At 45.1% G+C, this 121,896-nt stretch overlaps 2 protein-coding genes across 7 annotated transcripts; one reads left to right on the top strand and one right to left on the bottom strand.

Annotated features, from left to right (window-relative positions):
• Positions 1-820: 820 nt before the first annotated feature.
• PALB2 (partner and localizer of BRCA2) lies at positions 821-77,061 on the bottom strand. Of its 6 annotated transcripts, XM_068244253.1 has the most exons (15): positions 69,387-70,244; positions 66,258-66,431; positions 38,811-38,864; positions 37,513-37,572; positions 30,368-30,479; positions 27,252-28,751; positions 22,246-23,381; positions 19,584-19,649; positions 15,412-15,576; positions 11,411-11,496; positions 10,009-10,170; positions 9,143-9,259; positions 6,429-6,516; positions 3,411-3,559; positions 821-1,174 (listed from the first exon to the last, which is right to left on the bottom strand). In XM_068244253.1, exons 3-15 carry the CDS (start codon positions 38,856-38,858, stop codon positions 853-855), a joined length of 4,011 nt encoding a protein of 1,336 aa, XP_068100354.1. In that variant the 5' UTR covers positions 38,859-38,864; positions 66,258-66,431; positions 69,387-70,244; the 3' UTR covers positions 821-852. The 6 variants fall into 6 exon arrangements, with proteins under 6 accessions (XP_068100354.1, XP_068100359.1, XP_068100353.1 ...); XM_068244258.1 differs by lacking the exons at positions 66,258-66,431; positions 69,387-70,244 and adding an exon at positions 77,039-77,061; XM_068244252.1 differs by lacking the exon at positions 66,258-66,431 and having other exon boundaries at positions 69,387-70,243.
• On the top strand, positions 41,780-73,114 carry DCTN5 (dynactin subunit 5). Its single transcript, XM_068244259.1, has 6 exons — positions 41,780-41,860; positions 51,586-51,654; positions 56,507-56,625; positions 65,252-65,363; positions 65,452-65,554; positions 72,717-73,114. The coding sequence occupies exons 1-6, from the start codon at positions 41,813-41,815 to the stop codon at positions 72,812-72,814; spliced, it is 549 nt and encodes a 182-aa protein (XP_068100360.1). The 5' UTR covers positions 41,780-41,812; the 3' UTR covers positions 72,815-73,114.
• Positions 77,062-121,896: the final 44,835 nt, after the last annotated feature.

The raw sequence follows: 121,896 nt of genomic DNA, 5'->3' as shown, positions 1-121,896 counted from the left end.
CCATTTATTTAGGAAAGGGTTCTTTACAGTAAGAGTGATTAAGATGTGGAATGCATTGCCACAGGAAGTCGTTATGGCAAACTCTATACCTGCATTTAAAGGGGGCTTAGATGCTTTCCTTGCGTTGAATGACATCCATGGCTACAATTACTAGGTAATGCCAATGATGTTGATCCAGGGATTTTATCTGATTGCCATCTGGAGTCGGGAAGGAATTTTTACCTTGTAAGGGTTTTTTCGCCTTCCTCTGGATCAACAGGGATATGTGAGGGAGCAGGCTGGAGTTGTACTTTGTACTGGTTGAACTCGATGGACGTATGTCTTTTTTCAACCAAAGTAACTATGTAACTATGTAACTATGATTGGTTAGGAGATTTTTGTCCATTAGTGGTCCCAAACAATTATTTCCGATCGTTCATACAAAGAATTGTTCGTAAACGATTATTCCAAAAATTGTATCGTTAGTGGCCAGCTTTAGGAAGAGATGGAAATCTATGCATTGATGCAGCAGGTTTTGTTTATTTTGAACAAAGTGCACTTTTTTTAAAAACCTGTTTTATGCTCGATTACAGTGATTTAAAATAACATTCTACCAAAGGCATACAAACACTGCATGAATTTGGACTTCAAAATCTGTGCTCACAAAATAGCAATTTTCATAAGATGACCTTATCTATCTCAATTCACCTGGTTACCTGCACAAAAATCATACAACCCAGGTTTGTTTCTTTGGTGTGGGCTATGCAGTGATTGGCGAGACTCTGGTTGCTATGGAAACAGACTGCTTTATCTGCCATGTTGGATAAATGATGACCAAGACTGACATTTGACTTAAAAACTGTATTAATGTGATCACTTGGCAGGATCCTGTTCACAGTTCACTATGGAAAATCCCTGAATATTTCTGCATGGTCCAGTGTAAGTCTTCTCCACAGTCACATCTTTGCCTGGGCCTGGGCAGCTCTGTGTATAATCATAGATGCAAATGGTTCCATCTTTCCTTCCAGTCAGCAGGCAGGTAGGACTGTGGCCCCATCGTACAAGGCACCAGGGTGCATCTGAGCTGGGAGGCAGAGTAACAGCGCAGTGACTTCTGGGTAAGTCCCACAGTGCTATGCTTCCACAGGTTAGCACTGCAGACGCCCTCTGTCTCCTCACCTCCCCTTGCAAATATCTAGATACATAGAGACACAAACACAAGTTGATATAATAGAGGACGCAATTTAATAAAGAACTAGTGTTATAACAAAATTAAATGAGTGAGGATGATCTAATGTGGTGGACCAGTAATAGTACTGTGCAAAGGCAAGTAACAATAGCCCCCAGCAGGATATGGCTGCCCGCTCTTCCCTCCCTCAAAGCGGAGCTATATTTACCTGCTCTTGTCGGGTCTCCTCTTACTCCCAGGAGCCACATTGCTCTATGCTGCACTTCTCTGGCTCCCGATTACATTACATGCATCGTGGGCAGCATGGGGTGAGTGGCTTCCGGGAGGAAGAGGAGATCTAACACAACAAAAGCAGATACATGTATTTACATAGCTCCGCTGAAAGAGGAAAGGGAGGAGGAGCCGGTCCCCATATCCCTCGGGCTCCCAGAGGAGGGTGGGGGGCTGCTGTAGGGGGCCCAATGATTGGTTGCTGGGGGGGAGCCCAAAGGAGTATAGTTACTCCCCTAATTGTGCAACACCAGTATTCATACTACAGCTTCATCTTTGATGATCACAGATAGCTTCAATTACCCGTGAACAGGGAGAAACCTATAAAATGAAGCCCACGGTGAGCCAGATTACCTTTGCAGATGTGTCCTGACACTGCTTGTTGTCCTCGGGGTCACCACCACCCTGTTCCCCTTCCTTTGTAACTCCCAGAAGTTCCTCCAAGCGGTGCACAGCTATTATGAACTACAGAGGCGCGAGTTTCGAACTGTGTATTTTGTGTTTGGCTGAAGGATCCCATTGAACATGAAGAGGACTGGGAATTGGGGGGGATCCTGAAAACAACGAGCAGCACCAGAGGACGCTTTTGAAAATCTGAAAAGGTAATCTAGCCCAACATGACGTTGTTTCATTTTTTGGTCCCCGGTTGAGGGGTACTTTAAAAACCAATGACAAGCAATCACAAACTGGGTTTACATAAATATCACAGTACTGGTCTACATTCTACCTGAACACCAGGGGCTCATTATAGTTGGCTCCATTATCTAGGGAATGAATCTGAGGGCAAATTCAGGATACCAAATGCTTAGGAGGAAGTCAGCACACATTATCTATAAAAATGCTGATCTTTGCATTGGGATAATGTTATGAGTTAAGCTAGGCATAAACTGTACAAGACTTGTAAGAGTTTACGTTAGCTTCAGTAAAAACATCAAATCTAAGAAAAATCTATTTAAAACTAGAGCATGCCCTATTAATACCCAATCAAAATCTGAATCTAGCACTGACCGGAAATGCCTGTTCTTTGTTATGGGTGATGTAAATACACAAAACGACAGAAATCGAGACCCCCAATCGTGTATTATTGATGGTGACAATGAATGAAATGTCAAAGAAACTATATTATACTCACAAGTGTGGGTTGCCACCACAGGCAACCACTCTAAGCGTAAGTGGGGAGAATAAACCTGTCCCCAAGAAGTCGCTCTCTGTAGACAAGAAATAATGGTGATCACACCCATCCACCGGGTGGATATATAGTTATTTTTAGAAATACAGAGGCACCAGAACAGGATAAAATATCATTCAAAACAGCTTAAAATTGGGGTTATTGGTGGACTTACCTCCCCAGAGAAGACACAACAGTAGTGTATCATAAAATATAACATTTATTCATACTCCAATAATTCTGCAACGTGTTTTGTGGGTCTATAGCACACTTCCTCAGGCAAGATACAACAAAGAGTAACTGTAGTGTGGGAAGACATGTAAAGCGCCTCTGTGTAAAGATGTGTTAAGCGCCTTTCTCTTGGCAGATTCAAAGTGCTTGAGCTGCAGCCACTAGGGTGTGCTCAGTAGGCAGTAACAGTGTTAGGGAATCTAGAACAGGACACCTTCCTGAATAGGTGCTGGTTTACTGAACAGGAAGAACCGAGATTCTAACCCTAGTTGCCTGTGTCAGAGGCGAAGCCCTTAACCAGTTAGGTTAGCTCTCAGTGTTTTCCCCATGCTCTTTTAGACGGGTGCTACACTCAGTTAGTTTTAGTGAGCACCAGGATGTCATTGGCTCACCTCCTCCTCTGCTGTAAGCAGAACTGTGCAGAGAAGTGCTGGCTCTGTAATCTCTCATCTCACCCCACTCGCCTACTTTTTCATGCCACCCGGCTGGAAAAAAAATTCTGGGGAGAACACAGCCTCTCATGTTATCCTTTTAATTTTATCTCAAGAAACCATCTGCATGTCACTGCTTTACCTGCTGCTGGGCTTGTCTGGGACTATGTAAGACATGATGAGCGAGCTGGCCCCTCCCCGAGGATTGGCAGCAATCAGCTTCAGTACACAGCCGGCCTCTTCCTCACCAGGCTTGCTGAAGAGATTTCCAACAACCAGGAATAACAATCCCTAACAGAAAAAAAGTAAATGTCAGATCTGGATATAAACTAAACTACACATTAGAAACCAGACACAAGTGGTAAAAAAATTACTCTGCTACAAATAAACAAAGCATAACCATTACGTGAAGAATGAGTGGATATCACTGTCACGTGGCACCACTAGAGTACTAGGTGCACATATCAGCCAGGATACTATGTGCACAATGTTTACATGTGCTCTCTGAGTTTGTGAGGGTTTCCTCCACCCACATACCTAAAACATACTGGTAAGGTTATCCTATTCTCCCCAAACAGGCCTTCATGGAAGGGATATAGGAAATGAACTATGGTGAGAATCAGATAGTGAGCTCCTCTGAGGGTTAGTAAGTAACATGGTTTGCTCAATGCGGTGCAAAAAATGCATGAAGTTCCTTTCACACTAGCATTAAACAGACCGGAACGGATCCTATTAAGCAACATAATCCATTCTCCTCAATCCATTCGGAACCGATCCATTTGGTGCGTTACAACAGGCGGAACACAAGGATTAGTCCTGCATGATTTTTCCAAATCGATTACACGCGACAGTGGGACACTGAAATCAATGCTAGCCTATTAATTGTACAGTGCTGCGTAATATGTTGGCGCTATATAAAGCTAATAAATAATAATAATCGCCAATAAGAATAGACTGTATGTTTTGAAACATACTCACCTCCAGCCGTGCATTCAGGTCCCTGCACAGAACAAATGCCAGTATACCGAGGCTCCAGCATAAGCATCTCAGGCTCCCATTGGTTGTAATAGACCAAGGGGAATCATCACTCCCTAGGGAGGATGTGCATTGCTTCATTGAGTAGTGGACCAAGGAAAATCTTCCCTGGGGAGGGACGATTCCCAATGGTCTATTGCAACCAATGGGAGCCCGTGATGCATCTGCTGGAGCCTTGGGATTGGTTTCCAGCATGCAGGGACCTGAATGGCTGGCGGAGGGGGAATGTGGTGAGTGAGTAGCGAACAGAACGGAAAACCAGATGAAAAACTGATACACAATGTAAAAAATCCTTTAGATTGTAAGCCTTTGGCAGGGTCTCTCCCCCCTAGTGTGTCCTTCTTGATCTTGCAACCCCACCAATGACACCCTTCCCATGCACTAACTCGGGCTTCAATTGCTGGGTCTCTGTAAAATCACATGATCATGCATCTTGTACCCCATGTGCATGGATAACCTTGTGCTATGTTGTATAACCGTGTGCTACCTCTCTGTCTGTCACCCCTTCTTTACATTGTAGGTTTCCCTATTTATTGTCCAGCCCGCTTAATATGTTGGTGCGTATAAATACAATAAATAATAATAAAAAAGTGATCTGTCTAAATGGAAAACATATCCATTTTTACAGGATACGTTTTTCATCTGGTATATTGCAGTATAGTGTCAATCCAAGCTAATAATGTTTAAAAAAAAAGCCTCCAGGATGTGTTACACTGTATATGTTATATAAAAAGAATCCAGCTACTTTTATATACGTTCCTGCAATTCCTCTTTCCTTGCTTATAATGTGTTTTGTAAAGTTGCTGACAGCAGTGTTTTCTCCACTGTTAACACCGTGTAATGTGAATTGTGAAGTGAATTTAAAGGACCTGGAGGTGTTTTTATATTCCCTGCTTACTAAAAGGGGCCATATATCTGTAGACTTGGTGGCCGATCGACCATCAGATTAGATAAATTATCGAATCTAATGAAAATCCATGCCACCAAGAGCATGCCCGATCGACAATTCAACCAATTTCGTTTTGGGCGCATGTATCGATCATGCTGGAAAATATTGGGACGACATGATCGATCAGGGTGTGTGATGGTAACGGCATGCAATAATCGCGGACGACCGCATTGGAAACCCTTGTTCCCCAAATGTAGCCTCCTCCCAAGTGCATTAATAATTGACCTGCCCTTCGCTGTCTCCCCACTCTTCTTTCTCTTTTGCGCCTCAGGTGACGTCACACATATGTTCCACGTGCAATACGCAGGCAACCACATGGGTTGCAATGAGAAAGAAGAGTGCGGAGACAGGATAGGCAGGTAAAGTATTAATGCACGGACACCAGGGGTATATTTGGGGGGATGTGGCTGGGGGCATCGAGGTGACATCACTAAACTGATTTCCAAAAGATTTCATGCTGAAATCGATTGGGAAACAGCCTGTTTATGGCAGGCAGCCACCAGATCTCTCTCAGATAAGATTCAATCAAAGAGAGATCTGTCTCTTGGCTTATCAGCTGCCAAAATCACTTGATGTGTGAGCACCTTAAAGTGGACCCAAATTAAAAATACAAGATTTCAGAAATAAAATCTATTTTCTAAATTATAATAATAAATAGTAGCCTTTTTTCAGCTGCATGATGACAAATATAAAATATTTCACATTTATTGGAGGAACCCCTCCCTTCCTTTCAAATTGCCGGGATTTTTCCGGCAAACGGGTGGAGTAGATGGTGTCCAGCAATGGAGGAATTGCTAATGGCTGCCCCCAGTATAACCCTAGCTATGAAAAGAGAAGGGTGAAAAGCATGCACTGAAATGCTCATAGGTTTGAAGGAGTGTTTATTTATCTTTGTATGTGTCAGAGTGGTGCAACTAAATATTTTTAATTAAAAAAATGTTTGGTTTGGGTCCGCTTTAATAATAAGCAGCTTCAATCAGTAAAGTCCAGTCTATTCTCTTTCAAGATAACACTAGACTGGCAGCTGTTCAGTCTGTTTCTCTAGCCAGCTGCTAGAGGGTGGTGAAAACTTCTGCACCTGAGAACTTGTGAAGGACAAATTGTAGATGTCATTTCTAGTCAGTGACCAATCCAATTACACTTACTGGAGTTCCCAGTTAAAAGGACATAACTTACTGAGTCAGATGTTGCACTGAGACAGGTGAGGTCAGAGCAATGGTCGCCCACATAAACCACAATCAGGAGGTGTCCAGTGACCACATTCCTACAACACAAGAGACCACATCAGCACTGAAGCCGCCACTGTACCGAACAAGTACTGAAAGTGCAGCCAGGTGAATTCATCAAGGCACTTCAAAGAACAACAATCGTGTGCAAAGTACAGCAAACCATAAAGAGTAGCTTTTCACCATCACTATCTACTCGCATTACTAAAAAGGTGCCTGATGTAAAAAAGGCAAAATAAATGCTAAGCCTTCATCTATAGCAGGAAAATGTCCTCACACATTTTTGGCGCAGTTCAAATCAATTGATGGGACTGAATCAAGTAGAAGGTGTACATTCAAAAGGGGCACCAAATTAAAAGGGCACAAAGAAATGCAGATAACAGAATATTGGAAATTATACTGCTATCCTCTTATCGCCGCCCGACCCTCAAAGACGTATTGTGACTGTGGAGAGCCGCTGCAGAGTCTGTGTTTGTACGCAGAGCACAGCAGACGCGTTTGTAAGCACCTGGCATTGCCATAGCTACTAATTACCTAGTAGGCTATGGCGGCAGGAATACTAACGGGTGCGCTGTGTGTCCTTTTAAACTTTTTCAAGTAAAAGTCATTTCTCTGTCCATTTTAAAGGAAACATCAGGCAATTAAACAAAAATGAGATCTACTTACCTGGGGCTTCCTCCAGCCCCTGGTAGGCTATGGGTCCCTCGCTGCAGCTCCGCTTCAGGCCGGTCTCCTGGGGTCTCCTCCGTAGCAGCTGCTGACAAGGGCCAGGTCGGCAGCCTCTGCGTGTGATCATGTAGCTGGGACATTTCTGCGCAAGCACAGAAGTACTGCAAGTAGGCGCAGGGGCCACCGGCCTCGTTGCGTCAGCAGCTGCTATGGAGGGGACCTCCAGGAGACCAGCCTGAAGCGAAGCTGCGGCGAGGGACTCATAGCCTCCAGGGGCTCGAGGAAGTCCCAAGTAAGTAGATCTCATTTTTGTTTAATTGCCTGATGGTTCCTTTTAACACCAGCATGGTTATGGTCCGCAAGGACTGGGGTTCGACACCTGTGATAGATCTATAACCTTGTCAGGTCTTGAAAATATACATTATATTTACACACACAAACACATACACTTTGTAAAGCACACCTGTCACGTCACACACAAGCTCCCCTTGGTGTACGAATACGAGTGTGGCCATTTCTGAACAGTAAACCGAAGCCGCTTGTCCATGGAGTGGAGCGCAGCCATGAGCAAGCGGTGGGCTTTTCAATGGATCAACTGAACCATCCAGAAGCTTTCATCTACCTAGGTAAGTATCAAGTTTTTTTTGTTGTTGGGTATGTTACAGGTTCGCTTTAAAGAGACACTGAAGCGAAAAACAAATTATGATATAATTAATTGGTTATGTACTTCGGATAATTACTAGAAGATTAGTAGTAAAGAAAATATACTCATTTTTATTTTCGTTAGAGAGTGTTTTTTTTTATAACATTGCATCATTCTCTAATGTTTGCATACTACTCAGCATTCTAAATGTTTTTACAGAGCAGTCTTGTGAACTATTGACCTGTCCTTTGGCAGAGAAAAATAAATTACAATGACTGACAGTTGAGATAACAAGCTTCAGAAGACAGAGCTCTCTGCGAAAGTCATGAAGCTCAATGGCTTTTTTGCACAGATAACAACTGGAGTTTCTTAACTCTACCTGTACTGGAAACAATATTAGACTAATGTCTCTTCTCCTAATGTTTTTTTTTCTTAGCTCTACTACACATATAAATCATTATATCATAATTTTTTTCGCTTCAGTGTCTCTTTAAAAAGGACTACTGTAGGGGGGTAGGGCAAAAAAGAGTTGAAGTTATCGGGGGCTTCTAATGGTCCCCCGCAGACGTCCTGTGCCCGCGCAGCCACTCACTGATGCTCTGGTCCCGCCTCCGGTTCACTTCCGGAATTTGCGACTTTAAAGTCGGAAAACCACTCCGCCTGCGCAGCCGCACCCTCTCTCCTGCTGATGTCACCAGGAGTGTATTGCGCAGGCCCAGTGCGGTCTGCGCCTGCGCAGTACGCTCTTGGTGACGTCAGCGGGAGAGAGGACACGGCCGCGCAGGCGCAGTGGTTTTCGCAAATTCCAGAAGTGAACCGGAGGCGGGCCGGAGCATCGGTGAGTGGCTGCGCGGGCACAGGATGTGTGCGGGGGCCATTAGAAGCCCCGGGTAAGTTCAACTCTTTTTTCCCACCTACATTAGTGCTTTAAGCCTTTGTTTTATGAATAACCCGTTTTGGAGTCTAAGCAGCTCTTGTATTTTAGGATTATGACAAGATCAGTCATCAGGCAGAACTGCCCCCCTTCTGTGTTAAATATTATTCTGCATCAATGCAGTTTTTCTGTCCCATCCACACTCCATTTCAATAGTAGAGCTGCAGAATAGAGTTTACATAGGTGATCTTTCTCACTTCCTTTTTGTTCTCCTGGACACTGACTGAACACACTTTATTTAGACAGTTGCATCATTTGGTTACAGTGGTACACCAGAATATTCAGGATGCAAATAGGTTTGTATACTATTCATACAGTTTAATACAGGTGAGGCTAGGATACTGCAGGTGTCATGCAGACAACACAGGACTGACCATATGATGATGTTTAAGGGTGTAAAAAGAAAGGGCATCCTTACCAGACAGCCACAAAGTTATCCACTGTGGATCCAACAAGAGCGTCTTTCTCTCCTTCCACTTCACAGAAGGCAAGAACACTATCTCTGGGGGACACCAGTGTATGGGACTCCGCCTTCCTGAGAACAGTGTAATAGTGTCACTATCATAAATCAGCACTGCTTAATATGGTGGAGCTTTATAAATACAATAAATAATAATAATATAGAAGAGAACTATGTGTATAGTATGTGCAAGCTCAACAATGATAGGAGAAATGCCCTCATATACGGTAAACCCTGGGAAACGCCCAGATAACATATGCATTAGATTTTTAAAGAGAACCTGAACTGAAAATAAAAAGTCAAAATAACTATATACAGGTCAGGTACTTGCCTCCTGCGTAGTCTACTACTCAATTTCTTTCTCCTCTCCTGCGTCCCATTTGTCTACTGTGACCAATTGAATTCTCCTTCCTCCATTTTAAAAATGGCCATTACCCCATAACAGCTTCCTGGTGAGCACACTGTTAAACTGTAATATCACCCACTTGAGCCATAGGGAAACATGGACATTACCTTTCACATTCAGTTGTAACTAACAGCTGCTAATATATAACTGACAGCAACTGGTATATTTCAGTTCTGACAAAATCTTGTCAGAACTGGAAGGGATCACTGTAAGAGGAAAATGGTGAGCTTCTGAGAGGAACTGATGGTGAGGTTAGTATGCAATAGTCATTTGCAGCTATGTAATGTGTTTATTTTAAATAATTTTACTCGCTTCAGGTTCTCTTTAAGGATGACGCTTTAAGCTTAAAATTACTATGTGTAGACTGCTTAGCCAACTTCTCTCATTGTAATGACTTTATCTTTTTTTTCATCCTTACCTTCCTGCCTCTGATAGTTGCCACACTTCCAGCACCTGTCCATCCCCCGCTCTGCTGCTGGTGACCACTCGCTGCCTGGATAGACCCTGGGCAGTTTTCATGTGCCCCCATGTGACCAGCTGCTTCTCCAATGAAAGCCTTTCTGGATGCAAGAGGAGTGCCCTGCATCCAATCAAACGTCAAGTCAGCAGCTGTACGCCAGACAAGAGAAACAGCAATTCCAGGCTAAAAGACCAACATATATCATCTACCAGCTCTGTAAGCAGAGAACCCATACAAGCCCCACCCCTCAAAGCAGAGGTGACCCACTGTGCAGGGTGATCTGGCTTCAGCTCATCACAGGGCAAGCCGACTTTGTGCTGCTCTCCTCCATGACTGCAGCATGGAACTTTTGACTAGGATTTAGCTAGCTGTTAAATAGATTTAGTGTGTTTAGCTAAAAGTTGCAGATTTAGCTAGTTAGTGATAGGTATTGGTTTAAAGGAATGGTCAGTTAGGATTAGGCACTAAAGGGAAGGGGGAGGGGTGACTACACAGTTAGGGAGGCGGCATTAGTAATCAGAAGGATGAGTAATGTTAACTGCATGCAAAATGTTGGATCATGTCATGATTGTTTCAGGTGACAGTTTTGAAGCAACTGAAGCAGAGACACTCTAGCCTATCAACCTGATCTCTTCTATGGAAAGAGAAGGGGGATAGAAGAGCAAAAAGTGTCTTTCAAGGAACTTCGAAGGAACCGGAGATGAGACATATGGAGGCTGCCATATTAATTTAATTTTAAACAAGGCAGATTGCCTGGCTGTCCTGCTGATCCTCTGCCTCTAATACTTTTAGCCATAGACCCAGAACAAGCATGCAGATCAGAGGTTTCTTACAAGATTAGCTACATGCTTGTTTCAGGTGTGAGGCACTACTGTAGCTAAAGAAATCAGCAGGACAGCCAGGCAACTGGGATTGGTTAAAAGGACATACATATGGCAGTTTCCATATGGCTCTAACCTTGGGTTCCCATTTAAGTTGCCCGGCAATGCTGCTCATCATTCTGGTCAGTAGTATCTGAAACAAGCATGTGGCTAATCTTGTCAGATTATTGTCAGAACCATCTGATCTGCATGCTTGTTCAGGGACTATGGGTACAATACGTATTAGAGGCAGGGGATCAGCAGGACAGCCAGGCAATGCACATTGCTTTAAAGGAAATAAATATGGCAGCTTCCATAAATTTCTCACCTAGTAGTAGTGCAAGAACAACTGAGGCTGGTTGTTAGAGATCCAGCACATCTTTTGCGATGCAGATTTTTGGCTATGTTGCAATGGCGTAGCATCACCATGCTGTTTATATAGTGAGAAAGGAGCCTAACTACTTCCGCATATTCACAAGGATGTAGGCAACTGTGCTTACCAGATCTCCTCAATCTCTAGATTTCCCAAAGCAACACACAGAATGTTCTTCTCTTGTGATAATGGAAGTATCTGGATAACAGGTAACTGCAATCAGAATAACAACAGCAATTATTAAAATATATATATATATCATCTCAGAATCAATTTATTTCGCCAAGTAAGTTTGCACTTACAAGGAATTTGTCTTGGCAGTTGCTTAACAAACAAAAACAATAAAAGGACAGACAGTATGTATTTTACAAGTCAAGTATGTGAGTAAAGTGGCTGTAAGCAAGGTGAGAATTGTTCATTTTCAGTTCGGTGCTGATTACTTTCAAGTCCTAGCAGCTCTAGCGTGGTTCAGCATTTAGTATGGCTACCGCCTGAGGAAAAAAGCTGTTCCTGTGTCTAGAGGTTTTAGTTGAGATTGACCGGAATCTTACTCCTGAAGGCAAGAGCTGGAAGATGGAGTGAGCAAGGTGAAAGGAGTCAGAGGCAATTTGGTTGCTCTCTTTCTGCACCTGCTAGCGTAAAGATCCTGCAGGGAAGGTAAGCTACAGCCAATTCTCCTTTCCACTGTTCAGATAATGCGCTGCAGCCTCCCCTTTTCTAATGCTGAGCAGGAGCCGAACCATACAGTCATAGATGATGTCATGGTGGATTCGATGATTGCAGTGTAGAACTGCACCATTAGATTTTTAGGTAGGCCAAACTTTCTCAGCTGCCGTAGAAGGTACATCCTCTGCTGCGCTTTCTTGACGATAGTGGCCGTATTGTTATCCCATTTAGGTTGTTTGAGATTGTGGACCCAAGAAACTTGAACGACTCTACCTGGGTTATTGTGGATCCATTTATGATTAAGGGGAGGTGCTGGAGGGGGGGGGGGGGGGGGAGATCTCCTAAAGTCTATTATCATCTCCATGGTTTTGAGAGCATTTAGTTCCAAGTTGCTGCTGCTGCACCAGGAGGAAAGCTGTCCCACTACATGCCTGTATGCAGACTTGTCCCCGTTTTGTATGAGACCAACTACTGTTGTGTCATCTGCAAACTTCAGAACTTTAACAGATGGATCTGTGGAGATGCAGTCATTGGTGTAAAGTGAGTAGAGCAGTGGGGAAAGCACACAGCCCTGGAGTGCACCAGTACTGTGGGTTGGGGGCTACCATACACATGCATGATTATCGGCTAAGACGGTCGCTATTGGCCACCAGGCTTGGGCTTTTGAGTAGTGTACTACTCGAATTTGAAATTCAAATGAAGTCTAGTAACTTCACGTGTGACCGCGGGATGAGGAGGGGAGGGTTAACTTACCCAGAACTCTTTGGGATGTCTGTGCGCAATTACGCCTCATAGGTGTAATGAAAGCCGCGTTCCACCACTCACTTCCGCTCTTCTGGCTTCAAAGAGGAAGCACGGTAGTGAGTCAGCAACGCAGCTTTCATTACGCCTATGACGCGTAATGAAACGCAGACATCCCGAAGAACCCCCATCCCACGGTCACACGTGAAATCATTAGACTTCATTTGAATTTCAAATTCGAGTAGTACACTACTCGAAAGCCAGTGCTGTCGGTCACCTCAGCTAACTTTAGTGAAGCCTTTAAAGAGACTCCATAACAAAAATTTAATCCGGTTTTCTTCCATCCTACAAGTTCCAAAATCTATTCTAATGTGCTCTGGCTTACTACAGCACATTCTACTATCACCATCTCTGTAATAAATCAACTTATCTCTCTCTTGTCAGACTTGTCAGCCTGTGTCTGGAAGGGCTGCCAAGTTCTTCAGTGTTGTGGTTCTGTGATGCATCTCCCCCCTCCAGGCCCCTCTCTGCACACTGCCTGTATGTTATTTAGATTAGGGCAGCTTCTCTCTGCTCTATTATCTTTTACAAGCTGGATAAATCCTCCTCTGAGCTGGCTGGGCTTTCACATACTGAGGAATTACATACGGGCACAGCTGTCTGCACTCTGCAGGAAGAAACAGCCTGACACTTCAGTGGAAGATAGCTGCAGGGGAAAGAAACACACAAATGATCTCTTGAGATTCAAAAGGAAGGCTGTATACAGCCTGCTTGTGTATGGATGTATTTTCTATGTGTGGACATACTGTACATCAACCTACTTCCTGTTTTGGTGGCCATTTTGTTTGTTTATAAACAAACTTTTAAAACTGTTTTTAACCACTTTAATGCGGCGGGGAGCAGCGAAATTGTGACAGAGGGTAATAGGAGATGTCCCCTAACGCACTGGTATGTTTACTTTTGTGCGATTTTAACAATACAGATTCTCTTTAAGCTGGTATTACACCATACAGATCTGACAGTCCAATCTTCTATGGAATGCCCAGAGAGCTCATGGTGTCCCAGAACTGCAAGGAAGGAATAAGGGGCTTAAAGTGTACCTGAGATGTGTTGTATTTGTGTATTTATACTTACCTAGGGCTGCCAGGAGAAAAGCGCGATATAAATGTTCTGTGTTTGTTTGTTTGTTTGTTCCTAGAGCCCCATGAGGTGTGTGGGCTCTCTTGCTGCCCTCTACAGCCACTCCATTTTCTTGTAATCCCCCCCAGTAATCTGACCAGTCGCAGCCAGACGTGCACTTCTGCACATGCACAGCCCAGCCACATGCACACCCCCCGCCATGCTACCGTGCCTGGGAGCGTTCTGCGCCTGCACAGTGCCTGGGAGCGTTCTGCGCCTGCACAGTACTACTGCGCAGGTGCAGAAGACTCCCGGCTGCACAGAGGAGTGCGGCAGACAGATTACCTGGGGGAAGATTACAAGTGAGCAAGGCAAGTAGCCGGAGAGGATGGAGAGGGAGCCCACGCACCTCATGCGGTTGGAGGAACCCCTAAGAGGTAAATTTAAATATACCACATCTCCTTTAAAAACACCAAAAAGCCTTCTTACTGACACAAAAAAAAAAAAAAACAACTGCAATGCTAAATAAAATTGTTCATTCTCAAAACAGAAGATACTTCCAGCAATAATTCAGTAAGCAAGTAAGATCTCCCATGGGACATCAATGCCCAATATTTAAATAATCTCTTCATGCCCCTAAAATCCAGACGCACATTCAGAACTGCTGTTCATTATAGTTTATAAATAATACAGAGCCACATCAATCTAACATGCAGAAAGCTGTTCCTGAGTTTTTTGCTCCTCAACAGTGCATGGCATGGATTGAAATGGCCCTACAATCTCTCCAAATGTATATAGCATGAGAGCAAACAAACAGAAAATACTTGGAACAGGTTGTTTGTGTAAGCTCACATACTACAAGAACGCACCTTAAAGGGGAACTTTACTGAATATAACTTACCGTAATGAATACAATTGCTTTTTTTTAGCCTGTTAAATCTTTCTTCTACCTGATTTACATTCCTGAATTCATCACAGGTGGCAACATCTTTACTGCTAACAAACTGTATCAATGCAAAATATTTGTTTGTTATGCGTTCTGAAGTGAGCAGAAACAACCCCTGGTGTCCCAGAGTGCACTGAGAGGAGACATCAGAGCCTAGGCTGTGACATCACTGGGAGGGCGGAATTACATACCAGTATACTACACAGTAATACATAGCTATAGAAGTGATTCTGATGCTGAAACCAGGATAATGAACATAAAACTGGGTATCCTAAATAACGTATTACATTCTACTACTCACTGCAGTGCTTCTTTAATGGTAGGTGCACACGATTAATTTTCCCGCCAGATCAATGGGTCGAATCGATCATTTCCAAACTGCTCCCGATCGATAACGGGATGGATTCTCAAATCAGTACTGCATAAAATCGATCCCATTATCTATCGGGAGCCGATCGGACATCTCAGAAATGATCGATTCTGCCCATCAATCTTACAGGAAATTGCATAGTGTGTACCAGGCATAAGAAATTGCCACAATCATATCTTCCAGCTGGCCAGAAAATGCCCTGGTGTATCTTGGTAAAGCTAGAGAGGATGGGGAAAGAGACACCCAGGTTATATTGCTGAGAAATGAATGAATATAACTAGCTTACCTCTAGGAAAGTCCAGATGTGAGCACACTGCCACTCCCCCTGCACTGGGGCCCTCCAGAGGCAGACTGAGGAATTGCTGGCTGATACAATGCACAGCTCTGCCATGCCGGAGAACTCCCACCAAACCGAGCAGAAATCCACCACACACTCACCAGCACAGCTGTCCTGCAAACACAACACACAGCTTTCCATTAATCTGTAGGATCTAGGGACAGATGGAGGCATTGTGAAATGAACGTGGAATTCCAGTCTTGCTATAAACATCTATCGCACAAATATCACAGCTTGCAATGTTTTGTCATTTAATGTTATAAATTACTTTTTTTCTTTTGAGTTGAAACCAGATTTCAATGTATACAACTGCCTGTAGGCACCACATTTAAGGTGACCATTAACTAGTCGATGGCCATGAGAACGACCCCTCTCTGATCGAATCTGATCAGAGGGGGATCTGTTGCCTGCCCACACACTGCAGACAGAATCTACTAGAAATCATGCTGGTGCCATCTTCCCCTACCGTGCCACCGCCTCCACCTGCCAGGCTCCTTCCTCCTCATGTCTGAAAGCAGATCAACCAATCTGCTGCGCACCTCATGTAGTGACTTCTCTGCATCGCTAGGGTGTGGGGCGGTGGGGGGGTCTCATGTATGTGATGTCAGTACACAGAGTGCTGGCACTCGCGGTGATTCAGGGAAGACACTAAAGGAGACAGGTGGCAGATGGATCAGCTGCTTCCACACTTACCACAGGCTGGGGGGGGGGGGGGTTTGGAGGAAGCAAACGCATTACAAGGGGGAGACTGGCCATAGGGTCCGTCAATTGTCAGAATATCAATCGCCGTCACAGCTGTGCCCCCGACCGAGCCCTTTCCAGCACACCGGATTTATCATTTCGGCCGGAAATTGATTGACTGGGCGGCCATGTTGTGGCACCAATCTCTGCCACTTAATGATCAAATCGTCTGGATTTTGATGCTGCAAATCGAGTAATGCATGGGCACTTTTACTTTGCAGCCTGGCATCTGTACTTTTGTTTCAGGCTGCCCAGTATTTCCTCTCCCTGCATAAGTAACCAGATGCACTGAGCAAGAGGTTGTTCATTCTTTTCCACACCTGCTCTAATTGAGTGACCGGCCATGTTGTTTGTAAACATTACACACAGGCAAGCTGATCTGCATCTCCAGGCCTCAGCCTATGAAAACCTAATTCCCCCTCCTCCATCCTCTCCTCTGAAATCTCTGGCTAGTAACACCACCCCCTCCACCTGCCCAGACTGAGCTCCCATAAGCCCTTGCTACTGTCTGAAAATGCCAAAGCACTCTGAAAAGCCGTGGGCGAGGCTTGTTTAGTTTATAGAGAATTAGAGTATTAAAACAAAAACAAAAAAGTATTTGGCTTGAGGAACGCCCTATAAACAATATGAAAGGAACACAGTTATGCAATGAGTAAAAGTTTATCTCAGATCCACTTTAATAAGATACTTATGGTTTTGAGCTGATACAACTGGCATGGACTGGCATTTTACTTGTCAGTTTAAGAAAAAAAATGCTATCTCCGTTACATCTTTCATCCATTTGAATTGAATTTGAAGCCATAATGCTAGGTTTTCTGAATGCCCACATCATGTCACCAGTGAGATACTGGAATGCTCTGTACATAGAGGAACAACTGAGAAACTACAAATGGAAAGAAATGGTGACGTTCGCCTTAAAATTAATCCCCAGCAAATATTTAAAAATAGTTTTTTCACTAAAGGTCATGGGAATTCTTCCATCAGCCAGTGTAATTACCCGAGTCCCTTGCCTTCTGCCGAGTTACCACACACTGAATGAAAGGGGACGTCATGCTTGCAGTGACAGAGCAGTCTACAGAGTGACAGAGAAGCAGGGTGGCTTAGCTGCACTCAAAGAAGAGAGTTAACATTAGCCGAGCAGCATTTTTAGCCCCAGGGTATCTCAAAAGCACATTAACATTGTGGATCATTACTAAAAGCCCTTCTACCTCTTCTTTTTACATGTAAATGTTTGTTAGAGGCTTCTATTGTGTTACTTTCAGGGCCTGCCTCCGACAGAAAGAACAGGCAGATAAGGACTGTTGTATTTAGCCATAGCAATGAGCAAACAAAAGCTTTCATCAGCAGGGGAGGTAGAGAGATAGGACACGGTACTTAAAATAGTTTCAAGAAGCCACACTTGATCACATTCACACCTTTCCCTGGATAAATAAGGGCAGAGGGAAGGGGAGGGGGAAATTGCAGCTCCTACAGCAATTAGAAACCAGGACAAACTGCAGAAAGAAAAAGCTGCTTGGTTCCCTTTAAAGGGGAACTTCAGCCTAAACAAACATACTGTCATCAAGTTACATTAGTTATGTTAATTAGAATAGATAGGTAATATAATCTCTTACCCACCCTGTTTTAAAAGAACAGGCAAATGTTTGTGATTCATGGGGGCTGCCATCTTTGTCATGGGGGCAGCCATCTTTTTGGTTGAAAGGAGGTGACAGGGAGCATGAGACACAGTTCCAACTGTCCTGTGTCCTGATTACCCCTCCTAGCTGCACACACTAGGCTTCAAATATCAAATTCAAAATGTAAAAAAAAAATATTGCACCAAAACAGGAGAACGAGAACAACATCATCAGAAATCCCATCATGCTTTGCACAGAATCAGAGGAAAAAAGACCGGGCAGTTTTCTTCTGTGCAGCTAAAAATGAGGCTTGTATAAGAGAAACAAAGTTCTGATGCTGTGAAACTGTTAAAGAAACACCAAGCCTTTTCAGTGCTGCTGAGTCGATTTTTAGTCCGGAGGTTCACTTTAAGACTTATTATTGTTTATAAGCTGCCTATATTGCAGGCAGGAGGTGGAGCTACAGAGGGTCAATGAAATGCCGAGAAAGTAGAGTTGATTTTTATGCAGCCTGAAATTGGACCAATGGAACTCAGCCCCTGATGAGCATGTACGAAACGCATAGGGCGGAGCTACATGCATGGGGAGTCGGCTTGGAGAACTTTGTACTAAGATATGCTTGTTTTTATTGTGGAACATGTGAGTGCACTCATTTTAATTATTTTAATAAATGAATGGTTTTACGCTATGAGGAGTTCCTTCAGTTATTAGGTCATACTAAGGAAGGATTGGTACTGCTCCATTTGGTGATCCATGTGCTGAAATTGCATTGCTGAAACCTGCTGGGATTAAGCTAAGCGTGGTTGGCTGTCTTATAATTTGGACGACAGAGTATAAGGTGAGAGGCCACTTGTGTCTTTGTGGAAGGTGTGGTGCACTAGAGGGAAGTTTGGGAACCTCGGAGGTGTATGGTGCATTTAATGCTGTCTGTGACCTGGCAGCCATGATATATGGTGAGGACCTGTGAAACGTATTCATCTGGTGAAAGTACACACGGAAATCTGTCATTCAGCACTGGGTGTGGTGGGAAAAGATTTTCATACAGTATTATGCTATTGGTCTTGTTTCTTCTTTTCTCTGAAATAATATTACTGCACAGAGGAAGAATTGTGAATGAAACACAGTAGCTCAGGGATCTCAAGGTGGGTTAGATAATAAAAGCTACACTATAAGTAGAGTGTTGTCATCCTACACAGAACATTTGGTTACACCAGTTTTAATGGACTTGCGGTTTTTATGGCTATTCCTAAAATGATGCATCTTCTTTTCGTCCTTTCCACACAAAGTAAATCATGTCATAATTAACCACTAGGCGACCGTATCACGCCGATGGGCGTGGACGCGGCACCAGCCCCAGGACCGCCTAACGCTGATCGAGGTAAAAATATTATAAAATAAAACAAATATTTATTAAAAAAAAAAAATTAACATCTGGGGAGCGATCAGACCCCACCAACAGAGAGCTCTGTTGGTGGGGAGAAAAGGGGGGGTAAAATCACTTGTGTGCTGAGTTGTGCGGCCTTGCATGCAGTGGCCCAATTTCTAAAAAATGGCCTGGTCTTTAGGGGGGAGGGGGGGGGGGGTTGGGGGGTTAAGTCCGTGGTCCTCAAGAGGTTAATTAAATGCAACTCTATTTTTTTTTTAAACATCAAAATAATGATCATGTGACCCATGCCCAGCCTCCCAATAGAAACAGCTCTTAGAATAATTATTTCTAGCATAGTGATTCTGGGATAGGAGTAAAAGCGAGGCAACTATACTGACCTGGATTTCGGAAACAAGAAGCAAGTGACCCGTTTCGTCTTCATTCCCTTTTCTCTCAGCCGTCACCTGAATTAGGAAAAACAATTTGATATTCACCACCATTGATGCAGCTGGTCAGTACAAAATATCTGTAGGTAATATCCACCTTTTCTGATTGAAAGTAGGGATGCGTTTCCAAGTTCTTGAAGCATGTTCAGTATAAAATAGACGTTTTAGGGCTTGAGCCACAGCAGGGAGTTAAATGGACTCCGAGCACCTCTCATGGGTATGTCTAAAGAATCCAACCAGTACGGCAAAGTACTTTAAGATGCATACTTCTCTGTAGCTTGTGCTCTCCTCTTTCATTTGATGCCTGAATCGCCATTCTACACCAACTAATTTTTGTTTGATTTCAATTTAAAAATCGCGGCTGCCATCTTGGCTATGTTATAACTTCCAGGTCACCCCTATCTTCTCTGTTAGAGAAGTGCATCACTGAATGAAGCAGAAAGAGGACGTGACACGCATGGCCATTGCAAGAGGCTCCTCCAGAGGGGTCATAGCACGACTTTGTTGGAAGTTGTCTGGCTTAAATGCATACCCATGAGAGGTGCTCGGAGTCCCTTTAACTCACCCCTGTTACTGTCTCTGGCCACTGCATTCTATGTCGCTCTAATGCTTCCTCCTCCCAGGTTTCATGGAGGAAGTATCAGAGTAAAGGCATGTGATGTGAAGCGCAGCTGCCGGAGGTGGCAACAAGGGTGAGTTAACCCCCTGCTGCAGCCCGCAGCTCTAAAACGTGTTTTTCATACGAAACTCCGAATGAGCACTGAGAAGCACATCCTCAATTAAAATATTAGTTGGTAGTCCTAAATATATAGAGAATTATTCTCTTTTAAATTGAACCCGAGGTGAGTGTGATGGACGCTCCCATATTTATTTCCTTTTAAGCAATACCAGTTGCCTGGCCATCCTGCTGATCCTCTGCCTCTAATACCTTTAGCCATAGACCCTGAACAAGCATGCAGCAGATTATTTTTTTTTATTATTATTATCATTATTATTATCTAGTATTATAGCGCCAACATATTACGCAGCGCTATACAGTATATATATATATATATATATATATATATATATATATATATATAGTCTTGTCACTAACTGTCCCTCAAAGGAGCTCACAATCTAATCCCTACCATTGCCATATGTCTACATTATGTAGTGTAAGTACTGTAGTCTAGGGCCAATTTTTTTAGGGGGAGCCAATTAACTTATCTGTATGTTTTTGGAATGTGGGAGGAAACCGGAGTGCCCGGAGGAAACCCACGCAGACACGGAGAGAACATACAAACTCTTTGCAGATAGTGCTCTGGCTGGGATTCGAACCAGGGACCCAGCGCAGTTGTTTCTGACATTATTGTCAGATCTGACAAGATTAGCTGCATGCTGGTTTCTGGTGTTATTCAGAAACTAGTGCAGCCAAATAGTTCAGCAGTTCTGCCAGGCAACTGCTATTGTTTGAAAGGAAATAAATATGGCAGCCTCCATATCTCTCTCACCTCAGGTTCACTTTAAAGCTGTGCATCAGCCGCCTTCCAGAAAGGCTGAGTGAAGAGCGTTGTGATTACATCATCATGCTCTGCTCACCTTTACTTGACTTGAGGCATGTAGATACCCAACAAATACAAAAAAGCTTCCTAGAACCCTTTACTGGTTTAAAAGCATCTGAAGACAAAGATCTAAAATACTATCTAATAGTATCACTGTGCTCAAAATCTACCTTTTGTGTGAAATTAAGCTTCTGTATTAAAATCTTGACCGGACTTGAAATTGTGATGAAATGATCAAAGAGGATGGATTACATCAGTTAGTTTCTAGGCTCTGTGGGTGGGGCTGCTGCTGCCGGAATTGTGTCATCCTCACTGTTGAGACCGTTCAGTTTTTCAAAACAGATCCCCTGGAACACGCACGGATCCGTTTTGAAACTGAGTGAAGACTGATGCTATTTTTAACATTGGTATCCATGGCTCCAGTTTTGGTCCAGGCCTAAAAACGGAGCCACGGATACGTTTTAACTACAAGTGTGAACCTACTCTAAAACCGTATTATCTGCCTTCTCCCTGACAGATATCGACAAGCTCTTTTGCACAAAGAACAGCTCAAGTTTATTTTAACTCTTGCTGTGTTAGTTACACAGTACCTATACATAAATATTTATCTCATCATGTCACTTCAGGTACGTTTTAAGTGTGGTTGGAATGTTCTAAAATAAAAACATGTAATTCCCACTGTTTACACTAAAAAAGGTCTCATCTGTAACCTGTGCTTTTTCATACTCTGTGTATGCTAAAGTGCAAAATAAAATCTGAACAGAGATAAGGAGTGCAGAGACAGAATTTATAATGAGAGGTAAGGAAACACTTTAAAGGCAAATCAGTTCAGAAGTGGACTTTTAAGTTTTCAGCAAATGCTGTACCTAGTTCATGATCTGTCACTTTCTGTTTATAATGATAATAGAGTATATACTGGCAGTGATATGTCAATTTCTTAAACTGGTAATAAAAATCACTAAAAAACATTACACTGCATTATTGATTAGGGCCCCATTTTAGGACTCTTTAAAAATACTTTGGTATAAGTAGACTAACACTTTAACATACACAAACACACTGCAGCTTACCTGGATAGTTCCATCTTTGCAATCACTCCTTTCCTGCAGGGTTGTCTCTTCACATTGTACACAATTACCCTGATCCTCTGTTATTGCACTGTCCACTTTTTCCATGACATCAGTACACTGTCTGGTGTCCACTGCCACTCCACCACCATCTAAACTACTTAGTATCATAAATTCAAGTCCGCCTCCTCCACGGGCCTCTTGATTCAGGACCTCCTGCACCCCATTTGCAGGACTGTGAGTGAGAGAACTCGGGCTGAATGGTGATGGAGAGAGCACAGCTGGAGTTGGGCCTAAGCAAGGAAAGCCTGGAGTGCAGAGCGGAAGCATGGCATCATTCATACTCTCTAGAGGGACAGAGCATAAGGATGTTGAGAAGAGGACACTGCTAGACAGCTCTTTTGGGGAGGATGGTTTAATTGGCGTCATTGGTTCCACATTAGAATTTGTTGCATCACCAAATTCCATGTTTGTGCCTGAGGCCAGATCTCCCCCAATTCCAGCAGGAAGTGTCTGCTCCCCTTGGACTTCAGAAGCTGATGTAGGAACCTGTGCTTCCCAGTCACACGGGGAGATGTGAGGGATCTGAGAAATGGACCTGGACAGTTCTGTACCAACAGGGGGACTTCCGGGAATGGATCTGATGTGATTCTCTACACCGCTGTCAGGTGTTAGGTTCGTTTCAGGGGATACTGTTACGAGTACCGCATTTGTTTGTTCGCTAGCATTAGAACACATCGTTCCTAATCTATTAGATGAGTGTTGTTCTGTATCAGTTACGAAGGACTGTCCTAGGTCTTCAGCAGGCTGATCACCATTAAGATGCTCCTTCATTTCCAATAGTATTAAGTCTCTTTCTGAAGTCTCTTTCTGAGTTTTATTTGCTGTTCCCTGCAGTACTACTGTGCTGCCTGGAGATGGCAGTGTTGCACTGTCACTCTTATGACATTGACTGGACTCCCTTTCCTCTCTAGATGCATAGGGACTAGGAGTAAAGTGTTCAAGGGGATAGGTTGATTTCAGTTTTTCAAGTTTCAGAAGGCCAAACTCTTCATCTGGGAGATGGAAGTCTGTTATGTTCTGGAGGGTAGACAGATTCTCCAGGCTGATCCTGCTGCCAAAGACAGGCAAAGGAGAACCTGCAAAATAACAGAGATGCTGTGAATATGAATAGTAAGCCAAGTTTGGGATACTGATCCATGTATACGTTTCTTAATATGACTTTGAAACTTCAGTGTGTAATTAAACCCACCCTAGCTCCCAATAGAGATGAACTGTCCTGGGAGAATTTCTCCTGAAAGGAGAATTTATGGAGAATCACATGATCGATCATGTGACCATTTGACTTTTACTTCCTGTGTTGGCTTTCATGACCAGCCAATCAGAGAAAAACACACAATCTGATCACCTGATAAACCTATATAAAGTTCTTCCAAGGAGAAATGTATTGTCTTCATTTCCCAGAATATTTCAACTCACCTAGGCTGAGAGGCCTGAAGAACTGAGAGCTCAGACGCACACCATATTGCTGAAGTCCCCAAGGATTCGTAGAAACATACATAACAGTAACTCCACCTCATTTGCTAAATTAGAAGTATCAGTTTCGGGTGAATATTAAAGGGTATCCGCGGTAACTTGTGATGGGCGAACATCGCAAACAATCTTTTACAAACTGTTCGTGAAACAGACGGTTTTGGCGGCCGTCGCAAATTAATGTCCGTGCAAATTATGGTAAATACTTCACAAACGATCGTTTGCAAAGTTCACCCACCACTAGAGGTGACATTATGACATAGACATAGCTTAGTATACAAATAGCTAGGCTGTGTTCCTTTTTCTGTCTGAAAGAGTTAACATTTAGGTATGCAAGTGACAGTTTCTCTCAAGTCAGGACCATAGGAGACTATAGCACAACCCTCACAGTTCATTATTTTTGCTTCTGGGACAATGGAAGACTGTGTCAGCATATGACGCATTACAAAATTAAACTTTTTTTTTTTTTCAGAAAATCATTTTTTATAAGTAGGATAGATACAATTGTACATCTCAGATATTTGTACTTTGGGTTTCCTCAAGGTTAAGTGTAATTATACAGTATGTGCTCCTCTCAGAGTCTGGCAAAAAGTCAACTGCGCCATCTACTTTTGAGGCACTGACTGGCGGGCCCAAGTGCAGCAGCCTAATATCCACCACTGCGGATTTCCTTCACAGTGGAGACTGCCACCCTCCATCTATGTAAATACAGTTAGGGGGAGCTGGGGTCAGAGTTTTTTGATAGGAACAGACATAGATAGTAACGGCCACAAGACCAATAGTCCCGCCTCCTCAGTATATCTCCCAGTGTGAAGACGAGATGGATGTCTTGCATTGTCTAGATATGAGGCTGCAGAGTGACAGGGGGCAGTCAGCCAATGCAGATTTAATAGTCAGCAGCGAGCAGGTGAAGCTGCCATTTACTTTTTTTGCTGTGCTCTCAGGAGCAAGAAGATCATTTCATTCCCACTTATCTTTAAAGAAGAATGTTACCATGAGAGGTTAAAGTGTAACCGAGGCAGCGTTTATTAGGCAAATAAGGCGCAGAGGCATGTTCCCTGCTCTATGCCATGCCTCTGCGTACCCTCCACACTGCTCTCTGCATCCCCTGCGTTGACCCTCCGAAATGGCAGCTAACAGGGGGAAGGGGCCTGTAAGACGCCCCCACTGGAAAGCTCTTTCCCCTGCTCTCAATGGCCCAAGCTCTGCCTCTCCTCCGCCCATTCCCCGCCTCTCCCCACCCCTTTTTTTCTGAGGGATTGCGAGGCGCAGGAGTGGTGCAAAACGGCTTTACCTGATCCAGCTCACCCCCCAGGTAAGGAAGCATGCTTTTTATAAAGGTACGGCACCGGCTCAGATTCTCTTTAAAGTGGACCCAAATTAAAAATACAAGATTTCAGAAATAAAATCTATTTTCTAAATTATAATAAAAAATAGTAGCCTTTTTTCAGCTGCATGATGACAAATATAAAATATTTTACATTTATTGGAGGAACCCCTCCCTTCCTTACATATTGCCGGGACAGAATCCGGCAAACTGGTTTAGTAGACGGTCTCCAGCAAAGGAGGAATTGCTAATGGCTGCCACCTGTATAACCCTAGTAATGAAAAGAGAAGGGTGAAAAGCATGCACTGAAATGCTCATAGGCTTGAAGGAGTGTTTATTTATCTTTGTATATGTCAGAGTGGTGCAACTAAATATTTTGAATTAAAAAAATATTTGGTTTGGGTCCGCTTTAACAGCCACAAAAACTACCCTTCTGTAATTTTAATACAATTAGAATTACTGAGGCCTTTTTGTCACACTTTCAACCATAACAGTTCCTCGTCACATTACCCTGGGAGCTCTAACAGCAAGGATGCAAATGTCTACTTCTCTTAGATCAGTCACAATTCGCTGACTTAATAATCGGATCTGACATTGAATGGATATAGAAGAAAGCTAGCACACACGTGTATGTGATTTATTCAAATTCTGAGCAGATTTTTCCGACTGGATGTATTTAAAAAAATAAATCGAAAGGACATACACAGGGAATGATAGCCAGTATTTCAAGTGATATATTTTCCAGTACAGCTAACAAATAGAGCATTAGCAGCAAAGAAAAGTATCTCATATTGTTTTCCAATACAAGAAAAGTTTTAAAAAAAAAAACCTTTGGTAGTTATCTATGCAAAAGAACTTCTCTGAGCTCCTTGACCCATTGGGTCAAATGCGGTCCTGTGTTCTGAAGCACTTAAAGTGAACCTCCGGACTAAAAATTGACTCAGCAGCACTAGAAAGGCCTGGTGTTTCTTTAACAGTTTCACAGCATCAGAACTTTTTTTCTCTTATACAAGCCTCATTTTTAGCTGCACAGAAGAAAACTGCCCGGGCTTTTTTCCCCTGATGCTGTGCAAAGCATGATGGGATTTCTGATGTTGTTGTTCTCGTTCTGCTGTTTTGGTGCAATTTTTTTTTTTTTACATTTTGAATTTGACATTTGAAGCCTAGTGCGTGCAGCTGGGAGGGGTTATCAGGACACAGGACAGTTGGAACTGTGTCTCATGCTCCCTGTCACCTCCTTTCAACCCAAAAGATGGCTGCCCCCATGACAAAGATGGCAGCCCCCATGAATCACAAACATTTGCCTGTTCATTTAGAACAGGGTGGGTAAGAGATTATATTACCTATCTATTCTAATTAACATAACTAATGTAACTTAATGACAGTATGTTTGTTTAGGCTGAAGTTCCCCTATAAAGGGGAACTGAAGTAAGAGGTATACGGAGGCTGTCATATTTATTTCCTTTTAATCAATATCAGTTGCCTGGCAGCCCTGCTGGTCTATTTCTCTGCAGTAGTATCTGAATAACACCAGAAACAAGCATGCAGCTAGTCTTGTCAGATCTGACTTTAAAGTCTGAAACACCTGATCTGCTGCATGCTTGTTCAGGGGCTATGGTTAATAGTATTAGAGGCAGAGGATCAGCAGGGCTACTAGGCAACTGGTATTGATTAGAAGGAAATAAATATGGCAGCCTCCGTATACCTCTTACTTCAGTTCCCCTTTAAACAGCAAAGAAAGAGAGCGAAAGATTAAAGATAAGGTTTTACTGCAGGAAAGTTCAAAGGGTCAGTATTTCTGCTTTGTTTTATAGTTTAAAAGACAGAGTGTAGTTTGAAATTGCAACAAAATGATGCAATATTGTAAAAAAAAAAAAAAAAAAAAAAAAAAAAAGTGCTATATACTGTAACTGAAAATAAAAATGACTCTTTTCTCTGCCACTAATGGTCTATTCCTTATCTGTACTACACATACAATTCATTATGTCATGGTGCTTGTTTTCCGCTTCAGGATTTGCTTAAAAAAATGCCCAATAAATGGTTCCCCTGTTACACAAAGGGCATAATGTCCTTCACAAACTTGCAAACTACGGTACTATCATCTCCCATTGGGGTTCCCATACATGCAGATGCCATTTATTAGACATACCTGTAAGGTCATCAACCTCCGTTGAGCTTTTGCTATTGCTCGGCTTCGCACTTGCATCATGACTTGATTTACGTTTGAAGAAGCTAGTGATATCCTGAGACCGAGAACTGCGTGTCACTTTTACACCCAGAGTCATCAGTCTGCCCCCCGTCTTCTGTGCGTCTTTAATATGGGAATCGTCAGCTATATTAGTAAGGCCCTTGAGCCTGTTGCATGGAACCTCCTTGCTTGCCGCCACCTCACAATTCTCTTTCTCACTTTGGGAGCCGCTTGGTGTTTGGCTGGTGTCTGTAGAAAACTCAAGCTGCACCGACACGTTCTTCAGGGCAGACGGTGGAGCTGCAGGACAGGAAGGTGGTGCGGCAGGACAGGATCTCCGACCCCTTCCACGTCTGGCTCGTGAACCCTTACCAGTGCTATTACAGTCAGGAGGACAACCTGAAGGACTCAAAGAGCTGGACAAAGTGTGTCGTGGTGTAGACAGAGATATGCTGTTCCTCCTCTGCCTTGTTCCTTTCCTTGTTGTGCCGAGGTGACTGTGGATGACTGCATCAAGATCCACTTTCCTTTGACAGCTAGTCATACGGCGTGTTGTCCTAACATAATATTCCACTGGGAATAATAACCCTTCCACCAGAGTGCATGAGCTGAGTGGATTCTGCTTTTCCTCTATATTATTGCCGTGAACCTCATGGTTTGGACTGTCAATAGTAATGCGTGGGTTGGGTATAGAAGTAGTAGATGCTGCCTCCAAGTTTCCTCGCATTTTAAGCTTAATAGATGCCGTAGGTGTAACAGAAAGGTCGCAAGTGGTATTGCAAGTTTCCTCTAAATCTTGTGACTTTGAGATAAGTAGTGGTTGTTCCTCCATAGTCTTGGGTACATTATCTGGACACTCGCATAGTACATCACCAGTTGTAGTGTTTTCTGCATCACTATGACAGTTTCCAATCTGAGTGTTGTAGCTACTACACTTAGCTTCACCAGGAGAATTATCCGCTGTCCCCATTCTGAATAATTTAGCACCAGAAACACCCACTATTTCGGGAGAGGTGACTCCAGGCTTGGTGTCCTCAGGAGAGTAACTAGTGCTGGAGCTGTCCAGTTTTTCAGTAGCACCATCTTTAGAACACTTTTTAAATACTGGTGATGGAGTTTTACACGCACTGCTATCATGCTGACCATCCGAGACTCTGACAATATTGCCGATGTGAAAGACACTTGGAGAAGGCGATTCAGAAAAACAGACTCTCCTTGCCGAGCGGCTTAATCTCAGCCGGCTTCTGGAGGTCGGGATAGACTGATGAGCTCTGTGTCCTTCGGCATCTTGTCCACTGCTGTCACCGACAGAAGAAGGAGGTGTCCTGCTGGCAGGGTAGACAATGTCAGGCTCCAGGCTGAAGGTGACACTTGGCTTTCTATCACCCTCTGCAGTGCTCTCAGTGTGTCTTTGTGATTCTCTGGCATCTCCTGAACCATTGTTGGTGTTGTTCACAGCTTCTGCAAAACAGCATGCAATAACTGAGCCACATACTTATTAGTCTGCATTATAGAACTATAATGATTACAGTTAAAAGCTCAAGTCCAAGAAAAAAACCAACATTATTCTACCCTTCAAACGTGTTTGTTACCTGGATAAAAAGGGGCCTGGTTAAGGGGCACTATGGCGAAAATTGTAAAATTTAAAATATGTGCAAACATAGACAAATAAGAAGTGCATGTTTTCCAGAGTAAAATGAGCCATAAATTAATTTTCTCCTATGTTGCTGTTCCTTACAGTAAGTAGTAGAAATCTGACAGAAGCGACAGGTTTTGGACTAGCCCATCTCTACATAAGGGATTCTCAGCAAGGCTTTTATTCTTTATAAAAGATATTCCCTAAAAAGGATTTATATAATGATGCTGGCCAGCTTCCCTGCTCACTACACATTTTTTTGGCAGTTAGACAGAGCAACTGCCATTCACTAAGTGCTTTTGAAAATAAATACATCCCTGAGAATCTCCTATAAAGAGTTGAACTAGTCCAAAACCTGTCGCTTCTGTCAGATTTCTACTACCTACTGTAAGTGACAGCAACATAGGAGAAAAGTAATTTATGGCTCATTTTACTCTAGAAAGAAAACATACTTCTTATTTGCATATGTTTGCACATATTTTAAATTTTACAATTTTTCGCTATAGTGCCCCTTTAAGGGGAACTTTAGGGCTATTAATAACATTGGAGTAAACTGAGAAATGGCTCATGGGCCTGATTTCCTTAGAGAACCCCAGGTCGGGCACTGAGGAGGTCACTGCAACCTTATGGTTAGTACAGTTTTAAAATGTGAGGAGGACCAATGGACTTTTTTGACCATTTTACTTAAAAAAATTCTTGAGGGCCACCTTTATTCTCTTTTAATAAATCTGCTTGCCTAGCTGTAATACAATCTCAGCCTGATATGTCTTGAGTCACTAACCCAGAAGGAGTATCCTGATAAGCCATTCTGAGTCCACTAGCTGCATGCCTGTTCCAGGTCTGTGATTCAGACACTACTGGAGACAAAAGCTAGGCAACACATTGAAAGGGACAGCCTCTCAATGTCTCACTTCTTAGACAACCAAGACTGAAAAAAACCTTAAAATGTACAGCTCTATTCCATTCTTACTACAATCGGCGGACAGGGGCACAATTTCAACCATTCGTCTGTAAAACATTCCTCTTTTTAAATCACACTTCTCCTCAATGTTTACCTCCGAGATAGCGACAAATATTGTTGCTAATCTCGGGGGCCATATAGCAGCAGTCGGGGGGGGGGGGGGGGGAAGAGTGGTGGTGTGGGGACACAGAGGGTTGTCAGGAGGCAGAGAACATGCTTCTGTGTCCTATCTGCCCACCAAATATCCACCTCGGGTTCTCTTTGTTACAGTAGAACTGTGGCCAGTAGTGCAGGTAGCTGCTTTTCTGTTTGCATTCCAGGATGTCCTGGAAGCAAAATTCAAGTTGATGATTTGGCTAATCCTTATTGGATTGCAATGCTGCCTCCTGGGGGTGATCTGACACTGAATGAACCCAGGGTGCTTCACTGATCATGTACAGTATTTTGTATTTATATCTCCAGCAAAAAGACATGACCTACCTGCTGAGACCAGTCCACTCTCCTGTGCAGCACATTCCTGACTCAGCAACCGGTTCTGCTCTTCAATGGTTTTCTTGACATGAGTCTTCACCCTCTCCGCTCTCTGTGATCTCTGTTATAGATACATATAACTAAATGATTTAAAGCAAACCTGTGATGAAAGTTAGATTCTTATTCAATTCAATTCACTTTATTGTCATTGTGTAACACAACGAAATTACTTTTCATGACAACCCCACGGTGCATATAGGGAACATAGTGATAGTAACAAGGAAGAGAAGAAATTATACAAGTATGCCAGGTATTACAGATGTTTTAACAATTTGTACACAGTGTTAATTATTTCAGAGAGGATTCAGAGTTTATCAAGTTTATGGCGGATGGGAAAAAGCTGTCTTTCAGTCTGTTTGTGTGTGTGCGGATTGATCTAAAACGTTTACCTGATGGAAGGAGCTCAAACAGGGCATTCCAGGGTGAGTGTTGTCCTTGATAATGTTTTTGGCCCTTCTCACACTGCGAGTACTATACAAAAGTTCCAGTGATGGTAGTTCAGTGCCAATAATGGCTTCTGCTGTTTTAACAACTCGCTGCAGGGCTTCTCTAGTAGCCTTCGTGCAGCTGTTGTACCAGGCAGTCATGCAATTGGTCAGAACGCTTTCTATAGTGCATCTGTAGAAATTAACCAGCAGCTTCTGTGGGAGGTTAGTGCTCCTTAGTTTTCTCAGTTGTTGTGTTTTTCCAGTTAGAGCTAAAGCATTGTCAGCCCAGGACAGGTTCTCTGCGATGGTGACTCCCAAAAATTTGAAGCTGGAAACTCTCTCCACAGCCTCTGCATTGATCATTAGCGGTAGGTGAGTAGTCTTTTTGGTGGTCCTAAAGTCCAGAATAATTTCTTTGGTCTTCTTTGTATTTAATAACAGGTTGTTAATGTCGCACCATGCAGTCAGGTTCCTAACTTCTTCTCTGTATGCAGCTTCCTCATTGTCTGATATAAGCCCAATGACAGTCGTATCATCTGCAAACTTAACAATTACGTTTGAGGTATGGATAGGCTGGCAGTCATGGGTGAAAAGTGCATAGAGGAGAGGGCTTAATACACAGCCCTGTGGCACGCCAGTGCTCAGGGTAAGGGTGGAGGATGTCTGTTTTCCTAGTCTGACAGTTTGAGGGTGATTAGTAAGGAAGTCCAATAACCAAGTATATATGGAGAGAGCAAGACCTAGTTCATGGAGTTTGTTGGTCAGCTGGTTAAGTACAATGGTGTTAAATGCTGAGCTGTAGTCAACAAAGAGCATCCTAACATAGGAGTTGGGCTTTTCCAGGTGTGAGAGGGCAGCATGGAGAGCTACACAGATGGCATCCTCAGTCGATCTATTTGTTCGGTAAGCAAACTGGTGTTGATCTAGATTTGCTGGGATGGAGGCCTTGATGTGTGTGGCTACCAGTCGTTCAAAGCACTTGGCGATGACAGGGGTTACAGCAACTGGTCGATAATCATTAAGACAGGTTATCCTAGGATTTTTTGGGACTGGCACAATGGTTGTAGATTTAAGGCATGATGGAACTACACCCAAGGACAGAGAGAGGTTGAATATTTGTGTAAAAACTTTCGCTAGTTGACCAGCACAGGCCTGGAGCACACGTCCTTGCACACCATCAGGACCTGCAGCTTTCCTGGTGTTGATATTTGTGAGTGCTTGCTGCACTTCATGTATGTGAAGGATTAATGGCTGTGAGTCTGTAGTGGGCCCAAAGTTGACTGGAGGCCGATTGTTGTCTTTTTCAAATCTAGCAAAGAAGTTGTTAAGTTCCTCTGCTAGGCTGGGGATGTTATTGTCCAGTGTGTATTGAGTGCTATTCTTCTTTTTGTAATCTGTGAATAGTTGAATGCTTTGCCACATCCTCCTTGGGTTTGAGTCATTTTCAAAGTTTTCCTCAATCCTTTGTTTGTATTTAAGTTTTGCATTTCGTATGCCTTTTTTCAGACTTGCTCTGGCTGAAGAATATGCGTCTTTGTCCTGTATTTTAAAAGCTTTGTTTCTATTCTTTAGAAGTCCCTTGAGTTCTTTTGTTATCCATGGTTTATGATTTGGGTAAACCGTAATTCTTTTGTTGACAGTAATGGTGTCCACACAGAAATTAACATATGACAATACAGAGGAAGTACTCGTCTCCAGGTCTGTTTCATGAAAGAAAATATCCCAATCCGTATTTTCAAAGCAATCTTGGAGCTGAGAGAAGGCAGTCTCAGGCCAGACTTTAACAGACTTGCTAATTGGTTTAGCAGTGTTGATAATGGCTTTGTATGCGGGAATAAGAAACAAAGATAGATGGTCAGACTGTCCCAGTGGGGGGCGTTGGGTGATCTTATAGGCACTTTTTATGTTTGTATCTCAGTAGATGGAAGCCTCTGAATGATCCAGAGGTTTCTCTGATCCTCCTTTATCCCACCACTCCTTGTCGAGACCCTCTCCTTCTTTGCGGCCACATTGCACAGGTGCAAGTACAACCCACATAAAAAGGCAAGCATTAATTGGCCTCAGGCTCCATTTCGTCTTGGTTCAATCAATGATAACTTTATTGCACGTACAGAGATCAAATCACAGAGAGGCTCCTTTAAGGAACCAATTCACAGATAGTAGTTAAAAAACTTTTTCTGCGCAGAAAGTTATTGTATTAAAACCACCGGAGCCTACCCACATTACCCCTCAATAGTAGCTAGGCTTGCGCGCATGGAGCCTGTCTTCAGACTTCTGTGCTCCATGCACCCAAGCCCAGACCACCTGGCTGTCACTCAGCAGCACACCACCATGCACACAGCAGCTGCCTCCCCCTAATAGGGATGAGTCCTATTTAAAGTATCAAGCACAAAGCTGCAGCACAAATATGTTGGCCGGCATAAGCACAAAAAGGCAGGTTAGTAGACTTCACAAGTCAAGCAGAAGCAATGCTGCCCAAGCACTATTCCTCCAGCATCATTCATAAATCATTATACTTGCGTTAGTCCATAGGGTGTAGCTTCTCCCAGCTGTATGTCAGAGCGCTTTTTTCATCTGATTGTCTGTGGTTGTCACTGTGGAAGGCAATCGCCTGTTGTATGCAATCCTAGTATGGGGGCCCGATTTTCTCCTGGCCCTTCCCAATACTTCATCCCAGTGTCACCACGCACAGTATCCCTTTGGTTATGGGTTACTCGCACTCAGCTGCAAACACCCCATCAGAGCTGTCAGTCTGTGCTTACTCTCGCCGGCTAGCTGTGTCAGCATTAGGTAGCGGGGGACGCTAGAGCAGCGTGATGTGAAAGCAGGCTCCTCCCACCGACCAGTTTCGCGTCACATGACGCTTCATCACGCGTGGTGACACTGGGATGAAGTATTGGGAAGGGCCAGGAGAAAATCAGGCCCCCATACTAGGATTGCATACAACAGGCGATTGCCTTCCACAGTGACAACCACAGACAATCAGATGAAAAAAAGCGCTCTGACATACAGCTGGGAGAAGCTACACCTAACTAACGCAAGTATAATGGTTTATGAATGATGCTGGAGGAATAGTGCTTGGGCAGCATTGCTTCTGCTTGACTTGTGAAGTCTACTAACCTGCCTTTTTGTGCTTATGCCGGCCAACATATTTGTGCTGCAGCTTTGTGCTTGATAATTTAAATAGGACTCATCCTTATTAGGGGGAGGCAGCTGCTGTGTGCATGGTGGTGTGCTGTTGAGTGACAGCCAGGTGGTCTGGGCTTGGGTGCATGGAGCAGAGAAGTCTGAAGACAGGCTCCATGCACGCAAGCCTAGCTACTATTGAGGGGTAATATGGGTAGGCTCCGGTGGTTTTAATACAATAACTTTCTGCACAGAAAAAGTTTTTTAACTACTATCTGTGAATTGGTTCCTTAAAGGAGCCTCTCTGTGATTTGATCTCTGTACGTCCAATAAAGTTATCATTGATTGAACCAAGACGAAATGGAGCCTGAGGCCAATTAATGCTTGCCTTTTTATATGTATTCTATACTGGCCGCACCAACTTACTGGTTCATGTAGCTAAGAAAGGGTGGTTGCACGGCAGGACCATAGCTCCTTGGCAAACCCCAAACTTTTTACGCAAGTACAACCCACACTTGTGCAACAGCACAAAGCCCCTCATGTACGGAGAATACAGCAGAGTACGAGCACCTCAATGCTATTGTACAGGCCATGTAGTAATATGGGGCATTGAGGGACACCCAAAATGTATAAAATATTTTAAAAATTAAAAATTAAAAAGCAAGGTATGAACTGCTTACCCAGTAATGGAAGTCTAAGCCTGTATGTTAAAAAGAAAATGTATTGCACAATAAAGACAACATGTTTTGTGGGCTACAACCCCCCTTCCTCAGGTCAATAACATGCCAGAAGAGCAATAATATGGAGCTCAGAGCGCCTCTATGTGCAGGCCATACTTGCGCCTGTGCAGTGCAGCCACTTGTGTACTTGAACATCACGGTGACTCATTGGTTAGCGCTCTCGCCTTGCAGTGCTGGGTCCCCAGTTCGAATCCCAGCCAAGACAGCATCTGCAAGGAGTTTGTATTTTCTCCCTGTGTCTGTCTGGGTTTCCTCCAGGCACTTGTTTCCTCCGCACCCCAAAAACATACAGATAAGTTAATTGGCATCCCCCTACATAGACATATGACTATGGTAGGGATTCGATTATGAGCCCCCCTGAGAGTCAGTTATATGACCATATTCTCTGTACATGTACAGTTCTGCGGAAGATGTCAGCACTATATAAATACTAATTAATAATGGACAGGAGTATTGCCGTGAGGACATTTTTGACAAGGCTAGTTAAATATGTTCAGATGATCCCAGCGCTGGAACGGCAAGGTCAAGGAGGATGGAGGAAGCCTCAGGGCTATCAAGAGGTTTACCACTACTGAGATAAGTATTCAATTTTATTACTTTTTTTCCACTTTGGGTATCCTTCAAGACTTCAAACAGCCTCCCTGCTTTTCATACATATATTAGTAAGTTTGCAATAATTACCAACAGGGGCGGATTTGTACCTTTTACCGCCCAAGGCCCACTATGACCAGCTGCCGCCGCCCCTCCCCCCCCCCCACCCCACCCCCAACATCTCAATAACCCCAAACTTACACACACTTTTTTCCCCAAGGAAAAAGTCTTAAAGTAAACTACACAAAATAATTAATAAAAAGATCCTCCTGGTGTCCACTGTTCCTTCATTGGGACCCACTGAACATATTCAGACCCCTCACTGCAGCCTGGGATCCTCTTCTACCTTGTGGCTGCACTCCCATTTGTGTGCAACTGTACTGGGTGTGTGCAAGTATGATCTGCACATGCCCAGTAGCTCAAACACTTTTGTGCATGACTGTTTCCTTTGTGCACAAGTAACTTTGAACTAATGGGAATGTGAGGACCATACTCAGGCATGACCATGACAGTTGTACTTGTACATGGGAGTGCAGCCATGAGAAAAACTAGTCCCTGGCAGCCCTGTGGGACTGAATATGTTCATGACCCCACAGTATAGGTAGCCAGATTATGCCCACCCCTTTAGTATAGGTGGGACAGGTGCTTCCCCCCCCCCCCCAGTATGGGTAGTCAGATGCTGTCCTCTTTTACTGCCCCTTAGTGTAGGTAGCCAAATGCTATTCCCCTCCCCCCTCCTTAGTATAGGTAGCCTAATGTGGTCCCTGGCCACTAAGCCCCTTAACTATAAATAGTAAGATGCTGTCCCCCCATGATTGCCCCCCCCCCTTTAGTATAGGTAGCCAGATGCCGTCCCGTCACCCTCCCCCCCCCCCTTTAGTATAAGTAACCAGATGAAGTCCCATGTGCCCCCCCCCATTTAGTATAGGTAGTCAGATGCTGCCCCCTCCCCCCCTTTAGTATAGGTAGCTAAATGTTGCCCTCCCACCCCAATATAGTCAGCCAGATGCTGTGCCCCCCCTTTAGTATACGTAGTTAGATGCTGTCCCACCTGCCCCTCCCCTTTACTATTGGTAGCATAACTTTGTGTTCTCCCTCTCCCCCCTCAGTATAGGCAGACATACTGTGCTACTGTGCCCCCTCCTCCACACAGACTTCAGTATAGGTGGTTAGATCCTGCCCCCCCACCTGTAACCAGACCCCGTCCTGCCATCGAACCCCCCCCTCCCCAAGTAGAAGCCGGTGCGGATGTCCTCGTCCCCGTTGCCCTCCCCTCCTAGCGGCTACAGGAACAGAACAGTCACTCACCTCACTCCAGACTTCCAGCACCGGAGCTTCCTCTGCCAGCCGCCGCTGCGCACCTCTATCTCCTGCTAGCGTCCCTCACATGTGACTCGATGGCACATTACCGGCGAGTCACATGGCGGTGATCGACTGCAGGAAATAGAGGTGCGCAGCAGCAGCTGACAGAGGAATCTTCGGCGCTGGAAGTCTGGAGTGAGGTGAGTGACTCTGTTCCCGCAGCTGCTCGGAGGGGAGGGGGGCGGCCGCTAACAGGCTCACTTCAGAAATGATCTGCCAAGTGAAGCCAGTGAAGGGGCGATCGCAACTGCGGCCTTGCGGAGCAATTCCTGGTGACAGGTGCATTGAACCTGTCACCACCCGCCCCTCTAACTATGCTAAATTTTGGCGCCCTAGGAACGTGCCTTGGGGGCCTTTCCCCAAATCCGGTCCTGATTACCAATACACAATGTTTTCTGCACAGCATGCCTAATTTTCACAACAAATTTGTTTTTGACTGGAAACCTCCAGTGGCTGCTGTCTGAAGAATGAGAGTTCTCCATGGGCAGGACAGTGACAAGCTACAGAAGACAGAATGATAAATGGCAGATGAATTCTAGAACCGGTAAAGTCATGCACCTTGGTTGTGGAAATGGCATACCACCATATTAATGAAATGGAATACAGCTAGTTCTCTACTAACTCTCATGTGATGTCTGCCACTGACCTCTGTACCAATGGAGAGAGTGTAGCATTATCACATGGGGGCGGGCCTCAATCATCAAAATTCAGAACTCCCTCCTGCTATGGGGGACCTACTGGCGCACAGGAAGGCTTTGTTGACAGGAAGTGGTAAGAATGGTAAGAAAAAAGCCTGTTATTTGGATATACCTGCCTCTAGAGCAGTTATCAGTATATAAGCAAGTACCTGTAAACGATTAACTGTTCTTTTATATTCTTTTTTCAGCAAGGCCAGCCTCTCCTTGAGCTGCAACGGAAAGTTCATAAAGTTAGATTTTTTTTAAAAAAAAAGAAAAGGAAGTTTGTAATTAATGAAAACAGATAACTATTTCAAACAAGATTCATACCTTCCCCTGCATGCTCTAACCTCAAACAGGAAAAAGAATAAAATGGTGATACATCCCGCCATACCTCCCCCTGCAAAATCCAACCCCTTGCTGATCGCTTTTATCACACTGTAGAAATTGCAACTACAACCTTTCCAGCTTCAGACCATCAGTGTGAATAGATGAGAGACTTGAAAACGGAGATGACTGAAGCAGTCTCTACAGTGCTAGGCTCTGGCAGATGTCAGTGGGGAGAGCAGTAGTGCAAAGCATCATGGGATTTACTACAAGAAAAGGTGGCCATACATCTGCCTATTTTGCGGCCAATCAACCATCCAATTCGATAACTATTATCGAATTGGATGAAAAGTAGTACACCAACAAGTAAGTCCCATCAATGATTGAACCGATTTCGGGCCAAAATCATTTAATTGTATCGATCGGATATACTGGGCAGTAACGGTGTGCGATATTGTGACAAGGAACGGAACACCCCCAGCCGATGTCCCCCCAAATGTTAATGTACCCCCATGCAGTAAAATACTTTACCTGACTGGCTGCTGCTAGTATCCAGCCCTTCATCTTCTGCACTTGTGCAACACATGACTACCTGCATATAGCACATCGCGTCATACACGCGCCTTGTGCTATACGCCGGTAGTCATGTGGGGCACAAATGCAGAAGATGGAGGGCTGGATACTAGCACTGGCAAGACATGTAAAGTATAGTACTGCACGGGCACTGGGGGCACTTAGGGGACAGTAACGGAGGGGGCATCACAAGGCTGATTCCCGAAAGATCTCATGCTGAAATCGATTCGAAATGCGGTGTATGGGCAGCCAACAGATCTAATTGTATGGGCACCTTTACTCACTGTCAATTTCTGCCTGTAGTTACTTTATGGCACTAGTCTACTTTAGCGAACCCAGCAGGAAACCTCACAGGGAAAGTCAGCTAATATGATTGCTTGGAGGCACCCTCTCAAACTGCTAGGTTTCCAGTAGGTTGTAGTAAACAATGCCCACGCTATTTGGCCAATGCTGTAAGAGGGCGCTGTGATTGGAGAACTGTTCCTTATGAGGATTCCAGCAGGGTCCCCTAAAGTAGACTACTGCCCACTTTATACCTTTATTGATGGAGCAGGTGAACATTTCATACCTTAACTTTATCCTCCAAGGAGAGACTTTTCTCCTCCGTATTTTCCATTGCTCACTGAAACGAGAAACAGATAAAAAAGTTCACCATGTGACAAATTTGAAAAAAAAAATGTCCTGATTTGATAAGATATCTCTAGAGATCACCAAATCACAAATAATCCTTCAACCTTGATGACTATTTTGTTTTTGTTAATGTGTACCTGACACTGATATCACATGGCCCCCGATTCACTAAACTGAAGATTGTAGAGCGCAGGCATTGCATGGCAATCTGACAAGATTAGCTCCATTCTTGATTCTGGTGTAATTCAGACATTACTGCAGTCCAATAGATCAGGTGATCTGCCAGGCAACTGGTATTGTTTACAAGGAAATAAATAAGGCAGCATCCATAGCCCTCTTGCTACAGTTGTCCTTTAAAGCATAACTGAATGGTAAAAAAAACAAACAAAGCGTTTCACTTTCCTAGGGCTTCTGCCAGCCCCTTGCAGTCTTCCTGTCCCACGCCAGTCCTCCACTATCCTCCGTTCCCCTGCCACCAGCTGCTTTCGTTCAGTCATACCGTCAACTTATAAGTCGACAGCAACTGCGCCTGTGCGCCCCGAGCCACATGTATCTTTCTTCGCGTTCACGCCCGCAATAGCGTCCTGTGCTAATAGCACAGGATACTATTGCGGGTGGGAAAGCAAAAGATACGTGTGGCCAGGGCGTGCAGGCGCAGTTGTTGCTTTGACCGAACCCAAAGTAGCTGGCGGCGGGAGAATGGAGGATCATGGAGGACAGGCGTGAGACAGGAACACTGCAAGGGGCTGGCAGACGCCCCAGGTAATTGAAACACTTTTGTTTTTTTTTTTACCTTTCAGTTCTGCTTTAAGTGAATCAGGACCCATGACACGTCAGTTTCAGGTAATGACAAAGTCAGCAATGATGCTGTGTATGTATACAAAGTCATGACACTTCACTATGCAGTGTGTCTATATATAGATCATGCTGTGTAATACCGCTGTACTGTCTATGTAATACAACAGAACTTCACTATGCTTTATGTGTATACAGAACAATGACACTGCACTGTGCTCTATGTCTGTGTAAAGACCATCAGAATCAGTTTTATTTGCCAAGCATGACTAGGTCATGCCCGACAGCGTACGAGAGAGAACGGCGCCGGAGACTTGGGCGCAGGACACAGCCAGTATATGGCTAATCCTGCTGCCGCACAAGTCCGGGCCGTGTTAATTACTATTCCCCCTCCAGGCCGACATGGATAGTGGGGGAATGAAATAATTCGGCTTCCAGCAATAGCTGGAAGCCGAATTATTGTTTTAAAAGCAACTTCAGATCCGTCTTCTGACGGCGCTGAAGTTACTCCATGTGCCTGCGATAGCCGTAGTTCCTATTACGGCCTATGGTGGCGCCGGCTGCGCCCAAGTCTCCTGCGCTGCTGCGCCCAAGTCTCCAGCGCTGGATTTACCGTGTTCGGCCCGACATTGGTGTTGGCACATACAGGGCTCAAAGTAGGAAGTAACACATTAAACAATGACTTGGAAGAAGTGAAGATAGAAGTCGGCACTACTTCTGTGGTTTCAATATAGTAATTCAACAAGTTCCAATCAGCACTCACCTCATGTCTACTGGTATGTGCACATACGTTTAATGTTTGCCTTCTATGCACGATTTGTGTAAGATTGTAACTTGTTGAATTACTACATTAAAGCCACAGAAGCAGTGCCGACTTCCATCTACATTTCTTCCAAGTCAAGACTACCTGATTATAGTCAGAGGAGTACATTTGAAATCGGTGCCGGTAGACTTGGGCGCAGGATACAGCGGTATATGGCTGATCCTGCTTCTGCACAAGTCCGGGCCGATTTAATTACTATTCCCCCTCCAGGCCGCCATGGATAGTGGGGAAATGATATAATTCGGCTTCCAGTGATTGCTGGAGGCCGAATTATTATGTTTTTAAGCAACCTCGGCTCCGTCTTCTGACGGAGCTGACGTTACTCACTGAGAGCTGCAATAGGAATGATTCCTATTGTAGTCTATGGAGGCGCCGGCTGCGCCCAAATCTAGCAGCGCTGAAAAGCACTGCTCCGAGTCAGAGCACACCGGGGCTACAATCAACAACCAGTGTACATGTAGAGGCAGCCTAGCCACCCCTTGTACCCCCCTACCAGCCACTGCAGTGCCAACTCTGTTCTCTAATACTGCACATTAAATAATAAGCACCAAAAGTGACAGTGAAGAGACAATGTATCAATAACCAGTTTATTAAGAACAGCAACAACCAGGATACAGCAAACGCAGCCTAAAGGGGGAAATGAGGGTGATGTATGCAGGAGGGTGGTGGGGAGAGAGTTCAAGAGTTTGACAGCAGAAGGGGGGAAAGTGCCCTGTGCCTTGAGGTCCTGGTAGAGATAGCCTTGCGCCTGATGGGTGAGAGGAACTTTTGGCAATCCTTATTGTGATGGTGCACAGTTTAAAGTTGTGAATGAGGTCTAATGGGGGAAGGGGTTTCCCACTGATCCTCTCCGCTGATCTGATGATCCTCTAAAGTTTGTATCATTTGTGTGTATACAAAACAACCACACTGCAATGTGTGAGTAGATCTTACTGTGCATCCATGCAAAGCAATGACCCTTCACTATGATGCATGGTTACTGTGCTGGGTGTATACAGTGTAATGATACTTCACTATTCTGCATGGCGCTATACTGTGCTGAGTGTATACAGAGCAATGGCACGTCACTGTGTAGCGCCATCATACTGCGCTGTACTGCAGTGTATAGATCTATAGACACGTCCTCAGTACATCGTCATACATAAATACATAACATACACAACACACAGCACATACTGCACCGTGCAGCCGCCTGGCTAGCGTCACATGTACCTCTTCCTGTTACTGTGATAGGGGCACATCCGCCAATCACGCCTCTCTGCATTGACGGCGGGTCAGCTGATGCAGAGAGACGCCGGAAGTTACGTCACGCCGGAGGAGCTATGGAGCTGAGTGAGCTGCTGTATAACAAGTCGGAGTATATAGAGACCGTGAGTGTGGCATGGGGGGAGCGTGTGCAGGAGCGGAGGGCGCTGCCACTCCTATAGGGGCTCACCTGGCTGATGTATGTCAGGGTCCTCCCTGCAGAGAGGGTGGCTGCATTTCTCTACAGCAATGCCTGCCCTGCTATTACTCTGCACATCTGTACAGGAATACGTGTTTCATTTATTAGCACTACAACACCTAAACCAGACTTCTGCTAGAGAAGGGCAAAGAAATACATAATGTGGGGTAAAAATCATGCCTTTTAAAAATAGACACCTGAGGCTGTCATATTTTTTTCTTTTTAAATAATACTAGTTGCCTGGCAGTCCTGTCAGTGTCTGAATTACACACCTGAAACAAGCATGTAGTTAATCTAGTCAGAAGCCTGATTGCATGCTTGTTCTTGGTCTATGGCTAATTCCTGGTACAATGCAATTTTGCATTCAGATTGGCAGCATGTCCAATCTGCTCCAAATCAAGAAAGGGATTGATTTTGTGCAGTAGTGATCTAAAAATAAATCTTTCTCGATCAGAACCAGATCCGACATGTCAGATATTGTAATCTTAAAACTTATGGACCACAGGCTTACACCTCCCTAGTGGCTAGGAGATTTTTTTTTACAATTCAGTGCTCTGCAGCTTTAACAGTTCGCTACAGAGCCATACAACTTAGCACACTAGTGGATTTTACCTCCTTTTCTTGGCACTTGTAGGCGTTTCTTGTGGTGGTTTCTGATCGCTCCTGCGATCATTAGTTTTTTATTAATTAAAAAAAAAGCCTTTAAAAAAAAATTACTATAGTTAACCCTCCCTCCCCCTTCCCCCCCTAAATTGGCCCTAGGCGGCGATCGGATAACTTCCCCTCCTGGCATCAGCCTGTGAGAGGGATTTCAGAGTAAGCTGCTCGGAGGGACAGCCAAGTGTCCCCTGTACAGCGCTGCACTAGATCGCGCCAATACAGATATAAACAGACAGTTTTTTTGTTTTTCTGCGATCGCGGCTTGGCAGGCTGATCACAGAGCTCCGCTCCGTCACTCAGCGGGGATGCACGTGCGATCCCCTGCAATCTCCTCCCCCAGGAATTGACGCCTTTCGGCATTAGGCGGTCCTGGGGGAGCCACCTTGTGGCCGTCGATCGGTGTTAGGCGGTCATAAGGTGGTTGAAGGGGACCTCTAGTGAAAAAAGTTTTCCTATGGGGTACTCTGCTCAGGAAGGAGAAGCCTCTGGATCCTAAAGAGGCTTCCTCCATCATCTCCTGCAGTCTCCTTCCAACACTCTGCATGCAGGCACCTCGCTCATGTGTGCTAGTTCTGTCCCGCTTGGCTTTCTTCGGCAATAGCTCTTCAGCTATATATATACACATTTAGACATTCAGGGACATAAGTGTATAATGCAGACAAATCAGTAGCAAAGTAAGCCTGAGGTGCTAATAAGTTGGACAGGATCATTGGTATGGATGGAGAAAAGAAGAGGTCCAAGGACAGAGCCTTGTGGTACTTAAAGTGGAACTCCAGTGAAAATAATGTAATAAAAAAGTGCTTCATTTTTACAATAATTATGTATAAATGATTTAGTCAGTGTTTGCCCATTGTAAAATCTTTTAAATCCCTGATTTACATTCTGACATTTATCACATGGATACATTTTTACTGCTGGAAGGTGATGTAGCTGCTGCTTGCTTTTTTTGGCAGTTGGAAACAGCTGTAAACAGTTATTTCCCACAATGCAACAAGGTTCACAGACAGGAAACTGCCAGGACCATGGTGCTCAGAGTTTCTTGTGGGAGGGGTTTCACCACAATATCAGCCATACAGCGCCCCCTGATGATCCGTTTGTGAAAAGGAATAGATTGCTCATGTAAAAGGGGTTATCAGCTACTGATTGGGATGAAGTTCAATTCTTGGTCACGGTTTCTCTTTAACCCCCTTGGCGGTAATCCCGAGCTGAGCTCGGGGTATGCCGCCGGAGGTCGCCGCTCAGGCCCTGCTGGGCCGATTTTCAATCTGAAAAAAGCAGCACACGCAGCCGGCACTTTGCCAGCCGCGTGTGCTGCCCGATCGCCGCCGCTCCGCGGCGATCCGCCGCGTGCAGCGGCGAAAGAGGGTCCCCCAGCCGCCCGAGCCCAGTGCAGCCGGAACAAACAGTTCCGGCCGGCGCTAGGGGCTGGATCGGGCGGCTCTGACGTCAGGACGTCGACTGACGTCCATGACGTCACTCCGCTCGTCGCCATGGCGACGAGGAAAGCGAAACAAGATAGGCCGCTCATTGCGGCCTATCTTGTTACTTTCGATTGCCGGAGGCGATCGAAAGTACGCTTCCGGAGCGCCCTCTAGTGGGCTTTCATGCAGCCAACTTTCAGTTGGCTGCATGAAATAGTTTTTTTTTAATTTAAAAAAAACCCTCCCGCAGCCTCCCTGGCGATTTTAATAGAACGCCAGGGAGGTTAAAGAGAATCTGTATTGTTAAAAATAGCACAAAAGTAAACATACCAGTGCGTTAGGGGACATCTCCTATCACCCTCTGTCACAATTTCGCCGCTCCTCGCCGCATTAAAAGTGGTTAAAAACAGTTTTAAAAAGTTTGTTTATAAACAAACAAAATGGCCACCAAAACAGGAAGTAGGTTGATGTACAGTATGTCCACACATAGAAAATACATCCATACACAAGCAGGCTGTATACAGCTTTCCTTTTTAATCTCAAGAGATCATTTGTGTGTTTCTTTCCCCCTGCAGCTATCTTCCACTGAAGTTTCAGGCTGCTCGTTTCTTCCTGCAAACAGCTTTGCCCTTGTCTGTAATTCCCCAGTATGTGAAAGCCCAGCCAGCTCAGAGGAGGATTTATCCAGCTTGTAAAAGATAAGAGAGAAGCTGCTCTAATCTAAATAACACACAGGCAGTGTGCATAGAGGGGCCTGGAAGGGGGAGTTCATAGCAGAACCACAACACTGAAGAACTTGGCAGCCTTCCAGACACAGGCTGACAAGTCTGACAGGGGAAAGATACATTGATTTATTACAGAGACTGTGATAGTATAAAGTGCTGCAGTAAGCCAGAACACATTAGAATAGCTTTTGGAACTCGTAGAATGATAAAAAACAGGATGCAATTTTTGTTACGAAGTTTCTTTAAGTTAAAAGTGAAAGATGAAAGGAAACGGTTCTTGAATGAAAAATCCTGAAATGCCAGTATCATATTATCCACCCAACAATATATTGTATTGTATGGATAAATCGCTGCTATAAAATGGACAAAGAATCCTTCCCAGCACAGCCAACCACAAGGAGAATAGGCAGTCTGTTCTAGCCTTGTGACATCCATGCAATAGGTGATAACTCAACTTATGCTCTTAGTCTCAGGCAGCATTATAGAGAGAACAGTCTGTGCTCCCACACAGTTTCTACATGACTAAGTCCCTTTGCATGATGATAGGGTTGGATTTGGATGGTTCACAGGCCAGCAGGGACTGCCCTTGGCAAAGGTAGACCGATTTACAAATCCAGCCAACCAGGTGTAAAAATAAATGCAAAAATCATTCTGTACAGTGAACAAAACGTGTGCGCATTGCAAATTAGGACAAGTTCCTATATATGTATTAAAAAGGGAGCTTGAATGGTGACTTTATAGTGACAAAGAAGATTATCTAAGATAAGGGAAGCCTTTGAATCCTGTAGAGGTCTCCGATGGTGTCATCCAGTCCCCCATTGCCACTCGCAGACCACCAACATTTTCTGGCAAGGGCAGCACGGTGGCGTAGTGGTTAGAACTCTAGCCTTACAGAGCTGTGTCCCCAGTTCAAATCCCAGCCAGGGCACTCTCTGCTCAGAGTTTGTATGTTCTCCCCATGTCTGTGTGGGTTTCCTTCGGCCTTGATGTTAAGGAGGGCCCTGTCGAGTGGTGACGGGAGTGAGGTGGACCCGGGAAGCCTCTAGGATCTAGATGCTTACCTCTTCTTAAGGTTGCCATACACTGGTCGATAGCCACCAGATCGACCAACAGATAGATCCCTCTCCGAGCAAATTTGATCAGAGAGGGATCCATTGGCTGCCCATACAGTGCTCAGATTTTGAATCGATTTCAGCATGAAATCGATTTACAACTTGTGGAGCTGCTGCCTGCCCCCAGGCCTTCCTCCTTTCTTGGTTCCCTGGCCAGCAGCAATGATGTTACCTGTCCCCTGGCGTGAGTCCCCGGTTCCGTGCTGTCCCTTTCTCCAGCTGGCCTTCTTCTATGTCTCCTTCACTTCCTGTTTGGTCCTGTGACAAGCGGAAGTTCAAACAGTAGAGGGCGCTCTACTGTTTGAACTTCGCCTTCTCACAGGACAGGAAATGAAGAGGAGATGGAGAAGAAGACCAGCCGGAGAAAGGGACAGCACGGACCTGGGGACTCGCGCCGGCGGACAGATGAGATTATTGCTAAGTCAATCATCACTGAATCAAACGCCACTAACGACGTGCTCACAACCTGCCGGCGATCGAGCGAAATTTTCCGCCTGGACACATAGACTGAATCAATTGATTTCGTATGGAGATTGGTCAACGTTGGCGTTAACGATTTCACAGCAGATTTGATCACAGTGATCGAATCTGCTGTATGTTGACCGGAAATCGACGCAGTGGATTGGGTATCTTTAGATAAGTATTTCATTTTTGAACCAAGCTTTGGCTCAGGTTCAATTTAAAGCAGTCCTATACAAACATTGTTTACAGTGCACATATAGATACAGTACAAGGTAACAGCTGTTGGGTGGAAGCCTGTATGGAAAAAAAAAGCTTTCTAAGGCTTTGTTCATATTATAAATCGCTGAGCGCTTATGTGCGCGATTTTGTGTATGCACTTTTGATGAGCGATTGAGATTTTCACTTCTTGACGTCAGTCAGGAAGTGAACTCTTTGACCCGGAAAATAATAAATACAAAGCGCTTTTTTAAGTGCTTAGCGATTTCCCCATACCTTCCATTAAGCCAGTGCACTCAGAAAATGGTACAGGCAGCGCTTTTGAGAATGGCACGCAATCAAAACGCTCATATATGAACACTCTCATTATTGCACAAGCACTTTTAGCGTGATTTTGAAAATCGCCAGCACTTTAAAAAAAATCCTCAAACGCTCCTAGTGTGAACAAGCCCTTACTGCCATAAATCTTCTTGTCCTTGTGTTACTGTTATTACAGTGATACTTATAGACCACTGACAGGTTTTGAGAAGCCCTTCAAGAAACCTTGACCAATTCACGTCACTAGTTGTCCCTTAGCCCATCTTCTCACCTCGGCATAGTTGTCCCTCGGCACAGTCAAATGACTTTAAATTGAACCTGAGGTGAGAGTGATATGGAGGCTGCCATATTTTTTTCCTTTCAAGCAATACCAGTTGCCTGGTTATCCTGCTGATTCCTCTGCCTTTAATTATCTCAGCCACAGAACCTGAACAAGCATATGGAGATCAGGGGTTCCTGACAATGTTGTCAGAAATGACAGGATTAGCTGCATGCTTGTTTCTGGTGTGTGATCCAGATACTCCTGCAGCCACATAGACCAGCAGGGCTGACAGGCAAGTGGTATTGTTCAAAAGGAAACACATATGGCACACTCCATGTTCTTCTCACCTCAGGTTTACTTTAATCCAGGGCTGATTATTGGAAAAGCAAAATAACTGTCAGTCTATCAATGTTTGGAGAGCAAGCATCATGCAGGTGGAGGAAGAGTTTCTTGTAGGCCTATCTTGCTTTGCAGCTTTGCTGTGGTGTAAGTGGGTGACCCCTGATCGCCTCTGCTTCCCCACCCCTAAACCTGTGATTATGAGCTTGCCTTTTGCATGGGTGAAGAGGAAATGAATGGAAGTTCTGGGTCATTCCGCCCTGCTCAGCATACAGAGCACAATGAAGGCATTGTGCTTGCACAGGAGACAGTCTGGTACAAGGAGGGGCAGCCATAGAGGGAACCTGGAGGTTTGTGGGCAGCCTGCTCTCTGTAGCGGGCGCAAGCTCTGGCTGCAGGAGAGAGGAGAGGTAGTGAGGGGGAACCTAAATGTTGGCAGGAAGGAGATAGAAACCTGTAAACTGCTTCAAGAGGTATCTACTGGATAGTGTACTGGTTCTGCCTCTGACACCGGAGACCGGGGTTCGAATCTCGGCTCTGCCTGTTCAGTAAGCCAGCACCTATTCAGTAGGAGACCTTAGGCAAGTCTCCCTAACACTGCTACTGCCTATAGAGCGCGTCCTAGTGGCTGCAGCTTATAAGTCTTTTACATATTATGCAGAATGTAAAACATTTTTTAATACATGCATTTTAAATATAAAATGGTTTCCTTTCTTTGTATTAAAGCTTTTGGCCGTTTTTACACCTGGCCATAGGGGTGCGATGCTCCGCCTCCATCGCACTGCAACGCCAATAACTACATTCACATGACCCTGCGGCAGAGTGCACTGACAGGGTCATAGGCAAAGCGCTGCCGCTGGCCAATGACGTACTCCTTGCTGGACAGAAAGTACGTCACTGGGTCCCCATCATATTTGCATCAGAACAATGCAAATTAATGGGGAACCCGGGGAAAAGCAATGTGCATACGCGCCTACACCACTGCCGTCAACAAATTTAAACATTTCTGCATTGGCCATTGACTTCCATGCTTTCCGCTGCATCACTATGGAAGTCCAACAGTAACATGCAGTTGACTATTTCGGCAGGCCGGCGGCCGATCGGGAACTTCTGGCACAACGGGGCAAGTGTGCTTCAGGATCCCTTTAAAAGGGAACCAGAGACGAACGTATGTTGAAAATGTAAAAAAGGTGTTAGACATACCTGGGGCTTCCTCCAGCCACATAAGCTTTGATCGCTCCCATGCCGCCATCCACCGCTGCCTCTATCGCCAGGTCCTGTCACTTCCGCCGGACGTGGCCAGTTTTCTGCATGCACAGGGGCTCCCTCCGGCTCTGTACGCATGCACCTGCGCAGTATGGTGGGTGTGCACTGCGCTTGCGCCGACTGGCCGAAATGACGGGACCCGGTACCGGCGGACAGAGGCAGTGGAGAAAGGCGGCGTGGGAGCGATCAGGGCTAATGGGGCTGGAGGAAGCCCCAGGTATGTATAAATGTTGTTTTTTCATCTCTGGTTCTCTTTAACCACCCTGGAGTTATGATTATTTCCAGATTTAGGGTCTAAAAGCCGTGCAATTTTTTTCACAAGCTTTGAGACCCTAAAAACAAGAGAAAAAAACAGATCTGCTGCAGCTCCTGCATATAACTCAACTCAGGCACGGGATTACCGCTCTGAGTCTGAGCTGCAGATTTTCATTCTGAATTGACTCTGGATTACCGCTAAAGAGGTTAAGAAAAAAAAAGCTTTTGAACACCTTAAAGTATTTACAGGCAGTCTCTACCCACTGCACTATCAGTTGCAAGGTAATTGAAATGAATTGCTGCTTCCTATACCAGCTACCAGCATAAGAACACTTCCCATGATCCCTAGCGGTGACTGGTAGCTGCTAGTACTGCTGAAAAGACTGAATCAAAGTGGCTGGTGTCGCTTTGTAGTTGACTGGCCATGGGTTACATTGGAAGAGAACAATTACAGTAACCCGCTTCTGTTGTCACCCCAGCACAGAACGTGCAGACTGACTAATCTTCTACAGGAAACCATAAGAGATAACAGGCAAGATAAAATGCAATATTATCTCTGTTTAACTACTTCACAACTGAGGGGTTTTACTCCTTGAGCACCAGAGCAATTTTCACTTTTCAGCACTCCTTCCATTCATTTGCCTATAACTTTATCACTACTTATCACAATGAAATAAACTATATCTTGTTTTTTTCGCTACCAATTAGGCTTTCTTTAGGTGGGACATTATGACAAGAATTATTTTAAACTAGCTGGATGCCCGGCGTTGCCCGGGTACGTATTTGGCTGGTGTTGGCCCCGCCCCCTTTTCCTAACCCTAACACACAATTACTTAATTACTTAATGACCAAGTTTGTGAGCTTTGCGGTCTTTGGCATCAATAATTTGTATTGAAATAAAATAAATCTGATTGGCTGTGGCTCCACCCCTTTTCTGAATTTGAACTCAAATCACCCAATGGCCAAGTGTACCAGGTACAGGTGATTAACAGTGCAAGAGGCTTGTGCCATTAACAGTGCAAGAATGGCAGCAGTTAAATATTCCCCTTAAAAGTCAATAGGTGGATTTTGATTGGCTTTTTTACGCTCCACCCATCTTTCTGAATATTAATCCCAGTCACCCAGTGACCAACTGTGAAAAGTTTGAGAACCCTACCATTAACCGTGTAAGAATGGCTGCAGTTTACATTTTCCCAATGACATTTGTATTTTTCTCCACCCACTGATTTCCTGACATTGTTCGGGTATGTATTTGGCTGGTGTTGGCTCCGCCTACTTTTTCTAACCCTAACACACAATTACTCAATGACCAATTTTGTGCGCTTTGCGGTCTTTGGCATCAATAATTTGCTTTGAGAGTAAACAAATCTGATTGGCTGCTTGTGGCTCCACCCCTTTGTGTAAATTTGAACCCCAGTCACCCAATGACCAACTGTACCAGGTTTAAGGCTTGTGCCAGTAACAGTGTAAGAAAGGCAGCAATTACATATTCCCTTAAAAATCAATAGGTGAATTATGATTGCCTTTTGTAGACTCCTCCCACCTTTCTGAATATTAATCCCAGTTACCCAGTGACCAACTGTGAAAAGTTTGAGAACCCTACCATTAACAGTGTAAGAATGGCTGCAGTGTACATTTTCTCAGTGAAATTTGTATTTGTCTCCGCCCCCTTTTTGGTTATGGGAATAAAAAGTATCCTATATGTTATTCCAGGTAATGTACTATGTGTGCCAAATTTCATTCAAATACGTTCAGCCATTTTTGCGTGATCGAGTAACAAACATCCGAACTTTCCCATTTATTATATTAGTAGGATGAGTTAATTTAAAATGTAAAAATATGTATGTGTATATAAAAAAATGCTTTTAAACTATTTGGCCACAAGATGGTCACAGTAATTTTTTGCGACTGTGTCCTGTAAGCGTAGTATGTACTGCTTACAGGAAGTGTAGTGAGGATGGGAAACTTTTTTTTTTTTTTTTTCCTTTTAGAATGATTGCGCAGCTTCTTATTGAAGCCGCCGGTCATTGCTGCGGGGACTTAGATCAATGAACTGGAACTGCGTTCCCATTCATTGATTTCTGGGCAAGCGGGCAGGGAGCGTGGCCAGCAGTGGCGGGTGTACTTATATCTACTCCCCAAGCGCGGAAATGAAGTTTAAAGGGGCGTAAATATACTGTACATGGGCGGGAAGTGGTTAAAGGGAAGCTGAGGTGAGAGACATATGGAGGCTGCCATATTTATTTTCTTTTAAACAATACCAGTTACCTGGCTGTGCTGCTGATCTTTCTGGTCAGTAGTGAAACAAGCATGCAGCTAATCCAGTCATACTTCAGTCAGAAACAGCTGATCTGCATGCTTTTTCAGGGTCTATGGCTTAAAGTATTAGGGTTTCAGCTGGACTGCCAGGCAATGTGCATTGTCTAAAAGGAAATACATGTGTCAACCTCCATATCCCTCTCACCTTGGGTTCCCTTTGATTTTACAAATGTATAGGTATAAAATATACTTTTTTACATTTTGCTTTGGGTTCCCCTTTAACTCCTCTTTTGAATTGCTGCAATCTTGAGATGTGGAATCATCATCAGTGAAGTGTGTTTTTATTCCTCCCCCAGGCGTCTGGAAACAAAGTCAGCCGGCAGTCGGTACTATGTGGAAGCCAGAACATTGTGCTTAATGGCAAGGTGAGTGATGTGCCATGACTGCATCATCAGCATGGGGAGAAGCATGGCAAGCTCGGCAAAAAGATAGCTAGATGGAGGTGCCTGCTGTCAGTAACTGGGCTGCTGAAGGGCCTAGTGATCTGGCTTTCTTCTTCACTCACGTGACTGTCTGTTGGCTGGCTTCTGCATTAGAGCAGAATCTAGTTGAAGATACAAGTGGAGAGCAACAGGGCTGTGGAGTCAGAGTCGAGGAGTAGGAGCAATTTAGGGTAACAAACATCCAAACATCCAGTTTCATAAACTGAGGAGTCGCATGATTTTTGTACCACCACAGCTGTGGAAAGCAAGAGGATGCACTACAGTAGGGGAAAGAGAATAGCTAGAGCAGAGGCACCATCATTTGCCTTCTCCCTTCTCTCGAATTTGCCCACGCCGCTTAGACACTCATCCCATCCAAATACACCTCACTGTAGGTTTCCTTAAAGAGAACCCGAGGCAGTTCCTTGGGGGGGCAGATGGGACACAGAGGCATGTTCTCTGCCTCATGACATGCCTCTGTGTGTTCCCCCCACCACGGCACTCTCTGCCCCCTCCCTCCGCCGTGCTGTAGCCCCCGAAAATAACGACAATATTTGTCGCTATCATGGAGGGTAAATAGAGGAGAGAGATTCCCTTCTCAAAATGCCCACTAGGGGCATTTCTGCAGGGTTTCCAAAGCTGCCATTGGGCAGCTCTCTCCCTGGCCACTCCCCCTGCCGCTCCCCCACCTCCTGCACGCTGGGAGAGAGATTTAATATCTCCTTCCAGCGTCATGACCCAGAGGTCACAAAAGTGAAAGTGGGCCAGTGCGGCCCACAGGAGCGGCGGTTTTGGGGGATACCTGATCCGCTTAGTCCTCCGGATCAGGTAGCATAATTTATTTTCTTTATGAGCCCACCTGGGGCTCTCTTTAAAGCAAAGCTGTGAGGTTTGCATGGGCTTTGTTTAGATACTTACCTCGGGAGGGGGGAGCTTCTTGTTCCCTCGTTGTCCTCAACCAGCACTGGGACCCCCACTTAGGGGCCTCCCTACCACTCCGGCGGAAATAGGCAAGCCTGATTGGGTCCGTGCTACTTGCAGGTGGCCTATGCATTACCGTGGACCCAATCTGGCCTGTTTTTTTCTGAAGAAAGGCAAGTGGTACACTGCCAGTGTGCCTGCACAAGCTGGCGGCAAGCTCTTTTTCAAGGGTTCCAACGCAGGAACGGAGCTGCAGAGGAGGATGTGGGAAGCCTCTTCAGGATCCGTATTTTTTTTTTTGCTACAAGTACCACAAGGTTCTTGCCGCTACCTGAACTATACACCAGAGTTATTCCTCTGTACTCATGAAGCCAGATCTTGAATGCATAGATTCTATGACTTCTGACTTGGGGCTCTGCTCAGCCCCTTCCTGTTGCCTACAGGCCAATGAGAAAGAGAGAGTCTGAACTTTCTAGCATCAGTAGAGCCTGAATCACACACCTGAAACAAGCATGTGGCTAATGCAGTCAGAGCAATTGATCTGCGTGCTTGTTCAGGGGCTATGGATAAAAGTGTTATTATGTCTGGTACACATGTCACCATGCGATTTCCTGTCAGATAGAAAATCTGATCTGTTTTCTGATCGTTTTTCAGATGATCACTTCTATTCAAAATTGATCAGAAAAATTATCAGAAATCAGATTGGATCTGTCGAATATAATCGTTTCGACCTATCTGACGTGAAATTGCATGGTGTGTACCTGACATAAGAGGCAGAGGATCGGCAGGATGCCAGGCAGCTGGTATTGTTTAAGAGGAAGTGAGTATGGCAGCCTCCATGTCCCTGACAGTTTAGGTGACTTTTAAACACAAATCTGTTTATTGCATTACCCAAGATGAAAGCCAGTTTTCAGAATGTCTTTCTTTTTAAAGGGGAACTGAAGAGAGAGGTATATGGAGGCTGCCATTTTTATTTCCTTTTGAGCAATACCAGTTGCCTGGCAGCCCTGCTGATCCTCTGCCTCTAATACTATTAGCCATAGCCCCTGAACAAGCATGCAGCAGATCAGGTGTTTCAGACTTTAAAGTCAGATTTGCCAGGCAACTGGTATTGATTAAAAGGAAATAAATATGGCAGCCTCCGTATACCTTTTACTTCAGTTCCCCTTTAAGTTTTTACAATGGGTGAGCTTTTAATACTGACACCAAAAACATTTGCACAGAGGGAACATGTTCTTTTCCTATTTCCAATCTCCTGTTTGAGTTTTGTTCTGTAATCCCAGTTATTAGAATGCCTGCAAGGCAATCACGAGAACTCGTTTTCATTTTATTATGTCTGCCTTGTAAAACATGCAGAGAATTGCTAGAACATACTATAGAAGGCACTGAAGAGCAGCTATTCCGATGAAATATGAATGTAATAAGACTTCAATGATTTTCTTCCTAAAAATTGTATAGTTACTGGGCTGGATAGTGTACTGGTAAGGGCTCTGCCTCTGACGCAGGATACCAGGGATCCAATTTTGGCTCTTCCTGTTCAATAAGCTAGCACTTATTCAGTAAGGAGACCTTGGGCAAGACTCCCTAACACTGCTACTGCGTGTGCCCTAGTGGCTGCAGCTCTGACGTTTTGAGTCCACAAGGAGAAAAGCGCAATATAAATGTTCTGTATCTTGTCTTGTCTTTTCTCTGCGTCTTATTACACAGCACTGGAGTTGTATGAGAAGCAATACCATTTGTCTTATCATGTCACCCCACAATTGCAACATAATCACCACATTGGCATAACCACCTGTCTCTATGACTGCAGAGCCCTGTGTGCGGGTCAGCAGCCGATTTCATTGGCTCCTGGCCCTGTCTTTCAATGTAAGCCGCTCCCATTGGCTTACATTGAAAGACAGGGTCAGGAGCCAATAAAAGGGGCTCCTGACCGGCTCACAGGAACTCTGCCATCATAGAGACAGCAGAGTGGGTGGGGCAGGATGTGCGGCAATTCGTCGGGATTCTGCCGTTTCTGTACCAGCTGTCTCTGGTCCTTAAGTGGTTAAACAAGTTACTTAATTCAAACATGTATGACCGGACAGATCATGTAAATTGCCATTTGTGCAGTTTAAAGGTTACGTGAAGCAAGAGGGAAAAATTAAGTTAGATGCTAAACTCAATAGAGGGAAGCCTCTGGATAGTGCAGAGGCTTCCCAGATCTTTTTACACGCCTCCGATTCCACACTGAAAGTATTCTACATGAATGTTGAATATTGCTTGTGGCCCCACTACCCTCCATGTATGAGTGTAGCTGCACTGCTCAGGTGAAAAGTACGGCCAGCGCAGTAGCATGGAGTTGCTTGTGCACGACTTTATCCTCTGAGCAGGAGCTGCTACTGCACAGTCGTTAACCCTAGTACAAGCACCTGTGCAGTGTGGTCACGCTCATACAGAGGGGATCACGTCCACGTTTAGGAACAGGATCGCCTGAGGGAGTTGTTGATAATCGGGGACAGGGAAGTTTCTAGGCTAAACTGCACCCAGGGCAAGGGTGTAAAAGTTTTACCACCTTCCCCCTACCCCTGTGGACTTGGGAACCCTTAAGCTACATTAGCATGCGCGCACGCGAACAGGGAGCGACTGCTCCCTGCCGGCGACAGCTGTCCACACGTCTTGCCAGAAAGGCAGAGACGCGGCGGAAGCTGTTTGTGAATGGAGCATCCCCCGGCCGGATGCTCCATTCACTCGCGTAGGTCTCCTGTCGCTAGCCCGCGTACTCACGCGGGACTAGCGACAGTTCCGGCGAAGTCGCGGCGACAGCTGTAGCCGGCGATTGAACATGTCAATCGCCTGGTGACAGCTCGGACGGGCGACGGTTCGGGGCGGCGCGTTATACACACGGGCGACCTGTCGCCGCAACACGCACGTGCCACGTGGCTGCAGCGACGGCCGTACCCCGTGTGTATGGGGCTTTACTCTTTAGGGAAAGTCACACAGCCACAGGTCACAGGTAGATCTACCTACTTACTAGTGACCAGCCGCTCATCCAGGAGGAAGCGGGGACCGGGAGAACACACAGGTGAAGAGAGCCCAGTAAGCTGACTCCTCCATGGGCGCTGCACACTATTAGCCTGCAGTACCCCAACAGGACATCAGGTGTCATCACGCGGGGGTGACGTAATGATGACTTGACAACTGGCGCAGGCAGCCTAGGAAGAGTCAAGGAAAGTGATTGCGCTGGTAATCTTCTTTCATCCGGCCGCACAGCGCGTCACCAGCTCCCTAGCGGTTATGTCCTGCCTGTGCCCTCCTCCTACTACTTGCCGATGTGCGCCCGGGGTGGTCGCCCTGCCCAAGAAATGGCCCTGATCGGGGAAACCTCTGGAGGCTTCCTTCTATAGTGTTGCGTATCTAACTGTTTTTCTGTAATTAAAGAGGACTTGAACTCTTGCACAGGACAGGAGGAAAACACAGAGAAATGCACCCTGTATGTATTTAGAGAGAGCCTGTCTAATCCCCCCCCCTCATCTGTGATTAATCACAGCTGTAATTTGCTTTTGCTGGCTGCCCCAGCAGAGCAGCTAATTTGTAAACACAGGATGTTAACCTTATGTCTGCTTCCATGAAAGCAGGAAGTAGAGAGACTGCAGATTTATTGCAGGATTTGTATCAGCTGTAACAAAGAAATGTTTTTTCTTTAAAGGTTATTATTGCTGAAGCTTATCTTGTAGAGCAGAGAGGAAGTTCTGAGTTCAGATCCGCTTTAAGCATTCATTAAATAAGCGCTGTCTTTTCTGTAGACATTTGTGTTTTCTGCTGCTTGCTGTGCTGATTTGTTAGTGCTGCTTAAGAAGTGAACGTTCCCCTCATTGCTCTCATTCTTCTCTTGCAGACAATAGTTATGAATGACTGCATTATCCGGGGAGACCTGGCGAACGTCCGAGTGGGGCGACACTGCGTCATTAAAAGCCGAAGTGTCATTAGACCACCGTTCAAAAAATTCAGCAAAGGGTAAGGCATTATGGAGCAAAGGGCTTACCGGATACCATGACTGGGCTTCCTTCTTGTGACTTTTATACAGAACCTCTGCACTTTTCTAATTCATTCACACTTAAAAACGCAAAATGCTAAAAATCTGAAAATCACTGTACAAATATGCGTTCTTGGAGCGATTAGCGCTTCAGTATATGCTAATCACGATCGCTCCCGAATCGCCCAAAAATGCTGCAGGTAACGCGATTGGTAAATCGCACGAGATCGGCAGAAATCGTGGCAGTGAGATCGCTGCCATATACTTACTATTGCACTAGCGATTTAAAAGGCGATTCGCGGAATCGCCCACTAATAGCCCCAGTGTGAATGGGCCCTAACTTTTGTTAAAGCCTATATTAACCTCCTGAGCGTTACGCTGCTCAGGAGGTTATGTAACTTTGTGCCCCAGGATGAATAAATGTGCAGTAATAGCTGCAAAACCTTAAGCTAGCTAGCACTAGGCTAGCTAGTAAGGGTGTCCGCCCATCCCCCCCCCCCCCCCCTTCCCGATCCAGCCAGTTTACACATTACCCAGCCTGGCCCCAGCGATCGGCGCAGCCTCCCCGGACAGTTCCGGTCTTCACTATGGGGAGGATCACACATGACGTCATGCGCAAACCCGATCCTCCCCATATCCTCCCCATACAGAGACCGGAGCTGTGCGTGGAGGCTGCGCAATCGCCTGATCCAGGCAGGGTAATGTATAAACGGGGGGATTGGGGGGGGGGGGGGTGCCGGACACCCTTACAAGCTAGCCTAATGCTCGCTGAAGGTTTTGCAGCTATTACTGCACATTTATTCATTCTGGGGCACTCCTGAGGACAGACAGCAGTAGGCATGCCTCTAAGGAGGTTAAAGCACAGATATAAACATATAAACCATTCCGCAGCATAGTAATGAAACCATTTAGAGGTTAACCTTTTGTGTAGCAGTAGAGTATTGTACCGTGTTAGCCATAAGTAAAACCTTAATAAGGCTTCTGCTACTTACAATCGTGTTGATTTCACAAAGATTCGGGCGCATCACATTACTTACAGGTTAAAACATGTCTTTATTGCAATACTTCTCTAAAATTCCATGGCAATTCATCCCACACAGACTGTACACATCTTTACAGCAATCACGGAGGTCGTTACCATATAGGAGGTGCGGAGGAGGTCGATGATCGTTTCGCCCCTTGATAAGAGTTTTTTCAAGAACAGTCGTCAGCCTCCTCTGCACCTCCTATATGGATCAAACCTCTGTGATTGCTGTAAAGATCTGTACAGTCTGTGTGGGATAAATTGTCATGGAGTTTTTAAGACGTATTGCAATAAAGATCTAAAGATAAAGATTGCAAGTAATGTGATTTGCCTGCCTCTAAGTGCAATCAATGCTCTGGATGTCTTGTTTGCTTTATCAATTGCAGCTTCATTAGCAGTTATTGGGACTTAAAGAGAAACTGTAATGAAAAAAAAGTGCACCTGAAGGGTACTTACTTCAGGAGGGAGAAGCCTCTGGATCATAATGAATCCAGTTCTGGCACCCCTTGAAAATCCACAGACAAGCTAGCCGGTGGATGTGTGCAAGCGCAGTAGCACCTGCAGCACTTGGCAATACTTACCTTTAGGATCTAGTGCAGGCGCAGTACCGTCTTCTCCCTTGGGCTCCGGCAGCCGTGCCATTCGCGATTGCGCTCACCCAGCCTGGAACGTTTTGCGCTGGAGCAGAAATACTGCGCCTGCGTAGACCGCTCCCGGGCCACTGGAGGGCGTGCTTGTTCAGGCACAGAATATGCCATCCTGGCGAGGTTGGCATCTCCAACAGAGGGGACCCGGGACACCAGAGCTGAGGTGAGGGACATATCGACTGCCAGGAGCTGGAGGAAGCCTCGGGTAAGTAGAGCTTGACTACCTTCATTTGCCTGACATTTCCTTTAAGAACTGGAGTGGGACAGCCCTGCTGTGGAGGATTCACAGGTACGGATGGTGAATGAGATGCAAATAATTTTGAGTTGATGCAGGATTATGCAAATGTAAGTCAATTTATGCAGCTTGAAAATGGACCAATTCAATTTTACCTCAGCAAGATTTGATTGGTTAATTTTTCAAGCTGCATACATTTGCATACAAAACTTGCATAATGCTGCATCAAGTCAACCGTATTTTTATTTAATTGACCATCCCTATTCACATGCTTCCCTTTCCTGAGGTAAGTATCCTATTTTTTACATTTAAAAACCAGCAATAAATGACAAATGATTATCTAGGTCACAGCAGACCATAGTGAGGAACACAGAAAGGCTTTCCTTGTAACAAAATCCAGATGTGTTTGCCTAGTGCAGACACTCAGTGACAGAGCTTGTGTGTATCTGTGTAGTAACTTCTTTATTTGATGATATATGAAGCACTATTCAAATACCTAATCAGGAGCCCTTTCACCAGCTTCTCCCTGCAGCACAGTTCTCCTCCAGTTGTCAGCTTCTGTCTTTTTGGGGGCAATTTTTGGACACCTGGAGTCAGAGGTTACATAAAATGAGCAGTCGGATGATTTTTGCCACAACGCCACACCCCTGGTAAGTATTAGACCAGTGACGTATCTCCCATAGGGCTGCAGGTGCTCAGAGCTCATGGCTAGGAGTGCCGCTGTGGTACTCGGCCACCTTGTTCTTCCACCCCCAGGACCTTTTCTCATAGTTTGGGCAACATTCGGGAAAAAAGTAGCAGGCAGTGCAGGGGACTGTATGACTTCCTGCACTAGATGGAGCACCCCTACCCTTTATGTCCCGTGGGCAATGTGTCTGCAGTGAGTGAATGTGCAGAGCAGCAGGGTAAGTAGAGAGAATGATTGCTGTGCTGCTGCTGGAACATTAGCAGGGAGAGGTGGCAGGATGTGTTTAGTGCTTCAGAAGTTGCCTCTCATTAATAGCCATGTGCACTGGCTGCTGTAATACGAGAGTGCCCTGGACTATTAATTATCCTGATCAGAGTAATTAATCAACAATGCAGAAGCCAGTGATACAGGTGCTGACAGCCGACTTCTGTAGTGAGCAGAGAAGCAAGCTCCAGGCAATTTAGATTAGCTTAATTACAGGTAATCTTATCTCTTTTTCCAGCTCCCCCTCCCACCCAGTTGTCTTACCCCCTTTTCCGTTTTTAATGGCTTCTTTTAACAGCATGTCCCTTCCAAACAACACTGGTGATGTCTGCAGTCTTGGTGAGAGGTCTTCCTGCCATTTCCCCTCTCCCACCAGGCTCTCTGTCTTGTGCCTCTTATCCTCCCCCCCCCCCCCTTTTCTCTTTCATATGTCCTTCTTTTCTGACTGTCCTCAAAAGAGCTCACAATCTAATTGTACCATAGTCCTAGTCTAATGTCCTACCATATTATTATTGTGTATTTATATAGCACTGACATCTTCTGCACCACTGTATAGAGTACAGAGTTTCATAGCAGTTACAGCTCCGTCCACATCCTGACGACTCCCCAAAAATCCTAGGAATTTTTCACAAACATCCCAAAATTTGCAGCAGGGGGGGTGTCTGTAAATAATCAGCTTCGGGTGGCAAATTCCCTAGGTACGCCACTGCATTAGACTAGGGAGTCGGAGTCGAGGAGTCCGCCGGAGCAATTTTGGGTACCTGGAGTCGGTGGTTTCATAAACTGAGGAGTTGGCTGATTTTTGTACCAACTCCACAGCCCTGATTTTCTGTGCACCGCAGTCTGAACAGAATGGTGAACCTGTGGAAACGCCCCGCCCACAGAGTCTGTCATTAACCCATTCAGCTCTGCAGCTTCAGGTCATGACCAAACTGTAAAAACAAAGTGTTTTGCTGCAGAAACATTATTTGACACAACAACAAAAAAATCATGTCAATGGGATGGTCTAATTCATGTCAGCTGCTATATCTGGCATAAAGAGGTTTGAAGTGTCTGGATGTGAGCCATGCTGCCTTTTCATGGTACTCACACTGGTTACCTGTTCTGTGTCCCTGCAGTCACGTTACATGATGCTGTTATTAGCGACCTGTATACTGTACCTAATTGCCGTCTATTCAGTATGTTCTGTTTATGTAATGGCGGTGAATGCAGCGAGCTCTCAGGTTCCCCGTGCCATTGAGAGACTCCTCTAGCCCTAATTAACACGTACACACACCGCTGTGCAGAACAAAATCACAGCTGAGGCAGAGGGGAAGCTGTGCCAGATAATTACACAGGTGGACTAAACTGGGCCAAGTGGGTACACGTGCCAGCTGCCACACTAGTGGCTGCATGTGACGGGGGCGCACGCGGCAGCACCTTTTTTTGGAATGAAGGTCATTTGTAAATATAAAAGAGCTATTTAATATGATATTCATGAGGCATCTCTATCGTCCACATCCCTGGATCAAATAACATCCAGAGGTTGTTACATTACAGCCCTAGTTCAGGCTTGTGTTTTCCCTGCATATATCCTATTTTGTGCACTGCGCATAAACCAATAGTGCATTATTTATGTTTTATTACCTGCCTGGCTGGGTTTAATAAACTGTATTACCCGGGGCCATATGCAATTCACTTTTCTCCCGAGTGTTCTCCTCTGTGATATCCTACCTAATAAAACGCAAGTGTCTCTGCGTCCCATGACCCTGTGTGTGTGTTTTTATTGTGCGCATGTGCAGGGAGGGACACAGAGACACTGAGGAGACCTGGGGGAATGATGCGGGGGGGGGGGCAGGAGGGGCGGGCGTGTGTGCGCACTGCGGGCGTGCATGCACACGTGAGCGGTGACAGACCTCGCCCGTTTTTAAACGGGCTAAGGTTACTAGTTTGTCATAAAATGCCTTTTAATCCACCAGCAAGCAAAAAAAATACTCAAAATAAATATAATAGTACTTTTTCACTAACGTTTGGTTATATTTTTCATTGTAAAATGCTGAAACATTTGTTTAAAGAGGAACTGTTGCAAAAATCGTAAAATTTAAAACACATAAAAATAAGTTACTTTTCTCCTATGTTGCTGTCACTTACAGTAAGTAGTAGAAATCTGACATTACCGACAGGTTTTGGGTTAGTCCATCTCTTCATGGGGGATTCTCAGCATGGCCTTTATTCTTTATAAAGACATTCCCTGAAAAAGATGTACCGGTATACAAAAATGCTGGCCAGCCTCCCTGCTCGCTGCACACTTTTTGGGCAGTTGGACAGAGCAACTGCTATTCACTAAGTGCTTTTATAAATAAAGAGAACCCCGAGAACCCCCCATGAGAAGTTGCAACATAGGTAAAAAGTACCGTAATTTGTGGCTCATTTTACTCTGGAAGAAACGCACTTCTTATTAGTATATGTTTACATGTATTTTAAATTTTAAGATTTTCGCGACAGAGGTCCTTTAAAGAGACGATGAAAATTATCTCCGAAGAGGTAACTCAGATGAAAAAGTTAAAAAAAAAAGTTAATTGCATATGAGCCCATGGGTTATATGCAATTTACTTTTCCCCCTAGGTTTTCTCCTAGCCAATATTTTGACAACTTGTAAATAAAATGCCTTTTACACCACCAGCAAGCAAGTAAATACTCAAAATAATCTTGACGGTATTTTTTCACCTACTTTTTGGTACTTTTTCCATTGCAAAGTGCTACAAAGTTTTTTAAAATTGAAGATGAAAAATGATCTTCTAGGAGAAAGCTCGGGAGGTAAAGTGAATTGCATATGGCCCCTGCTGTCAGATACAGCTTGGTTAAACTAAGGTAAACTTGGTTAAAAGACAACTGAAGTGAGAAGATTATAGAGGCTACCATATTTATCATGCTGATTGGCTGGCGGGGGGGGGGGGGGGGGGGGGGAATAAAGAGATATATTGTAAAAATAATAAAATAAATATTTATTTAAAAAAAATAAACACTGGGGGAGCTCTGTGTGCTGTGTTGTACGGCCCTGCAGCTTGGCCTTAAAGCTGCAGTGGCCAATTTCAAGAAAAAGGGTCTGGTCTTTAGGGGAGGTTAACACTGCGGTCCTCAAGTGATTAAACAATACCAGTATATCATTATAATGAATAAAAATCGCAATGCATTTGCAGATATTTGTTGGCAACCATGCGGTGGATCGCAACACATGCATGGAAATGTCAGACAGTGCAGTCTATGCGCTTCTGATGTCCCTACAGATTGCATTGCGTTGCCGAAAACACGAATGTGAGGAAGGGGAGTAACTCCGGCTTTCCTTGCATGGGTATTGATAAATCTGCCCCAATGTTTTCTGAAGTATTTGCTGATACTTACTGTGCATTAGCCATGGAGTGCCCACATTTTTGTAAACAAGTGTACACGCACTTTTTTTTGGGGGGGGGGGTCGATTCGGGTAATGACTGTACACCTTTAGGTTGGATACAACTCTGACAATAAATAAATTCAATAAAAATGCGTTTTCCTACTTTTTATTACCCTTACAGTTATCGTATTTGCTCTTGTGCGGAGTTAATAATGTCTGTCTACATATGATAAATTCCAGTACAGTTTATTTGCTATGAAAGCTGCCATTGCATCCTCTTTCATAGCTGCTGTATTTATATATTCAAACGTATCTAGTGATCACTTCTCAGCTGCACACATATCGTATATACTCGCATACAAGCCGAATTTTTGACCCCCAAAAAGGGGGTCAAAAGTTGGGGGGTCGGCTTGTATGCGAGTCTTCCCTGGTGGTCTAGTGGTGGGTGGTCCGCGCCCCGCTCCCCCCCAACCCCACCCCCCCCCCCCCCCCGCGCTCCCCGCTCCCCCCGCGGCCGCCGCTGCTATTACCTGCTTAGGCAGCGGCCGCTTCCTAATCCGCATTCCCCTTCTGAAGTTTCAGAGTGTATCACAGCAGCGCGTCCGGCGCTGCTGCTGTGACTATGCAGGGGGCAGGAAAGAGCGGTTCCCCTGGTAACAGCGATACAGATCGCCGCTATAGGGAGCCGCGCTCTTTCCTGCACTGTGCATCGTCACAGCAGCAGCGCCGGGCGCGCTGCTGTAATACGCTCTGAAACTTCAGAAGGGGAATGCGGATTAGGAAGCGGCCGCTGCCTAAACAGGTAATAGCAGCGGCGGCCGCGGGGGGAACGGGGAGCGGGGGGAGCGGTATACTGGGGCACTACTTACCTATACTGGGCAGGGCCGGGCCGAGGCATAGGCTGGAGAGGCTCCAGCCTCAGGGCGCAGTGTAGGAGGGGGCGCACAATTCATTCAGTTGTCATTCCTAATTGTGTATGAAGCAGAAAGAAATAAGAAAAGGGGATACATAGCAGTGACTGCAAGCCAGATAACTAGAGATTAAGGTGTTGGGGAGGTTGTGGGCCCTGTGGTGCCTCTTAGTCTAATAGCAATCAGTGTGTGACGGATGGGGTGGGAGGGATGGAGGGGCGCACTTTGGTGTCTCAGCCTTGGGTGCTGGAGGACCTTGTCCCAGCTCTGATACTGGGGCACTACCTACCTATACTGGGCACGATACTGGCTAAACTGGGCACTTTACTAGCCATGCTGGGGCACTATACTAGCCATACTGGGGCACTATACTAGCTAAACTGGGCACTATACTAGCCATACTGGGGCACTATACTAGCTAAACTGGGCACTATACTAGCTAAACTGGGCACTATACTACCTATACTGGGCACTATACTAGCTATACTGAGGCACTACCTACCCATACTGGGCGCTATACTGGGCACTATACTGGCTAAACTGGGCACTTTACAAGCCATACTGGGGCACTATACTAGCCATACTGGGGCACTATATACTAGCTAAACTGGGCACTATACTAGCTAAACTGGGCACTATACTAGCTAAACTGGGTACTATACTAGCTATACTGAGGCACTACCTACCCATACTGGGCGCTATACTAGGCACTATACTGGCTATACTGGGCACTATACTGGCTATACTGGGCACTTTACTAGCTATACTGGGCACTATACTAGCTATACTGGACACTACCTACCTATACTGGGAACTTTACTAGCTATACTGGGCACTATACTAGCTATACTGAGGCACTACCTACCCATACTGGGCACTATACTAGCTATACTGGGACACACTGGGGGGCTGCACCAATCCAGCATTTCCTACCCCCGGCTTATATGGGGGTCAATCATTTTTCCCTGTTTTTTCAGGGAAAAGTTGGGGGGTCGGCTTATATGCGGGTCGGCTTATATGCGAGTATATACGGTACTAGAAACGGAGAAAGCTCAGTTTCGGCAGTTTGCTAATGTCTACTAAATTAAATGTATCTGACAAAGGAATGTAAACAAAAGATAATGTTATCACCCCTTCTGATGTGGCCAGATGCTGCCCACTGAAGCAAGGAGCTTTCCACTGAAGAACAGTGTTCTGTGTTTAACTATTTGAATGCTGCTCTGCTACAATTTTATTTATTTATTTTTTGAGGTAGTAGATTTTATGCTGTAAATAATATTTTAGAGCACAGAGGAAATGCTGAGTTTCATACCACATTAATAATAAAGGACACCTATGTCCGGCCATACACCTAATTCTGCTGTACTGCAGCTGGTATCTCTTGTACTACCAGTCGTTTTGATATGCAGTTTTCACTGACGTTGCATCTCATTGAAGTTCTTTTATTTATTTTTTTGCCTTGCAACAGAGTGGCCTTTTTCCCGCTACACATCGGGGACCATGTCTTCATAGAGGAGGACTGTGTGGTGAATGCAGCACAGATTGGATCCTATGTACATATAGGCAAGAACTGCGTCATTGTAAGTAACACATATTACAAGAGGAGTATTGATCTGCTGACTGATCCTGTGCTTCTTATGTCTGATTTACCTGTCCTCTGTGTTTCAGGGCAGAAGGTGTGTCTTAAAGGATTGCTGCAAGATTTTGGATAACACAGTTTTGCCTCCTGAAACTGTGGTTCCCCCCTTTACTGTGTTTTCTGGCTGCCCTGGTGAGTTTAGTCCGTGTACTGGTAGATCTACCTAATAGTGCCATTTACATCCTGAAAAATACTGTGTGCGAGAATGTCAGTTATTCATAAGGCAACATAACTATACTTAAAGCACACCTTTAAACAATGCACATTGCCTGGCTGTCCTGCTGAGCCCATTGTCTCATACTTTTAACCATAGATCCTGAACAAGCATGCAAATCAGGTGTTTCTGACTGAAGTCTGACTAGGTTAGCAACATGCTTGATTTTGGGCTGGTTCAGACGGGCATTTTTGTGGCGTTTAACGCAGCGTTTCAGACGCAGCGTTTTTTGGGATCTACCGCCGTCCCCATTCAAGTGAATGGGAGCGTTTAGAGCTGGCTTGTGCAGGCTTTCATAAAAGCCTGGCAGTAGATCCCAGCGTTGCGTCTAGTCTCAAAAGCAACATGCTGCTTTCAGAGGCAGTAAACGCAAGGAAACAATAGCAGAGACCAGAACTGCTAGCCTTGAACGCTTTTCAAAAGCCTTTAAAAGCTAGCTTTTAAACGCTGGCGTTTAAACGCTGGCGTTTGAACGCAATGCCAAGCAAAAGCTCAGCAGACGCCCGTGTGAACCAGCCCTTAGGTGTGTGATTCAGACACTACTGCAGCCAAAGAGATCAGCAGGACTGCCAAGAAACTGGTATTGTTTCAAAGGAAAAGAACAGGGAAACCTCCATTTACCTCTCAGGTCAGTTGTCCTAGAGAATTTCCTGTACGGCATAGCTGACTCTTCACAGATTAGGTACACTTTAAAACTAGTTTTACATGTCTCCATGCCCTCACTTTAGCCCTACTGCACTTTTCCCAGCAGCAGTGCAGTTGGGAGGGGTTTATGTTGTCTCTTGCACCAAGTGTCTAGACAGAAAGAGGGGGAATTCAGTTGGGGATGTTAAAGAGGAACTGTAGTGAAAATAACAAAACATAATGAATAAAATAGCTTATTTTTTTTTACAATATTGATTTATAGATTATTTAGTCAGTGTTTGCCCATTGTAAAATCTTTCCTCTCTCTGATTTACATTCCGAAGTTTATCACTGGTGGTGACCTCTTTAGTTCTGCCAGGTGATTTGTACGGAATGTTTGTTACTGGGAGTTCTATGCACAGAGGGAGATATTGCTTGCTTGGCAGTTTGAAAAAGCTGTTATTTCCCACAATGCAATGAGGTTCACAGACAGCAAACTGTCAGGACTTTGGTCATGACATCACTCTGTGGTAGGGGTTTCACCACAATATCAGCCATACTGACCCCCCTGATGGTCTATTCGAGAAAAAGTAAAGATTTCTCGAGGGAACGGGGGCATCAGCTACTGACTGGGATTAAATTCAATCCTTGGTTTAAGTGCCACTTCAAGGTTAGGTGGGATAGTACATTTGGTAAAGACTGGAGGTCCTGGAGGACTTGCTAAATCCTGTATCACAGAAGATGCTTTTACTGAGACCACAGCTGATAACCCACCAGAATAGCATAGCACTGTTGCATGAAAATGATCCATATGCCAGCTATGCATGCTCTACACATAGGATGCGTGTTCTGCAGTTTGAAAAACCTTATTCTAAAGGTGGACATATATTAGTCAATCAGTCACCAGATCAACCATTAGATGGATTCCTGTTTGATTGAATCTGATCAGAGAGGGATCTATTGGCTGGCCACACACTGCACAGGGATTTCCAATAGATTTCAGCATGGAACCTATTGGAAATAGTCCTGCAAGTGTCTTTATGTGTAAGCCCACAAGACAGGCAAAAAGGGTTCTGGAAATGTAGGCGCACCATGCGCAGTTATAGTTAGTCAAAAGACGGAGCCCAAATTACTATAAAAACTGCGTAGTTCGACCACCAGAGTCCACAGCGGCCTGGAGGGGGAATAGTAATTACCATAGCAATTTCTATTGGGCCCTGCAGCATATTTGTCCCAAGTGATAATTTGTGTTAACTATACATTTTCCTGCGTTTCTTCACCCTGAAATATTTTGTTCGCCGATTCGCTTGCCCAGCCTCCGCTTGGTCTTCCCTATGTAATGTAATCCGGAAGGGCATATTATGCAGTAGACTATATTTTTTTGAATTGCAATTTATATTCGTTTATATCTCAAACTTTTGAACCACTTTGATTTTGAAAAGTTCTCGATCTCTCCGTATACTCGCAGGGGAATATTCTCACTCTTATCAGGAGACGGCCCAGCCAGGTTTCATTTGGCATTGTGCGAAAACTCTGACTTCACCAAAGCATCTCATAGGTTTTTAACTTGTCTGGCTGGGTCGTCTACATCAGTGTTTCTCAACATTTTATTGGTTTGTACCCCTTTTAAAACCCAGTACTCACCAAGTACCCCCTAGCATAGAAAACATTATCACAAGTACCCCTTGACAAATACTGTATTTTTTGGACTATAAGACTCACTTTTTCTCCCCCAAAAGTGGGGAAAAGAAGTCACTGCGTCTTCTAGTCCAAATACAGGGAGTTCCTGACTTGTGAACGCCTGCCAATACGACCCTTTAACCCGTAGCAATGTCGGGGACTCCCTCTACTGTGCCCATGCAGAGGAGGACATAGGGGGACACAAAGGGGCATAGAGGAGGACAGAGGCAGACACATAGGGGACATAAGGGGAACACAGGAGGACACAAGGGGGACAGAGGAGGACACAGGGAGAGATGAGGTACAAGGGGGCATAATCCACAAGATGCCCCTTCACCATGGATGCACCGGGTTTAGTGTATATTTTTTTTCCTCCTGTTTTTGTCCTCTAAACCTAGGTGCGTCTTATGGTCAGGAGCATTTTTTATGGTCTGAAAAATACTGTATATATTTAATTGTAGTACATAATTGGTTCTAAACAATTTCCAAGCATTTACTAATGCTTTTAATTAGCTAAAATACTAATTTGGTGTTATTAAAATAAGATTTATCATGTTATAAAACTCTAAATTTAGTTATTTTTGGTTAAGTATATCAAGCCCAAGTACCCCCTGGAACCATCAGACGTACCTCCTGGGGTACGTGTACCACACGTTGAGAACCTACGATCTACATGGTTTTTGGACTGATTTAATAGCGTTTGTGTTAAATGTTTTTATATACAACTGATTGATATACATGTTTATTGCCAAGGCTAAAGTAAAATATTTTGTATACACCTGTGAACCTTAAAGGATACCAGATGCGAAGAACTCTAGAGAAACATGGGGCCTCTAGTCATTTTGTCAGGCGAGAAAGTCTGTGCTGCCCCTCATGAAAATAAACATAATGCGGCCATGTTTCACCAGAAAATAATCATAATGCAGCAACGTTTCACTAGAAAATAATCGGCAAGACACCTGGGGGGACACACCATCTGGCATGGGGGGGGGGGGGGGTGGCCGTGATTTCCCCCCCCCCCCCCCATGGCTGCGGCGACTGCCTGGTCGGCTTGTTTCAATAGGCGCCGCTGCAGGGGGAGCAGGCATATATTATGCTACCTAAAAGCTATCCCCTGGGCCCTCTTCCACGTCGCCAGTCAGGATTTACTGCACAGGCGTTGACGGGGCTGCACGTGACCAACTGCATGCGCTCATGGCGGGGAGCGCTCTGCGCATGGCATGACCTCATACGCCAGCGCCTGCGCAGTAAAGCCCGACTCCGGCGACCTAGAAGAGTGTCCCTGGGGGGATTTTAGGTATGATAGTGGAGCTAGAAAGGACAACAGGGGAGCTGTGGGCATCAGGTCAGGTGATAACCATTTTTACTGTTGCATTGCTTAAGTCATTGTGAGGGAGCTCCTCCCACTATGAGTGGAGAGATTTGGTGTACCTTTTCATATCCTACCTTTTTATCAGGTGGCAAATCATATGTTTGGGGTCTAACGTTGCTCTTTGGAAAGAGTCCAGGATGCCCCATACATAGTAGTCTATTGAGAGGCAGCACCACATGTGAAGCAGCAGAAGAGACATTTCAGTGTTGGCAGTCTCCTGATCTTCTCGTGTAGCCAGCTGATTGGGTGTATTCTCCTCCTTCCTCTCCTCTCCTCCCCATTTGTGTCATACTCCACTGCCTGATGTTTGGGGTCCTCAAACGGAGACTCTTCTTGCCTTGCAGCATTCTCATCAGATAGGCAGCTGCTTGGTGTTCCGCATTCCTCTTCGAGTTCCCCAAAAGAGTCACTTTCAATAGTAGAAAGGCCCGGTCTCCATTTGAGAATTTTGTAGTATGCCGCGTCTTCCACCTCTTCAAAATCAGACTCTTCCTCATATTCCTCCTCTGCCTTGTATTCCTCCTCTTCTTCCTCTTCCCATGCGATTCTGCTCTCAGGGGTGGCTTCCTTCACATGGATGAACTTTGTTGATCCTTCTTCCATTGCAGCGGTGTCCATTGACACTGGAGTGCTATTAGTAACACACTAGAATCCTATATAATAATTTGCAAGCGTCTCTGCGTCCCATGTCCCTGTGTCCGTGCTTTTTCAGTTGTGCGCATGTGCCGGGACGCAGAGACAGAGCAGAGAGCTGGGGGAATGACACACAGCTTGCCGAGAGCAGGAGAGGACGGGGCCAGGAAGGGTGGGCGCCATATGCACAGCTTTGGAGGAAGTGTGGCAGGGAGTGCAAATGGGCCTTAGGCCTAGTATCAGACGCAGGAAAGGTTTTTGCTGCAGCCTCGTCAACTGTCAAAAATAACTGACACTCCTAAGCTGAGCTCCTCCCAGCAGCTTATGCCATAACATCATTATAACTGCCAGTCTTATGCCAAGTACTCAGATGATGTAAACACAAATGGGAAGGTGCCTTTATAGGGCTACCATCATTTGTATTGCAACAAGTGCACATTAATTGTAAGCCTAAGGTGTACAGTAAAGTGTCTGATGTCCAAAACTAATCTGAAAGCTCTAGACAAAATAACACACAAACAGGTAGAGAAAAAAAAGGCTACAGCCTTGTTTATTGGGGTTTTGGTCTATTGTTAAACCGTATACCCAAACCAAACTTTATTTCATTGAACCAAGTGATCATTAATCATAAGATCACACCAAAGAGAGAATCCTGAACTAGAAACTATTAAGCTATGTCCACCAAACCTGTGACATTTCCCATCAGGGCTGGATCAGACTTAGCACTTTTTCAGCGCTTTGCTGATCACCAGCGATCAGCAAAGCGCTGCTGCCAATGTATCCCTATGGTTACATTCACACTGCAGCGCCTTTGCAATTGCAAACGCGGAGCACGCAACGTCTTTGGGGCGATTGCGCTGTGATTCTCATTCTAATGAACGGGAATCACAAGTGCCGAGTGTGAACTAGCCCTTACAACTGACCTAAGAGGGATATGGAGAGTGCCATATTTATTTCCTTTTAAACAATGCGCCTTGCCTGTTTGTCAATTAACGCTGCCGGGACTTTTGCAGGAGCAGGGTGAGCAGCTTTTTGGCTTTACCCTGCAGCTCAATTACATGAATGCATAAACCTACTCCCATGTGCAATGTTGAAGGCTTACCTCTCACACATCGGCATGAATCCTGTGGTCAATACAGGCACCTGTACCACCGGCGCGTGTAGTAACATCACTACATGCGTCTGTACCACGTGGCACAGGTGCTCACCGGGACACCGGGCACCAGAGGAGGCCAGGATTCATGCCTACATGACAGGTGAGCCTTCAACATGGCACTGGGAGACATGTATACACTTGAGGGGGGGGGGGGGCAGGAGCACCAGCTGGAGGTCCATCATGATATGGAACGCCATTACCATGCACACATACATATGCACGCTGCACTTTATTTGGAAGCATATCAGATTATGGACCTTTTGTAAGATTCCGTGTACTTTGCTAGCAGTTCACTCTGCCTATTGGACCGTTAGTGAGATGAGTTGTGAGACTAATTACTGTTGTCAGTATCATGCCATTTGTCATTTGCACTGACCCTAATGTGCTGTGGTTTTAATTGTTTTTATTTGCATTTTTGTATCAATAAAGGCTGTTCCATTTTGATTACTTCATTGAGTGGTGTGGTACTGTTATAGGATCTCCTTTGTGCTTCTATTCATGTGATCCTTTCTGTGCACTTCTGATTTTATTTAAAGGGCAACTGTAGTGAGAGGGATATGGAGGCTGCCATATTTATTTTCTTTTAAACAATACCAGTTGCCTGGCTATCCTACTGACCCTCTGCCTCTAATACTTTAGCCATAGACCCTGAACAAGCGTGCAGCAGATCGGGTGTTTCTGACATTATAGTCGGATCTGACAAAAATAGCTGAATGCTTGTTTCTGGTGTCATTCAGACACTGGTGCAGCCAAATAGAGTTCAAACTCCTGACTCTATCATACAAAGCCCTTCACAAGTTGTCCCCTCCATACATCTCCTCACTAATCTCTAGCTATTGTCCCTCCTGCAACCTTCGCTCCTCCCAAGAAATTCTCCTGGCCTCTAAGCTGATCACCTCCTCTCATGCTCGCATCCAGGACTTTACACGAGCATCACCCCTTATCTGGAACTCTCTTCCACAGCCTGTACGTCATGCTCCAAACCTGGACATCTTCAAGTGCACTCTTAAAACACACCTTTTCAGACAAGCTGATAACATTTTATAGCCCCTATTTACTTATCTGTTCACAATGTAATCAGAGGCAAAGGGTCACTGCCTCATCCATCCTCCACCCCCTTACCTAGTGTGTGTCCCACTACCCTTTAGATTGTAAGCTCGCAAAGGCAGGGTCCTCCTCCTAATGTTTACTGTTTTTTTCGCAATATTTGTGCTGCTTTAGTCTTTGCTGTACATTTTTGGGTTGTATCTATGTTCCCCTTGTCGTCTTATTGTGCTTTGTAAAGCGCTGCGGAATATGTTGGCGCTATGTAAATAAAAAATAATAATAGATTAGCAGGACAGCCAGGCAACTGGCATTATTTAATAGGAAATAAATATATGGCAGCCTCCATATCCCTCTCGATTCAATTGTCCTTTAATACGCAGACATTATTGTTGATTGATGGTGCTTGCCCTAATCATTTGGTTGTGCTCAGAAAGTAACAAAGCCAAACAACTAGAATAAAGATAGCAGCTTTCACCTTCTGTAACTACAGATTCAACTTTTATCCAGGTACTTTGCTATTCTATGAGTGAGTCTGACATTGAATTTGTGTTTGTTTCCATCCTCTCAGGTCTGTTCTCTGGAGAACTGCCAGAATGCACGCAGGAGCTGATGATGGACGTGACTAAGAGCTACTATCAGAAGTTCCTCCCCCTGACACAGATATAAATGGGACGCATTGTCCGCTCCTGCCACCCGTTTACATTTTTTATTTGTATGTATATATAAATATATATATTATTGTTTCCTGCATTCCATGGCTCCACCTTCCCCGCCCCTCCATGAACACTATATATTTATTGTATTCCCATCAGTCTGGCGACAGTTCTGTTCAGAAGTGTGCAGATGTCACAGAATTCCATGTGCTCTCCTCAGCCTGCCCTCCATGTCCTCAGTCTGTTGTGCCTTGCTAGGCATGCACTGCAGTAGATTAGCACTTGTCATCTGAATAAATATTGGCTTTCTGTATCACGACTCAGTTGCGTGTTCTTAACGGAGAAATACAAACATTCCAATGTTTTGCAGTGTACCTGTAGGGAAAAATAGTGCCCCAAATAGATACCTCAGTATAGGGAAGCCACTGGATAATCCAGGGACATCCCCTTTCACCTCACTGCTTTAACACTTGGAGCGCAGCCACACTGTGCATGACACCACACGGCTGGGTAGTAGCATGGGGCCATTTCTGACTAGCACAAGCGGATCTGTGCTACAGCGCAGAAGTGAGCAGTCATGCACCTGCGCAGTGCAACCTCGTCCGAGTCGCACTTCGTTGCGCATACGTGGCCAAGCCAGGTGCGCTCCCACAGCTGGGAGCGTCCTGCGTTTGTGCAATACTATTGTACTGACGCACACCACTCCCAATGACAGGACCATGACGGGCCGCGCATGCGCGATGAAGCGCAACTCAGGCAGGCTTTCGGGCAGTATTGCGAGTGACAGGAGCCATCTGGGGAGACAGCGAGGGACTTAAAGAGAAACTCCAGTGAAAATAATGTAATAAAAAAAGTTTCATTTTTACAATAATTATGTATAAATGATTTAGTCAGTGTTTGCCCTTTGTAAACAATTTTAAATTCCTGATTTACATTATGACATTTATCACATGGTGACCTTTTTACTGCTGGCAGGTGATGCAGCTGCTGCTTGCTTTTTTGGCAGTTGAAAACAGCTGTAAAAAGCTATTTCCCACACTGCAAAAAGGTTCACAGACAGGAAACTGCCAGGACCATGGTCCTCAGAGTTTCTCATGGGAGGGGTTTCACCTCAATATCAGCCATACAGAGCCCCCCGATGATCAGTTTGTGAAAATGAATAGATTTCTCATGGGGAAGGGGGTATCTGCTACTGATTGGGATGAAGTTCAATTCTTAGTCGCGGTTTCTCTTTAAGGAAGCCCCAGGTAAGTATAGAACTTGAGATGGCTGCTTTCATCTCAGCTTCATTTTAAATAAGAGGTGCCATTGCTTACTTCTTTTGAAGCCTGTTTATAGACAAAGGTCTAAAACTGCTTTCCCATAGCTTAGTAATCAAAGAACTTGAACTTTTAATCACATGACCAGAAGCACTGAGTTCACCAAGTCAGTTTCAGGCTCTGTGGGTGTGGCTGCTACTGCCTGAATTCCATCATCCAACTGTTTTCATTGCAAGGGGAAGCCACACTCTGAACTTTCTGGAAATATTGCAGCCTGTAGCACAGTCTGCAGTGTAGGAAGTGGATTGTGTGGAGAGGGGCTATAAAAAAAAATGCTACTTTGCCTAGGATGATGCTAACCAAGCAGCAGCTCCACCCACTGAGTCCCTGTACTTTGTTGCTTTTGGTCACATGATGAAAATTACAAGATAGGATGTTTGCCCCGTTCACACTCAGAACTGTAAATCCCAATCGCCTGGCGATCGTGATTTTGCATTGCTATTGTTCACAATTTTCACTGGTAATCAGTAGAGCGCAAAACACAGGCTGAAAGCACCCAAGTTAGAATGGGCCTTAAAGGGAACCTGAACTGAGTAAAATTATTTAAAATAAACACACGATGTAGCTGCAAATGTATATTACATACTTACCTTGCCACCAGTTTCTCTCAGAAGCTCACCATTTTTTCTTACAGTACTCCCTTCCTGTTCTGAAAAGATTTTGTCAGAACTGAAATATACCAGTTGCAGTTAGTTTTATATATCAGCAGCTGTCAGTTACAACTGAATGTGCAAGGTAGTGTCCATGTTTCCCTATGGCTCAAGTAGGCGACATAACAGTTTAACAGTGTGCTGACCAGGAAGCTGTTACGGGGTAATGGCCATTTCAAAATGGAAGTCAGAGAATTCCATCAATCACAGTAGACAAACAGGGCGCAGGAGAGGAGAAAGAGATTGATGAGCAGACTACATGGGAGGTAAGTATGACCTGTGTATGTTTATTTTGACTTTTTATTTTCAGTTCAGGTTCTCTTTAAGCTGCAAAAGGTGTTTATTTCAGATGAAAAGGATAACAGTTGATCACAGCAATTACTAAATTGTTATATACAATTAGGAGTCAGGAACCTTTTTAGCTGAGAGAGCCATGAATGGCACATATTTTAAAATGCAATTCCGTCAAAGCCCTTACAATGTTACCAGCTATGGGACAGTGCACATGTGCAGCAGAGGGCTCACATCCCTGTTGCCATGGTGATATGTATACAGTTGATCCTCTGGGCAGTGGAAGCGTCTAGACACATCTTCAGCTTCTCAGCAACATCAGCAATTTCCCTGAGAGCCAGAGAGGAGAAATACCCAACTAACAGCTGACTTGGGGGTTGATTCACTTTGTAGGATGAGATCCCGGCATTTTGATTGAAGTTCAAGTGACTGGCAGCCTATTGGTCCAATCTAAGTGCCAGGATCTCGTCCTACAAAGTCAATGGACCTGACAGGGTCCAGGGCGGGACAGTGGGGGAGCATGAGTAAGTTACTAGTGCACGCTTCAACAGTAGCACACCTGCCACACTAATCTGCGCTGCTTGAGCAGTAAATCGGCCCCTACTGATTTGTCTGCAGCCATCAAAAGAGCCACATCTGCCTCCCAAGCCATAGGTTCCCTACCCCTGCATTAGATTTATACCTCCAGATGGGTTTTTAGCCTTTCTGAATCACCAGCCAAAGTAAAACTGAAGCCAAAGAAAAAGCATAATAGCTGAGAAACCAGGATGCTTATAAACAGTTGTCTTTGGACTGATTTCCTGCAACATGTATACTGTTAATGTGACTAGTGAGATTTCTTGCCTGCTACAGTTGTAAGCTATGAACACTTCCTGCTCCGGCACATGATCTTTCCACCATACAAATCTATTACCAAATCACATGCATCTCCAGTTCCCATTAAAGCGGACCTGAACTCAGAACTTCATCTCTGCTCTAAAAGATAAGCAACATCATACTAACCTTTAAAGAAAAACATTTCTTGGTTACAGCTGATACAAATCCTGCAATAAATCTGCAGTTTGTCTACTTCCTGCTTTCATGGAAGCAGACGTATTGTTAACATCCTGTGTTTACAAATTAGCCTCTCTGCTTTGGTAGTCAGTTGATTGGCTAAGGCAGAGTCCCCCAACCCTGTCCTCAAGGCCCACCAACAGTACATGTTTTGCAGAAAACCGCACAGGTGAGGTTATTAGTGTCTCAGCAGAGATGTGCATTTCCACAAAACGTACTGTTGGTGGGCCTTGAGGACAGGGTTAGGAACACTGGGCTAAGGGATCAAATTACAAATTGTGATTAGATACATTAGGGAGAATTACACAGGCTAAACTCTAAATGCATACAGGGTGCATTTCTCTAGGTTTCCCTTCTGTCCTATGCAAGGTCCTTAGATTAAGCCCACATATCCCCGAATAATGCTGCAGGTATAACAGATTTTGCCTCTCTAAAGAGCCCCTTCCATCTTCTAGTTTACACATGCTTCTTCTTTGCCAGCACTCTGTACCTGTGCTCCACTGTACACCAGCACGAACACTGTGAATCCAGCGCAGGAGATTTGGGCACAGCCGGCGTCACCATAGGCTGTAATAGGAACTACGGTTGTAGCGGCGCACAGGGAGTAACTTTGGCGCAGTCAGAAGATGGAGCTGAAGTTACTTTTGAAACACAATAATTTGGCCGCCAGCAATTGCTGGAAGCCAAATTATTTCATTCCCCACCATCCATGGCAGCCTGGAGGAGGAATAGTAATTAACACGGCCCAGACTTGTGCAGCAGCAGGATCAGCCATATACCGGCTGTATCCTGCGCCCAAGTCTCCCGCTCCGATTCCTCTCGTATGTGAACAACAGCTGTGCTGAGAGATTCTAGTTACCTGGTGGACTTCTGGTTACCTGGTGAAACCCCTCACTACTGCCTGTGTGACACAGGAATACTTACACATCTGTGATTTGTTGTCTACACATGAAGTCAGTGGTCTGGACACAGATGAAAAAGAAGTGCATTGATGTGAGCAGTAATTAGACCCGATGTGTAGGTGGCAGCCAGGGATTCTCCAACATCTACAGGGGGCAAAATGTTTAATGGATAACTTTTTTTTCATTTAGTTATAGATACATGTATTATATAGGTCGATCTTTCACATACCCCCCAAAAAAATATGACCAGTGTAACTCTTCTCTAAAGTGCCCGTCGTTTGATTTAAGATAATTCACCTAGTTGCAAAATGAGGAGTGGTTGCGATAGGCTCCTCTTCCACTGTACCCGGTGCGTGGACAAAAGCTGTTTATTCACTGTACAGGAAAGCGATTTAGGAGTGATTGCATTTCAGTGTTCTAGAATCACAAAACGCAATCACTCCAAAAATGCTGCATGCACCATCAGCAAATCGCTAATTACTGGCGATCGCTACAGTGTGAACACTATCATTGACTTACAGCAGCATTTTGCTGATCGCCAGTGATCAGCAAATCGCTGAAAAATCACCCAGTGTGAACGAGCCCTGAGGGTGCTTTTCCATTGTCTGAGATCTGATCTGAAAATCTGGCCATTTTCAGATCCCAACAGCATCACGATAACCTGTTAATTAGCGGTGCTGTTTTTCCATTAGTGCCATTTGTTTTTTCCCAAATCGCAGGTGCCGGCATGCTGCGCTTTTGCTCGTCTATAAAGTATGGGAGTGCAGGAAAAATGCAGAATAATCGTAACACTGCACGATGCAGTAATTTAAACTCGTTTACATTTTTTTTCCTCCAGTCGGAAATCACAAGTGCAAACACTGCAATCCCACTGTACACCCGAGGGATGGTGGTAGAATAGGACCCTATGGCACTGCGCATTCTGCTAAAACTGCACCAGTTATGTGTGTCTGCTGATAAGGATGGTCAATTAGATGCAAATACTTTCAAGCTGATGTTGTATTATGCAATTTTTTTATGCAGCATGAACATGAACCAAACAAATTCTGCTGAGATAAACATTTGCTTGGTCCTTCTTCAAGCTGCATAAATTTGCATACAGAATTTGCATAATCCTGCATCACCTTAAAACTATTTGCATCTCAGTGACCACCCCGATCTGCTGACTCTGCATGGCTTCTCCAGTACTAGTGTTGTGCTGAGTCAGCAGTCAGCTCTCTGTACAATGTACAGAGTCTCAGTCCAAGCATATATTACAGTGTAAGCAGTCTTTCACACCTACTCCTCTCCCTGTATTCAGCCCTGTCACTAGGTTAATATTGCTTTTTTTTTTTTCTTCTTCAGTGACTCCCAACTATGCTCACTCTAAGGTTTACTTTTCACATTACTCATCATGTCGCTGGCTGGTTTTTGTTTAGTATTTGCACATGTGGCTTTGAGTAAAGGCTTTGTGAATGAACTTTATTTAATTTAGAGGCTTATTTTAATGACCTGTGTGTACTGGCACTACCTTCATGTATGGAATCCTGAGGTGAATTCTCAGCAAAGGTAAACAGAGGATAAATACTCTACCTGTACAGCTCTGTCCAAAACCTACTATACAACTAACAACTAACTGGAATTTGTCTTTCAATTAATTTCATGTCTTCCTTCACACACAAAAAAAAATCTACATTTACATTTTGAAATAAAAGATACCCACTTAAAGGATACCCGAAGTGACGTGTGACATGATGCGATAGACATGGGTATTTACAGTGCCTAGCACACAAATAGCTATGATGTGTTCCTTTTTTCTTTCACTGCCTGAGAGAGATAAATATCAGGTATGTAAGCGGTTGACTCAGCGATAAGAAATTCCAACTATAAAACACTTTCCTAGCAGAAAATGGCTTCTAAGAGCGGGCATGAGATAAAAAGGGTCAATAGTTAATACATTTTATCTCTGGCATACTTCAATGAATGTGTAATTGAGCAAAAACAATACAACAGATAAAACTTAAAAAGTAGATTTAAACAGAAAATAAAACTGGAATATCTTAGTCATTTTTAGGAGAAGGAAGATAGATACAATCATTTATTTCATTAGTTTATTTTCACTCCTGGTGTCCTTTAAGCCTAACTTATACATGTCCAGTGTAGTTGTGGAGAATGCATCACCCGTTTGTTACTAAATAAGTCCAAAGACAACCGTTTATAAGCATTCTGGTTTTCCAGCTATTGTGCTGTTTTTTATGGCTTCAGTTTAACTTCGGTTGGTGATTCAGAAAGGTTAAAAACCCATTTGGAGGCATAGATCTAATGGTATCCTCCAACAATTTAGTAATCACTGTGATCAACTGTTATCCTTCTCATTTGTAATAAACACTTTTGTCCATTCTAACTTGGGTGCTTTCAGCCTGTGTTTTGCACTTTACTGGTGGCTGGATGGTGTAATGGTTAAAGGCTCGGCCTCTGACAGAGGAGACCAGGGTTCAAATCTCGGCTATGCCTGTTCAGTAAGCCAGCACCTATTCAGTAGGAGACCTTGGGCCAGTCTCCGTAACACTGCTACTGCCTACAGAGCATGTCCTAGTGGCTGCAGCTCTGGCGCTTTGAGTCCGCTAGGAGAAAAGCGCGATATAAGTGTTCTGTGTTTGTTTTTCTGTGTTTGTTACTGATCCCCAGTGAAAATTGTAGCAATGCAGAATCCCAATCGCTAGGCGATTGCAGTTTGCAGTTCCGAGTGTGAACAGGGCCAAACACCCTGTCTTACAATTTTCTCCATGTGACCAGAAGCAACACAGTACAGGGACTCTGTGGGTGGAGCTGCTGCTGCTTGGTTAGCATCATCCTAGACAAAGTAGAATTTTTTTTATAGCCCCTCTCCAGACACAATCCACTTCCTACACAGCAGACTGTGCTACAGGCTACAATATTCCCAGAAAGTTCAGAGTGTGCCTTCCCCCTTGCAATGAAAACAGTTGGATGATGGAATTCAGGCAGTAGCAGCCACACCCACAGATCTCATCATGTGAGAGTTTTCCATTTCACTCTGTAGACTGCATCAATTTTCTAGAAATTCCAGATGTTTCGAATTAACAATTGCTACTGTCCACGGTTTCATGGATACAAAAATAAATTGTTCATATCACTTCTTGTATGATTGATGCAGGAACCTGGAAGTTACCCAACTAAAAATCCATAGATTTCCTGTAGGAGTGGATTTTATTTATTTTGGTAGAAAGTCTTGAGATTTAAATAAATCAGAGTTGTAGCAGGATTATGCAATCTTTGTGTGCAAATTTGTGCAGCTTGAAAATGGAACAATCTAAACTCTCCCTGGCTTTATTTAATTTGTCTATTTTCAAACTGCATAAATTTCCACATAAAATTTGCATAATCCTATCCTGGGTCAACTCAGAATGAAGCAGTTAGGCCACTCCTTCTCCTGCAAGGCAGTGCAGGACTGGGGGCAGACTGTTAAAAGGATACTGTAGGCAGGGCCGGATTTGTACTTTCCAGCGCCCTAGGCCAGCTGTCACCAACCGCCCCCCCCCCCCCCCATTCTGTCCAACTCTGACTAGTGATCACTGGTTTACATGGGCTCCTGTCTGTTTTGCTGCTTCCCCCCCCCCCCCCCCCCCCCCCCGTTCAAAGAAGCAGTGCATGCTCTGTCCACTCCATGTAATTTTGCACTCCAGCCTGGATGCACAGCAGCCGATAGTGTTCTGGGCTTGCATAATTCAGAAATGATGCTCATATATGAGCAGCACTTGTCAAGTACACATACCCATAACACTCCCAGCCTCGGCTGCTGTGCACATCAGTACAGGAGTGCATAATAACAAGAAGCCCGAGAGGACAGAGTATGCACTGCTTATTTGTCCTTTGTGTGACTTGCTTCAGTCAGAGTCACAAACAGGTGATGGTGCAGCGCAAAGGAGAGAAACCCATCCAAAACAGAACAGGTAAGTAGAAGGATCCAACAATACACACGCTGGCATAGATGTCGTGTAATGCTAGGTACACACGATGCAATTCTGAGATTTACTGTCACATCGATTGTTTACAATGTCTGATCTGATTTCCGATCAATTTTTCAATCGATTTTCCGTTCATTTCTATGAAAAAAATCATTCAGAAAATCTATCGGATAGCAGATGGGACATGTTGGAAATAGTCGATCTGACAGTAAATCTGTCAGAAAATTGCATCATGTGTATCTAGCATAAGCTCAGGTGTACTTTACACAGTGACAATTTAGCACTTGGGGCAAGTTAAGACAGATCTTAATCAGTCAGCAGGAAGTTTTTACGTTTTGTAATAGAATGATAATATTTATTGGCTAAACAAAAGAAAATAGTGAGCCTTTGGCTAATGAGTCATCTTCAGACTTTGTTCCTGTATACAAGATGTAAGATGTTGGGGAACCCAGATATATATAAAGTCAGCAGGAGATGCATACATTGTTTTGTAAATATAAATAAATGTAATACAGTTGTCATTCTGTTTCAAAACATCCTGCTTTCACTGATGGCTAAAACAGAACAATGCTTTGCTGCTTCTAAAACATGTCAGGAAAGAGTTAAACTGTAGCAAAGAGAATGTTGTTGTCAGGAAAGAAAACAAACCATAAATCTTACAGGTCTCAGGTCTTTAACAGCTCTGACCAAGTAATAAAACATCAGTCTGGGGGAGAAGAGAGCTGATAATTCCTGTCCGTGAATGCGTGCTGCATAAAGAAACTAATCTGAACTCAAAAGTTCTACTACTTGAGCCCATATATTGTTCTTCTCACAGCAGCTTGTATGTCCCCACTCATTATACTAAGGACAAGATCCTCAGATGACAACACATGCTGACTGTCATCACTCACACTCTGCAGTGAGAGAGATGCAGGGATCTCTGGAATTCAGGCAGAATAGAGCAAAGCAGAAGTGATTTACTTTGACATGTGACCTCTTATCTCTCCAAGTCCAGCGCCCTGCTGAATTTATCGCCCTAGGCCTTGACCTTTGTGGCCTTTCCAGAAATCCGGCCCTGACTGTAGGGGGTCGGGGGAAAATGAGTTGAACTTACCCGGGGCTTCTAATGGTCCCCAGCAGACATCCTGTGCCAGCGCAGCCACTCACCGATGCTCCTGCCCTGCCTCCGGTTCACTTCTAGAATTTCAGACTTTAAAGTCTGAAAACCACTGTGCCTGCATTGCTGTGTCCTTGTTCCCGCTGATTTCACCAGGAGCGTACTGCACAGACACAGACCATACTAGGCCTGCGTAGTACGCTCCTGGTGACATCAGTGTGATCGAGGACACAGCAACGCAGGCGCAGTGGTTTTCAGACTTTAAAGTCTGAAATTCCAGAAGTGAACGGGAGGCGGGGCCGAAGCATTGGGGAGTGGCTGCGCGGGCACAGGATGTCTGCGGGGGACCATTAGAAGCCCCGGGTATGTTCAACTCATTTTCCCCCGAACACCCTACAGTATCCCTTTAAGGTGGCAAAACTGGCCATACATCAAGCGACTTGTCGGCCGATCGACCATCCAATTCAATAATTATAATCGGAACGGAAGGAAATCGGTACTGCCAAGAGTATGCCTGGTTGACGATGCAACCAATTTGGAGCTGAAATTGGTCGCATGTATCAATTGGACATTGTGTAAGATGTAGGGCCGACTTGCTCGACCGGTGCACTGCGGTAATGGTGTGCCATATTGCAACTGAATCCTTAGCACTTTTCCCCCAATGTAAAATGTTCCTGCCCAGTACAGTATAATTTACCTGTCCATCGTTGGCTGTGGGATCTGTCCACATACATGTGCCCCACGTGGTTACCAACGTAATGGCGTGTGCGTGACGCCTCACACACCCATGTATACGCCGGCAACGACGTGGGCATAATGTATGCAGATGGACCCAGTCATGGACAGGTAAAGTATACTGCACCGGGCAGGAACATTTTACATTAGGGGAACAGTGTCGGCGGATGCAGCATCACAAAGCCAATTCCCCAAAAATGTCATGCTGAAATCGATCAGGAATTGGGCTGTGGTGTATGGGCAGGCAGCAGATCTCTTTCCAAACAGATTCGAGTAGAGAAGTCTGTCTCTCACTTGACCTGCTCATAGATCATCTATTAATACCACCTGGGGAAGGCGGTCCATAAGCACTTGTACATTTAGGCCTCTTTCACAGTGCGACGTTATAAATACATTTTCTAACATGCGACTTTAACGTCGCACTGTGAAAGTGTACATGCGTTGCATTAGTGCCGCGTTGTGCGACCTTAACGTCGCATCAAACGCAACGTCCTACTGTGAAAGTAGCCTTAGGGCGCGTTTTCACTTGAGCGGAATCCGCCGCGAATCCGCAGAGTTTCCCCGCAGGCAAATAGTGCGGGGAAACTCTGCCATAGGGTGCAATGATAACGCCGGCCGAATCGCTACCGCTAGCGATTCGGCCGGCTTTTCCATCCGATTTGGCGCTGGAGGATGCGGATCCCATAGCCGTGGGATTCGTGTGCTTTCCCCGCAGACCCAGAAGAGCCGGCGCGCATCTCGCAGACGCGTGCCGCTCAAGTGGAATCGCGCCCTTAAGCCTATTTTCCACGGGCAGTTGATAGGCAGTGAAATTTCCATCCGATTTGGCGCTGGAGGATGCGGATCCCATAGTCGTGCATGGCATGGCTGATGGGATTCGTCTGCTTTCCCCGCAGACCCAGAAGAGCCGGCGCGCGTCTCGCAGATGCGTGCCGCTCAAGTGGAATCGCGCCCTTAGACCTATTTTCCACGGGCAGTTGATAGGCAGTGAAATGCCTCTCAAACTCTCACAACTGCTTGTTGCTGCCTAGCAACTGCTTGCTGAGAACACAGTACAACTGCCCGTGGAAAAAGCCTAGAGGTGGCCACACACACACACACCATACAATTTCTTAACCACTTAAGGACCAGCGGTCTCTGGGCACTTAAGGACCAGAGACCGCTGGTCCAATCCCGACAGAATCCCGACGCATCGCAGCACATACCCGTCGCAACCGCCGTCATCGCCGCTCGCCGGGACCCCCAGGACATAGAATCTGCCTGTCTCTATGACGGCAGAGTCATGTGAGCCGGTCAGCAGGGCCGGTTTAAGCAACAATGGGGCCCCAGGGCAAAATAAACCTGGGGGGCCCCCCCAACATATACCCCAGAACGAAAATCGGCATTAGGGGACCTTTTTTGCAGCTGGTATAGTCAGGGTGTGAAGTCCCAATCGATCAGAGCTCCACATTCTGGCTATCCCAGCCTGCATGGGGGACAAGGGGTTAAAAAGTTTCAGGAGGGGGGACCCCACACAATTTTTTTTTTTTAAATTCCCACACTCTAAACATAAAAAAAAAATTGGGAAAATAGGAAAAAATGCCAGGGATCTTTATACAGCCATATTGCGGCTGTATAGCGATCCCTGGCCAAAGCGCTGCGGCTGTGTATAGACTCCCTGGAAACCCCGTCAGGAAATTTATTGCGCTTTCGTTTGAGGCATGTAAAATTACACTACCGTTAGGTTTGCTACTAAAAGTTACATTTACCGCATTTAAAACTATACTTTTTTCCTTCTAAATTTTAAAATCGATTTTCTCAAAAACTATAAGGTCTTTTTGAAAAATTGTTTTTCCTCTTATTCCTAATGATCTCCTTAACATATCCTGCAAATTTAGGGGTTCTAGCATTTAAGGTGGATTTGCTATTAACCATTAAAGTCGGCAGGTTTTTAAATGTGTTTTTTTTCCCTTTGAAACTTTAAAATCGATTTTCTCAAAAACTATAAGGCCGATTTGAAAATTTTTTTTTCCTCTTGTAGCCACTGGGGGCCCCCACAAGCGCTGGGGCCCTGGGGCAGCTGCCTCCTTTGCCTTAATGGTAGCGCCGGCCCTGCCGGTCAGGAGCCGCTTTCATTGGCTCCTGACCCTGTTTTTCAATGTAAGCCAATGGGAACAGCTTACATTGAAAGACAGGGCCAGGAGCCAATGAATGTCATAGAGACAGGCAGAGCCTGTGAGATGCAGCGAGAATTGTCGGGTTTGAGCGGCGCGATCGGCAGGGAGCGGCGGAGACAGCGGATGCATGCTGCGGACAGTGATTGAAATCTACGCCCTGCCAGCCAAAAGCCCACCAAAACAGGGCGTAGATTTCAATCACTGCGGTCCTTAAATGGTTAATTATCTGTTCAATTTAAGAATAGCAATCATTTTTTTCTTACTGATTGTAACAATTCAAAAATCTGACCAATAAAATAATTGAAAGCTCAGAACAAATGGATTGGAACTGTGCATCAAGTGATTGACCATCCATCACACACCATACAATTCTTGATAAAGTTGGTCTGAAATTTCCAACATGTTCAAACTCCAGAAATCGAAAAAAAAATGGGAAATTCGATCTGATTTATCGATCAAAAACAGAGAAAGGCTCTTGATTTTTCAGGACAACCGATCAAAATTATCGAATTAGTGAAAAATTGGATCTTTTAACTGTATGGTGTGTGGCCACCTTTAGAGAGGAGACAGCAGAGTTAAGGGGCACTACGGCAAAAAAAAATTAAAATATTTGCAAACATATACAAATAATAAGTAATTTTTTTTCCCAGAGTGAAATGAGCCATAAATTAATTTTCTCCTATGTTGCTGTCACTTACAGTAGGTAGGGGAAATCTGACAGAAGCGACAGGTTTTGGACTAGTCCATCTCTTCATAGGGGATTCTCAGGCTTTTATTCTTTATAATGATATTCGCTAAAAAACATTTAAACAATGATGCTGGCCAGCTTCCCTGGTTGCTACACAGTTTTTTGGCAGTTGGACAGAGCAACTACCATTCACTAAGGCCTAGTGCACACCAGAGCGGTTCGGCAGCGTTTTCAGATCCGATTGCGGATGTGGAAACGCTAGGGTAATGTATTTCAATAGGGTGGTGCACACCAGAACGAGAGGCGTTTTGCAGAAACGCATACTCCCGGGCTGCTGCAGATTTTGGATTGCGGAGGCGTTTCTGCCTCCAATGTAAAGTATAGGAAAACCGCAAACCGCTCTGAAAAACGGCAGTTCAGAGCGGTTTTGCAGGTGTTTTTGTTACAGAAGCTGTTCAGTAACAGCTTTACTGTAACAATATCAGAAATCTACTACACCAAAACCGCAAAATGCTAGGTGAAACGCTACAGAAAAATAAGAAAAAGCGTTTCAAAATCGGCTAGCATTTTGCGGATCTGCTAGCGGTTTTTGGTGTACACCAGGCCTGTGTGCTTTTGAAAATAAATCCCTGAGAATTCCCCATGAAGACTAGTCCAAAACCTGTCGCTTCTGTCAGATTTCTACTACTTACTGTAAGTGACAGCAACATAGGAGAAAAGTCATTTATGGCTCATTTTGCTCTGGAAAAAAACGTACTTATTTGTATGTATGTTTGCACATTTTAAATTTTACAATTCTTCGCCATAGTGCCCCTATAATAACAATTTTCAGTGGATGGGAACTTTAACATGGCCAAAGCATGTTGTGCTACATTCCTTCCTTGTGGAACAATACAGGCTCAATGTCAGTCAGCCTACCCTGGTGATCATTTACAAAACCTCAGTAGTTGTGGATTACCTTCTCACTCTGGCCATTAGTTTCTCTGAAGTGTCCCCGATCACTGGGGCATAATTCCCTGTGGTGGATGCCAGCCAGGCGACAGGAACACAGTACACCGGTCTCAAGAGCCGCAGTTACCTCTGCCTCTGTCCGTCAGGCTCAATACTAACACAAATAACATGTGATTAGTAGCAGGTAATAATTTATTGCTTCCCCAGTAATGACTTCCCTGTGTGGGGGTGTTCAGTAGATCCACCGCAACACAATGTTCTGATTATTTTGCCAGTAAGTGTCAGCTTATGTTTGGGCTCTCCGGATGTAGACAGATTTATGGTATATAAATAAATACAGACTTGCACAACCACAATCTGTGTGAGCTCCCAGCAGGCCGTGTTCTGAATCCCTGTCCTCCTGTCCATCTTTCCCATAATCGTTCCTAATGACGTATCAGTCCATGTCAGTAAATGTGCTGAGTAAACTGAGCACAAATATTATTTTACCCATCATATACACCTGTTATCTGCAATATAGAGAGAACAAACTCACCAGCAGGGTACCTGCTGTTTCCTGTAACAGGATGTAGTACTGAAGCCTATTGTCAGAAGTAGCCTGTCACCTTGGAAACCATTTTTTTAAATTTTTTCCTGGGATAACAAGCCCTCCAGGGCTGGCCTTGGACATGCCTCTTTAAAGGGAACCTGAAATCGTTCACTATCGCTTATTTATATGACATTAATATTAATATGGCAGCCTCCATATTCCTCTCACCTCCGTTAACCTTTAAAAATCTTCAAGGCAAAAGGCTGAAATGTCTCTTAAAGGGAACCCGAGGTGAGAGGGATATGAAGGCTGCCATATTTATTTCCTTTTAAGCAATACCAGTTGCCTGGCTGCCCTCTGCTTCTAATACTTTCAACTATAGACCCTGAACAAGCATGCAGCAGGTCGGGGGCTTCTGACAATAGCTGCATGCTTGCTTCTGGTGTAATTCAGTTCACTACTGCAGCCAAATAGATCAGCAGGACTGCCAGGCAACTAGTATTGTTTAAAAGGAAATAAATATGGCAGCCTCCATTTCATTCTCGCCTCTGGTTCACTTTAAGCCTCATACACACACTCAACAAAAGTCTTTTAAATGCACAATTATCAAACAAATTTTGTTGTTGAAACAAACAAAAAAAAAAGTTGTTTGCTGTTGTTCAAACAGACACAGAACATTTATATCCCGCTTTTCTCATGGCGGACTTAAAGTGCCACAGCTGCAGCCACTAGGACGCGCTTTATAGGCATTAGCAGCATTACGAAGTCTTGCCTAAGGTCTCCTACTAAATAGGTGCTGGCTTACTGAACAGGCAGAACCGAGATTCGAACCCAGGTCACCTGTGTCAGAGGCACTATCCAGCACTTGCAAGGTCGAATTGATTATTGTTATGTGATCAGACAACTGATAAGATGCAGCTCAAGTCAATCCAACTATTGGATTGACTTGAGCTGAATCTTATCAGTTGCTTGAACAATAGCAAACAACTTTTTTGGTTTGTTTCAACAACAAAAGATGTTTAATAATTGTGCATTTAAAAGACTTTTGTTGAGCGTGTGTATGAGCCTTTATTCCATTCCCGTTGTTCTGTCTCCTCTTTCCTCTTTTCTGTCCAGCTTTCAGAACTAATGACATTGGCAGCCAGTAAACTGGGTTCAGCTTCTTTTGGGCATCTGATACGTTTTTCCGATCACATAACAATAATCAATTCGACCTGTCTATCTGACGGGAAATGACATGTTGTGCACCAGACATAATGCTTACCAACATAATTACAGCATGCACCCAATTAGGAAATATGATGCTTGCCAAGTACCCTCCCTGCTGTGGGTAATATGATCTGAAAAGACGCCTGAACTGAGAGGGATACAGAGGCTGCCATATTTACAGTATTTATAAAACTCCCTAATTTATAGTATTTTGTTATGACAGAATTACCTGTGTAAAGCCTCACACACAGTGGCGTAGCTAAGGAGCTCTGGGCCCCAGTGCAAGTTTTACATGCCACCCCCATAAGCACTCTATACATAACAATTGATACGCCGCACCAAAACCTGCCAGGGTCAACCACAGTGTCAGAGGTGATGGGGAACAGTCTGTTAATTATTATTGAAAGCATTTATAAAAGTAATCATTACAAGCACATGACCCCTAAAGAGCTAATACTGCAGTTAAGGGAGGGCCTTACGGGGGCCCATCTGGCCCAAAGGCCCTGGTGTGGTTGAGACCTCTGCAACCCCTATTGCTACGCCATTGCTCATACACATGGTACAATCGACTGGTGATCTGATGAGAAATTGCATCATGTGTAGGCATCCAAATTGTTTCCGATCCATTTTACGATCCATTTTGCGTTAAGTACCCAAAATTAAATGCAAAATCGATCGGAATTATCTAATAGATCTGGCGATCTGGCAGAAAATCTTACCGTATGTACCCAGCTTAAAGAGAAACTCTGATCAAGAATTGAACCTTATCCCAATCAGTAGCTGATACCCCCTTTTACATGAGAAATCTATTCCTTTTCACAAACAGACCATCAGGGGGCGCTGTATGGCTGATATTGTGGTAAAACCCCTCCCACAAATAAATTCTGAGTACGTACTCTTGGCAGTTTCCTGTCTGTGAACCCTGTTGCATTGTGGGAAATAGCTGTTTACAGCTGTTTCCAACTACCAAAACAGCAAGCAGCAGCTACATCACTTGCCAGCAGTAAAAATGTCACCATGTGATGTCAGAATGTAAATCAGGGATTTAAAATATTTTACAATGGGCAAACACTGACTAAATCACTTATACATAATTATTGCAAAAATGAAGCATTTTTTTATTACATTATTTTCACTGGAGTTCCTCTTTAAATGACCACTGTTGCGAAAATCTTAAAATGTAAACATATACAGATAAGAAGTACCGCTATATTTCTTTCAGAGTAAAATGAGCCATAAATTACTTTTCTCCTATGTTACTGTCACTTACGGTAAGCAGTAGAAATTTGACAGAACCAACAGGTTTTGAACCAGCCCAACTCCTCATGGGGGATTTTCAGGGTTTTATTTTCAAAAAGCATTTTCTGAACGGCATTTGCTCCATCCAACTGCCAAAAAAAAAGTGTACGGTGAGCACAAAAGCTGGCCAGCATCTTTTTATCATTCTTTTTCAAGGACTGTCTTTATAAAAAAAATAAAAGCCATGCTGAGAATCCCCTATGGAGAGATGAACTAGCCCAAAACCTGTCGGTAATGTCACATTTCTGCTACCTACTGTAAGTGACAGCAACATAGGAGAAAAGTGATTTATGGCTCATTTTACACTGGAAGAAACATGCTTCTTATTTTTATGTGTTTATTTTAAATTTTAAGATTTTCGCAATCGTGATCCTTTAAGATCCCTGTCAGCCTGAGAGCCTGCAGGCAATCCAGACACTCGATGCTCTGAATATGGTATTTGCCATGCACTGGGAAGTGTTTGGCCATTGTGCTCTTTCTGTGCTGCACAGGATTTACCATGTAAGCTCAGGTTTATTTGAACTGGATTAGTAAAATGCTGCTTGTCTGACTGGTTATTATGATCACTAAAGGAATGTACGGTAGTCTCCAAGCCTCCTTCATGCTTCCCAATTTTCTGTATGTACAGTATATGGATTATCTAGAATTCTAGTCCCTACAGATTTCCATAGCGCCCTCTGCTGGTTTGCTGGCTGGTCTACTAGGAGCAGACCAGCCCATTGCGAAATTTGATCAAAACATTGAATTTCTGTTTCAAAATATTTATTAAATTTTACATTTTAATGAAAAATGCTTACAGTCATGTATGGTCACAGACCAATATATAACAGAAGTACAGCTTATGACCCAACATAAAATGGTGTAGGTGTAGCAGCTGGAGATTCCCTTAGTCTTGCCTTGGCGTCACAATCAAAATTGCGTAGTATCATCACGGAAACTTTCCAACTAGGTCACAAGCGTAACCAGGAACATATACAAGTGGCCAAGCGGCCACAGAGGAGAAGTGTGAGAAAGGGGAGAAAAAGAAAGAAGAGGAAAAAGAAGACAAGGAAGAGAAGGGGGGAGGGGGGAAATGTGCCAAACAGCAGGACCTGGGGAGATACTTGTTTAGGGTCTTCAAAGTCCTAAGTGTCTGAATTTTTAATTGAGGCCTTCTGAAAGCTGCCAGGGTTCCCAAATTCTATTATGTCTGTCCTGTCTTCCAGGGTAGCTGCCATCTTTTCCTGGATCATGAAAGCGGTTACTCTTATTTTCATTTCCAAGAAGGAGACAAATTGTGTCCTCCAGGCTCGGGCAATACTTTGCTTGGCTGCTACAAACACGAAATGTGTTAGTGCTTGTTGGTCTCTGTTCAGAGAATCTATTCTGAAATGTAGGAGGGCAGCCCAGGGATCTTTTGCTATCTGAACCCCAAACAGGGAGTGGAGGAGCCTGAAAATTTTTGTCCAGAACCTGGAGAGCATTGAGCAAGACCAAAAGGTGTGGACCATGTTGCCAGGGGCCCCACAACCTCTGAAACAAAGGCCAGAGTTCGCACTGGATAGGTGTTTTAATCTAGCGGGGACCCAGTACCAGCGTAGGAAAACATTATATGCGGATTCTACTATTGAGAGGTTTATGGATAATTTCGGGAGTGTGGTCCAGGCCTTCTCCCAACCCTCCCTGGGCCTAGACCCTCGTAAGTCAGACTCCCACCGGGCCATATAAGAGTGAGTGGGGGGTCCAGGGGGCTCATTCAAAATGGTGTAGAGTACGGATATAATCCCTGTGGAGAAGGGATCTCTGGAACAGAAATGCTCAAATCTGGTTAGAGTCAACGGAAAAGATGTTGAGGGCGGCAGAGTGGACTTAAGCCAGTGGCGCACCTGCATGTAGCGGAAGCGCTCTACATTGGGGATTTTAAATTTGTCAGCCAGCCCTTCCCAAGAGAGGATACTTGAGCTGTCAGTTAATTTTTGAATTTGCTCGAGGCCCTGGTCCCTCCACCACCTGAAACTGGGGGAATTATATAGGCCTGGCGTGAACAGAGGATTATTGATAACAGACATGAGCGGAAGATACGGAGACATCAGGCCTTTCAAATATCGGATTGAATCCCAGACCGCTAGACAGTGTAGCATTACCACACTTAGATTAGTAGGTCGGTGAGTTTTGGGAAGCCAAATGGGAGTCTGAACTGACTGAGGGGATGATGTCAGGATATCAAAATATGCCCAGAGGGGCATTCTTTCGCCCTTGTACAGGTCTATCAAGTGCTCTATCTGGGATGCCTGGTAGTAGCTGGTCAAATGTGGTACCCCCAGACCTCCAGTGCCTCTATGGGTGTGCATTACAGATTTAGAGATCCTAGGGAGAGAGTTTGCCCATATAAACTTGGCTAGTTTGTTTTGGAGCATTCTAAGAAAGTGAGGGGGACCTTCACCGGTAGCAACCTGAAGTGATAAAGTATCTTGGGCAAGAGTGTCATTTTTACCGCATTAATATGGCCCAGCCAGGATAGGTTATAAGTGGACCATTGTGATAGCCACCCAGAGAGGGAGCGAGACAGGGGGTAGTAGTTTAGGTTGAATAGTGTCTTATATGAACTAGTTAGATTTATGCCCAGGTATTCAATGGACTCCAAATGCCATCTGAATGAATATTGGGACCAGAGTGAGGAGCGGGTCTCCGGGTCCAAAGTAACGTTCAAAGCTTGGGATTTGGCTGGGTTTATTTGCAGTCCCGAGGCCTTAGAGAATTCTGACAAAAGGGACATTAACTCGGGTATTGAGGATTCAGGTTTTGTGAGAAAGAGCAAGAGGTCGTCCGCAAACAAATTTTGCTTGTGGGTGATTCCTGCCAATTCTACTCCTGAGATCCTCTTGTTCTGTCTTATAGCGATGGCTAGGGGTTCCATTGCCAGGATAAACAGGATGGGGGGAAAGGGGGCACCCCTGTCTCGTTCCTCTGTCAATGGGAATAAGATCTGACATATATCCCGCATAGTGTACTCTGGCTGAGAGTCTAGAGTATAATACCTTGATCCAGGTCAGAAATGCCTCTCCGAATCCCCATTTCTCTAGAACCTTTAATAAATACTCCCAGGAGACAGTATCGAAAGCTTTATAAATGTCTAAAGCTAAGCATAAACCTGGAATTTTCCTGTTGTGCATCATGTCAATCACTTGGAGGGCTCGGAGGGTGGCGTGGGGTGCCTGTCTACCTGGGACAAATCCCACCTGATCTTTATGTATTATGGAAGCTAGGAAAAGGTTTATACGTGATGCTAAAATTTTGCTAAGCAGTTTAAGGTCTATATTCAGGAGTGAGATGGGTCTGAACTGGTGGGGTTCCAGGGGTTCTTTGTCTGCTTTCGGGATCATAGATATATTCGCGTTTTATGAGTCAGCATGGGGATAAACTCCCTTCCTAAGTTCATTAAAGACCGAGGTCAGTAGGGGTGTTAACTCCTCGCTGAACTTTTTATAGAATAAACCTGTATAACCATCCGGCCCAGGGGTTTTGGAGATCTTAAGTGATTTGATAGCTACTAGGGTCTCTTCTTGTGTAATTGCCTGGTCCAGGTTCTCAGTTTGGTTTGTTGGAATTATAGGGAGAGAGATTTTGTCGAGGAAAGCTTTAATTGGGGTGCCCGGATACCTGGGGGGGCGGCTGTAAAGGTTACTTAAGAATTCTTGGAAGCCGTGAGTAATTTTCTGGGCTTTGCACGTTACCTGGTTATTTGGTAGGCGTACTGCTAATGTAGGTGGCTTATAGATTCTATTCCTGAGCTTATTTGCTAACAGAGTATGGGTTTTATTTGCCCATCTATAATATTTATTCCTCTGCCAGCGGAGGTGTTTCTCTGCCGCTTCTGTCAGTATCGAGTCAAGCTGAGCCCGAAGTGAGTCTCTCTCCTGTTTCAACCGGGGTGTTGGTTGTGCTTTCCAATCTATCTCTGCCCATTCCAGTTTCAGAGTGAGGGCCTGTACTTTCTGAATGCGTTGCCTTTTTAAGTGGGTAGCTAACCCGATAAGTCGGCCCCGTACCGTGACTTTCAGGGCTTCCCAAAATATAATAGGTGACTTTACTGACCCTCTATTATCCTCTGCAAATTCTGTAAGGAAGGATCTAATCTTTTCCAGGGTGGGCGGGTCTGATAAAAGGGAATCGTTCAGTCTCCATCTAAAGCTGGTCCTCTTAGGGACTAGAGATGAGAGGCGGACCATTAAAGAATTATGGTCTGACCAGGTTACCGATAGAATTTTGGCCCCCTGGGCATTAGGGAGAAGGAGCTGGTGCAAAAAAAAGTGGTCTATCCTACAGAAACTGTCATGTGGGTTGGAATAAAAGGTGTAATCACGGGTATTGGGGTGAAGGTCCCTCCATACATCAAAGAGGCCTTGTGCCTTGAAGAGCTCTGCTACTGCGTTTGGGCGAGGCACCCCTGGGTTTTGTGAGTTCGCCTCTAGGTGGGAGGGGCGTGATCTATCGATTGTTTTGTTTAGTACTGCATTTGTATCACCACACATGAGTAGTGTCCCTTCCCGATGGCTATTTGTCACCTGGATCAAGTGGGACAGGAAGCGTTCCTGGAAGCTGTTTGGGGCGTAGTAGGACACCACCATAATAGTGGCCTCGTACAGCGTTCCCGTTAATAAGAGATAGCGCCCTGTGGGGTCTGTCTGAGATTTGCTTTGTACATTTAAAGGGTAAGCCTCTTCTAAAGGCTATTGTGACCCCCCTCACTTTCTCACGTGCTAATGAGTGAAATACCAACGGGTAGTGGTAACTAAGGTAGGAAGGGTGAGAGGAGGCCGAGAACCTAGTTTCCTGGAGGCATATTATATCCGCCTTGCAAGACTTGTAAAACTGGAATGCCTTTGTTCTCTTTTGAGGGACATTAAAACCTTGAACATTGTGTGAGATGATAGTGAGAGTTTCCGGATCAACATGTACCGCCATTGGTATCTAGGGAAGCTACACGATCCCAGATCGAGACCCAGTCGTACCACACTTTCCTAATTGTGAGGACTGCTGAATGACACAAGTGGTTGGGGAGAAGGAGGAGAGGGGAAAGAGTTAAAGAAAGAAAACGATGGGTGGGAGATCGGAGTATAGAAGCAGAGAAAAGAAAGAGGAATATGCGTCCCTCCAGAAGGAGGCCAAATGGAGGGAGGCTGTGCAAAACACACAAGCGGCCTGTTCTGTGCCTGGTGGACACAGAAGGGGCCTGGGTCCCCACAAAGTACTCCAGAGCCTGAAGCATCAGCGTGGCTAAACAGGGGTGGGTAGCCTCCCTAAGCTGCATCCTCTAACAACAAAATTGCAATGAAACTTTCGATTGTTCAGAACATTATTCATCATCCATGTTCTGGACCTGCCTCGGCCCAGGTTTTCCCAGGATATCCCAACATTGGCTGTAACTGAGCAATCATCCCGGGGATATTATTTGGGAGCTCAATAATATAACAGTTATAAATCTTGCAGCGTCCATTTTTAAGCAAACTTGTTGAGGCGGAACAATAAGCTAAGTTAGGTTCGAGTGATCACAGTCACCCACTACCCTGGGTTCATCCCACATGAGTGGGAGCATAAATCAGCATGTTCGGGTAGGGCTTGATTAGGTACTATAGATGTTTCCCAACGCAATAAGAAAAAGCATAGTGCTCAAGTCGATCCACCGGAGCTGCGAACATCAATCAGGCAGACATTGTAGAAAAATCAAGGCGTAAGAGTAACTATTAGGCATACAGGTGAGATTTTTCTCGACCCCCTTACTTAGGTCCTGTACAGGAGAAGTCTCTGTCCTGTTATAAACTGTTCTTATATCACCTTGCTTCGACACCACCGTCTCACAGACTGTGAGATCACTTGACTCTCCACACAGCAAACAGGAGATAGACTTTCTCAGGCTTCTTCAATGTTTACGTTATTTATTCAGGAAACAGGAATACAGATAGATACATTCATCATATCCTAGCCATGCCAATCTTCATGTTGCGTTACAAGCTCGTGATTAGACTCCCTGCTGAAGTCAATCAGGTACCTTCTTCTTAACTACGTTACACTAAACTACCTATGTACAGCATACATTATATCAGATTACAGAAAGGAAGAACATGCTTAGAGGTCCCAGTCGGCCTTGCGAGCTAGTGCGGAAGGAAGAAGCAGAATGCTCTCTCCATCGCTCACTCCGGGTTTAATACCGACTAGGAAAGAGTTAAATATGACATCATCTTCGCCACCCCCTAGATCAGATTATTGGTGGACCCACTCGTGGTGTCATCATACCCACCTACTTGATTAATAATCAATGAGGCATTTGACCTAAATGCAGGAATGTGGATGTTTAGTAAATATGGCCGATGTTTACTGTTCCTGTGGTGTACGTGGAGGTCAGAGTAGGCCGATGGCCTTCTTTTAGGAACATGTTCTCAGTATCTGCGTGTATCCTCTGCTACCCGCAGACCCTGAGATGCCTCTGCCTGCATCACAAAACCTCTATTGATTTTAAAGGCATACACTGCGGACAAGCCTTTTACATAAAACTCAGGCCAAGTAACTGAGGCCTACTTAAATTATAACAATCCCCTCTAAAACGGCTTGACCCGCAGATCCCAGCGTCTGAACCTCCCAGTACCTGGTTTCTTTCTTTTATGTTTCACTTTTCGATTTTCGTGCTCACACAACTTCTCTGCTCTCGGTGGTTACCCCTCGAAGAGAGAGAGCACGACCTCTTGGTCTTCCTGTAACCAGGCTCTCTGGGGAGGCCCGTCTTCTAAATCCCTCTATACCACATGCTCAGCATTTGCGTCACTTGCGTATCACTCACAAACTTGCATGACCACAGAAAAGTGAAACTCGTTTGGTTGTTACTCAAGGGAGCAGTGCCAGGTGCCTTCTAAAAGAACGCCTTTATACAATCAGCTCCATCACAGGTACTACTAAACCTATAACCGTAACCCTGTATATCTCTTAATTTGAAAATATTGGTTCAGGAGATTGTTTATGAGGCACCAATCTCTGGACCAGGTTAATTTGTTTTACGTAATTTTAACACGCAACCTCACCTGGATAATGATGCCTAACGTTGTCATCCCCATCCAGACGACCAGTGGGTGTAGAAAAAACTTCGGAACTGCAGAGGCCCAGTCCGAGTGTCCCTGGAACATCACCGGAACCTTTGTCCACCAGGTCAGACTGGCACTCACCTGCTCATTTTTGTGTTCTACCTCGTTAAGATCACCTGTATCATGGTGAAATCTTACCTCTAACTTAGTGTACTGTTTGTTTAACCTTTGTAACAAAATGTGGTCGTCTTGGATCAAACCCTGTTCCCCTTTGTCCCATGTCGTGTTCTCTTTCAGGACGGGAACTACCCGTGAAACTTTGCACTTAAGAGTTCTCTTAACAATTTGAGAAACAACGTCATCCAACCTGGATGACTGGATCCATATGGGATCTCCGCTCCCACAATATGTTCCCCTTGGAAAATCTCCCTTATCGGAACAATTATGAGAATATACCTTGAATGTATCATTAGACCTTATGTTAAAAAACCAAACCTTTCCTTCAGCCACCGGAACTATCGGTTGGGCTTCAGGGTGGATCTTTTGAATGGTATCCTCGCATTCTGCGTTCTTGAGCCTGCAGGCTTCTTCACTAAATTTGACTTGCCCCGGCCAACGCAGGTACTTCTGCAAGAATTGCCCGCATGAGGACAACTCTACTTGCTTCACCTCCCCGTCTAGCACCAAAAAAGGTTGACCTCTCAGGTCCTGGTGTGAGACACGGGTTGAGGTGGGAACTAAGGAAGTGGAGGTGCCTAAAGGAATGTTGCACCGTTTCCCTTTGTTCACCCAAACATTTTGAAGCTGCCATGCAAAAGATCCTTCTCCAGAAAAATCGCTATACCTCCCCTTGTCCAATCTCAGTTGGACAGGATCTTTTAGCATCTCCCTGACAACATATGTCCCCAACTGTCCTGATTGGACCTCTTCCCCCCTTATGTCCCGAGGCACAATATGTACCTGAGGTCGGGAAGACTGTACTCTCTGCAATTTTTCAATTAAGAGTACCTCTTCACTTACCCAACTATCATGAGGATAAGCTGCTGCATATGGACTGTGTAATATCGTCCCCTGTTGTGACCCGTGTAGTGTGAATGGGGTTCCCTGTGTTGGCGTTCCCTCCCCCGGGACCGCTCTCCCCACCCTCTTTGTCACCTGAAAATGTGGCTTGATCTCCATTTTTACTTCTTGTTTCGAGAACCACCAACCCTCGGCTTTCCAGCCTTTACGTGTGTATAGTTGTTTCAGAGGCACTCTCTGTTGGTAGCTCCAGAGTGTGATGTTGTCCCCTGCGTCTCTCTGGTAAGAGAATTGACGCCTCCTGCTCGTTCCTCTCCAATCTGGAACCATCTCACTCTGCATAACCAAGACAAGGTACCCCTGAATCACACACTCCACCTTTTGCACGTACCCATTGTACTGCAATGTACCTTTTAACAAAACTTTGGATTGGTGCATCGATTCTGGGAGTGTGACATTCAATAGCAGATTTACCCTGCCATTCAATTCATACTGTCCGCACACCTGACCCTTCAGACCTTTCACCCCCCTTGTGCCCTGAAATTTGTTTTCTCCTGGCACAAGTGCTCTTTTCCTCCGTCCCTGCATGGTCCATCTGTGCCAAGCGGAGGGAGGTGTGAAAGGATTAGTACCTTTGTCACCCAACATTAACATGCTTGGGCCTTGCATTCTCATTAACCCCTTATTATACATGAGAATGTCCTCTCTTCGTTCTCCTAGGACGGAATGGCAACCTAGGATCACCATCAGCACGGTACTCTTCATTATAAAAGCACCACCTTGGGAAAGAAAAACATTAGCAATTTGCACTATGCTTTGCTCAGTCAGTTTTTTTAGACGTTTTCCTATCTCAGGAACCTCGGTTTTTAGTCTCTTTCCAATTTCAGAAATCTCGTGTTTTAGTCTCTTTCCAATTTCAGGAATCTCGTGTTTCTCCAAACTTAGATTGGCATCTGGAACCTTTCGCTTATCCGACTGACATCTCCATCTTTGCTGCCAGCACTGCAGCTGTCTCGAGTCCATATTGCCCAACTCCTGAAATCAAAATACAAACAAATCAATTCTTATTAATGATTTGGGATTCGCCCTGCGGCTTGTACTCTTTACACTTTAAATTGATCAATATATACCGTAATTGATCTCGTTGCTTTATGGTTCTCATGAACTCTGTTTACTCTTATTGGTAGATTGGAGTTAAACTTCACCCCCCTACCTCAGTACTATCCTCAGTACTTACCTGTTTAAAATATGCTCCCGCGGACTTCACCTCTGGAAGCTCTCACCTCATTGCAGCTCACTCCACATCCCCCCCTATCTGTCCATGCGCGGCCGTCGCATGCACAGATTACGGATGCCACACCTGTTGCTGCTTTGCAGGTGAGCCTGCAATGCTCTTACTCATTTTCGCATTAACTTATCTAGAACTTCATCGCGATACCAGCTCTGCTAGAAATTCTGTGTGTTGTACCCTCTGATCAATGTTTGCCGTGCCACTATCTAAACTGCAAAAAAAAAAAAAAATGGCTGCCTCCCTGTAGGAAGGAGCATTTAACACTTAAACTACACCGGGTGCAGGGCTAAGCATACCAGCGTCACATGCCTGTATGCAGATCCCTGACTGCCCACGTGGTAGGTAGTCACATGGCAAACCGTACTGATACACTGTCACTCTGTACATGGAAATTCTTTCCTTTGTATAATTGCCCCATGAACTGCTGTCAGTTCTTGTTCTTTGTGCTACAATTGATAGGAGCTGGAAAAAAACATATTTGACCAATCAGTGGACGAAAAAAAACGCACAAAAAACAGCCCCAGCCCAGCATAGACCTCTTAGTCAAGCTCTGGCCCTGTCCACGACAAAAACCGGAAAAAAACGTTACCGCTCTGCAGCAGCGGCGACGGAAACCCGGATTGGTCAACTCCCTTTTTTTCCACCTCCGGCACCCCCCTGATGCACTGTCCCCCTTTCCTTCTATTGGGAACTCATGCTGCACCACCCATTAAGGTGCCCCACTTACAGGAATAATCCCGTAAGCAACTCAGTACAGACACTTTCCTGACCTGCACTGCTACGTGTGTCCCTGCACCTAGCTGGGACACTCTTCCTATCCGTGCTCCTGCTAATCTTACAGTAATAGCCTGGTGCACGTATCCTGGCATTCCTTTCCATGGACTCAGGGAAAAACTCTGGGGAAATACTTCGAGAACCGAGACACACAGTAGCATGTCTCTGTATTTCTACCCCCCTCCCTTTCAGCTGCTCTGCCCGGAGCGGCGAGCACAGCCTGACGTGACATGGATCCCCCAGCCCCTCCTCCCCCCTGCCATGACGTGTGGGGGCCATGACTCTCGGGAGCGGGCTCTCTCCACTGCCGCTATTTTGAGTCCTGGACTGCCAGCTAAGATGGCTGCTCCCATAGCAGCCTCTCGTTCCTATACCCTAGGAGAGAAAACAAATTCAAATAGAACAAACATTTTTTATGCATAGTTACACAGCATCTATCCACAGTGCACAAAGATCAGCCTCAGCATTCCTTCACGTCTCAGCTGTAATCCGAACTGCAATCAGACATACGGATCCCCAGAGACGCAGGAATCTTTCTCACTCTATCACAGACATAACTAAGAACCGCCCGAGCGAGCTATACGACTCCAAACCACTTTAACTGTTTTAACTGGTAACATCCCAGCTAGAACTTCTTCTGAGACCGTTATCAGCCGGAGCTCGCCACACACCCAACAACACAATACAGACATTGAAAAACATGTTAGCAGCAGCACCGACTGGAAATGCGAGAAACTTGCAGAACATCTCACAAACAGAATGACACTCGCTTTCCTCTTCTATCCCCTCTCTCCCCCCTCCACCTGCTCGACAGCCGCCCCCCCTATCTCTTCCGCGGGGCGCTCTCTGCTAGGGTAAAACACAGCTGGCATCACTCCCAGTCTCTGGACGGGGAGAAAAAAAACAAAACCAACATAGAAGGAGGAACAAAAAAAGAAAAAAATGAAGCACGCAGCCTCCACGCTGCAATTAACACAGAATGTACATATGACCACATTATCCTCTCCTTGTTATAACACCAAATACAACACAGATAACGCCATATAACAACGTAAATCATACTTGCCTGAGCAGAGGACTTTGTAAGCCTGCCAATTCGACCAGCTTTTGGCAACTCCACGAAACTGAGTGGATCCCTGGAACTACTGAGCGTTATCTCTGTGTACCCACACTGGCTCAGCGGATCGATCTCCAGCGGCAGCTGCCAGCCGGCCTCGGAGCCTTCCAGTCACCTGCGATCTGGTTTAGGCTATGACTGCGTGCACTTACATTCAAAGTTTAACATCCACGAGTTTCGCCGCTGGTTTCTTCGAATTGCAGCCTGTGTGCTCGGCTCCCACACACTCACACCAGCTTATCAGTCTCAGCTTGATAAGCGTAACAGTCCGCGTCTATTCCGCTTGTTTTGCTGTGGAATATCTTGAAAACTACTTCGGCCCCGGCCCCGTCTGCCTGTTTTGCTAGGCAGGGAAGGGTTGCAGCACCACTGCTATAAACTGTTCTTATATCACCTTGCTTCGACACTACCGTCTCACAGACTGTGAGATCACTTGACTCTCCACACAGCAAACAGGAGATAGACTTTCTCAGGCTTCTTCAATGTTTACGTTATTTATTCAGGAAACAGGAATACAGATAGATACATTCATCATATCCTAGCCATGCCAATCTTCATGTTGCGTTACAAGCTCGTGATTAGACTCCCTGCTGAAGTCAATCAGGTACCTTCTTCCTAACTACGTTACACTAAACTACCTATGTACAGCATACATTATATCAGATTACGGAAAGGAAGAACATGCTTAGAGGTCCCAGTCGGCCTTGCGAGCTAGTGCGGAAGGAAGAAGCAGAATGCTCTCTCCATCGCTCACTCCGGGTTTAATACCGACTAGGAAAGAGTTAAATATGACATCATCTTCGCCACCCCCTAGATCAGATTATTGGTGGACCCACTCGTGGTGTCATCATACCCACCTGTGGTGTACGTGGAGGTCAGAGTAGGCCGATGGCCTTCTTTTAGGAACATGTTCTCAGTATCTGCGTGTATCCTCTGCTACCCGCAGACCCTGAGATGCCTCTGCCTGCATCACAAAACCTCTATTGATTTTAAAGGCATACACTGCGGACAAGCCTTTTACATAAAACTCAGGCCAAGTAACTGAGGCCTACTTAAATTATAACATGTCCGAGGTCGATCAGAGAAAAATAAGGGGTGAGAATGAACAAAAGGCCAAACAAGAAGGCCTGGAACATAACCAGATTAAATACTTAGCCACCTTGGCGCTTTCGAAGATCTTTCAGCCTGGGTCTGATAGTTGAGAGAGCGGAGCAAGGTTCTTACGATGTCTGGGTTTGTTTCGACGGGGTTTCACTGTGTCCCAGAGTGGCAGCAATCTCGAGGAGTGCTGGCTGTGAGCGGGTGAGCTCGCTGGGAGACAGAGGTGGAGCTGTTCGAATCTCTGCTGGGCCTCTTCCAGAGACGACACGGATATCTGCTCCTCTTGGTAGGTAAAAATCAGCTTAAAGGGGAAACATCACCTGTATTTTATCTGCTTGGCAAGTAGGATCTGTATGAACGGCTTCATAGCTCTCCGGCGCTGTACTGTAGCCGGGGCCAGGTCGGCGAAAAGCTGGTAGCTGGTCCCTTGAAAGGATAGCTCGCCTTTTTCCATTGCTGCTCGGAGTAGCGCTTCCTTGGTGTTGTAAAAGGTAGGTTTGAGTATGATGTCTCGCGGAGGGCCATTTTGCTTTAAAGGAGTCAGGGCCCTGTGGATGCGGTCAAACTCCAGGCGATCTATGGGAATGGTTGGGTCAAGCTCCTGAAAGAGTGCTGTGATCGTGGAGGTGAAATCAGTCACTGTCTCTGGGATTCCCCTGATTCTCAGGTTTCCTCTGCGGGCCCTGTTCTCAAAGTCCTCCATCTTAAGCTGCGAGGAGTGAGCGTCGGTCTGCAGGGTCCCGATGTCTCTATCGTGGGTCTCTAGGTCTACCTCTGCTTTGTCCATTCGCTTCTCGAGTTCGCGAGTCCGGGTCCCTAGCTCCCTGATTTCTTTCTTGAGTTGGGATGTGATGCGGGCAGTAGTTTCGTCTAGCCTACGCAGCAGAATTTGCTCAAACTGGTCTAGCAGGGCTTGGTCTCGGGCTCGCTCACCTGCTGTGCCCCGTGGGGTCGCTGAAGTTTTCTGCTTAGTTCTGGTAGATAGGCGGAGTGAGGAGACGCTACTGTCGTCTGAAGCTGGGCCCGGAGAATCGCCTCGCTGGTTCTTCCCTGGCGCCATCTTGGGCGTGCAGTGCGATTCACAGAGCGTTCAGTATCGGCTTCCTGGGTGGCTTGATTAGCTCGATATCAATGTCCCGTGAGGGAAGACTGTCTTGCCGTCAGGTCTAGCACGATAGGCTGGTTGTGGGATGCCTGGGGCAGGTTGGATTACAACGGATGCAGCTGAAGGATGCAGAGCGAGGTTAGATTGCGGCCATCTTCCTCGGCTGCCGGCCACGCCCCCCCAAAACATTGAATTTAATGTCCACTTAAAGGGCAACAGACCTGAGAGGTATGTGGAGAATTTGTTAGCGGAGCAACTCACCCAGGGGCAAACCTAGGATTTTCAAGGGGGGGGGGGGAAGAATTCCTGAAAAGTCTCCCTCAGCCACGCACAATACAGTATAATAATATGGTAGGACATCATACTGGGTACACATAGTGCAATTTCCTGACCGACCAACAACGGGATCGATCAGGAGCAGTTTGGATACAGATAATAATGAGGACAGCAGGGCACAGGGCTGTGCTCATACCTGACTCTTAAGTTCCCCAGAGCTGCTCCATGCTCTGTACACACGCTGCTGCTCCATCCAAAGTTAACTGTAGCAGGGAAAGAAAGGGGGTGGGGCTGTGAGCTGCAGGATGCCTGCAGATATTCTGGTGTCTCAACTTGTGCCTGTTCCCAGACACTGCACCAGCCCTAGTCTGAGGGGGGATTCTGGGCAGCAGTAACCCCCCCCCGCGTTTTCCTATGGCACCTGTCCGCCTGACACACTCCTCCATGCTCTTCCTTCAGTCTGCACGCTCTTCCAGCAGGCTGCATGCTCCTCGCCTTCATTCCCACTGGCCGCATCTTCTCAGGGACCCCGTGGCATGTTACGTGAGTTGCATGTGCCAAGCCAATGAGAAGAGGAGCCGACTGTGATGAAGACGGAGAACATGCAGACTGATGGAAGAGAGTGCCGGCCTGACAGACGAGTAGCGTCACATCCAAATTCTCTGCAGGGCACTGTGCTTGAGCAGCCAACGTCATTTGATGCCTGTGTGAACCAGCCCTTAGGCTACGTTTACAGCGGTGTGGCCATTTTGTAACGTGGCTTACTGCACTGCAATGCATCAACTATGCAGCATTCACAGTGCAGCATCGAAACACACTGCATGCAGTGCATTACTGCAAAACAAGCACTTTAACAGTAACAGTGAAGCATACTTTTCATTGACTGTATGCGACGCATCATGCAGATTTAACGTGCTGCCCCGCTTTCCCGATCCATTGTGTTCCTACTGTTACAGGGAATGCAACCCCCACTGTGAACCTAGCCTCACCCTTTAATTAGAGAACAGCTGGAGGTTTGATAGTAGAGACACCTGGAGTGAGTGTTGTTTTACCCAGAATGCTCTGGGGCAGGAGCACGTTCCATTCCACCTGTCTTTGTACTTGTGCTAAGCTCTTGTCCTCTCTGCTCTCATTGCCCGATCAGTGCTGCGGAGAAATCCTTCCATGAATAAGGATGATGACTGACAATGTGTTCATGTTTGAGCCATGAATTAACCAGTTGCCTATAAATAGGAATGCTCTCTAGCCATGCTTCCCGAAAGCTCCGTCTTATCTCCCTCAGCTTGGATTTGTTGTATTTTTTATTATTAATTTCTATATCACGCAGGCTTTGGACTCTCCACACTTCCTTTGCCCTCAGAAGACTCTGTGTAACCTGAATTAGTCTGTGCTGGCTGGATTCACACCGCAGCCTGGCAAAGGTGTATATTCTTCCGTCACAGGCCATATATACACCTTCTACATATTCCACAGGGTACAGCTGGCTGATACATGAGCTGCTCACTTCCCGGTTTTGGTGAGAACATTGTGGTATTGGATGAAGGGGGAGCCCCTCACAGCTGTCCTGTGTGTGCCGGCTTAGAAAATTTTACACATTTTTTAAAGCGGCTCAGGCTGATCTCCCAGCAAATACAGCAAAAACATCCTTTCAATGCAGAATGAAAGTGAAATAACATATCCCAACTTATGACTTTGCCAGAGGCGTAACAATAGACCCTGCGAGGTATGCAGCTTCAGTGGGGCCCAGAAGCCACAGGGGGCCACAGGGGGCCCCATGGGGGTGGGGGGTGGGAGAGAAGTTTATTGTTTCTGTCCTGAAAGACTGACAACTAAGGGCTCAGAGAGAAAAAACATTCTAATCTCTACACAATTGTTCTAATGACTGCATCTGCTCAGCCACTGATAAGGAATCTCACAGTTTTGCAGACAGTCCCTATTCAGTGTGCAGCATGCTCTTGTGTACTGTGCCCTGCCTTAAACCTCTCTACCCCTTCCCAAGTGCTCTGTACAGTAGTGATACGGGAGGAGTCTCCAGAGCTAGTTCTTCTCCATCACAGATGGACAGAGTAAGTGTAATAAGCTGAGGCTGGGAGCACAGTCATCTGTTTGTTTTCTGTATGTGTTTTCTGCACACCACATGTGTCTGTATGTCTGAAAACATGTGCATGTATCACAGAAGCGACTGTAACTGATAAGCAAAGATGCGTGTAGTGCTTCACTGCTGTCTGTTTTTATCAGCATGGGGAAAACACATTCAAGTGTGCACTAGCCAATTGAATAACATCGGTTCTCAGTTCACCTGTGCAGAAAGCGAGGGATGGTGAGAGGCCCCATCCAAAGTTTCACAGGGGGGCCCAGTGAATTCTAGTTACGCCCCTGGCCGTAACTATGGAGTCCAGAGGTGTAGAGCGCCCCAACGTCTGACCTTCCCTTTCTATTAACCTTCCCTTTCTCTGATTCTCCAGATCAGGTGTTTTTGTGGCTACACATGTTATGAGTGTGAAGATGCTGATGGCCATACTTGTTTTATGACCAAAATGTTGTAAGATGGGCCCCAAGGCTGTGAGGGTCTCCAAAAAGAGGCAAAGGAAGGTTTGTGAACATCAAGGGGCTCCACCAAAGTTATGCCGATGGCCCCCATGATTTGTAGTTACACACTTGTACATTGCAATAAGAATTTATTAAGTTTCATCCATAGAACACTCGTGTAGAAGCAACACAGCCACGCTGAGGAATGTTAGCTGGATGGTTGGTCAGGACTTCAAACTGTTGTCACTTAACAGTGTAACTAAGAGGAAGAAGGGGTGGAACCAGGGCCGTTTCTTAGGCAGGGCGACTACCCTGAGCGCAGACCGGCAAGTAGAAGAAGGGGGGCGCAGGCAGAAGGACATAACCGCTAGGGAGCTGTTGACGCGCGGTGCAGCTAAATGGAAGAAGAAGATTACCAGCGCAATCACCTTCCTTGACTCCTCCTGGGCTGTCTGCGTCAGACGCCAAGTCATCATCACGTCACCACCGTGTAATAACACCTGATGTCCTGTAGCGGTACTGCAGGCTGTCAGTGCGCGGTGCCCATGGAGGAGTCGGCTTTCTGGGCTGTCTTTGTCTGTGTGTTATCCTGGTCCCTGCTTCCTCCTGGATGAGCGGCTGGTCACTAGTAAGTAGGCAGATCTACTTGTGACCTGTGGCTGTGTGACTGCCCCTAAAGAGTAAGGGTTTGTGAATCCACAGGGGTGGGGGCGCAATTTTTACACCCTCGTCTGGGTGCAATTTAGCCTTGAAACTGCCCTGGGTGCAACACTCAATGGGGCATCTTAAACCATCCAAAAAGGCAGCTATGCATAAAAATGCCAATGCTAGTGCATCTGCTAATAAATTGCAAGCCCGCAATCAATGCACAAATTGACAAAACTTTACTCAAAAATGCACATCTAAACGGACACACACATTTTTTTTACCAAAACACACCCAGCTATCCCACCCTACTAAAACCAAACCCAGTGCAAGATGCACAGGTAAGGGCTAACCTACGCTCTGACTAAACGCTAAAGCCCAGGACTGGTCCTGCATTCACTCCATTAATTTTCACTCAAAATGGCCACACACACACTGCAGCTGCAAGTAGTCGGCAAGCAAGTATTGCTGTGACTCCGGAACACGGACGGGGGAAAAGTCAATTGGCACAGCTAAAGCAAGGAAGAGGCAAAGACTGGGAATCAGTGAGAAGCAAGTTTTCCACAATTGTGTATATCGCCACTCCTGCAGTATGACAGACGTCCATCCAGCGTTAGGAAACAATCTGACTCATTGGCCACCGCTCCTCCTGGAGTATTATATAAGCCGACAAAACAGCATCATGGAGCTCAGCTACATAGCGACACAGCAACTTCAACATACCTCCCAACTTTTTGATATAAGAAAGAGGGACACTTTCAGATGGACCCCTGCCACGCCTCTAAACACCGCCCCCCTCCCCCTTGCATATCACAAGGAATTCAGAATTAAAAGATGTAGTTTTATGATTCAAACCACATTAGTCTTTTCTATTATCATTAGTTTTCCTTCATTTTAACATCTGAAAATAATCAAAAAGATATGATTGGCACCATCCAATATGTAGTTATGCTCTTTAATTAGTCAGATGACATGACAGCCAGTAAATTAGCAGTGAGGTTTCGAAGCTATCCGCTTCTTTCTCAAGCTCAGCTGTATGTACAGTATATAGATAACGATGAATCCACATTATTACATTTTCCCCCTCCCTTAAACAGATTCCCTTGTAGCCTTGTGGCAACCCCATACACTCCCCTGACAGGGCCGGCCAAAGTTCTTGAGTACCAGAAATTTCAAAGTGTGCCCTCCTGCCCCCCAAATTGTGCCCACTCCAGTATAGGTAGTAGATGTGCCTGCAGTATTAGGCAAGTGTCCCCCCAGTATAAGTAGCCAGATGTGTCCCCAGTATTAACCCCCCCCTACAAGTAGCCAGGTGCGCACCTAGTAATAAGTTCCCAACATTAGAGATAACCAGGTATGCTGCCTTCCCCAGTACAGGTAGTCAGATGTGCCTCCAGTATATGCCCCCTATAAATAGCTAGATGTGCCCCCAGTATAATTAGATGTGTCCCCAGTATTAGCCCCCCTTTAGGTAGTTAGATGTGCCCCAGTACTAGGCCCCCTCCCCTATTATAGTCAGCTGTGCCTTCAGTATTAGTTCCCCCCATATAGATAGCAAGATGTGCCCACAGTACTACCCCCATTACAGGGAGTGTAGAATTATTAGGCAAGTTGTATTTTTGAGGAATAATTTTATTATTGAACAACAACCATGTTCTCAATGAACCCAAAAAACTCATTAATATCAAAGCTAAATATTTTTGAAAGTAGTTTTTAGTTTGTTTTTAGTTTTAGCTATTTTAGGGGGATATCTGTGTGTGCAGGTGACTATTACTGTGCATAATTATTAGGCAACTTAACGAAAAACAAATATATACCCATTTCAATTATTTATTTTTACCAGTGAAACCAATATAACATCTCAACATTCACAAATATACATTTCTGACATTCAAAAACAAAACAAAAACAAATCAGTGACCAATATAGCCACCTTTCTTTGCAAGGACACTCAAAAGCCTGCCATCCATGGATTCTGTCAGTGTTTTCATCTGTTCACCATCAATATTGCGTGCAGCAGCAACCACAGCCTCCCAGACACTGTTCAGAGAGGTGTACTGTTTTCCCTCCTTGTAAATCTCACATTTTATGATGGACCACAGGTTCTCAATGGGGTTCAGATCAGGTGAACAAGGAGGCCATGTCTTTAGTTTTTCTTCTTTTATACCCTTTCTTGCCAGCCACGCTGTGGAGTTCTTGGACGCGTGTGATGGAGCATTGTCCTGCATGAAAATCATGTTTTTCTTGAAGGATGCAGACTTCTTCCTGTACCACTGCTTGAAGAAGGTGTCTTCCAGAAACTGGCAGTAGGACTGGGAGTTGAGCTTGACTCCATCCTCAACCCGAAAAGGCCCCACAAGCTCATCTTTGATGATACCAGCCCAAACCAGTACTCCACCTCCACCTTGCTGGCGTCTGAGTCGGACTGGAGCTCTCTGCCCTTTACCAATCCAGCCACGGGCCCATCCATCTGGCCCATCAAGACTCACTCTCATTTCATCAGTCCATAAAACCTTAGAAAAATTCTTGAGTCTTGAGATATTTCTTGGCCCAGTCTTGACGTTTCAGCTTGTGTGTCTTGTTCAGTGGTGGTCGTCTTTCAGCCTTTCTTACCTTGGCCATGTCTCTGAGTATTGCACACCTTGTGCTTTTGGGCATTCCAGTGATGTTGCAGCTCTGAAATATGGCCAAACTGGTGGCAAGTGGCATCTTGGCAGCTGCACGCTTGACTTTTCTCAGTTCATGGGCAGTTATTTTGCGCCTTGGTTTTTCCACACGCTTCTTGTGACCCTGTTGACTATTTTGAATGAAACGCTTGATTGTTCGATGATCACGCTTCAGAAGCTTTGCAATTTTAAGAGTGCTGCATCCCTCTGCAAGATATCTCACTATTTTTGACTTTTCTGAGCCTGTCAAGTTCTTCTTTTGACCCATTTTGCCAAAGGAAAGGAAGTTGCCTAATAATTATGCACACCTGATATAGGGTGTTGATGTCATTAGACCACACCCCTTCTCATTACAGAGATGCACATCACCTAATATGCTTAATTGGTAGTAGGCTTTCAAGCCTATACAGCTTGGAGTAAGACAACATGCATAAAGAGGATGATGTGGTCAAAATACTAATTTGCCTAATAATTCTGCACTCCCTGCATAGATAGCCAGATGTGCCACCATATTTAGGTCCCCACCTAAAGCCGGACGTGCCCCCAGTATTATGCCCCTGCAGCATAACCAGATGTGCCTCCATTATTGTTACCTCCCCAAACTCAAATATATGTGCCCCTCACTACTAGGCAGCCTCCTCCTTTTATTAAACAGCCACCCCCTCGTATTAGGCACTGGCAGCCCTCATGCAGTGATTTTTAAATAAATCCTGTAAAAAACAAAAATCTCCCCTTTCTGGATCCATCGGCCATTGTGCTGCAGGAACCGCTTTGCACAGCTCTACAATCAGCATCGTACTCTTGTTTACACCGCGTCCCAGCTTGATGACATCATCATCAATCCGGGACCTGGTGTGCACGGCAGAATGGGACTGACTGCCGACCTCTGAACAGAGGATCCTGCAGCACGATGATGATGAATCCAGGGAGGGGAGATATGATTTTTTAAATTATTTTTTTTTACAGGGATTAATTTACGGATTTGGGTATGGGGAAGAGAGGGATGATCAATGCTATTGGCTACAGCAGTGATCATTCCTCCATGGGCGGTCCGCAAATTGGCTAAGGGAGCACATGTTCTCTCACCAATTAGTGCTGAAGCAGGCAGAGACAGGAGCGCACTCGATCGTCCACAGGACTGCTTCAACTGCAAAACCTTTTTCTATGTCCTTGTGGCTTAGATGAAATCACAGAACATAGATGAACTGTATTAGAGAAATAAAGTGGTTAAAGAATCCCAGATCAATAATATACATTTGCCTTGTTTTAGAATACTTACTTGACACCTCCAGTATACAGGGCCGAGGCAGAGGCAAGAGAATCTCCAGCCTCAGGGCACAGTGTAGGAGGGAGGGCACAACTCACTCAGCTATTATTCCCCTATTGTGTTTGAAGCAGAGAGAAATAAGAAAAGGGGATACATGGCAGTGACTGCAAGCCAGATAACTAGAGATTAAGGTGTTGGGCCCTGGGGTGCCTCTTTGTCCAATAGAAATCAGTGTGTGACGGTTGGGGTGGGAGGGATGGAGGGGCGCACTTTGGTGTCTCAGCCTTGGGTGCTGGAGGACCTTGTCCCGACTCTGCCAGTATACACAGTAGGGGGCCTTTTTACACCAAAACCACAATTGCATTTTTTTTGTGCATTTGCAATTCCCCCCCCCCCCCCCCCCCCAATTCTATAGGAGCTGAAACATGGAAAAAATGCAGCAAAGGCACCGTTTGTATTTTATTCAAAATATTATGCGGCACAGGTGGGGATTGCCTGATGCCGGATATGTATAATTCTGGTTGCTTGTATGTTTAAGTGACCAGGGGTCTCAGTGTGACACTAATGCCCCAAAGTAATCTCTCTCCCACTAATGCAGAGCAGCGTGCAGTGGAAACACGTACCAGATCTCCAGGCACTGGTCCTCTTCACTTCTTACAGCTGCCTGCTGCATCCTCCGTATGGCTCCTGATGCTGCCTGTGACCCAATGTGCCAATCCTTCCTGAGAGGTCAGTGTCATCTCTCTTATACACAGCCTGGGGGAAACAAAAGACATACAGATGTTAAAGGGGCACTATGGTTTATCTGCTGATTTTAAGTCCCTTTAACATGAATACGTGTTAGTGAAGCAATGTTACTTACAAGTACGAACACTGAAGAAAAAGGTATTTCCACACTGCCAATACCCATTTACAGCCAGGTAGTCTCGACGACAGATTTACCTTTCTGATGCCGATTGGGTTAATCCATTATGTAGTAGGAGGCATCTGTAACTGCTGCATGAGCTGCCGTTAGTTTTCACCCCTCTGGTCAGCTCAGCTAGGATCTTTCCAACTTGCTGTGCTCCGTGCAGCCGCCGTACGGCTCTATGTTTATGCGCTGCTCGCCAAGGACCCCTTATGGGAAGCTGGCAGCTTCACAAATTGCACACTTTTTCCTGTATATGAGGGGCTGGAATAGCTGTGCTGGGAGGTAAGGGCTTACACTGTGATTAGGTGACTTTATATGTTAAAAGCACTATTTCCAAAGAGGAGTTGTGATGGGTTACTGTTACTGCTCCAGAAATGTGGCTGAGAATTGATGGAATTGTTGCTCAGTACAACGCTATGCTGCTGGAGAGCTGCTGCTGCTCTCACACTATAGAGAAGCCCTTATGTGCATTCTCATTATCCTGTCCCACTTGCATATAAGTGAGCTCACACTACTGAGAGGCTCTATTTAGGTACTGAGTGTGGGAAATGTTTTATACAGAAATCACATTTTGTTACACATAAGAGTCCTCCCACTAAAGAGAAGCAATATTCCAACTGTGTGGGAAATGTTTCAGAGGTAAAGGGAACCTTGTCATACATGAGTGATCTCACACTACTGAGAGGCCCTGTTTATGTGCTGAGTGTGGGAAATGTTTCAGAGGTAAAGGGAACCTTGTCATACATGAGTGATCTCACACTACTGAGAGGCCCTGTTTATGTGCTGAGTGTGGGAAATGTTTCAGAGGTAAAGGGAACCTTGTCATACATGAGTGATCTCACACTACTGAGAGGCCCTGTTTATGTGCTGAGTGTGGGAAATGTTTCAGAGGTAAAGGGAACCTTGTCATACATGAGTGATCTCACATTACTGAGAGGCCCTGTTTATGTGCTGAGTGTGGGAAATGTTTTGGTGGTAAAGAAAACCTTTTCATATATGACAGATTTCACAACTGGGAGGCCCTATTTATGTGATGTGTGTGGTAAATGTTTTGGGTGTAAATCTCTGCTTATCAGACATTTGCACTGAGTATGGGTAGAATGTTTATTTCACCTCGGACATTTCCTTTAAGAGGAGACACTCACCAGCTCCTTGGGTAAGCGCTCCTGCTCCTGGACTGGCTGCTATCCATTACATGGAATAGGCGACTTTGACATAAAATCGCTCTGTGACCACGGAATAGAAAGACTGTGGGTCCTCTCTGCGCATGCTTCCTGGCTTTTTCCTCCCCTCCGCACGTGAACCGCAAAATGACACCCCGCAGAGGCAGGGGGAAGAAGCCAGGAAGCCTGCGCAGGCGCAGAGAGGACAACCTTCTTCCGCGGTCACAGCATGACTTTATGTCAAAGTCGCCGATCCCATGTAATGCATAGCGGCCAGCGCAGGAGCAGGAGAGCTTACCTAAGGGGCCGGTGAGAGTCTCCTATTAAAAGACCGCTGTCGCGAAAAATCTTAAAATGTAAAATATTTATAAACGCATACAAATAAGAAGTATGTTTCTTCCAGAGTAAAATGAGCTATAAGTTACTTTTCTCCTATGTTGTTTTCACTTACAGTAGGTAGTAGAAATCTGACAGAACCAACAGGTTTTGGACTAGCCCATCTCCTCATGGGGGATTCTCAGGGTTTTCATTATTTTTAAAAGCATTTAGTGAATGGCAGTTGCTCAGTCCAACTACCAAAGAAGTGAGCAGGGAGGTTGTCCAGCATTTCTGTAGAAATCCTTTTCAGGGAGTTTCTTTATAAAAAAATAGTCCTAATAGCCGTAGGTATGCTTATATGCATACATACGGCATCTGCTCATGGTTCCTTTAACTCTGGGAGGAAATTGTTGTACCATAATGGCATACTAAGAGATATTCGCCAGCAACGGGCTACACATCCCTTGCACTTTTTTTTATAGATTTTAACATTATTCTTAATAAGGAGTGTACCTTTGTCACCCCCCAACCCCCCCCCCCCCAGTAAATGGCGTTACACATGGCTTTGTAAGAAGATGCAACATCATACATACCTCCCGCGCAGTCTACTCATCAATCTCTTTCCACTCATCCTCCATGACAGAGACCATGAGACTGCCTTGCCTATTCAGGAGACAGGAAGCACAAAACAATTTAAAAGGATACTCGCACTTCCACCCCTCAGTGCTTTCCTGTAGTGTTGGGCGAACAGTGTTCGCCACTGTTCGGGTTCTGCAGAACATCACCCTGTTCGGGTGATGTTCGAGTTCGGCCAAACACCTGATGGTGTTCGGCCAAACCATTCGGCCACATGGCCGAACTAAGAGCGCAGGGCCGAACGTTCCCCGAACGTTCGGCTAGCGCTATGATTGGCCGAACGGGTCACGTGGTTCGGACCCGAACGCACTCTGATTGGCCGAACTGTCACGTGGTTCGGGTAAATAAATACCCGAACCACGTCATATCTCCGCCATTAGTCTGTGGGTTTAGCTTTGGGTAGGCAGGCAGGGTAGTTCGCGCTCCAGCCACGCTAGCCAGGGTCCCCCCAGTCATTGTGTGTCGCTGCTGGGAACAGTAGTACACCGCTCGCTCAGCCACACTATATAGCATTGTTATGATCGCTTCTGCAGCGTTTACTGCTGACTGCAGTGGTATTGCAAACCAAGCAGTTCTAATGTCATTACATGCATTTGCTTGCATAGTTTGGTTTGCACTTAAACTAGTTGCTGATTCCATCTGCAGTCGCTCTGAAGTTAATGACAGTTTAATATGCTTTTGTGTAAACAAACATTGTCTGCTGCAGTGGAGGGGCGGTCCCTTTCCTGCAGGCTGCATATCATTGTCTGCCTTTTCCTGCTATCAGCCTGTGATTAATTACCATTCACTTGTGTGGGAATCTGCAGGTCTGCTCCCATTGGATGACCTCAGTATAAAGAACTGCTTTCTGCAATGCCTCATGGGCTATCATAGTCTCAGATTCTATCTGTTACTCTGCTCGTGCCCCACCTCGTTCCTGGTCCGTGTGGACTGCGCTGACTCCTGCGAAGGGGTCAGCGAGTCCTCCTAGTTCTGCTCTTGTTCTAGAAGTTGTTACTTGCTTGTCTTGTGTCATATATTGGTTCATCGCCAATATATACGCATACTTGCGCATTTTGTTATTTTTCTTGAATTCGTGTTACGTTGATACATCAGTTGTCGCTGATATATACGTACACGAACTGTTTATATCCTGTGTTCCGTTAGTCAGCGTTCCAGCACGCTGAGCTAGTTATCCTGTTCCTGGTCCTGTTTGTGGATTGCGTTCATCTCTGCGAAGAGATAGCGAATCCTTCTGAGTCCTGTTCCCTGTATTACTCCAGTCTTAGTCAGAGTTCCTGCTTATGTCATATATCGGTTCATTGCCGATATATACATATGTTAGTCAGACGTTACGAATAGTTTCATTGATAGCTGTAATTGTAATACGCTAGGAAATCATACTTATTGTATATTTATCTGTGTTACGTTCATCTATCTTGATCCTGCTATATTCTGACTATTCTGTCCTGTCTTTGTGAGGCACGCCATCGCCGCAACGCATTGGCTGCCTCATTCCAGTCTGTCTGGTTTTGGACGCTTGCTGTCGCTAAGTAGCCGCTAGCTAGCAAGCGTTCATTCTGTCTACTTGTTCTGATCTCCTCAGTCCTGGTTTATGTGCTCAGCGCTACTTTGCGCTGAGACGTTATTACGAAAGTGTTGTTTGTGGCTGCTCGGATCTGCACCGGCTCTGTGCACCACAATCTCCTATTGGAGTCAGTCCTCTCCTCCACTAAACTGGGGATATCCTGATCCCTTGTGCTGGTGTGTGTACCTCCTTCACGTCAGCTTATGTGTTGTATGCTGACTGTGGAGATTACACCTCCAAGCGTGACATTATGATAGCCCCATTACCAATCCCTATTGTGGGGGGAATTTCCAGAAATTATGACACTGTTTGTCAGGGGTCCTGCTCCTTTAAAAAATTTGAAAAGCTTGGTCCTGAAGTTACAGACAAATTTATATCAGAATTGGTTAAAGTTCTGGCCAATCCCGACTTTCGGGCTTCTGCAATTTCTACCTGGTCTGATTGGATCGTTTGTGCTCTTTTTAAGGGCAAACTTTTTGATTGGGCAATCGATGTCTTAGATCACACTCAGTTTAGACAAAGTCCTTTGCAATTTATAGCTTTTGTAATTCACAATTGGTTGCGCATAGATCCATTGCCTTTTCCTCTTAATGAACTCCTGGCAGCAGGCCAATCAGCTGCTCCTTCAATTGCTTGCAAGAATGAGCAGCAAGCAGAAAGTGTTACTGATAACTTTTCTTCTGCTAAGGCAGCAGGGTCTAAAGCCAAACGTAAACGCTCCAAAAGAAAAGCGTTACAATCAGCGGAGTCGTTGCCCTTAGCGACTGCGCATCAGATCTGTAACGAGACTCCACCATTAGCAGATAATGAAATTCAGTCACCATTCAGGGGAGTCAAATGGACCTATGAAACTACTAATGAACTTTCATTGCTAGCCAGGGAAAATAAAGGTTCTTGTTTAAATGAATTATCTGAATATGATTATGAAGATATATTACAGAGTATTGAACAGATCAATTTATTCGTGCAGCAAGGGAAATTTGCATACACTACAGTTCAACACTTGCTACAGGTACTGGAGATCCTTAGGAATAAGAAATCGGCCAATCACCTGCTAAATAACCCAATGTATGTTTCTGCCACTAACACATTTGCAAACTATGATCAGCCGGAATGCTCAGCTGTTAAATATGCATGGGATCCTCCATTTGAGAAAGGAGAGATGGAAGCCCTGGTCTATGAATGGAAGAAAGATGCAAGTTCATTTTGTCAGTTTTACAGTGCAAAAAGTGAATTAGTATTGAATGCATGCATTAAGTCTGCCTATAACCTAATAAAAACTGGTGTGTGTGGGTATGACTTTGTGGCTCCATTGATCGATGTGTGGAGAATGATTCTGGACGATTTTTATGCGATTCAATCAGTTGATACCAGGGAAGACACACTGTCAAGTGGAGATTGTTCCACTTCCTCAGTTCCTGAGGACTCGCCTGCTTCAGCACCTTTGGCTGATTCAGCGAGTGATTCAGAGCTCCTTTTGTGTGAAATTGAAGTTCCTGTAATTCCACCCTGTACCATGGATAACTCAGTGTTACTTCCCAGTAAGACAGAAATTACTGATACTTCCTTAATCTTGCCCTGCACAAATTTCTCAGCAGAGGACCCAGAGGTCCTGCTGACTTCTGAGTCCAGCCTAGCCAGTACTCCTGAGTCTTTGTTCAGTGAAACAGACACCAGAAAAATCTTGCCTGTCTCTGCAAACACTTCTGCAGAAATTACCTGTGTTAATAAAGTTCAACTCCTGTCTGATCCAGCAGATGCCAATAAATGCACTACATCAGTTTCTGAGTCCCAGCAATCCTGTCCAGATATCTCAGAACCCCAGCATCTGAATTTTCCAATTTCACAATTGAATGGTGATTTAGATGCGCAAACATTGTGTTTTGATCTTCCTGTTTCTACACCTCACTCTAGTTTCAGGAATAACCCAGAGCGTCTGCTATGTGAGTCCGAAGTCGCAGAATTATTACCGTGTTCAGAAAATGTTCCAGTGAACTTGCCCTGTACCATGAATTGTGCAGTAGATCTCTCCAATGAAACTCAGGTCACAGAATCATTATGCTGTCCAGCAGGTGCTTCCATGGTTTTGCCCTGCAGTGTGGACTGTTCGGTGATCCTGTCCAGTGAAGCTGTGGTCACAGAGTCTTATGCTTCACCCAGTACTTTGGATACTTCAAACCCTCTAGCAGAACAGTCTGAGGCACTGCTTACCTCAGTTGGTGTTGCAGTAATATTCACTTGTCTAGCAGCTGTTTTGGAATTACAGTCTGCTCTAATAAAACTTGATGAATTTCTGCCCAGCGAAGCAGAAGCCATTGAAATATTGTCCTCGTCAGCAAGTGTGTTGGATACCTTGCCCTGTACACAGTCTGATTTAACCAATGTTGTTGAGTCCCTCTCCGGTGTTGTAACAGCCGAGGAACTCCAGCCCTGTCCTCTGAATGTTTCAAAAGTCTTGCCCTGTAACATGGATAATTCTGACTCGCTGGAAAAAATAATAGAAATCTCAGAATTTCAGTCCGGGTTAATGAGTGTTTCTGAAACCCAGCCCTGTATCCTGGAAAATTCTGGTTCTCTGGCCGGTGTGGCAGAAGTTCCAGAGCCCCCTTCCTGTCCAGTGAGTTACTCAGTTTTGCCTAGTTCAGTGGGGATTGCTGCAATATTGACTTGTTTTGCAGCCCTTCATGAGCTCCAGTCCAGTGTATTTGATGAGTCTCCGTCTAGTCCAGAAGAAGCTATGGGAACCCTGTCTAGTTCAGTGCATACATCAGAAGATTTGCCCTGTCTTGTAAATGCCCCTGAACATGATTTGTTAATAACCCTGCTGGAATCAGCGACATCTAAGTCTGATCCTGCAGTTTTTAGTGAGAATCCAGTAACTATGAAGTCTAGTCATGATGAATTTTTTTTGCCCAGTTCTGGTTTCGGTCCTGTCTTGACTGACTTTGAGGTTCGCAGTTCCTTGACATGCCCAGAGGTTTCTCTTGTGCCGGTGTGCCCAGATGTGCTTCGTATGCCAGACTGCCCAGATGTGTCTGTGTTAGCGTGCTCACGTGCTTCCCTAGTGGAGACATGTTCTGATGTTGCCGGTTGGCCTGCATGCCCGGAGATGGTTCTGGTCCCTAAAAGCCCTGATCTTGATGTTTGTCCTTGTGACCCTGACTCTGGAGTTGCCCTGGGTTCCATAGGGGTTCTTGATAGTTCTCCATGTGAGCCTAAGGGGCGTTCTGACCTGTGGGGATCTCTTTGGAGCTTCCAAGTGTTCTGGGAGATCTCTGAGGAAACTTGTCCTGGTACCTTGGACTGGTTCAACAGTGGGTTTTGTGTTGGTAAGGACAGTTCCGGTGGGCATTGCAAAGACTTTGGCGTTTTTGGACAGTCCTTGGAAGGCGGTGGGTATCGCGCAGAGAGTTTCTTGGAGTTGTTTTCTGGAAGTCGTGGTTCTGATGGGTGTCACACTGAGGCTTGTAGTGCTGACGGGCATGGTTCGGTAGGTTCTGGTTCCAATTGGTCTAGTTTTGGTGAGACTGATTCGGGAATTTGGTTTTGTCGGACGGATCCGACCTTCATGAATTTTCAGTCAGATCAGTTTGCTGGATTTTCCACTTCTGATTTTTTGGTTTGGGTGGTTCAGGAGAAATATGTCAGTTTTCATAGGCGTCCAGAGGCCGCGTTTAAGGGAGGGGGTACTGTTATGATCGCTTCTGCAGCGTTTACTGCTGACTGCAGTGGTATTGCAAACCAAGCAGTTCTAATGTCATTACATGCATTTGCTTGCATAGTTTGGTTTGCACTTAAACTAGTTGCTGATTCCATCTGCAGTCGCTCTGAAGTTAATGACAGTTTAATATGCTTTTGTGTAAACAAACATTGTCTGCTGCAGTGGAGGGGCGGTCCCTTTCCTGCAGGCTGCATATCATTGTCTGCCTTTTCCTGCTATCAGCCTGTGATTAATTACCATTCACTTGTGTGGGAATCTGCAGGTCTGCTCCCATTGGATGACCTCAGTATAAAGAACTGCTTCCTGCAATGCCTCATGGGCTATCATAGTCTCAGATTCTATCTGTTACTCTGCTCGTGCCCCACCTCGTTCCTGGTCCGTGTGGACTGCGCTGACTCCTGCGAAGGGGTCAGCGAGTCCTCCTAGTTCTGCTCTTGTTCTAGAAGTTGTTACTTGCTTGTCTTGTGTCATATATTGGTTCATCGCCAATATATACGCATACTTGCGCATTTTGTTATTTTTCTTGAATTCGTGTTACGTTGATACATCAGTTGTCGCTGATATATACGTACACGAACTGTTTATATCCTGTGTTCCGTTAGTCAGCGTTCCAGCACGCTGAGCTAGTTATCCTGTTCCTGGTCCTGTTTGTGGATTGCGTTCATCTCTGCGAAGAGATAGCGAATCCTTCTGAGTCCTGTTCCCTGTATTACTCCAGTCTTAGTCAGAGTTCCTGCTTATGTCATATATCGGTTCATTGCCGATATATACATATGTTAGTCAGACGTTACGAATAGTTTCATTGATAGCTGTAATTGTAATACGCTAGGAAATCATACTTATTGTATATTTATCTGTGTTACGTTCATCTATCTTGATCCTGCTATTTTCTGACTATTCTGTCCTGTCTTTGTGAGGGTCGCCATCGCCGCAACGCATTGGCTGCCTCATTCCAGTCTGTCTGGTTTTGGACGCTTGCTGTCGCTAAGTAGCCGCTAGCTAGCAAGCGTTCATTCTGTCTACTTGTTCTGATCTCCTCAGTCCTGGTTTATGTGCTCAGCGCTACTTTGCGCTGAGACGTTATTACGAAAGTGTTGTTTGTGGCTGCTCGGATCTGCACCGGCTCTGTGCACCACAATCTCCTATTGGAGTCAGTCCTCTCCTCCACTAAACTGGGGATATCCTGATCCCTTGTGCTGGTGTGTGTACCTCCTTCACGTCAGCTTATGTGTTGTATGCTGACTGTGGAGATTACACCTCCAAGCGTGACAAGCATTGTGTTTACTGCCACTCTGTGTACTTCGCTCAGCCACACTATATAGCATTGTGTTTACTGCCATTCTGTGTCTGCTGGGAACAGTAGTACACTGCTCGCTCAGCCACACTATATAGCATTGTGTTTACTGCCACTCTGTGTACCTCGCTCAGCCACACTATATAGCATTGTGTTTACTGCCACTCTGTGTCTGCTGGGAACAGTAGTACACTGCTCGCTCAGCCACACTATATAGCATTGTGTTTACTGCCACTCTGTGTACCTCGCTCAGCCACACTATATAGCATTGTGTTTACTGCCACTCTGTGTCTGCTGGGAACAGTAGTACACTGCTCGCTCAGCCACACTATATAGCATTGTGTTTACTGCCACTCTGTGTACCTCGCTCAGCCACACTATATAGCATTGTGTTTACTGCCACTCTGTGTCTGCTGGGAACAGTAGTACACCGATCACCCGCCACTGTATAGCATTGTGCTCTGTGTCGCTGCTGGGAATAGTGGTACACCGCTCACCCACCACTGTATAGCATTGTGCTCTGTGGCGCTGCTGGGAATAGTGGTACACCGCTCACCCACCACTGTATAGCATTTCTGTACTGCCACTGTACTGCTGCCAGTCAGCGTGTACTTTAAGGATAAGTGAAATGAGGAAGAAATCCGGTGAAAGAGGGAGGGGCAAGGGAAGAGGTGTTTCCCCTGACGGTTCACGTACAGGCCACAGGGGAGCACCCAAGAAAACCCACTCAATACCGCACATTTATGACTGCATGGCGGCAAAATGCATGCTATCCGCACGCTTCTTGTCCTCATGCAAGGCCTGGGTTGTTGTGTCTGAAAGCGTGGCCTTCTCCTCCTGCGCCTCCTCCTGTTCCATCACGTGTGCTGCTGCTGGGTTAGCGTTGCCGGTCCCTGTTTATGGAACCTCTTATCTTTATTACATTTATGACTGCATGGCGGTAAAAAGCATGCTATCCGCAAGCTTCTTGTCCTCATGCAAGGCCTGGGTTGTTGTGTCTGAAAGCATGGCCTTCTCCTCCTGCGCCTCCTCCTGTTCCATCACGTGTGCTGCTGCTGCTGCTGGACTGGGTTAGCGTTTCCGGTCCCTGTTTTTTGAACCTCTCATCTGTATTACATTTATGACTGCATGGCGGCAAAAAGCATTGCTATATCCGCACGCTATTTGTCCTCATGCAAGGCCTGGGATGTTGTGTCTCAAAAAGCGTGGCCTTCTCCTCCTGCGCCTCCTCCTGTTCCATCACGTGTGCTGCTGCTGCTGCTGCTGGGTTAGCGTTTCCGGTCCCTTTTTATTGAACCTCTCATCTGTATTACATTTATGACTGCATGGCGGCAAAAAGCATTGCTATATCCGCACGCTATTTGTCCTCATGCAAGGCCTGGGATGTTGTGTCTCAAAAAGCGTGGCCTTCTCCTCCTGGGCCTCCTCCTGTTCCATCACGTGTTCTGCTGCTTGTGCTGGGTTAGCGTTACCGGTCCCTTTTCCTGGAACCTCTTCTCTGTATTACATTTATGACTGCATGGCGACAAAAAGCATGTTACCTGTGCAAAGAAACATGACATTTTCCACATTTAAAAGACAGTTTTTCCTTTGAAACTTTACAATCAATTTTCTCAAAAACTATAAGCTCTTTTTCAAATATTTTTTTTTCCTCTTGTACCCACTCCCAAGGTGCACATACCCTGCATTTGGGGTATGTAGCATGTAAGGAAGCTTTACAAAGCACGAAAGTTCGGGTCCCCATTGACTTCCATTATGTTCGGAGTTCGGCGCGAACACCCGAACATCGCGGCGATG

This window comes from Hyperolius riggenbachi, chromosome 7 (assembly GCF_040937935.1).
Source record: "Hyperolius riggenbachi isolate aHypRig1 chromosome 7, aHypRig1.pri, whole genome shotgun sequence".
NCBI lineage: Eukaryota > Metazoa > Chordata > Amphibia > Anura > Hyperoliidae > Hyperolius > Hyperolius riggenbachi.
The sequence above is the reverse complement of the archived record's forward strand: the minus strand, read 5'-3'. Positions and strand labels throughout refer to the sequence as shown.

Bases quoted from the DNA above. Each gene is read 5' to 3' on its own strand.
- PALB2 (XM_068244258.1), bottom strand. From the start codon at position 38,858: ATGGAAAATACGGAGGAGAAAAGTCTCTCCTTGGAGGATAAAGTTAAG. The intron at 15,577-19,583 runs GTCAGTATAGTT...TTGTGTTTGCAG, and splicing joins TTCTTGTTTCCGAAATCCAG to GACAGCTGTGCTGGTGAGTG. The intron at 10,171-11,410 runs GTAAGCACAGTT...GATTGGATGCAG, and splicing joins CTAGAGATTGAGGAGATCTG to GGCACTCCTCTTGCATCCAG.
- DCTN5 (XM_068244259.1), top strand. From the start codon at position 41,813: ATGGAGCTGAGTGAGCTGCTGTATAACAAGTCGGAGTATATAGAGACC. The intron at 51,655-56,506 runs GTGAGTGATGTG...CTTCTCTTGCAG, and splicing joins ACATTGTGCTTAATGGCAAG to ACAATAGTTATGAATGACTG. The intron at 56,626-65,251 runs GTAAGGCATTAT...GCCTTGCAACAG, and splicing joins TTCAAAAAATTCAGCAAAGG to AGTGGCCTTTTTCCCGCTAC.